At 50.5% G+C, this 107,082-nt stretch overlaps 5 protein-coding genes and 1 long non-coding RNA gene across 11 annotated transcripts; 5 read left to right on the forward strand and 1 right to left on the reverse strand.

The window, feature by feature from the left end:
- Positions 1–8,960: 8,960 nt before the first annotated feature.
- ZNF541 (zinc finger protein 541) lies at positions 8,961–38,119 on the forward strand. 4 transcript variants are annotated; one of them, XM_074219169.1, is made up of 17 exons: positions 8,961–9,037; positions 10,892–11,059; positions 24,936–25,352; positions 25,898–26,141; positions 27,346–29,206; positions 30,124–30,182; positions 30,511–30,670; positions 31,054–31,227; positions 31,834–32,167; positions 32,634–32,697; positions 33,925–34,067; positions 34,403–34,506; positions 35,152–35,227; positions 35,476–35,564; positions 36,682–36,822; positions 37,066–37,247; positions 37,344–38,119. In XM_074219169.1, exons 3-17 carry the CDS (start codon positions 25,046–25,048, stop codon positions 37,513–37,515), a joined length of 4,110 nt encoding a protein of 1,369 aa, XP_074075270.1. In that variant the 5' UTR covers positions 8,961–9,037; positions 10,892–11,059; positions 24,936–25,045; the 3' UTR covers positions 37,516–38,119. The 4 variants fall into 4 exon arrangements, with proteins under 4 accessions (XP_074075270.1, XP_074075269.1, XP_074075268.1 ...); XM_074219168.1 differs by lacking the exon at positions 8,961–9,037 and adding an exon at positions 9,814–9,897; XM_074219167.1 differs by lacking the exon at positions 8,961–9,037 and having other exon boundaries at positions 10,004–11,059.
- A 2,311-nt stretch (positions 38,120–40,430) lies between these two features.
- Positions 40,431–61,487, forward strand: NAPA (NSF attachment protein alpha). 2 transcript variants are annotated; one of them, XM_074219171.1, is made up of 11 exons: positions 40,432–40,648; positions 48,266–48,345; positions 49,486–49,602; positions 57,377–57,423; positions 58,544–58,621; positions 58,703–58,758; positions 58,870–58,954; positions 60,056–60,160; positions 60,597–60,665; positions 60,933–60,983; positions 61,059–61,486. In XM_074219171.1, the coding sequence occupies exons 1-11, from the start codon at positions 40,551–40,553 to the stop codon at positions 61,158–61,160; spliced, it is 888 nt and encodes a 295-aa protein (XP_074075272.1). In that variant the 5' UTR covers positions 40,432–40,550; the 3' UTR covers positions 61,161–61,486. The 2 variants fall into 2 exon arrangements, with proteins under 2 accessions (XP_074075273.1, XP_074075272.1); XM_074219172.1 differs by lacking the exon at positions 60,933–60,983 and having other exon boundaries at positions 40,431–40,648; positions 61,059–61,487.
- On the reverse strand, positions 45,618–61,320 carry LOC141509550 (uncharacterized). Of its 2 annotated transcripts, none has more exons than XR_012474662.1 (3): positions 58,352–61,320; positions 56,162–56,353; positions 45,618–50,300 (listed from the first exon to the last, which is right to left on the reverse strand). It is a non-coding gene; the product is annotated as an uncharacterized LOC141509550 (long non-coding RNA). The 2 variants fall into 2 exon arrangements; XR_012474661.1 differs by having other exon boundaries at positions 56,454–61,320.
- A 126-nt stretch (positions 61,488–61,613) lies between the features above and the next one.
- Positions 61,614–67,154, forward strand: KPTN (kaptin, actin binding protein). Its single transcript, XM_074219173.1, has 12 exons — positions 61,614–61,874; positions 62,120–62,202; positions 62,281–62,365; positions 62,453–62,507; positions 63,321–63,396; positions 63,522–63,595; positions 63,722–63,831; positions 63,929–64,057; positions 64,298–64,376; positions 64,739–64,874; positions 66,169–66,330; positions 66,470–67,154. The coding sequence occupies exons 1-12, from the start codon at positions 61,649–61,651 to the stop codon at positions 66,584–66,586; spliced, it is 1,332 nt and encodes a 443-aa protein (XP_074075274.1). The 5' UTR covers positions 61,614–61,648; the 3' UTR covers positions 66,587–67,154.
- An 18,434-nt stretch (positions 67,155–85,588) lies between these two features.
- Positions 85,589–94,851, forward strand: MEIS3 (Meis homeobox 3). Its single transcript, XM_074192634.1, has 13 exons — positions 85,589–86,273; positions 90,164–90,357; positions 90,475–90,646; positions 90,742–90,792; positions 91,072–91,122; positions 91,201–91,371; positions 91,849–91,960; positions 92,102–92,250; positions 92,484–92,560; positions 92,779–92,837; positions 93,237–93,332; positions 93,560–93,636; positions 94,370–94,851. The coding sequence occupies exons 1-12, from the start codon at positions 86,262–86,264 to the stop codon at positions 93,607–93,609; spliced, it is 1,194 nt and encodes a 397-aa protein (XP_074048735.1). The 5' UTR covers positions 85,589–86,261; the 3' UTR covers positions 93,610–93,636; positions 94,370–94,851.
- Positions 94,852–103,133: 8,282 nt separating this feature from the next.
- On the forward strand, positions 103,134–104,509 carry SELENOW (selenoprotein W). The gene is made up of 6 exons (XM_074192638.1): positions 103,134–103,363; positions 103,459–103,483; positions 103,660–103,713; positions 103,807–103,881; positions 103,960–104,052; positions 104,132–104,509. The coding sequence occupies exons 1-5, from the start codon at positions 103,335–103,337 to the stop codon at positions 104,032–104,034; spliced, it is 258 nt and encodes an 85-aa protein (XP_074048739.1). The 5' UTR covers positions 103,134–103,334; the 3' UTR covers positions 104,035–104,052; positions 104,132–104,509.
- Positions 104,510–107,082: the final 2,573 nt, after the last annotated feature.

The following is a 107,082-nucleotide window of genomic DNA, read 5'->3' on the forward strand; positions in this document are numbered from 1 at the left end:
CTTTCCTTCCAAAGAGGGTTTGAGAGCACAGCCAGGAGGAAAGGGATCCCCTTTCCCTCAGAAATCCTCATTGGCTCTCCTGTGGCTGAAACAGACCAGTGTCCATGCCCAGGGCCTGGAAGTAAATCTTCCTGAACCCCAACCTAGTTGATGAAAAATAGTGGGACTCCTGGGCAATGCAAGTTTAGGCATAGCCTAATCCCAAACCTAGGCTTTGGGATGAAGTGGAGTCTGGGTTCAAATCCTACATCAGATATTTCCTGACTGGGGGGTACCTGGGTGAACCTCTCTGAGTCTCTTTTTCCCAATTAAAGAATGAGCCTCCCTCAGTCACTTCCAGAGCTCTGTCTCTGCATCCAGAGATCCATCTTTCTGCCTAAATGCAATGTGTAGGTTTAGCCAGTGGGACCCAGGCCTTGAGGATTATTTTCAGCCTGCTTCCAATAGAATCGCATGGAAACTTCCTGGAGCCCACTCTGGCCCCCAAGTGACTGGTCCTGTGAGATGGTGAAGTCTTAGACAGACTTGACTGTAGAGCCGCAAGCCCTGATGACGAGGGAGGCTGTTGCTGACCAGACCTGGTCTGTATATGGAAGGTGGAACGCTCCACCCATCTTTCAGCCTCTGGCTTCTCCTGGGGTGTGGGAGGCTGGCAGACTCTCAGCTGGTCACATTCCCCCACTGGTCACAAGGTGACCATAAGCACATATAACCTCTTTTAATTTGATGTCTATTCTTTTGTACTTAGGTATTCTACAATGGGAGAACCTCAGTAACCTGGTCACTTCAGGAGTGGGCAAGTGATGAAGCCAAGGAACTGGTGCAGGAGCCAGGGAACAGTTGGCATATTTCTTGTCCCCAGCACATGAGTAAAAATGGGGAAGAGTCCCCCCTACAGCAGAGGAGCCTGACAGGCATAGGCCTGAGGAAGGGCCTTGAATGCTAAAGTTGGAAGCATGAGTCTAGAGGGTTGGCCACACCACTTTTCCCCTCAAAGGTGCAGGTGTAACAATGAGAGATTACTGACTTCTAGGAAGATGTTCCTGAGCCCCAATTTGTGTGCTCTCCATTATCAATAAACCCATTGAAAGTCATTGGTGTTTGTAGAATATGTGTGGCTCCCAAAGTCCTTTCCACCCTTAATAGAGCCCTCTAACAAGGGCTAACCCTTTGTTACTGGGTCAAACAAGAGTTCTTCTCATGCCCCTGGACTTGAAGGACACAAGATCTCCAGAGGAGGGGTGGCTGCCACCCTGAAATCTCTTCTGACCTGGCTTTTCCTACCAGATCACTACCTGGACACCTCTCTACTTTCCAGGTCCTTGTGACCTCTGCTACTGCCACTGGTCCCCAGTGGGAAGTCACTTCCCAGGGAGTCTGGGTACATTGCCCTTGGAATACTCATTCACCTCAAACCAGGAAAGAGGAAATACAAAAGAAATAGTAGCTTCCACATCAGACAGCCAAAAACAGCCCTTTTATGTACTTGGGAAAGCTGGGCTGCTTCCCATTCAATCCTGCTGTCCCCTCCCCAGTCCTTCATGTTGACAGATTCTTTGTCACTGCTTTCAATCTGCCCCTTCCTGCCCATGCCCTCAATCTCTAAGGGAATTTCACCTGTTCAACTTCCATCGGGGATCAAGTCTTGTTGAGTGAATACAGAGTACTTGGACATCTGACGACTTCTTCCTCCCTTCCCACACTCCACTCTCCACATCTTACTTTGGGCAGCTCACTGACCACTTCAACAATCCCACTGCTTTTGGAAGAGGGAGTATCAATTGACTCATCTATCACCTTCTCATACCTGTGATTCCCCAGGCCAATCTCTGATGTGTTTCCCCATTGGATTGAGGGCAGTCTTACTTTTTGTATTTGTATCCTAAGCACTCATCAGAGTATCTTTCATATAATAAATGTTCATTCATTCATTCATTCATTCATAGTCTTACCTGTTCTGAGTTTATAGTATTTGAGACTTTTCTGAAGCACTGAGACTTTTCTAGGGTTCCACAGCCAGAGGGTGTTAGAAGCAGAATCTGAACCCACATTCCTTGACTCTGAAGCAGGCTCTGTGTTCACTGTCAGGCTGACTGTTATTGCTGTTAATTTTTAGATTAATTTTACAAGCATTTATCTCTCTCTCTCTCTCTCTCTCTCTCTCTCTCTCTCTCTCTCTCTCTCTCTCTCTTTGCCCCACTCCAAATAAATGATTAAAAAAATGAAAATTGGATCCTTGTATCAAATATGCCACATCCAGTAAAACCAATACCCACACTGGCCACATCCAAGAGCTTGGGTCTCATCCTACATTCTAGGCTTATCACCTAACTGGAGAGAGTGAGTGTTGTGTTTCCTCTTCAGTTCTCTGGCCTCAGGGTTTGTCTTCATTGATCAGAGTTCTCAAGACATTCCAAATTGTTTTTCCTTTATAACATTGTGGCTGTACAAATTGTTTTCCTAATTCCCTATGCTTCACTCTGCATTATTTCACAGAGATTCTACTGTTTCCCTCTTAAATGGTCCATTTCATTTTTTCTTATGGCACAATGATAGTCTAGCATTTATTAAACTCCTATCCTATGCATCTTACATTCATATATGTAACTTATTCGGCCATTCCCCAACTTAGTTTTGAGTTAGGGGCTACTATGAAAAAAGATGCTATAATGATTTTGCACATAGGGTCCTTTTCTATATCTTTTATCTCTCTTTTTTATTTTCTCTTTTTTATCTCTCTTTTTTTTTTAATCTCTCTATTCTTGGGTCACAACTTAATGACTTTTGGGGATAGTTTCATATTACCATCTAGAATGGCCAGACCATTTCACAACTTTGTCAGAAGATTCTAGGGTGCCTCCAACCCTTATTATGTAAGTTATTTGAATTGAAAGGGTCCAGTGGAAAGGGTTGCTATCTGTCGGACAGTCCCAAGTTTATTTTTCTTCCAAGAGGTTTTAAATCAAAGGTGGTAGTGAGTTGGGGAGGACTTTAGAACCTCATAGAGGGGGCAGCTAGGTGGCATAGTGGATAGAGCACTGGCCCTGGAGTCAGGAGGACCTGAGTTCAAATCCAGCCTCAGACACTTAATAATTGCCTAGCTGTGTGACCTTAGGCAAGTCACTTAACCCCTTTGCCTTAAATAATAATAATAATAATAATAATAATAATAATAATAATAAAAGAACCTCATAGAAAATGTCTGCTGAGATTTGTAGAGAACCTAGATATGAATTATACTATTTTGGGTAATCTTTGAGAGGGGGCAATACAAGTTAAAGAGATTGAGACCTTTTTGGTGTAGTTCCCAAGACTGAACCCAGTTCATGTGTATCCAGGGCATGAATTCACAGGCTACAAACAAAAACCATTTGATTATATAAATATATGTAAACAAAAATATTTGATAAAATAAAATACCCATTTATACTAAGCATAGGAAGGAAAGTCTTTTTCCTTACTCTAAAATGCTCAAAGGGGTCTATGATCTTACCTATTTAAATGAGAAATTCAGTGATACAGATTGCAACCCCTCCATGCTTGTCCATCCTGTACCACTTCTGTCTGGAAAATATGAGATGATGAGATAGTCCCCTTATTGGCTGTCAAGTGGAAAGTGCCAGTGATTTTTAAGAAAAAGAATGATTCTACTCCAGAGCTCCTCCTTCAATCTTTCAAAGGAGTATCATATAATGTGTTGACTTCCTGAGAAGGTTGGAAGGGGTGGTAGCCAGAATCAGAGAAAAGGAAGGTGCTCAGCTGGATTAGTGGGTGCCCTGGGCCTCTGACTACCTCCTCTCCTTTGTATATCTTTGTCTGATCCTGGGTGACTAACTACTAATCTTCACACAGACGAGCCCTGGCTTGTAGGCAACCTTGTGAAATGGTGCTGGCTGCATTTTGGAAGGCATCCCTAAAAACCACTGCCTGTTCTTGGAGAAGTCCAGTTTTTGGCCTGGTCTATTAGAAGACATTTACTGTGAGGGAGAGCATGTAACACCAAGGTGAAATGTGGAATGAAGTCAATTATTTAGGAGTCTCATAAACTATTTTATGTTGAAGGAGTTTAAGTTGAAGAATCAACTTCTTGAGACCATATTAAGAATGATTATAAATTAAGCTGCTGAATCCTATTTCTTATCAATGCACATTTCTGGGAGTATTTAACATTTCATTTGTATACAGAAAATACCTGTCCCATAACCTGATTCATATTGTATAGTAAGTACCTTTCTACTTCTCTTTAGAGGGGTGCTAGTCATGGGCTTCAACCCAAGTTAATTTTCCCAGCTTGACAAAATGAGATAAATGCTGAACCAAATAGTCCAAGGGAAAAAAATAATCTGATCCTCCTTCTCAAGAGTCAGACTTCCCTAGGGGAAGGTTTGCAAGTATGTGGGTCCAACAAGAAGGTCACTTGCTGGAGCACCTTGGGCAGAACTGCAGGCTTCATTATGGGGCTTGAAAAAAAACAACCCTACAACCTCTTATCTCCCACCACTCCTGCTAGCTATCATCCTATATGCTCTTTCCCACTTCTACTCTCCTCTTTATCCTCATCACTGTAGATTCCAATCTCACTGCTCACCTAGAATTTTTCTCTCCAGAGTTACCAGGACTCTCCTAATTCCCAAGTCTAGTCTTCTTCTCTGCAGCCTTTGACTCTATCTTAGCCCATCTTCCTGGGTTCTGTTGACATCGCTCTTTCCATTCCTTCTCGGGCTCCTTCACACACTCATTATTCACATTGCAGCCACTGAATTCAAGAGCATACCAAAGACTCTGCCTTGGAACCCTCTCCTATCTCTCTGTACTCTGAGTGGGGGATTTCCTGGATCTCTTCATATCCATCTCATTCATTTTTTTTTAGGTTTTTGCAAGGCAAATGGGGTTAAATGGCTTGCCCAAGGCCACACAGCTAGGCAATTATTAAATGTCTGAGACCGGATTTGAACCCAGGTACTCCTGACTCCAGAGCCAGTGCTTTATCCACTGCACCACCTAGCCGCCCCCATCTCATTCTTTCTATCTGATTTCTTTGTGTACTTGTCATTCCTATGAGATGCTAAGGTCCTTGGGAGGAGGGCATGAGATCCCTGTATTTTGGAATCTCCAGGACTGAGCACTTAGTTGGTTTGTCCTTTGCTCTCAAAGAAGACCATGACATTGGGGAGGTGATGCACATTTGAATTGGATTTGAGTGAGGGGTGGCTATGCTAAGTCACCGGCCTCATTTCCTCCCCCAGAGTCATCAGGGTCCAGTGGCTAGATATGGTCAGGATGACTGGAGATGATGTGATTTGTCCAAGGTTACATAGCTGGATTTGGACCCAGGTCCTCCTGACTTCAGGGCCTGGGCTTTATCCACTGTACCACTGTTTCTTAAAGAGGACTGAATTTTCTGTTAGGAGATGGGAAAACTTCTCAGAGGAAATAGACTTTGAGTTTGTCCTTGCAAGAAAATATGGCAGACTCAAAACAAATACATCTTGGAGTTCAAGGCCAGGGTGGGAGCACCTGGTGGATCTAATGGAAGGAGTATATTTTGGTGAATTTGAAGTCACTGGAGTAGTTTCATGATGGTCTTATGTCTTGATTAATGTACCATTTTTCTAAATGCATCAACTTTCGGAGGACTCTGTGAGGGTTTGGTCTTATACTTTATGGTAATTCTGATGGAATATGCCATAATATTTGGGGCCAGAGATGGCTCCTCAACTCACACTGATTTAGGTAGCATCTTGTCTGAAAAATTGTGGGGGGGGGCGGATGATTAGAGTTCGATGGATTGCAGATTCAATCTAAGTCAACAGTGTGATATGGCAGGAAAAACAAAATAAACAAAACATATAATCTTAGGCTGCATACACTGTTACTGTCCCAAACTAGAGAGATGTACTCTGCCTCTGGTACCACTGAAAAACTGGGGGATGTTGGGAGGAGGGGAACTGGGATGGGCCTTGGGATTGAAGGAACAGAATATTTGATCTAGAGAATATTCAAAAGGAATATTATATAGTATTTGAACAGCTGTTTTATTGACAAGATTACTCTTATTCTTTTTGATCCCATAGGGTAGATATAAATGGTACAAAAGGGTGAATTTAAATTTGATGTTAGGAAAAACCTGCTAATAATTAAAGCTTTTCCAGGTTGCTCTGGTAAGTAGTGAGATGCTCTTCTTTGGAGCCCTCCTAGCAAAGGCTGTATCATCAACTTTGGGGTGTGGCATGTATGGGTCTGGTAGAGATCTGAGTCAATGGCAGTAGAGAAGAGACACCTTTAAACCCCTCAGGGAATCCCTAGACCTCTAAAGGAGGCGGTGTAACTGACCTGGTTCTAGAAATGAATCAGCGTATAACACACATACATACACACATACATGCACCCTATACATATCATACATGCAATGATGGCCAGCCAATAGAGACTTCGTCCTTTTAGCATACTCAATCTGCTCTCTTTGGGGTCAACTTGCAAGGAGGCTTGAGGAGACTATTTCTAGAAATACTCCATGATGTCCATCTAATCAGCTCTAGTCTACAAGTCCAACTCATGTAGCCTTTCTTCATGAAACCAAGACTTTCTTCATGAAACCTTCTTGGATTACTATAGCTCACAATGATTGATCCTTCCTTGCCCCAAATTCTTACAGCATCTAAGAGTTTATCCTACTGCTTTGGCATTTAATCACATTATTATTAAAAAATAAATCTTTATTTCTATTGTTTCTTTTTCCAACACTTCCTTTTCTCCACTGGATCTTCTCTCCCTCTTTCCCAGAGAGCTATGCTACCATGGAGCTATCTTTTTCAGTGTATATACCTTTCTCCCCTTTCTTTCCCCCCTATTCAAAGGCTACCCATCCTTCAAGTCCCAGCTCAAATGCTCCCTCCTCCATAATACTAAGCAGCAAATTCTTTCTCCCCCAAATTCCTCCAGAAAATGGTCTTTACCTTTCTCATGGCATTCGACATTGCATTATGGTTCTTTGTAGATTTGTTTTATGGCCCCTCCCAGACTTGGAGTCCAAAGAATCATTTCTTACTTCTCTTGGTAACTTTCAGATTGACTAGCACAAGGTCTGATGTAAAAGGTGCACCACAAATATTTGTCAAGTGTTTAAAGTATGTATTGTCTTGTCTCTCTAATTGGGTAGAGGGTGAAGGTCTTGGTCTTCTTTCATCTTTATATTTCCAACCTAGCCCAGCCCTCTTGCACACACTGAAGACATTCTGTGAATATCTGATGAATGTTAAATGAATGGATGTCTATCTCCCAAGCCAGGGAGATTGTAAACCTTATGAAGGCAGAATCTGAATTCATTTTTTATATCCTTCATTTAATAATAGAAGACCTTGCTAGGAGGAGGTGATCAATTAATGCTGGTTGTTGGGGGTTAAGGGCAGAGACCTGTCTTTTATTGTGAGCATTAGATTTGCTAATTCCAAAGCCTTAGCACACAGAAGGTGGTGTGGTCCACATTGATCTTCCATATGTAGTCCTGGGGGGACACTGAAGTTAGCTCAAAAGGTGGGTTTCCATTTTTTTCATCATCACCTGAAATGTGTTCAGAGCCTGGGAAATCAGGTTCTCTTTCTGTGGCTTGGCTACATGTAGGCAAGAAAGACCCTCTTCTTTGGACACCAGGCTTATCAAGTCATGATTTCCACAAAGAAGAACTTGCCAGCTCTTCAGAAAATTCTATCTAGGGGTGGTGTAGCCAAGTGTTCCTGGGTTAATAAGGAGGCCTGTAGTTATTTCTGTCGCCCACCCCACTGCTTCATTCATTCACTCATTCATTCAAGAAACATTCTGAGTGGGGGGTGGCTAGGTGGCAGAGTGGATAGAGCAGGGGCCCTGGAGTCAGGAGGACCTAAGTTTAAATCTGGCCTCAGACACTTAATAATGACCTAGCTGTGTGGCCTTGGGCAAAGCCATTTAACCCCATTTGCCTTGCAAAAAGCCTAAAAAATAAAAAATAAAGAAACATTCTGAGAGCCTGCTGTACAAGACTCTCCAGTAGGGGAGATAAAGATGTATAAGAGAATTCCTAGCCTACTCCTCCAGCTCACAATTTAGTGCAGGAGATAAAACACAGACACAAATGAAAAATAAAACAGAATAAAATTAAGTGCTCTCTGAGGGGTAGGAAGATATTACTTGGAAGTTTCAAAGTTGGGAAAAAAATCATCCTCTCAGTTCTCCTTACAATGTGACTATTTTTGATTGAAACTCACATCATTTTCATTTAAGGGGCCCCCACCCTTAAAAATGCTTGACATCTTCCTCTCTTGTTTGCAGAAGCTGGGGGATACTCTGTGATGGGGTTGGATAATATTTTGGTTTGTTTTGCTGACCTTTTGTGGCTTTTTAGAGTTGTTACTTGGGCAGGAGACGCCTGAGAGAACTTCACTAGGAATATTAACCCTGAAATGGTTTTATTGTTTGGGAATGAAGGTGATGCAATAAGATCTCAAGAAATATCGGATGAATTGCTGCATGGATGCTTTGGCACCTTTCCTTTCCAATGACTTTTCCTGGCACACCCCTCCTGTCCTGCCCTCCATGGAGACCACCCAGGCCTCTGCCAGGCGCATCCTTCACTAGGCCTCGCAGGTGGCTCTATCCCGGAGGGGGCCACCCTGCGCTTGCACAGGCATCTGAGGCTGTCCTTGGTTGGCCGCCTCTTCGGGCCTGTGGCCATGCCAAGTGCCCAGCCCCCACTAGGCGCCTCCAGACTCCTCTTGCCCTGGCACACCCATGACTGGGCATTAGCGGGGACTCCATCTTTGGGGGAGTTTTTGGTTATTCATTTTTTGGCAAGGCAGTGGGGTTAAGTGACTTGCCCAAGGTCACGCAGCTAGGTGTCGGAGGGCAGAGCTGAACTCGGGTCCTGCGGACACCAGGGCCGGTGCTCTACCCGCCGCCCATGTTCGCTAGGAGCATCACTGAGCCGGGGCCATGAGGGGCCTCAGGGCCCTTCTCATTCGACACAAGGAGCAAGCGAAGGCCGTGAGCACGGAGCTGAGGAGAGGTCCGGAGGCCGGGGGGTCGTTTTACACAGTGGGGACACTGAGGCGGGCATCGGCTAAGGTCACGGTGGTGGGCAGATGCCACGCTTCCCAAGGAGAGATTTCCAAGTCTTCCCGCCCCCCAACCCGCCGCAGCCCACGCCCCTCGCCCCGGGAGGCCGCACAAAATGGCGCCCAACGGTTTCCCCGCCCGCCGTTGCCCCGCCCCCACTCTCCAAGGTGGGCGGCACGGGCCCGTCACGTGCCCAGCGAGCCTGCCCTTTCCCCGCCTTGGCAGGGAGCCTGTCGGGTCACGTGGTCTCCTATCTTTTCTATTCCCCCCCCCCGCCTTACCGGGAGAAAAGTAGGAGGGAGCCGTCACGTGACCAAACACATCGCTCTGCCCTCCCCCCGCCGGGGGGGGGCCCCACAGAGCGTCACGTGACGGCCATTCCTCTCCGCGTCGCCCCTCCGGCGCGCGAGAGGGCGGCGGCGGGCGGCTGTCACGTGATCAGCCCGCCCCTGGCGAAGTTCAAACCCCTCCTTTCCCCGGCCCCGCCCCCTCCCCCTCCCCCCGGCTTCGCGCGGGAATCCGGGTAGGAACCGAAGGCCGAGAGAGAGCGAGGCGTGGGCGCGCGCGCGCGCGGGCTTGGGGGCCGAGGCCGGCGCCCGGAGGCGACGGCGCACGCAGGCGCGCGCCGCGCGGCACGCACGCACGCACACGCGCAGCGCGCGCCGGGCCCGGGCGGGGCGGGCCGGGCCGGGGAGGGCGGGAGCGACGGGGCGGTGTGCGCGCGCAGCCTGGAGGGAGAGAGAGGCTGGCAGGCGGCGGGCGAGCGCCAGGCACGAAGCACGAGGCGGGCGCGCGAGCCCCCGGGGGCGGGTAAAACCCGGTTGCTGCTGCTGCTCCTGCCCCCGCCCCCGCCCCCTCCCCCCTTCCCTCTCCCCCGACTTCTCCCCCCCCAGACCTCCTCAGACCCGCCCCCTCCCCCCAACCTCCTCAGGCCGGCCCCCCTTCCTCAGGCGGCCCTGCCCCCGCCCCTGCACCCCCAGGCCTTGCAATCGGCCTCCGCCCCGCCCCGCCCCCTCGGAGCACCCCCGACCAGCAAACAAGCCCCCCCTTCCCCCCGGCCCCCCGCTGGGCATCCCCTCCCCCACCAGCCCCCCCAAACGAGCATCCCCTCCCCCACCCCCGAGCACCCTTCCGGGCCCCGCCTAGCATCCCCTCCCCCCGCGGAGCACCCCGCCCCCCCCAATGCCCCCTTCCTCGCCCCCGGCCCGTGCCCACCATTTAGCATGGTCTTCCCGCGTTAAATGCGCCTTCCCTCACCCCGGGCCCAGCATCCTGCCTAGCACCCGCCCCCCAGCAGATGCCTCCTCAGCAGCCCCACCCAGCCAGCGCCCCCCCACCCTGACCTCCCCTCCTCCCCAGCAGCACCCAGCCCCCCCAGTCCTCTCCCGCCCAGCATCCTCTCCCAGGCAAAGGACTTTACGGGACACCGGCCCTCTCCCCGTCACCCCCCTCTCGCCCCCTTGCAATAAGCCATTTTCCCCCAGCCCCCCCTTTTCTCCCCGCTCAGCTCCTTCATTTTCAGCAAAACTTTTCTCTCAGAACTTCCCTTCCAGGACATCTCTCTTTCCACCCACACCACTCCCATTCCACCTCTTCTAGCAAATATCCCTCCCTCCAAAAATTCCATTTCCAGCTCCAATTAAAAAGGCCTCCTCCATTAAGCCTCCCCTTGAGCAAAACTCTCTCCTGCCTCTATCTCCCTTTCCATTGAAAAAGCCCCCAACCCCCCTGTTGACTGTCCCACCAGCGGCCCCTTTCCCTCTAATCTTGACCACCCCTTCCCCTCCCCCCCACTCACTTTCAGGACCAGAGGGAAAAGCTATTGAGCAGGCAAAAAGAAATTGGATTTGTGTCTGAAATTGGCACCCAGCACACTGGAGGAAAGCCCCTGATGGTCGGCCCATCTGTCTTCTGAGCCCCCCTCAAGGGCGCCTAAAACTCAGCCCCCAAGAGCCTTGGCTTGGCTCTCCTGGTGAGTGTCCCTCCTCATAGGATCATAGACTTGGGGGTCATTTTTTCTAACCCCCTCATTTTAAGGAGGCAGAAACCAAGGCCCAGAGAGGTTTTTGTGATTTTTCTGAAGGTCACACCGGGAGTGAGTAGGTGGCAGAGCCTGGGTTCCCAGACTCTAGTTCACATACTTTTTCCTCATTTCCACTTAAAATTCTTTGAGAAGATGCATCTAAGTGGCACAATGATGACAGCACTGGTCTTGGAGTCAGGAGCACCTGAGTTCAAATCTGGCCTCAAGACAGAGGCTAGCTGTGACCCTGGGCAAGTCACTTAACCCTAAAAAAAAAAGCAAAGATGATGCCTCAGGTGCCATCTCCCTTTGGGAGCCGCCTCATCAATCCAACCTGCATTTACAGGTTGGACCCACCTCTCCTCCCTAATAGATTTGACCTCCTGGAGAGTGAGGATCATTGTTCTTCCCCCCCCCCCCCCCCCATCTTCTGTGCTAGCTGGAGGTTTTGCACATCCAGATCCAAAATAGATGCTCCCTTTAATTGAATTTCACAGTCCTTCAGTCATAGCACACCCCCCCACCCCTCACTCCCTTATCCCCACACTTCAGATTTTCCTTTTAGTAAATCTGGATGGGACATCCTCCTTGCACTCTGACCACACAGACTGGAGGTTCACATAACCCCTGGCTAGTTGGGTGTTAAAAAAATAAAAACCAAACACCCAGGAAAGAATAATAATAGGTGACAGGGTGAGGGTCCCACCAAATGTAGGTTGTGATACCATGAGGAAGGAAGGGGAAAAAAAATGTTTCTGAGGCTGGAAAATCAGGGAGAAGCAGCCACACATTTGCACCTTGATAAGAGTTGTGTATACAAGCTTGCTCAAGTTTGCAAAGCACTTTACATAATGTTCTCCATCAGTCCTCACCACCCCCAGAAGGTAGGTGCTTTTATTTCTATTTTACAAGAGGAAACTGAGGTTAGATGAAGTGCCTAAGCTAGAAAGAATGAAGCAGACTTGGAACCCCAGTCTTCTTGACTCCCAGGTTCAGGGTGCTATCACTTCATCTCTCCGATTTAGTTTTGGGGCCTATTAAGACCCCAAAGGGCTGGTCCAACTTTGGGATGGATCTTAAAACTGAAGAAACTGTCTGAAAAAGACAGCTAGTAAGTAAGAGACAAGAGCAGAGTTCATATCCAGATACAGACTCTCTAGACTAAAGTTTCTCTTGGACAGATAAGTTAGTGTTGAGTTTCTGAGGAGACTGAGAAGCTTATACCATTCCCTCCCATATCTTGGCTATGATATGGACTATTATGGCTATTCCTTTTCCTATCAAACCCATTTATTTTTCCATAGTAACTCCAGCCTTATGTCTTGTTCCTTTTAAAAAGGAAAAAAATAAAAAAATAATAATAAAAAGGAAAAAGAAAAAATCAGTCACTGAAATAAAAAACAAATTATGATCAGTGAAAAAAAATCATCTAAGTGGAAGTTGTCCTCTAGAATTTTCCCATTTCTTAGCCTTATATTTGAAATTCTTCTATTGTCATCACTGCATTTTCTGGTTAATTTGTTAGAACCCAGATCCTATCCCTGACATACATCACTCTCAGTCATTCTTGTCCACATTTTCCTAAACACCCGCCCCCCCAAAGATATAATGTAATTGTCATAATAGTGATTTCTTAGCAAGTTCACCTGTTGATTTTCATCCTGCTCTTCCAGTCACATATGTCCCTTTTGGCCCATATAAGCCACTTCTTTTCTGAGGTGCGTAGCTTAAAATACAGGTAGAAAGTATAGATTTGTAAATGTTTATATAAAGATAAAATACATATAATGCATACATATATGTCTACATATATACATGTTTATGTACACACAAATATATTTACCTATATGTTTGCATTTTTTAGGTGTGAGTAGAGAATGGGGAGAGGGAACTAGGAGGATTTGGCAGGGAGTCCAGAGGACTCAGACATGTGAGGCTGCCAGCCCCCTCATTTTAAAGGTGACTACCACCCAAGGGGGCATGTGAGTCTTGCCCAAGGACTTAGAGAAGACACAGAATTTGAATCAGGACCTTCACTCCAAATCCATTGTCCCTTTCACTATACATGCCCTGTCTGACTTTTCCCACCTATCTAGTCACACCCCCCCCCCCCCCCACTGGGACCTGGCCCTCTCCCTCCCTTTATGATCATGGCACTGTTACTGCTCCAAGTAGTCAGTCCATAGAGGGGGAGGGAAGGGGACTTGAACAAGTTCCACTTAGAAAAACTTCAAGAACGATTTAAAAATAAGGCAAGATGTTTGGGGCCTTAATTAAACTTAACTTTTAACAAATCCCTTCAATTCAGATCTGTGAGTGCCCTCTCCAGGCAAGACAGTGTTGAACCTACAAAGGAAGACTTCTGAGACAGGGGCAGCTTTTGGGTCCCCTTCCAGGATCCTTGTGAGGAAAATGCTTTGTGTGACAGTGATTGTTAATGGTCATTCCACAATGTTTTATTAAAATGCCTCCTGAGTGTAGAGCTCAGGAAGATGGGACATAGAGCAAAGATGTGGACTTTTGCCTTCAGGGAGCATATATCAGGAAGGGGGAGCAAGAGAGTCCCAGGAAAACCAACTTTCATGGTCATTCCTGCCAAGTACACCAGACGTCAAGAGCAAAGGACTCTGCTAGTGCAGAGGGGAAGGTCTCTGGGGAGGCTTCAGGGAGGAAGGGCCATTTTTATTTAGATGGGTAGGACTTGGTCAGACTGGGGGGCAGGAGAGAAGGTGGCACCTTGGGGCTCCAGAGTCTGGGATGAAAGGGAGAGAGGACATACAGGGACAGGTGCCACATGGTAGTATGGCACGAGTGCCACAGGGTGGTGCTAGAGGAGGCAACATGAGGTGCTTCCAGAATCCTCAGTGAATGGTGAAGGCTGGGGCCGCCTGCAGGAAGGGTCCATTGCTGTTGACAGCCAAGGTCTCTGGAGCCCAATCTGTGCAAGACCCCCAGGGCTAGGCCAAGTGTGGACTTGATCGCCATGACAGACCTGTCCCATGCTTTCTAGTGGGAAAAGTTTGGACATGGCTCCAGAGAAAGTCTGGATATAAATCCTACTCTTGATACTTTGAGGAGTTGTGGGCTCTTCATCTGTAAAACAGGGCTGGCAATAAGCAGGGTATCATGGGGATCAAATGATAATGGGTGTAAAGTACATTGTGAAACAAATATTATAAAAATCTATCTCCTGGAATGGCCTTGGGGTTGGTCATTTAGTCCAATCCCCTCATTTTCCCTAGGGGTTTTTGTGTCAAGTCACCCAGGTGATTGCTGGGTACTGAAGTGAGAGAGCTGGGAGCTTGGAGTCAGAAACACTTGAGTTCAAATCCAGCCTCAGACCTGAACAAGGGTCTTTGAATCTCAGCCTCAGTTTCCTCACCTATAAAATAGGGCTTCTTTAAGCTTTGTTGTGAGAATCAGATAGCATAATATTTGTAACATACTTTGCAAACATTAAAACCCCAAATAAATGTTAGTGATAATGATGGGTGATTTTTCTCCCTTCAGCTTTTTCTTTTTTTCCTTCAGAATAGCAACTTTATTAAGTGAATGACTGTAGGCTCTTTAGGTGATCTAAAAACAAAGGCCATCAATAAAAAGAATTCTTTTTTAAAAAGAGGAATTCAGGCACAGGGCAGAGGGGTCAGTTTGTGAAATAAGTTTGGAAAGACAGACTGGAGTCAGTTTGCATTGTGTGATACAATGATACAAATGATAGATACAGAAAATGCTTAAGCAAGGGAGTGATACAGTCAGACCTGGGCTTCAGATGCCATTGTTTTGGCATCTTTTTGGAAGGTAGATTAGAAATGGGGGCAGGGGACCAGTGAGAAGACTATAGCTGTGGTGTAGGCTAGAGTTGGTCTTGAGTCTGGAAAGGAGGGTGAATACAAGAGATGATGGGATGAGAAAGAGGACAATGTTGGAGCCATGAGATGGAGGGTGATCTCCACCAAAAGAGTGGTAGGGTGCAGGGAGGTTATCTCAAGATCTGTTCTACCTGTTGCACAGACATCCAGAGGAAGGAAGGCACTGTAGGACTTGGGTGTGCTTCCAAGTGAAAGAGGTACAGAGGCATGGAGTGGCCATGGAATAATGGCCATTCTGGTTTTGCTCAGTTCATTCAGCACTCCTGTGCTGACGAGGTTGCTGGCCATTCTGCCAAGACCAATGCTTTTGTTGTTGTTCAGTCATGTCCATTCTTCATGACCCCATTTGGGGTTTTCTGGGCAGAGACACTAGAGTGGTTCAGTAATTTACTTCTCTAGCTCATTTTACAGAGGAGGCAAACAGTGAACTTTCTAACCCAGCAGGATAAGTCTTCCTAATTCCAAACCTGGGGTTCTGAGCACAGGGCACCCCCAGCTGCTGACTCTAATGGTAGGGCATCTTTACTTGAGCTCCTATTTAATCCTACAGTTATTCTTCCAGACTGTAAATTTCCCATCCTGGTTTTGACATATAGTAGGTCAGCATAAGAAATTAAATGGGAATTTTGGGGGGGGGTTTCTGTGGAAGCCACAGATGACACACGAAGGCTAGCAGATGCAGAGCCTATAACAAATACTTAAACCCGTAAATACCCCATAAAATTCAGACTTCTTTTCTGGTACAAAGGGACAGCCAAAAAATTCTACACTGATCTTGGGGCACCATATCTCTAACCCCCACAATGGGAAAGGGATAACTTTTTTTAAATGCATTTTATTGTTATATTTTGCTTTTTATCTCATTATAGTTTTCCCCAGTATCCTTCTTCTCCCTCTCCCAGACTTCTAACCCATATATCACACTTTTTTTAAGACAAAAAAGACAAACTCAGCACAACAGATGAATACATTGAAAAAGTGTCCCAACTTGTGTGACGTGTAATTTCCATTCTTCCCACCTTATTGAAAGGGTAGAGTGGGAGCATCCCCTGATATTTCCTCCTTCAAGCTCTATTTGAGCTTTATAATTCTGTAACATGCACTTATGAGTTTTGGGGTGGCCATGGGGATCTTTCTCTTGTCATCATTGTAGGCACGATATCCGTTGTTTGACTTTGTGTGCTTCTAGTCCCCTCTTTGTTCATGTTTCTTACAGCACACTCATGTTTCACTGCATCCTACATCATAGTTTGTTAGACATCCCTCAGCCAATGGGCACAACTCATTTATTTATTTATTTATCTATCTATCTATTTATTTATTTATTTAAATTTCCAGTTACATTTCAACAATCTTTTTTTTTAAAGGTTTCGAGTTTCACATTTTTCTAACACTTTCCCTTCCTTCCCCACTCCCCCGACCGAAAGCAATATAATATAGGTTATACATGTTTATGTATGGTTAAATTATAGTTATAATATGATTATATTATAACAGGTTATACATGTATGTTAAACTTATATCCATAGTAATTATGTTGTAAAAGAAGAATCAAATCTAAAGGGTGGGGGGGGAATCATGAGAAAGAGAAAAATACCATAATACATAAAACAAATTTCAAAAATTGAAAATAGTAAGGTTTGGTCTGCAGTCGGACTCCTTCTCTGGATATGGATAGTATTTTCCATTACAAGTTGGGTTTTTTTTTTTAGGTTTTTGCAAGGCGAATGGGGTTAAGTGGCTTGCCCAAGGCCACACAGCTAGGTAATTATTAAGTGTCTGAGACCGGATTTGAACCCAGGTACTCCTGACTCCAGGGCCGGTGCTTTATGCACTGCACCACCTAGCCACCCCTACAAGTTTTTTTAGAATTGTCTTTGATTATAGTCCATCATAGTTGACCATCACCCCATGTTATTGTGTACAATGTTCTTCTGGTTTTGCTCCATTCACTCAGCATCAGTTCATTCAAGTCCTTCCTCAGCCTGTTTCATTTAACCATGCAGGAATAAGTTCAATTTGGGGTTAACTTTGTGTCCCAGCCATGACCTGGTCTCCAGAAGTGTTGTCAGACTGTGGAGCTGTCAGGAGGTACGGGAAGGGGTGTCACCATTTCCTTTACTTTCCCACTATTTAAGTAGAGAAGGTAAAAGGAACTAGGATGTCTTCTTTGTACATCTGAAAAAAAAAATCAAAGACAGTACAGTGTGATTACAAAGAACTTGAAAATTGGCAGCGAACAATTGGGAATCTCATGAAACCAATTCAGGGAATCTTCGAAAGCTCTGTATCCTGTGGTAATGATTCAGATGTATTGAGATTATATTTAGGACTATAGAGTTAGGCATACTTAGATACTTGTCCATTCGGAGCTGAATATTCCCTCATGAGAGAAACAAAGGAGAAGAATTGTAGATGAAGTTTTACCGATACCCTTCAATTTATACTATTATCTTCTGAATAGATCCTTCCCTGCTCCATGCCCCAAGAACTTTTCCTTGTAACAAAGTTGAAAACTCCCAGACAAAGCAGGATCATAACAGTGCACTAAAAATCACAGCATCCTGGCCCTGAGAGTTGGAATGGAAGCTGGCAGCCAGCCCACTGTGAAAGGAATCCCTACCATAACAACCCTGACCCTGACAGAGGGCTTGCAGGCTTTGACAGAGGGGCACCTGCTGCCTGTCGTCGAGGCAGTCAATCATTCTACTTCAGGAAAGGGCCTTTTGTTGGGAAGTTTATCCCCGGAAAGTCTAATCCCTTCCCTAAGCAACTTGACTACAGCTATTCTATTCTACCTGAGTCTCCTCTAGGTGAGATATGTCCAGTTCTTTTTAATCAATCCTCATATGATAGGCACAGGAACCTGGGAGCTGCAGTACTTCCCAGACCACTGGTCCTGCTTTCATGAGCCTTGGAGTCCTCATCTGGGGAGACAGCCATCCCCACCAGTTGCCACTATCACTGAAAGATGAGGTGCCCTAAGAAGAGATGGGAGACAGTATGTGCTGGGCGAATCTGACTGCCATCCACACCTTGACCACCATCTCCCTGAGACCCTGATGGAGATGGCCCAGAACCCCAAGCCCAAGAACCTTTGGGATATCTGGGCCTCACCTCAGGAAGCAGCCCTATGGAGATGCAGCCTGGCCACTGTCCGGAAGACCCAGAGGGGAAAAAGGCCTTGTCATCAGAGTTCTTGGTCCTGCCAAATGGATCAGCTTCAAAAACAGATACAATTTTCTTGGTGGGGATGACATTCAAGAACAGGCAGGACCATCTGCTTTGTCACCACACCCTAAGGGACCTTTCCATCTGACTCACCCCTGAAACCTTCTGTGTGTGTGTTGTCTCCACATGAGAATGTGAGCTCCTTGAGGGCAGTGGCTGATTCCTTTTCTATTTGTATTCGCCACACTTAGCACTGTGAGCCTTGAATAAACACTTCATTCATTCAGGACATGGACTCTCTTGTCCTGGTTTGCCTTTCTCTGGACTCTCTCCAGCCCTTTTTGAATTATGTGTCCAGAACTGAAAACGGTGCCCCATTGAGGTCTGGTGAGGGCAGAGGAGAGGGAGATGATTCATTCCCTCTTCCTGGAAGCTGCACCAACTAACCCACCAGCAGCATCTGACAGCATGTGCCCTCCCCAGTCCAGCCCAGGAGAAAGGAGGAGCCATCCCTTAATGCTCCTCTGGGCCAAGCTGGGACCTTCCAGTTATATCCTATTCAGTTCAGGCTTACTATTCCTTCTGTTTTTGTTGTTCTCTGCATGTGTGTGTGGTTTTCTTGGTTCTGTTTATATCGGTTGGCACAGTGGGAGAGAGCCTGGGCTCATGAAGACCCAAGTTCAAATCCAGCCTTAAACACTCCTTTGTGTGACCCTGGGTAAGCCACTGCACTTCCTGACACAGTTTGGCTTAGTTTCTTCAGCTGTAAAATAAGGAGAATCATAGTGCTTATCTCCCAGGGTTGTAGTGAGGATCAAAGGAGATAATTTGTAAAATGCATAATAGATACCATGTGAATGCTTATCTCCTTCCCCTTACCTTTCCTGGATGAGAGCCGTCAGAATTGAGTTTATTTCATTTAGCATATTTAACAAACATTTATTAAACAACTGTCATATGTAAGACCCTGCACTAGTGATACAAAGAAGAAACAAAGCAGGATTTTAGCCTTGAAGCTTACAGGCTAGGAGAAGGGATGGATGAGTGCATCAGCAAGTTCTAAGCATATCAGAGAGATTTGAGAAATCTGGGCCATGTCTAGATGTGGAATGTTGGATGGAGAGATCAGAAAAGCCTTCATGAAGACAGGTGGCATCTGAGAATTTTGAAGGAAGGGAAGGATTCCAAAAGGGAAATCACTTCATGGAGCCAAGATAGATCTGCAGATGGAAGCACGGGTAGGGAAGGGGATGAACAGAAATCTGCATGGTCCTGCAAGAAAGGCATCCAGCTGAGCATAAAGCAGAGAATGAGCTCAGGTTGACAATGGATGTGAAGGAAAAAGCAGGTTTTGAAAACTCCACTGGGACAGGGGAAGATCAAAAAGGATATAGGACTGAGGCTCTGGGGTGGATGGGAGAGTGGCCAGGAGTCAGAGCTAGTTATCTTTTGGTTCTGTATTCTCTGACAAAGAAGGATTGAGGGAAGGACACAGCTTGGTCACTATGGGGAAAACACTTGGCAATCCTTCATGTCCTGAGCCTTGCCTTCTGCAACTAAAGTCTTCCAGGGCATGATAGGATCTTTCTTGAGGCATGGTTCACTATCTTAGTCACCCTATTGTGGATATTTCCTAACGTATCAGTGTCTTTCATAAAATGAGGTGCCTTAGCCCGAATACAATGCTGTGGTATTGTAGTTGGTCAGAGCAGAGTATAGTGGGACTGGTAACATCCTAGTTTTAGATGTCGTTCTTCTATTTATATAGCAGAAAGCAACCTTGTGTCCTGCTCATCACGCTCCTGATGTAGAATAAGGCTTCCCATCCATGTGGGCCATGATTGCTTTATCTAGTTATGGCAAACATGATCATGAAGTTGTTTTTGTAAAACCCAAGTATAAAACTTTCTATTTATCCCTATTAATTTCATCTTACACTACTCATCCCAAAATTTTGAGCTTTTCAACATCATTTTGGATTCTGCCAACTGACAAGTGTTACCTGGAGATTTAATGTATGCCAGCTAAGCCTTTATCTAAGGCACTGATTTCAAAATGATAAACAGCAAGAGACAAAACACTGACCCCTGGAATACTCCTCTCCTCAAACCCTCCTTTCAGGTTCACATCACCCCATTATGATCATTCAGACATTGGGTTTCCCTTCCCTGTTCTATCATCCAGTCATCTTGTCCATTTGCTCCACAAGGATGGCCTTAGTGATTTTGTGAAATGCTTTGCTAATGTCTGGTTAAACAATACCTACAACATTCCCTTAATTTTCTAGTCTTGTGACATTATCAAGAAGGAAAGCAAGGTTACTCTGACAGGAGCCAGTCTTCTTTATCTTGATGCCTGTTGTGGAGGCAGTCAATCATTCTACTTCAGGAAAGGGCCTTTTGTTGGGAAGTTTATCCCTAAGAGTTTAATCCCTCCGTCAAAGCCTGCAAGCACTTTGTCAGGGTCAGGGTTGTTATCATAGGGATTCCTTTCACAGTGGACTGGCTGCCAGCTTCCCTTCCAACTTTCAGGGCCAGGATGCTGTGATTTTAGTGCACTGTTATGATCCTGCTTTGTCTGGGAGTTTTCAACTTTGTTACAAGGAAAAGTTCTTGGGGCATGGAGCCGGGAAGGATCTATTCAGAAGATAATAGTATAAACTGAAGGGTATCAGTAAAACTTTATCTACAGTTCTTCTTTGTGTTTCTCTCATGAGGGAATATTCAGCTCTGAATGGACAAGTATCTAAGTATGCCTACCTCTATAGCCCTAAGATGTTCACTGACCATCCCTTTGATGAGAGGTCCTAGAATTCTATGAGGAATTCAAAGTCAAGCTCCTTGGTCTGGTTTGCGAACTCTTCTACTTAATCCTTTCTTCTCCTAATCTCTTCTTCCTACTTTTCCAAGGAGCCACTGAAGGTGGCAATTGTGTCATCCAGGACTTTGAGTATCCCAGGCTGCAGAATTCATCAGAGCCTGGTAACTCAAACTAATCAAGGACACTGAGGTGTTTTGGGCTCCAATTATTAGCCATTTTTGGTTCTATCCTTTAGTAACTCATATCTGACTAGGACATGAAGGATTACCAAGTGTTTTCCTTATAGTGACCAAGCTGGATGGTTCCTCCCCTTGATCCTTCTCTTTGTCAGAGAAGGCAGAACCAAAAGGTGACTTACTCTGATTTCTGGCTGTCCTCCCATACACCCCAGATCCTCAGTCCTATATCCTTTTTTGATCCTCCCTTGTCCTAGTGGAGTTTTCAAAACCTGTTTTATCCTTCACATCCATTGCCAACCTGAGCTCATTTTCTGCTTGATGCTCAGCTGGATTCCATTCTTGCTGGACCATGCAGATTTCTATTCATCTTCCCTATCCTTGCTTCCATCTGAAGACCTATATTGACTCCGTGAAATGATGTCCCCTTTTGGAATCTTTCCCTTCCTTCAAAATTCTCAGATGCCACCTGTCTTCATGGAGTTTTTTCCTTCTTTTTTTTCCTTTTGTTTTTGCAAGGCAATGAAGTTAAGTGACTTGCCCAAGGTCACACAGATAGTAAATCTCAAGTGTCTGAGGCCAGATCTGAGGACTCAGGTCCTTCTGACTCCAGGGCTGGTGCTCTATCCACTGCACCACTTAGCTGCCCCTGTGAAGTTGTTTTTCTGATCTCTCTAATCAGCATTTCACATCTAGACATGGTCCCACATTTCTCAAATCTCTCTAATATGCTTATAATTTGTTTTACAATTTTGTTTGTACACTCATCCATCCCCCTTTCTAACCTGTAAGCACTTTGAAGGCAAGAATCCTACTTTGTTTCCTTTTTGTATTGCTATTGCAGAATCTTAACATATGACAGGGGTTTAATATAATTTTTTAATAAACTCAATTCTGAAATTAACTCAATTCTGGTGGTTCTCATCCAGGAATGGTTAGGAGAAGAAAATATCAGGTGGAAGGTTTAGATTTGTTTTGCTTGGCCCCAGTAGGGCAGGATGAGGAGTGAGTGAAAGTGAAGCAGATTTACAATTAGATACAAAGATTAATTTCATATTGAGTCCAAAGATCTGAGAATTTCTAAAGTCAGTCATTCCCTACCCCCATCCCTCCAGGCTCCATAGGAAATTAAACCTTCATTTTTAAAAATCTACTTTGAAAGAATAAGTAGACCAACCAACAAGAGGACTCTTCTAAACTACAAGATGGTCAATTAGCCTTCTTCTTCAAGGGAGAGCATCTTTGTATTTGATAAGAACAACACAGATCTCAATCCTCTGAGTCTTACTCTTTCTCTCTCCTTTAAGGTCCTTCATTTGTCAGTCAATTGGTTTCCATTTTGGGGGGACATTTTCACTCTGTTTACTCTCTTCTCCCCTCCATTCCTCCCCATCAATATTTTATCCCTAGTTGATCACATGCTCTCTCCACTGGAATAAATAGTAGACTTCTCTTCTAATTCTATGAAGTTTTCAGCCCACTTAATACTGAATCCTCTGTACAGGGTCCAACCAATATGCTAGAAACCTTGTTCTGATTATTATTTCAGGGGTGCCAAGGTAGGATTTAAAACACTGCTTTCTAGTCATACATGGTCAACTTTCAAATCCTCATTGGTAGTATGATAGTGCCTGGTCATCTGTGCTAGATATCTTTTCCTTTGCCATAGTGGGAGTCAATTTTGCAATTTTGATCAGTGAGATCAAAGAGCTCCCAGTGCATCAGTGTTCCATGACTTGGCAATATAATATCAGAAGGATATTGATGATTAAGAGAGGTTTGGGGTATTACTGAAGAGTTGCTACCCCAAATTTAACAGAGCCATATATATATATATATTGTTGTTGTATTTATATATATATATATATATATATATATTGTATTTTATATATATATATATATATATTGTTGTATTTTTTAATACTTTATATTTCCTGTTCTTACTTTAAAAGTCTTTAAGTGGGACACTTTTCTTTCTTGCTGATGAATCTGAAAACACCAACTTCCCTCTCCCTGCCCTTAAAATCCTTCCATTTCTCATCTCCATATCTCAGAGGACAACTCCTCTGTGAAGCAAATTGTCAAATTATCTTGTATTTGCTTATCTGTTTCCTGGTCATCTCCTCTAGGCGAATGGGCAGTTTCTGAAGGCAGGGACTGTCTGCCATTTTTGTTTTCGTCTTCCTAGTGCCTAGGGGGTGCATCATAGATGCTTGCTAAGTGAAAGGCAACTGCTTATTTTATGCCTGTAACTCTCTATTGAGTTTTTTCCTCTCGTCCATCATTAACCCTTGACTTGGCCCATCAAGTGGTTTTAGAAAGCTAAGAAAGCTCAAATATGATAGGAATGTGATTTAATGTGTGAACTTATATAAAGTGCTTTGCAAGTGTAGCTATATATAAAGTGTTTTGCAAGCATAGCTATTATAGCATCTCTCTTAAATGGAAGAATATAGGTCTTTGTGCCCTGAAGATAGAGAGATGGTCTTATTTTTCCTTATTTTGGGGAAGCAAGAATGCTGATTTGACTGATGTCTATCTGTATGACCTTAAGCAAGAAACCGGATTTAATGGAAAGGCTGCTAGCCTATGGTCAGGAGGCCTGGCCCTGTCATTAACCCCCTCTGGAACTTGGGGTAGACAGAATCCCTTTGCTATAGAGCCAGTTGATCTCTTCTCTACTGTTTTGTGAGACTCAATTGCCTTTACTTTGATAGACCTGTCTTTACAGACCTGTCTGTAGGCCGTGGGCTGGACCTCATCCTCATTCACCAAAGCGGTTCTACAGGGCCATAAAGATAAGAGGGACTTGGCCCCTCTCTTTCCCACCATGAGAGAAGTGTGCAAGTTTTGTCAGGATATCTTAATTAAAAAAAAAAAGATAAATGGGACTCAGACCCTGTTTTCCAGGGTCTTCTAATGTAATCTAGTGGAAGAAAAAATGTGTTTGAATAGAAGGAATGCCAAGGAGATCAGTGATGATGAGGATGCTTATCCTTTGTACTCAAAGGAGATCAGGACATCAGGTCTTCTCTGTCTCTCTCCTTTAAGGTCATGATGTTGCCATGATATGCACATGGATTGGATTTGGGAGGGGGAGCTGTGCTAAGTCAGCAGCCTCACTTTCTCCTCTGAGCCATCTGGGTCCAGTTATGTCAGGATGACTAGAAATGGCCCTGAATGGGAAGCAGTGAGGGCAGAGTGACTTGCCCAGGATCACACAGCTAGTACCTTAGGTTGGATTCGAACTCAGGTCCTGACTTCAGGGTCAGTGCGCTACCCACTGCATCACTCACATGCCCAAGAAGACCTGAATTCAGTTAAGAGAGGAAATAAGTATTTATTCAGTACCTATTATGTGCCAGACACTGTGCTAACAGCTTCACAAATAAGAGAGGTGCAGGCAAAACTCTTGGAGACTTTGGGGAGAGGAAGAGCACTTACATTTCCGTTTCTTTGGGGGAGAGATTGAAATGAAGGAAAGAAGAGATTAGAGCAACTGGAGATGCTGGGCATGAGCCACCGGCTGGGAGGAGGCAAGAACGGGTCAGGGGGGGGTTTGGAGTAATTTAATTTAGCTACAATGTAAAGTACATTCGTGGGGCTGCTGAAAAGTAACTTGAGATTCAAAAGAGCTCAACAAGGAAGCAGTGACAGAACTCCCAAATAATAGGATTTGTGGGATGAGGGGGAGATAACTCTCAGAGGGATGATGATGCTAGCAGCAGAAGCGATTGATGCTTTGTGGGGTTTCTTATAGTTTGTCTGCCCCTTGTTTATCCTTAGAGTTTAGCGTGGGCCTCAAGGCGATTTTCTGCTCACCTTCACATCTTGTCTTGGCCCGTTTGTTGGAAATCAGAGAGCAGCTTTTGGTTAAATCGTGGCAGTGGAGTGCCATGGACCAGTACAGCCTTGGGGACGATGGTGCCCTTCAGTCAGAGATGCATCTTCCTGGATTTTCAGAGAGCCAGGGACTGAACTGCAGTGACACCCTCAATCGGGATCTTTGCCCCAACACAAGAGACTTGCTCTATGCTGGCCTGAGCAGCTTAGACCTGGACCCTGGCCTCCCCACACCAGATATGGCCAGCGAGGCTCTGGAGGACAATCTCGATGCCCTCTCCTTGTATTCAGGGAAGGAGGGAGACTCAGCAAAACTATTGGAGGAGTATGCTGACTCGGACTCACAGCCTTCCTTGCAGGGTGAGAGCCCAAGGGAAATCAAAGGGGAGGGGGGTCCTATGGAAGAGCCTTAGCTAGGGAAGGGGCAGGGGTTATCTAGTCACCTCCAGTGTCTGTGTGATTCTGTGTATCTGTGTGACTCTGTGTGTGATTCTGTGTCTGTGTATATGTGCCTGAGGGTGGTGCTGGTGAGTACATCTTTGGGAAGGGGCTGTCATAAGACTTCTTGGACTGATGTGTCCCCAGACAGTCACTGGCGGAGTGGATGTCCACAAGAGGTAGTACCACGTCCTCGTACAAGTCTGGCCAGGCCACCCCAGGCCCTCTGTTGGCCTTCCCTCACATTGGTTTGAGGTCACCTCCTTGCAAGAGCACCTGACAATCCAGAGCATTTCAGTCCTTTGTTTTGCAGATGGGGAGACTGAGGCTCCTTGTGGAGGATCTGCTCTGGCAGAACCCACAGGGACTCCATCCCTTCAGAAGGCTCCCCAGCAGTCGAGCCTGGACCCAGCTCTGGCCACTTCCCTCCCCCATATCTGTAACTCGCTCTCTCCCTCTCTGTTTAGACCTGGGGCTGGGTGTTCTTAAGGCATCTAAAGAGGCGGACGAAGGAGGCAGGGCCAGCTCGGGCAGTGCCAGGAAAGGCAAGCGGCAGCACAGCTCCCCTCAGAACCCGTTCCTGGATTGCAGCCTCTGTGGAAAGGTGTTCAGCAGCGCCAGCTCCCTTAGCAAACACTACCTGACGCACAGCCAGGAGAGGAAACACGTCTGCAAAATCTGCAGCAAGGCATTTAAGCGCCAGGACCACCTGTATGTGGGAGTCTGGCAAGGCCCAGCACCTTTGAAGGGATGGTGGGTGGTCGCGGGGGGGGGGGCGCATCTTCTTTCAGGGTCTGCCCCTTCTTTCCTCCTCCTCCTCTTCAGGAGCCAGTTCAATGTTGCCCAAGGCAATGCTTCTTTGGGGCCTCTTGCTGAGGATCGCCACCAGGGCCTGTGGGGTCTAAGAGCAGAATGGGTATTGCCTTTGAACAGACCCTTTTGCACATCATCTGACTCCTGAGGTCTAGAAATTCAGTTCAACAAACTTATAGGGAATGTCCCCTGGGCTCATGCCCAGGGGATACCAAGTCAGTCAGTCGGTCAGTCGATGTTGATGCAGCATTTGCTTTATTCCATAGTCCAGAGCCCCCTGAGGGCAGGACAGATATACTCATAATCAAAGTTAAAAGAGGCCTAGAAAAAATGCCACCAGATATTTGAGGAGGGGAGGGAAATGCCCAGGGTACCAGAAATACCAGGTGTGTGGGCCTTAAGGAAGAGACGGGGCCTGCTTACCAGCACCAAGGAAGACCTGAGGCTCCCAAGTTGGACCTCAGAAAGGCTGACCCTGACCAGTGAGCCAGAAGAAGGGACTCTTCCCATTGACATGATTAATGAGCTTTCCATGGGTCTCAAACCTTTTGTTATTGGTGGGCATAGTGCTCCATGGCTTCCCAGCCGAGTGAAGAGAAAGGGCAGTCAGAGGAAGGGCCAGGGACCGATGATGTCTTCATCCCCGTGCTCAGCCTCATGTTTCCAGAGAACTGCAGCCTTTCCCCAGGGCTCCAATAGCCAGGAATTCATTATACTCCTCAGTGGTTTCGATGCCCAGGGCCCAGTTCTGACACATCTTCATCAGGAGTACAGCGAGCACCTATGAACACACCCGATGTGATGTGTGGCTGTTCTGTGTCCTCCTGATGGAACTGTTTGGGCACATCCTTAGTGAAGTGGAGCCCACAGTCTGCTGGGTAACCTGGGGTTGGGCCCAGGGTCAGCCACCCAGCTAGTCCACCTAGAGTAGGCCTCAGAGGTGGCTGGCTCTGGGTTGCTTTGGTGGGGATGGTCACTGACTAATTGGTAGGGCAGACATTTAAGATATGAGATCTAGCCCTTTCTCTGGGAAGGGGGAGGAGAACAAAATTAGTTCTGTCCCAGCAGCCTCACTGATTGTCCTTTTTGTGTTCTGACCCAGGACTGGACACATGCTGACCCACCAGAAAACCAAGCCATTTGTATGCATTGAGCAGGGCTGCAGCAAGAGCTACTGTGATTACCGCTCCCTGCGCCGACATTATGAGGTGCAGCATGGCCTCTGTATCCTGAAGGAGGCCCCCCCAGAAGAGGAAGCCTGTGGGGACTCCCCCCATGCCCACGAGGCAGCCGGCCAGGCCGGTCCCAGCAACCTCCGAACCCTGGGGCCTTCTGAGGCCCGCTCCCCTGGCTCCCTCCTGCCCAACCGAGACCTCCTACGGTGCATTGTGAGCAGCATTGTCCATCAGAAGCTCCCCTCCCCCGGCCCAGCCACCACAGGGGCCCCAGATGTGGATGGGAGGGGCTCACTGTGCCCCTGCCCACCCAGTGCAGGCTCTGTCTCCTGTACTGCCAATGCCCTAGCACCCACCGGGGCCCTTGGTGTTGAGCCCTCTGAGGAACCTCGGCCCCCAAGAAAAGATCCAGCCCCCTCTGACATGTTCACAGTTATCCATTCAGGGAATCTGACAACCATGCCCCCTGGGGGAGAGAATGGAGCCTCTGATCCAGCTGATTCAGAACCGCCCTTTCTCCCACTCCCATCTGCTGGGCTGGAAAGTTGGTCCGAAGGGGGGTCCTTGCCTTGCTTGCCTCTCTTCCGAGGCCAGGCCGTCTCTACAAGCTCCCAGCCATCTAGCCACAACTTCCAGTGGGTCAGGAACCTGCCCGGCTGCCCCAAGAGCAAAGGAAACAGTGTCTATGTGGTCCACAAGTCAGCTTCGGGCCCTGCCCGGGATGGCTCTGAGCCAGGGCCAGGGCCTGTGTCTCCCCTGCTGGACCCTTTGGCCGCTCCAGCGGGCAGTGGTCCAGAGGACGTCCTTCCTTTCCCTCCCACACTTCTAAAGGCACCGGGGGACACCCTGAGCGATGCCAGGTTTGCTGGTGGGGAGGACAGCTCCTGGCCTGCCCAGCGGAACAAGTATGACTGCGAGCCCTTCCCTTGGCAGACCCCTGGGGAGCTGGGCCTCCAGGATGTACAGAAGCCAAGCGGGCTCCCTCCAGAGAGCACCCCGCTCTTCAGGCAGCTCTTTCTCAAGTCCCAGGAGTCCCTGGTGAGCCATGAGCAGATGCAGGTGTTTCAAATGATCACCAAATCCCAGCGGATCTTCTCCCACACCCAGGTAGCGGCAGCTCCCTCTCAGCTCCCACTCCCAGAGACCAAGCAGGCTTTGCTGAAGCCACTGCAGGGCGTGTGGCAGCAGCCTCTGGCCCCGGGGGCTGACTCCTTCCATGCTCTCCCGGGAAATCCAGAGCAGGAGGGTTCTCCCGCCCGCAGGAGAAAGACCCAGGCCCTGTTTCCAAGAGAATCTTCACCTGGAAGCACAAGGCGGGACCCCAAGGGAGGGCCAAAAGTGGCCGCTGCTTTGCCTTCCCTTGGATCATCCCTGGACCCTTGTGGGAATCCAGATACTTCTATGGCCAAGCAGTTGCGGTCTGCAAAAGGGAGCGTAGGTCTGGGGGATGTTTTTTCCCCAGCACATCCTCGACCATCACCATCTGGGGTGGAAGAGTCAGCTGGAGGCCAGTTCCATTCAAAGCTGTCTCAGACAGAGAACGGAACCCCCTCAACCACCAAAGGTGACAAGAGTCAGGCCTGTGCCCGAGAAATGGGCTATCGACTCTTCTCTGGCAGCACCAGAGCCCAGCGATTCTCCGGTTTCCGCAAGGATAAGGTGAAGATGGACATGTGCTGTGCGGCATCTCCAAGCCAGGTGGCCATGGCTTCCTTCTCCTCAGCTGGACCCTCAGCAGAGCCCACGCGGGACATGAAGTCCAAGCTGACCATCTTCAACAGGATTCAAGTACCTGCTATGTGCTTGGGGGTTGGGGGTGGCGCCACAAGGGAGAATTCCCCAGGATTTCCCTGCCTTCTCTTCTACCCTCCTTTTTCTTTTTGGGCTCTTCCTGCATTAGACTTGAGTAACCATATCATCGGAATCCCCATTTCTCTATAGAGTTTTTCCGCTCATAACATGCTGGGGAGCCTTAGAGTTCTTGTGTTATCAGAGAAGGAAACAGGCACAGAGAAGGGAAACATTTATATTTACATTCAGCAAACCTCGGTGAAGGGCCTCCTCTGGCCAGACACTGTGCTGAGTGGCAGGTTACAGAGAGAGGCAGAAGACAGCCTTTGTCCGCCAGGAGCTCCCTCTCCAGTGGGGTGTGAACAAATGTGGTCAAAGCCAACTCTCCACAACATCAGTAGGAAATAATGACCAGGGAAGACCCTGGAATTACAAGTTGGGGAAGACTTCCTAGAGAAGGTGGGATTTAAAGGAAGTCAGCCCAGGCTTGTGAATCTAGTCAGTGTCAGAACCAGGATTAGAGCCACAGGCTCCCCTTATCATGCCTTTAAAAACACAAAGGTAGAAAAAGGAGGCACTTTTTGTTCTTAGTCCAAACCCAGTGCTGAGATGGAAAGAGAAAAGTGCATCTCTGGATGCAGTTCAACCCCTTGGGTCATTCCGTTTCTGAGCCTCAGTTTCTTAATCCGGCAAATGGAGAAGATATTGTCTGCTTCCCCCTACCTCACAGGATTGTTGAGTAAAGTGCTTTAGGACAAACTTTAAGCCACTCTTGAAATGGATTGTATTACCAATAATTAATTTTCCTACTCATTATTCTTGTCTCCTCTTGAAATGATCATAAGCTTTTGGACTTGTGATTCTTTCCTCTCTGTTTCTGACATATTCATTGAGATATGTTTTTTATTCTGCAGGGCGGGAATATCTACAGGTTGCCCAACCCGGTGAGGGAAGAGAGCCTGGTGACTGGATGGTAAGCCAAAGCCCAGTCTCCTAGCAGGTCCTTATGTGCTTTGAGTGTTTTACCTTGGGTTGGGGGGGGGGGTGAAGGGTCTGGGAAGCCAAGAACTGGACCTGCAAGGTGGTCTAATTCAGCTTACATTTGTGAAGCTTGTCCTAAGCTGAAACCATCCCTGCCCTCAGGGAGCTCCTATCCTACTGGAGGGACACAACAGTTTAAGCAAATTCACAGTCTTCAAAACTGTTACAAAGAGAGACAGAGAGAATTAATGAAGTGAGGGATGAGCAGGGCATCCCCCCAAGTTTGTTGTCTGACCACACTTGGTGATCTTTGCTCTTAGTAACCAGCTCAATGGTGTCTCTCCGGACTGGACTGAGCCCAGAAGCACTTATGTCTGCAAGAACTGCAGCCAGATGTTCTATACTGAGAAGGGGTTGAGCAGCCACATGTGTTTTCACAGTGACCAGTGGCCATCACCGAGAGGGAGACAGGAGCCTCAGGTGAAGGGGCAGCAGGACCTTGGTTGTTTCCATACCCAGAGGGGTGTGGGATTGACCTCAGAGGGGTTGAACTTTTGGTAGATAATGCAGTTTTGAGTGTTGTGGAGGAGGGGAGGAAGAAGGGACCAATGGTGGTGATGGGGCTCCTAGGACTAGGGCTTAAGGGCTTTGGGCCCCAACTTTATAGCACAATCTCTGTGCCTGGGCTGGACCTAAGTCTTGGGCCTATGTGTACTCCCTTAGAAAACAGGAATCATCCTTTGGTAGCTTGTGAAGCATTGAATGGAAGAAAAAGAGCTTTTGACTTTTCCCTGAATCTGCACATTCCTTCTTTTCTTGTCCTGCCTACTGTATAAAGAGTCCTCTCGTTTCTTGGGTTCAAGGTATATAGCACAGAATATTGCAAACCCCAGAGATTGGTTCTAAGGCCAGAGGGGGATGGACAGAGCCCCCCAGGAGCCAAGAGGCCTTTGGAAGACCTCACTGCAGCACCCTTGGTGACCCCTGTATCTGTCCCTGTGCCAGCTGGGAACCGACCTCCAGGGAGCCTGACGAAGGTGGGTGCTGGTGGGGTTCCTCTAGATCTGCCTCCTTCAGACATTTCTGATTAACTGCCACAGCACTCTCTGGAGAGGGGCTGGCAGTGTCTTCCCCACTTAGTACAGGATTTGTCATTCATTTGCCTTTAATCAGAGGGAAAAGAAAAAAATCATAAAATTGTCAAACTCACTTGCCGTTAAGTGACACTTGAAAGTGGGTGCAGCAGGAGGCCTGGGAGGGAGGAGACAGGTCTGGAAATGGCCAGTGATTTCTCCAGATAGTAATTGCCATCACCAGGAGTCATGTTCCTCTTCCCTGCCCCTTCCTCCCTGGGTCTATCCCTCCACCAAGGTCTGATCACTGAGCGGGATAATCTGGTGCACCTGCCTCTCAGCAGTCACAGCAGTTGATGGATCCTTCTGAGACTTCCACCTTGCCTTGAGCGGCACAGTCATCCAGGGACAGGGTAGAGCATTGGAAAGACCCTGACTGGCTCTGGGGCTCACCTCTCTTTAAGTTTCCTCAACTGCAGAAGGGATATTTAAATCTCAAATACTATGGAAATGTGAGTTGCTGTTTAGTGCAGGTGATCATTTGAGGCTCTCAATGTTTTCATTCCCTAGGGACATGAGAGGGCTGGCAGAGAAGAGAGAGACACTAAGGAAACCAGCCAACATAGAAAAAGAAAAAAACGCCCCCAGCCCAAAGCATTATTTATCCCTCCTCCACCTTCTGTCTTTGGCGAGATCCAGCCGGGCCCTGGAGGTTGCTATCAGAGCTGCCTTCGATCCCCTGTGTTCCTGGTTGACCATCTTCTGAAGGGTTTATTCCAGTGTTCTCCATATACACCGCCTCCCATGCTTAGCCCAATCCGGGAAGGGTCAGGATTATATTTCAACACCCTCTTCTCCACCTCTACTCATTCTGGTTCCGATAGGCTCTACGGGACTGCATTGGGTGAGTGAGGAGGATCTCCAGGGCACATGGTTGATGAGCAGAGGGGGCCAGAGCCACTCTTATGGGCTTGTTGTGTGTGGCCCCTACCTAGTCTGCCATCAGTCGAGGCTGTCTCAGCAAGGGGGGGTCAGTGAGGTTAACAAGATCCCAACCCTCATGGTCCATGTGCTTCAGATCACCTGAAGAACTGGAGTCTAATAAAGCTGCAGGTGGCCTTAGAACACAGAATGTTTGTGTCAGAAGGGACCCGAGGGCCTAGAACGTCAGCGCTGTAGAACACATAGTGTTAAGAGCTGGGAAAGAGGCCTTTGAGGTGATGCTGGCCAACCCCTCTTTGACAAAAGAGAAAATGAAGTTTGGCCTCTGAGTTTAGAAAAGGTCAGATATGTTACCTGAGGACAGGGAAGGAGGACCACTGGGATCGTTGGTTCCCCCCGCATGACGATTTTGGTCCTGTGTTTTCTAGATCATGTGGATGGCTCTTTTGGAATTGCTGTGGTCAAAGACGACACCAAGATCAGCATTGAGCCGTGAGTGAGAATGATCCACGAGCTGAGAAGGGAATGGAGAGCCTTCTCCCCATCCCAAGCTGTGCATCCAAGAGGGATTCTGGGAGAAGGCCTGAGCCCCGGGGGGTGGGGGAGGGGGAGGCGCTCAGTAATACCAGGCCACCTTTAGTCAGCTGGGGCCTAGGTGAAGTGGGGGCACTGTCTGGTGGCCAGTCAGCTGGTCACAAGCACTTGGGGAACTCTGTCTCAGACCTGTGGTCCTGTGCTGAGGGCTGCTGGGGCTGCAGATCTTGAGGATGTACAGAATAAGTAAATGGGGACTAGTGGGGAAAGAAGGAAGGTTGCTTGAGAGAGATAGACTTAGAGTTGGGAGTCTTTATGTAGAAGGTGGGACCTTGAGCTGCTGCTCAGAGAAAATGGGGGATTCCACGAAGCAAAGGTGATAAAGGAAGGGCTACACTGTAGGCCTTATTGACAGGCAAGACAGAGACCTGGACACAGCCCATCAGGTCTGAGGAACCGGGGCAAGCAAGGTCAGCTGGTGGCATTGTTGAGGGAGGTGAGGGGGCAGGTGATAGCGTCAGGAACCCCTGAGATGAACAGGAGGGAAGAGCACAGTCAGATCTTGGGGGAGATGGCAGCCCCCTCGCCTCCTTGCCAATGCTTAGGAGCCAGATAGATTGGAGGGTCAGGTCTGCCACTGTGGCATGTACCAGGATGAGTTAAGAGCCGGTTCTTGCTGAGCTTAGGGTTGCAGGGAGAGACTGGGATCAGGATCTAAACAGCCCAAGATAGGATGTGACCAGTGCACAGACGATGGCCATGCAGAGCAAGGTAGCTTCAGGGAAGACAGAGCAGTCTCCAAGACAGGAGAGTGGGGCACGTTTAGGAACTTGGAAGACGTTCCATTTGGCTTGTATATAGGGGAACATAGAGGGAAGTGGGGAGGTGAGGGCAGCAAGGTAAATTGTGGGCTGGGGAGTATGTGGGGTGAAAGTGGAGTTATTCAGTAAGGGGTATAGAGGCAGACACGCCAACACAGGAAGTCCACATGTGGGTACATCACTTGCCTTCAGCATCCAGAGGGCCTGTGAGTCGACAGTGGGGGAGACAGTCACTGCCTGCAGTGATGGAGCACCCAGCCATCTCATAAACAGTGGTCAGTGTGGGGACATTGTAGCCCAAGAACCACACACTGTTTATCTTTCAGTTAAATCCTGGGTACTGTGTGCATTGTTCCCATTTCAGACACATCAATATAGGGAGCCGGTTTCAGGCAGAGATCCCAAAGCCCAGAGAGAGTTCTCTGGCAGAAGGTGACCAGCATGGTGCTTCACTGGTGTGGAAGCCATGGGGAGATGTGATGACCAACCCAGATACTCAAGACAGAGGTGACTGAGACTTCGGGGTCTCCCCATTACCCCACCTTTCTCCCCTTGGCCCAGTAGCCATTTAAATGTTGAGCTAACTGGGAGCCTGCTCTGGAATTAGTATGGCCACTTTGCCCACCCTTGCCTGGGCACATACCCAGAGGAAGCTTTGGCCAGAGTCCAGGGAGTAGTGATTCTCTGTTCTCTTTCTTGGCTTCCTCCCATTCCTTATTCTGGGTTCCCCAGAGTTGTGCTAAGGGAGGTGGCCAGGGCCCAGTTTTCTTTGGTTCTGATAGAGTGATATTTGGTTTTCTTGAATCCTCCCCTCCCCCTCCCCCTCCGCCTTGTGACCCTAGTGACTGAACTATGTAACGTGGCCTGCTCCAGTGTGATGCCAGGAGGGGGGACCAATCTGGAACTCGCTCTACACTGCCTGCATGAAGCCCAGGGTGATATCCGGGTAAGGGGCTATCCAGTGTGGGAGTAAGAGGAGAAAAGCCCTGGCAAAGGCAGGGAGCGGTCCCATCCTACCTTCTCTTCCCATGACACCTCCATCCCCCAGCTTTGAGAAATTCATTTGATCCATCCTTAGCTTCTCCCTTTTATCCCTGATTTCAGGGATAAGCCCCCAAACATAGGCTCATCTGGGCTTGGATTTGGTCTGATATTGTCACTTGACAATGATAAAAAATAAACCATGCTATTCCAGCTAAATTGGCCCACTCTGTCCCCTGGACAGTGGGCCTCCTGCCTCTACTCACACTGGGCCCCTCCCTCATTTCTGCTCTTCAGGCTTCCTCCCAAAACTCACTGGTGATTCCCCTCCCAGGAGAGGGAATCCCAGAGCCTGTTCTCTTCCTTGACACTCCTCAAAGCAGAGAGGAGGTGCTTAAGAGATGCTTGTTGAATTGAATGAAAGAAATGTGCCCTCCTAGAATAACAGGAATCACCTGCTGAGGGCCAGAGCTTGGGGAGATGGGGTGACAGCTGAACTGGAGGTCTGGTTTCCAGGGGGTGATAAGTGTGGGGTTCAGGCATGGGACGGGTAAGTAAAATACCTGCTATTATGGGATTAGAGGCTCATGGGGTGCTTCCTTGGTTTTAGGATGCTCTGGAGACCCTGCTACTCAGAGGACCCCAGAAGGCTCCTTCTCATCCTCTTGCTGACTATCGTTACACAGGCAGGTGGAGCTGCCTTCGTGAGCCTGGGGGAGAAGCAGGCAGCTCTGCCAAAGCTCTTGTGTTTGGCCGTCTCCCCTACATTCATTCTGCAACTCTGTGGCTTCTGGGACCCCAGCACCCTTGGGGGGCAGGGGACAGAGATGCACCAGGGAGATGTCCTCCTCCTGGAGCTCGGTGCAGGGGGCTGGGAGTGGGGAAGAGGAGGGGGAGAACTGCGTTCTCTTAGGGGTTTCCCTGGGTTTGGCAGGTTCAGACATCTGGACTCCTGTGGAGAAGAGGCTGTTTAAGAAGGCTTTCTGTGCCCATAAGAAGGATTTTTATCTGATACACAAGACGGTAAGCGTTCCTTCTCACCTGGACCTTGGCTTATGCCTCTTGGGAATCAGTTCTTCCTGCTCCGGGGGATCCATTAGCCAGTGATATTGGCAGCTTGGCAGAAAGGGCATAGTGGGAAGGTCAGCCAGTGAAAGGAGGACCTTTGGACAGTGGACAAGGCAGCAGGGAAGGGCCCTTCGGTGGCTGCCCACCAGTAATGACAGCTGTTTAGATAGAACCTGCAGATCTCTCCTTTCATCCTCTTAAGAGCCCTGCCAGGTAAGTGCTGCTTTATTGACATTTTGCATTTGAGAGAAACTGAGGCAAGTGAGGTGACTTGCCCAGGACAATGTAGCTGGTGAGTGCCTGAGGCCAAATTTGACCTCCAAGCCCAGCAGCAGCCAGTCTTTCCCATTCTCCTCCAGAATGAAATGATACAAAGAGTCTCTTAAAATCAGTATTTGATGAGAGCCCACTGTGTCCCTGCCAGGCCCTGTGCCAAGCACAAGAATGAGAAATGGGGCAAAAGACAGTCCCTGCCTCAAGAGGCTCGTAGGCTAACAGTGGAGACAAGATGCGATCTATGGACGGGATAAATCAGAAATAATTAACAGGGGAAGCCCTGGGATTAAGAGGGGCCCAGAAATGTCCCTGGGGGGGGGTGTCTCAGGAATTCTCAGAAGTCATGTGACTCACCCAAATTGTCCTGGGAGGAAGGAGCACTGGGCCTGGAGTTAGGCCTTGTCTCTCTGAGTTCACATCTGGCCACTTCCAAGCCCTATAAATGACCCTGGACAGGTCACCTCACTTTTTGCCTCAGGTTTCCCCATCTGTAAAATGAACTGGAGAAGGAAATGACAAGCCACTCTAGCCTTTCTGCCAGGAAAGCCCCACATGGGACCCTGGAGAGTCGGACATGACCTGACAATAAAACTTCTGGCTATGAATCCCAGTCTTGTTTCTCTCACGCCATTCTGGAAAATTGGTGGACTTGGGGCTTTTAAGGAACTGAAAAGTCGGCCAGGCTTGAAAAGTCCTAGTGGGAACGGGTCTAGAGTTGTGTTGGCAAAGTCGTGGCTGTTGTGAGGGCACTTGTGCATATTCTGTGACCTGCTTTGTTGTTTTGTTTCTTTAATAGATTCAGACAAAGAATGTGGCCCAATGTGTTGAGTATTATTATATCTGGAAAAAAATGATCAAGTTTGACTGCGGCCGAGCCCCAGGGCTAGAAAAGAGGGTCAAGAGAGAGCAGGATGAGGTAGAAAGGACAGAAGAAAAGGTAGAAGGATGCTCTGGGAAACCTGCCCCGAGTTCAGCCCTGAGGTGTGGGGGCTCTGAGGCTCCCCACTGCCCCTGGGGGTGGTGAAGGGGGGGAACTGCTACCTTGACTTTTAAACCCCTTCCCTTTCCTCCCTCCTTGCCACCACTGGAGCATCATTAGGGCTTCCTCTGGTAGGGTTCTGGTATCTCTGGAGCCTGAGCTCCCTGCAGTGGTGGGGTCCTAAGCATTTCCTTTCTTCAGGTGACCTGCAGCCCTCGAGACCGACTCAGTCACCGGCCAACCCCAGAACTGAAGATCAAAACTAAGAGTTATAAGAGAGAGGCCACTGTCACCTCCAGCCCAACCATTGGCCCCAAGAGGACACCTGAGCCTCCGGGGAGTGCCGAAAGCCAGGGCGTGTTTCCGTGCCGAGAATGCGAGAGGTATTTATCCCCTTTGCCCCGTGGAGGCCTGCTTGCCCTCTGTGGCTTTGTCCTCTGAGGTTCTTGAACATGCCATTCTCTCCACTCTCTCTTCAGGGTGTTTGATAAGATTAAGAGTCGAAATGCACACATGAAGCGCCATCGCCTGCAGGAACACGTGGAGCCTCTGGTCAGGATGAAGTGGCCTGTGAAGCCCTTTAGGAATGAGCCACGAGATGAGGAGGATGAGGAGGAAGCCGGGGCGGAGGGGGGTCCCCTCCGGTGGTGATGGGAAGAAGGCCAGGATCCTGGGGGGGCCTGCCCGGCCAGGACCTCAGACCTGGGGAGAGCTGGTGACCAGGTCTGGAGGGGATGCCGGGGCACCAGAGTCTCTCCTAGGCTTGGTCCAGGGGAAGAGTGCCCCTGACGTGGCCGCATCTTCTCTTGGCCATCCCATCGGATAGCCCGGGTATCCAGTGGGGCAGCCATGTCCTATGTTGGGTCGTAATTAGGAACAAGGCAAAGAAAGCAGTCATCACATGATTGTTAAGGTGTGGGCTTCTTCAGAGGCTCTGAACCCTTTATTTGGGGGACTCTCCCTTTATTCCACTTGCATCTTTCTGGGAGGGGGAGAAAAAAAGACAAAAAAGTTGGATCTGAGTAGCTCTTAACTCTTTGCCTAAGTTTTGGGGGTTTGTTATTTTTGTTGGAAAAAGCCAAGATTTCAGAGAATCAGTGGGAAAATACCTTTCTAGCGAAGACATGTCAGGGCCTCCCTCATGCAGGGAGAAGCCCTCAGCATTGAGTCTAAGGTCCTGTGGTGACTTGTACATTGTTTGGTTTTTTTTGTACGTGCCTACTGTATAGCTTATTAAATTGGGTTTTTGAATGGCTCTTGGGGTGCTGCTGGGACTTCTTAAAGCCACAATGGCCTTCTGCCCATCGCGGTCATCCGGCTCAGGTCGGCATCAATCAAGTACCTGCTGGACCTTGAGGTGGATCCCTGCCCCAAAGGGGAGGACCAGGATTAAGACATGGACCCCGTTAAGAAAAAGGGATCCTTCTAGGGAAGGAGGGCATGTCTGCTGGGGAATTGGGGAAAGCTTCAGGCAGCAAGCAGGAGCCTGAGGAAGGACAGTACCAGGTAGAGGTTAGTCGGTTGGTTAACCTTTATTAAGTGCCTGCTGTGAGGGCCCTGTGCCAAGGATGGAGGCAAAAGACAGCTCCTGTCCTTGAGAGCTGTGGACTAATGGGGGAAGACAATGTGCAAATAAACATATACAAAATGAGCTGGAGAAAGGAGTAAACATTTCCCATCAAATAGAAAACAAAGAACAGAAGGCACTAGAACAAAGGGGGTAGGGAAGACTTCCTGTAGAAGACAGGATTGTCATTTAAAGGAAGCCAGGAGGCAATGAGCCAGCAGGGAGATGGATCAGTGTATGTGGTGGGAGAAAAGCGCTAGAAGGTTGGGAGGGGAGGGGGCCCCCAGAACAGATTGGGGGCAAGACAAAGGGGGACAGGATCAGACATTTGGCAGAAGGGAAGATGGATTGGGGTGGGGGAAGATGAGGCAGACAGGTATACCCCAACCCCTGCTATCCCCCCAGTAGCTATTTGAATCCCCCAGGTGTGAAGTAACCAGGGAACAGGCAGGGTCAGCAAAGAGGAGGAGGTCATATTGGAGAGGCTGCAGAGGGGACACTTTATCCAGTCACCATATCATACATGCAGGGTGAGATGGGGCACCACATCACATGTGCAGGGTGAGGTGGGGCACCATGCCATACATGCAGGGTGAGGTCGGGCACCACACCATATGTGCAGGGTGAGGTCGGGCACCACACCATATGTGCAGGGTGAGATGGGGCACCACATCACATGTGCAGGGTGAGGTGGGGCACCATGCCATACGTGCAGGGTGAGATGGGGCACCACGTCATACGTGCAGGCCGAGGTCAGGGCCTGGTGCCCGGGGGGGTATCAGGACCCCCTCTTGACAGGCCCGCCAAGGCTGAAGGAACCTCCCGAAGGGCCAGTTGGAGTGTCAGCAGAGAGGCCGGGCCGGAGGGGGCAGAGTGGGTGCGGAGGAGCAAACAGGCCCACCGGGCGGCACGGCCGCAGGGCGCCAGGCCCAGCCCTCCCCATGGGCCACCCAGATGCCAAGGGACCAGGCGATGAATGAGGCCATGGGGCCCCTGACAGACTGAGGGCGCTTAGAGAACGGGGAGGGCCGAGGGAGGGAGTCCCCACTGAACCGAGGCCAGGTTCCGGGGGGGCGCCTCATTCCACTTCCTTGGCCGTGACTGGGGAGTGGGCCTGGGGGGTGACGGAGGGGGGACCCCTGGGCTCTCCTCGAGGGGCTTCGAGTTTGGAGGGAGCCTTGGGGGGGGGGCCCAGCCAAGTCGGAGCCCCGGTTGAGGGAGCGCACGTGGCCTCGGCGGGGGGAGGGGCGCGCCCCGCTCGGACTCCCCTCCCCTCCCCCTCCCCGCGGGGGCCCTTGTCCGGGACCCAGCAGGAGGGGTCACGTGGGCTAGTCCTCGCGCCGAGCTCCCTTCTGCACGCGCACGCGGCCCGGCTCTCCGCATGCGCCCCGCGGCCCGGCTCTCCGCATGCGCCCCGCGGCCCGGCTCTCCGCATGCGCCCCGCGGCCCGGCTCTCCGCATGCGCCCTGCGGCCCGCCCGGACCTAGTCCTTTCTCCTCTCTACTGCGGTTTGATCTACAGGGGGCGAAGAATTCGAACACACAGGCCGAATGGTCTGAGCATGCGCCGGTCCAGCGGCCGCGCACGCGCGTTCCATCGTTTCCTCGGCCCACCTCCGTTTGCCGCCACAGCGCCAATCAAAGGCACGTCCCTTTCGGCTCACGCTCGCCTTCCCTTTGCGCACGCGCTCTGGGTGGAAAGTTCTTCCCACCCATCTTCTTTTGGTAACCACAACATCCGGGGCAAGGGGGCAGGCGGGAGGCGGGGCATCGAGATGGGCGGGGTAAAAATAAGGAAGCTGTCACCTGAGGCTAGGAGACTGGGTCACGTGCTGCGGGACAGGCAGGAGGCGGGTCTGGAGAGATGACAGCAGACTGCGATTGGTGGAGAGGAGTCACGCGGCGACACGAGGCTGGAGGGGAGGAAGGGGGTGCGCGTTGGGGGCGGGGCACACGGTCTCTAGAGGCCGCTGATTGGTCGGTGCGCGTCCCGTGCCCTCTAGGCCGCCGCCGCCGCCGCCGTCGTCAGTCGTCCTCCCCCTCCGTGGTGGTTTCCCGGCTCTCCCTGGCCCGTCCTGCCGAAGCCGGGCTGCCCCGCGGACTCGAGCCTCCTCCCCGCCATGGACAACTCTGGCAAAGAGGCGGAGGCGCTGGCCCTGCTGGCCGAGGCCGAGCGCAAGGTCAGGAACTCGCAGTCCTTCTTCTCCGGCCTCTTCGGGTAAGAGCGGCCGCCCCGGCGGGCCTCAGGTTCCTCTCCCGTAAAGTTGTGGGCATAACGGGTGAAGCTGCCCGCGGCAGCGGCTACGGGACACTCGGGGAATGTGGGGAGGGGTCGGGGCGGCCCCCTCCCCGCCCCTCCCGCCCCCATCGCGGGGCCACTTCTGATCTTGGCCCCGATCCTTGTGGCCGGGATGGAAGGGGAGGGAAGGCGGGGTCCGGAAGAGAGAGAGAAGGGGAGAAGCCGGGGGGCGGGGGCTGGCCCTGCCTCTTCCTGCGTGTGGGCAGGGATTTGTTGTCCCGCCAATGCCCAAGAGAAAGTTAACTTTGGGGGGGCCCTGGGACGCGACGGTTGGGCTCCCCCAGCCTGAGATCTCAGTTCAGAGACTGAATGCCCGCCCTGTGCTCAGCCCCGCTTGTGCCAGGCTGTACCAGGGTGAGGGAGACACCTGTCGGTCACGAGGACCCCAGATCGAAGATGGGACCACCCACACAAGGGGCAGCCTGGCATTAAATCCGACAAACGGCCCGGATTCGCCCAGACGCCTGGGCCTCACTCGGCCGGAGGTGACCCAGAGCTGCAGTTTGTGATTTTGTGACTCGGACTGGAGGATTATGAGAGAAGGATGATGAATGTCAGTTTACAAGGCATCCCGCTCCATTTGGGTGGTTGTGTGATGGCCAGAAGGAGCACCCCCAGCCTGGAGAAGCTGAGGCTTGGCTGGCGCCTCACAAGTTTATAACTCTGGGGTGAGACTAGGTTTGTGGGGACCTTGGATGTTAGGCTATGAAGTTTTGTCTTTATCCCCCAAAGGTCCTTCTAATCCATGTGGCTCTTAGGTTCTTCACAGTCTGCCTTGCAAGGGGCCACCAGATCTGACCTGTACTTGAAAAGGAATCTACCCTCCACAGCATCACCCGTGTGTGGTCAGCCAGTGATGGAAAGGCCTGACTTTTTTGAGGCAGCCTTTTCTATTTTGGAGCAGTTGTAGTTATGGGTGTGGTTTTCTCTATTTTGAGCCTCTCTTTGATTCCTGCTTCTTGCTCCTAGCTCTGCCTCCTAGGGTCAACCTAAACAAATCAAAGACTTCCTGATTTATTTTAGAGATCTTGTGTACATCTGGCCTTGGCCTTCTTTCTAGAAGACCTTTTAATAGCACCTGTCCCTCTCAAGGTATTAGGGATTTTGGCCAGGGTTGGAAGGCAGACACTCCCTGACTCTCTTGAGCTCCTTGGGACAGAGAGGACGGGGGCATGGCTGGAGGGAACTTGGAGACTCTCCCTGGGATGGTTCTCTCAACTGCCCTTCATCAGCTGACTCTGGGCCCACTGATGTGTTGTTTGTGCAAATCCAGAGGCTCTTTTTCCTTCCTTTTCCTGTTCAAATGTATGTAATGAATGGGAAAATGACATAAAGCAATCTTCAAGAGCTATTTCTTTGTCCCCTTTTGTGTTGCTGAATTACGAATCAAACTGAAGTTGTTTGGTGGGGAGGGGCCTCTTACTAGAGGGCCTGACTGAGTCCCTATGGATACCCACAGATAGCACTTTGTGTCTGCCACCACATAACGCCTTTATTCTCGAGGACTCTTCTCCAGCCTCTCCTCACTGACCTTGATTTCTGGTGGGCCACAGAAAATTGAAGATGAAGATGAAGACAGGAAAACCATGAGCTTCAATTGGACCCTATTTGACAAACTTTGGGGAAGCCAGCTAGTGAAAGGAGCCCCTGTTTTGGTTGTGTTGGATTTTCTTTAAACAAATTCAGCACTTCCCCCTTCCTAGCGGAGCAGTGGGAAAAGATGGACCCCTCATTTAGCTTCCAAATTTCTTTTGGGATCAAAACTGGAGGACTTAGCATTCAAAGGATCTTTCTTGTACCCAGAATTTATTCTGCCATATTTTTCCAGAAGAGGACTTGCGTCTTTGGTGATTCATTTTGTTGTTTTTTTTAGAGACCTCAGCTCATCAACTAGAAAATGGCCTTTCTCGCCTGGCTCAGGGCCAGCAGCTTCCATTGATAAGAGGGCAGGTTTCTGAGGTGATGCAGGATTTCTGGTTATTCCAGTGGTCAAACTGATCGCCAGGTTGTAGGCAGCAAGTGTTGCTCCATATCCCAGGCCTTCCTCTTCTTGTCTGAGAAGAGGAAGTCAGATCAATGGCCTATAGTCTGGGCCCTTCCAGCCCCACAGGACCCTGGGATTGACCAATGAGAGGAGATTTGCCATCAAGTGTTATTTGTGAGCTTCCTTCCAGTTCAGGAACAGGCATCAGAGATATTCTAGTCCTTTCTAGGAAGGCTAGGCTTTCCAGTAGCACAAAAGCAAGGCTAGAGGTGTGTGTTGGAGGCCTCTTGTGCTGGGGTTCAGTGGTTCAGTTGTTGGGTGCTTTAGTTCTCAAAATAACACAATGGAACCATGCCACCCCTTAGGAGATGGTCGTGAAGGAAGGGTCATCATGTGGCGACCAACTTTCCAGTGGTGGCTGCTGCACCAGACCCACTCCATTAATGTCATTAGGTCCATCTGTAAAGCCTTTCCACCTGCCTGGAGTGGGCCCAGCTGGACCTTCCTGGAACCTTCCTCCCCTGAACAGGCCCAGCTGTGGTTCCTGGACAGCCAGGCTGCTCCCTCCAGCATGTGATGACGCTAGGGGTTGGCTGTGGATGACCTGTCTCAGGGACCCTGCAACTCTTGTCTGTGTCTGACCAAGTCCTCTATAAAATGGGTGGTTGGGCTGTTGATGTTGCTGTTGGGCCCCCAGGCTTAATTCTCTCAGACCCTTGAACAGCCCTTGGTCCTTGTCTCCCCCATGCCTTGCAGATAAGAAGGGTTTGAATCTTTGTCACTGTGTCCTGGATTGTTACAGCTTGGCAATGTCCTTTTCTCAAATTAGACTTGATATTCTAGCTGTGGTCTGATCAGAGAGTGGGGAGGGGGCAGGGGAGGTCTTTTCATTTATTTATCACCCACTCTGTGCTGGCAGTGTGCAGAGTTAGTGCCTTACACATGAGACCTCATTGGCTTCTCACACCTGGACTGGAGGTGGGTGTCATCATGATGCTCATTTTATAGTCATTAGAAAAAGAGGCAAGGGGCAGCTAGGTGGTGCAGTGGATAGAGCACCGGCCCTGGAGTCAGGAGTATCTGAGTTCAAATCCGGCCTCAGACACTTAATAATTAGCTAACTGTATGGCCTTGGACAAGCCACTTAACCCTATTTACCTTGCAAAAAAAAAAGTAAAAAAAAAGTAAAAGAGGCAAAAGACTGTCCTTGCCCTCAGGGAGCTCCCCATCTGATGGGAGCAAGGCAGGAGCCCAGACTAGAACACAGTGGAGATCACAGCCTCCCCTATTTTGGACAGTGATTCTTTCTGGTGGGACCACGGCTGGCTCTCATCCCTTCAAAGCGTCTGTTCCTTCCCTGGCAGGCTTTTTCCTGGCAGAACTTAGTTCTTCCATCTGGCAGTCACTAACAGCTGCTGCCTGTGCCAGGGAGACCTGAGAAGACTCCCTTCCTGTTTGCCATAGAGATGCAAAGCATGTAATTATAGACACCCCAACACCAGGCGGCCCAAACCAGTTTGCTCTATTCTGGTCTGTGAGCAGAGGGTCCAGAACCAGCCCTGGAAGCTGAGGCATGCGTGAGCATGAGACGAGACGAGAGGATGGGGGGCCAGCCAGCTGGCCATCACGGCTCTTCCAGGAGGGCCCCGGCCGTAGGGGACATAGCCGTTAGTCCAGCCTGGGGCCTCTCATCATGGCGATTTGAGCTTCAACTGCCTTCTATGGAAGAGGATACTCATTCTTACCTTTCCTCCCTCAGTTCAGTTAGACAAATCACCTCCTTCACAGGCTCAAGTATTTTATGGAGAGACAAGTGCGTCAAGCTATTATTAGAATGGGCTTCACTTTGTGCGGGTGCTGTGAGGGAGACAGTTCTCACCGAGTCCCTATTGCCAAGCACTTCCTGCAGGGCCCAGGCACCCCCATGAACCAGACCCGGGAGGTGTCAAGTCAAAGACCCCAGGTGGCTCCCAGGCCTGGCATGCCTATGGGCCCTGGAGGGTAACTTCATCCCTCTGGCCTCTGGCTTTGGAAGGCTTGGAGAAATGGCCCCAAGGGTCCAGATCCCTGGAGATCTGAGAACAGGAAAGAGGAGAGGCCAGAGCCCAGGAGAGACACAGGCTCTGGGTGAGGCCCTTGTTTTCCTGTGTCTCTGTGATTGCCCGCAGACAGTGGCCCAACCAGCCTCCTCAGAATTAGAGGAGAGGGCCAAGGGAGGGGAGAAGTACAGGCCCAGGAGGCCTCTGGGCTGATAGCCTGGAAGCTGGGGTTGGCAGGTAGTGCCTCAGCCCCAAGCAGATCTGCGAGAGGGTGGCCAGGCCAGAGGCACCCCCAGGCCTTGCTTGTTTCCAGTCTCCAAGCCCCAGAAGTGAAGGCCTCCAGTGTGATCCCACTAGGAGCCTTGACCTTTGATCGCTGCTGGAAGAGCTACAGCTGTCTGCCTTGATCCCCTCGAATCTGAGCAGGCTCACAGCCTTTTGGGACCCACAGAGTTTACAGCTCATGGACTTAGAAGCAGGGACAGAGGGGCGGGGTCAGGGTGCACCAAGCCAACAGCGGTGGAGTGGGCAGAAACAGTGGAGTTGCTGGGTCCCTGAGGAACCCAAGGCCATTTAGTTTATCTCCCTCATTGGGCAAGGGAGGCCCAGGTCCTTTCTGCACCATTGGGCTGTCCTTGCATTGTTCTCCGAGGTGAATTCAGGGTGTGTTCTGAGGACACCCCTCCCCCCCCAAGGTGAAAATAGGCTTGAGTTTTGGAAGAAAACTCCCCCAATTGTCTATGTTATAATATGAGCTGGAGTGGAGGCTCTTGAAATGTAATGGAAGCCTGTGGGAGTTGATTTTGAATGCAGATGTGCGTTGTTTAGCCATGAAAGAAAGATTGTATGAAAATCTGATAGCAGGTTCTTTTATTGAAAAAGCCAAAATGGATGGGGAGGGGAGCCTGGAGAAGGGCTGGGCTGGCCCAGGGAATGAGGGAGTAGTGAATCATAACATCCTTATAGGGTCTGGGGTAGAGGCACAGGATTTGTTTTACAAATGAGGGAACAGATGCCAGTCAGTACCTGGGCAAAGGTGTAAGCCACTGCCACAGATTCATCTAGGGTTCTTTACACTTTGCCACACTTCTTTGGAGAAGACCCTCACAGGAAGGAAGTAGAATCCACATGAAAGAGGGAGCCGGCCTGGCCAGAGCAGGGGCCAGAGTCTGCTGGTGGCTTCATCGGCTGAGGCTTTTCTGGGCATTGGGTATTTTTTTTAAAGATTTTATTGATTTTGAGTTTTACAATTTTTCCCCTAATCTTACTTCCCCCACACACACACAGAAGGCAATTTGCCAGTCTTTACATTGCTTCCATGGTATACATTGATCCAAATTGAATGTGATGAGAGAGAAATCATATCCTTAAGAAAGAAACATAAAGTACAAGAGATAGCAAGATCAGACAATAAGATATCAGGTTTTCCCCCTAAATTTAAGGTAATAGTCCTTGGTCTTTGTTCAAAATCCACAGTTGTTTCTCTGGATACAGATGGCATTCTCCATCGCAGACAGCCCCAAACTGTCCCTGATTGTTGCACTGATGGAATGAGCGAGTCCATCAAGGTTGATCATCACCCCCATGTTGCTGTTAGGGTGTACAGTGTTTTTCTGGCTCTGCTCCTCTCACTCGGCATCAGTTCGTGCCAGTCCCTCCAGGCTTCCCTGAATTCCATCCCTCCTGGTTTCTAATAGAACAATAGTGTTCCATGACATACACACACCACAGTTTATTAAGCCATTCCTCAAATGAAGGACATTTACTTAATTTCCAATTCTTTGCCACCACAAACAGGGCTTCTATGAATATTTTTGTACTAGTGATGTTTTTACCCTTTTTCATCATCTCTTCAGGGTATAGACCCAGTAGTGGTATTGCTGGGTCAAAGGGTATGCACATTTTTGTTGCCCTTTGGGTGTAGTTCCAAATTACTCTCCAGAAAGGTTGGATGAGTTCACAGCTTCACCAACAATGCATTAGTGTCCCAGATTTCCCACAACCCTTCCAGCAATGATCATTGTCCTTTCTGGTCATATTGGGCAGTCTGAGAGGTGTGAGGTGGTACCTCAGAGATGCTTTAATTTGCATTTCTCTAATAATTATTTAGAGAGCAATTTTTCATATGACTATGGATTGCTTTGGTCTCCTCATCTGTAAATTGCCTTTGCATATCCTCTGACCATCTGTCAATTGGTGAATGGCTTTTCTTTTTTAAAAATTTGACTCAATTCTCTGTATATTTTAGAAATAGGGGGTAGCTAGGTGGCACAGTGGATAGAGTACCCGCCCTGGAGTCAGGAGTACCTCAGTTCAAATCTGGCCTCAGACACTTAATAATTACCTAGCTGTGTGGCCTTGGGCAAGCCACTTACCCCATTCATTGCCTTGCAAAAACATAAAAAAAAAAATTTTTTTTTAAAAAGAAATGAGTCCTTTGTCAGAAACATTAAAGATTGCTTCCCAGTTTACTACATTTCTTTTGATCTCGGTTACAGTGGTTTTGTCTGTGCAAAAGCTTTTTAATTTAATGAAATCAAAATCATCTAGTTGGTTTTTAATGATGTTCTTCATCTCTTCCTTAGTCATAAACTGCTTCCCTTTCCATAGCTCTGACAGGTAAACTAGTCCTTGATCTTCTAATTTGCTTATAGTACTGTTTTTTATGTCTAAATCCTGTAACCATTTGGATCTTATCTTGGTAAAGGGTGTCAGGTGTTGGTCTAATCTAAGTTTCTTCCATACTAACTTCCAATTTTCCCAGCAGTTTTCATCAAAGAGAGTTTTTGTCCCAATAGCTGGATTGGCATTAGGCATTTTTGTTTTTACCATTCACTCTGAGGTGAATGAAGGATTTCCTCAGCTCTGCTCTCTGGTTCCTTTTTCACAGAAGGGCAGCTGTCACCAAGAGGGGAAGGGATTCCCAATCTTCATCCCCTCGTGGCCCAATTGTGCCAGGAAAGAACTTGATCCCACGGCCAGGCCCCAAAGCTGTGGAGGCTGGCATCCTTTCAGGACCCAGCAGGAGCCATGTTCTGGGGGGAGAAAGCAGGTGCTGCCCCAGCAGCACCGGCTGGAGAACACATTTTAGTAGTCATTCAGCACATATTTACCGAGCACTCACTGTGTCTTGGGCCATGTCGAGCTCTCCAGACAGGATTTCTGCCCCAGGGAGCTGGCTCCTCAGCTAATCGGAGAAAGGAGACCTGGTTTATTGTGCAAGGCCTTGTGATGGTTGCTTGGGCTCTAGTTCAGACTCTGCTGCTCACCTGAGCCAGGTGACCTTGGGCATGAGCTCACCCATGACAGTAGATAATGCCCCGTGACAGGGTTATGGCTGAGAAGAAGCCGAGGAAGAGCTCAGAGAGCTCTTAGGGCAGTGTCCCCAGCATTTGGGATCAGGGTAGTGGTGTGACTCTTGTGTGTCAGTACAGGGGAGGAGCCCTCCTCCCTCTTTATTTCCTCCACCAGTTTGACTCTGACTCCTTCAACACTGATTTTCTCTTTCTTCAGGGGCTCATCCAAAATCGAGGAGGCATGTGAAATCTATGCAAGAGCCGCAAATATGTTCAAGATGGCCAAGAGCTGGAGCGGTTCGTATTGTCCCATCTCTTTTAGTGTTGGGGCTTATTGCGGTTCCCTCCCATAGTCTTCCACCATCCTCAGGGTTCTTCAGACACCCCCAGCCTGTGTCAGGATAGTAGAGGGAGAGAGAAGAGGGGTCAGCTTTACCCCACATCTCTTTCTGGCTGACATCAGAGCTGGGAGGAGAAGCCCAGAATCCTCTCTCTCCTCTCTGTCCCTAGGCTTTAGCTATTATCCTTCAGAGAGGCCCTTAAACCTTCAGGCTGCCATGAGGGGCAGGGACCCAAGAACTGCCTTTCAGAGGTTAGGGTCTAAGAGAAGAACTTGACTCTTCATTGTCCCTTGACATTTTCCCATCAGAGGTTGATCTTGCCAGCTACATTGGTACATTCCTGGTGTTGGAGAGGCCTAAACAAGGGATGGTCTGGTTGTGTGATCCCCTGTCCTGGGCGGGCGCTGTCTGGTACATCATGTGCCACCTGAGTGCCCCAGTTGAGGAAGACCATTGGGGTTTGTTCAGAGAGGAGGGTGACTGGGGTGGCCTGGCCTTGGGCATGAATATGACCTGGGGATACTCAGGATGCTTGGCCTGGCCACCGTCAGACCCCGGCCTTTTTTCTACCCCCCCCCCCCCAGCCCCCAGCGGTGAGAAGGAAGTGGTTCGACTGCCAGGCTGCAGCCACTGCTTGGGGTTTAGAAGGAGGACTTTTAGTGGAGGAGGGAGAAGGGGCTTCTGGGTGACTATCCAAGATAACACCTCAAGAATCCTTCGAGAGGTGGGGGGCCCTCGGTTCTAGAAAGTCGTGGATGGAACTAAATTGGTGTCGAGCAGCTTTGTTCTGGGAACAGGGTGGGCAGCTTGTGGGAGGTGGGCCTCCCTCCCCCCTCACTGTGCCTAGCCGGAGAGGGGAGATATTCTGAAGTGACTCACGGGCATCCTGGAGCCCTGGGCCCTACTCAGATGGTGGGGTGACTGGGCTTGCATTGGAGCTGGTGTGATTTTTGTGGCAGAGGCCTGCCTTCCAACCCTATTCCTGCCATGACCCCTCCGGGAATCATGAGGCAGCAGGAGCGGCCCTCAGGAGGGAGGGAGGCTCCAGTGCCAGGGACCCCCTGGTATGACGTCAGTGTCTTATGCTTTGTTTCAGCTGCTGGGAATGCGTTCTGCCAGGCGGCCCAACTGCACCTCCAGCTACAGAGCAAGCACGACGCGGCCACCAGTTTTGTGGATGCAGGGAATGCCTTCAAGAAAGCAGACCCCCAAGGTGAGGGGGCTCACCGGATGTGGGGCAGGGCTGGTTTTTGATGCCTTGTCAGCACTGGTGCTCTGAGCAGGGGGTCTGCTTGCTGGGCCAACTCAGGCCTGTTTCCAGGTCACCCAAGTTTTCTTTGGGTATCAGACCCTGCCCCAAATCCTTCTGTCTCCACTCTCCTACTGCCCTCCATGCAGTCGGTCACTCCCTTCCCTGAGTCTGTGGCATCTGTGAGTGGGTGTGGGCACTGGAGCTTGGCTCTGAACACACAGAGGATCTGGGCTGTTTCAGACCAGAAGGAGCTGAGCCCCAGACCCTCTGCCCAGAGAAGGGAACTTGCAGTGGAGGAGTTGGGGTGGAGCCAAGGGCAGTGAGGGGAGGGCCTGCTCCAGCCACTGTCCTGGGGGTCAGAGGTCACACCTGTCATCTTCCACTGGTCCCAGAAAAGCACAGATTTCAGGGTTTACAAGTCACTGAGTCTTGTCCAGAGCTCTCTTTTTATAGATCAGGAAACTGAGGTCCACAGGAGCTAAGGGATTTCTCCAAGGTCCTAGAGTAGTGAATAGCATCTGGGCGTTGTGCTTCAGAGTCTTGAACTTGAGGCGCGCTGTCTGTTCTTCTGCCCCGGTTCCCAGCGGCGCCTGGGCATCCATCCGGCGGCTGGCAGGGTCCATGTTTACAGAGGACGGCCCCCTCCTGGGCTGACAGTGCTAGTTAAAATGGAGAAGGGAGTTAATTATCCAGATAATTAGAACAACACAGGCAATTCTGAGCTTCTTGTGGGGATGGTGGTGTGGTAATTTGTTTTTTGTTTTGTTATAATCTGACTCATCTGGGTAAACAGCGCCATTCATGCTTGTCTTCATCAGAGAAACAGGTCCTTCAGGTTGCTGCAGAGCATCCCCTGACCCTGGGGCCCCTGAGGGCCGGTGGAGCCCTTTTCCCAGAAGAGCCAGCTGGCCCTGTCTGGGCGGGGTCATTGGTGCAGCAGCTGGACTTGAGTCTGTGCTGGGGAGGAGAGGCTGGGTCAGCTTGACCAGGCCAGAGCCAAGCACTTCCTGAAACAACAGGAGCAGGCGTGCTGACCAGGAGGAGAACTTTGTTACTTCTGCCCTCCAGGCCAACCTGAAGGACCATAAGATAATAGAAAGACCCCTGTTACAGCTACAGAGTGCTCAGAGAAGGTTGGGAAGGGTGGAGGGGTCTGGAAAGACTTTTGGGGAAAGGGGAGAGGCAAGAGTGTGGGAATCAAGGCATTTTTCAATGAGAGAGAGGCAAGAGAAAGCCCTGACCAAAGAGGGGGGCTAGGCTCAGACCCACTTTCTTCTGTGGCCTTTCTAGAGCCATGGACTCAGCCTGGCAAAGTCAGGATGCCTGAAAGAGTGGATGCGTTTGCTTAGGAATGTCTGGTAGCCTTTGGCCCTGGTGGATGTACTTTGACCCCGAGTTCCCTGCCCCTGGCCTCAGGGACAGCTGCACTGCCCACCTGACAGGCAGGGATCAGCAGTGGTAAAACACGTGAGTCACAGCCTTGGCCTTGGGCGTTGCTCCCTCCATCTCTGGAGGTTGGGTGTGTTGGTTAGTCTGCAATGAGCCCCCATTGGGGGGCCAGGCCCTGGAGGCATGTCCCGGATCTCTCCCAACTTGGATTTCTGCCAGGCTTGGAAGAGCTTCTCCAGAGGTTCCACAGGCACTTCTGTAGGCACAGGGCAGGAGCGAACCAAGGGATCCTCGACACACCTGGGCTCCGAGATGCAGTCCCAGCTTCCGGCTGGCACTCCCCAGAGGCCCTGGGAGCCCCTTGGAGGCTGTTGTTGCCGACAAGTTGCTTCTCTGGAGGGGGTGGCAGCGGGAGCCAACTCTCTTATTCTTTCATTGCCATCCTCTGAGACCTCCTGCCCCCTTCTGTTCCCAGCGGGGTGGAGGCCTTTGGTAGGGGAGAGAAACAGGAGCCTCTCTGCAGTCTTCTGATCATTGACACTACCTTTCTTGCTGTCACACTAGAGTCCTTGGCATGACAGCCCAGAGCCCGGGACCACTTCTCCTCTTTCCAGAGTGGAGAGAAGCTCCTCAGTCTTGCTGGCCTGGCCCCTGATAGAGGCAGCTGGCATGTAGTGGCGCCTGCGTTTGTGAGTGGTGCCCAGCCTTGGCCACTAACCTGCCTGGTTGGGCCACAGCCCCTCCTCCCTTCTTCCTGTTTCTCCCAGCTCCATTTCCCTCTCTTCCTAAACCCAGGCCTTCCCATCTTCCCACCTTGACTATTCAAAGAGCCCCAGAGGCTGGCACAGGTGACTCTCTGTTTCGCTGGCATTCTTTTGGGGTTTTTTTTTTTAACATTATTTAAAAGCTCCCTCCAGTTCCTCCCCAACCTATCACAAATGCAAGCAACATGATACCAGTGATATTTGGGAAGTCATACAAAACAAAGCCATGTTATTGTCCAGCTGTGTCTGACTCTCCATGACCCCGTTGGGGGTTTTCTTCACAAAGATATTGGAGTGGTTGTTCCTTCCCTTATCCAGCTCATTTTAGATTAAGGAAACTAAGGCAACAGGGTAAAGTGACTTGTCCAGGGTCACACAGCTAGTCAGTGTCTGGGGCTGGATTTGAATTCCAGAACATGAGTCTTTCTGACTCTAGGCCCAGCCCTCTATGTACTATGGCACTACCTAGCTACTCCTAATTCCCTGTTAGCCAGGGATTTTTTTTTAAAGTAAGCAATACAAAGAAAGTGAAGTCTTAAATAGTTACAAATTGCCCTCCTTGTCCCAGATACTCAACATAAGGTGGGGAAGAGAAATCATCTCTACTCTTAAGGAACTATGGACAGCACAGTGGTGTGGTGGATGGAGCCCCTGGACCTAGAGTAGGAAAGACCTGAGGCCAAATCTAGCCTCACACACTTCCTCCTTGGGCTGGTCAGCCACAGCCAGACAATTTACCTCAAACATAGTGGTGTCATTTTTGGTTTTCTTTGATAATGAAGGACAAGAGCCAACCGACCAACTGGGTGACCCTGAGCAAGTTCCTTCCCCCTGCTGGTCTCAGTTTTTTCATCTATAAAATGAGCTGAAGAAGGAAATGACCAACCCCTCATGGATCTCAGCCAGTCATGAAGAGTCAAGTCGCAATGGAAATGACTAAACTAAGAAAATTCTGCTTTGAGGTGCATTCAATCTGGAGGTGGAGGGCATTTTTCATCTTGGGTCCTTTAGAATTGTCAGTCATTGTAGCTAAGCCATTCCCAGTTAATCGTTAACGGTGTTGTTCTTACCCGGTAACTGTTCCAGTTCTGCTCACTTCACTTTGCATCAGTTTGTTTAGGTCTTCCCAGGTTTTTCTGAACCTTCCTACCTTTGTCATTTCTTATGTATCTAGCACAGCAGTATTTCATTATGATCATATGTCTACTTGTTCAGCCATTCCCCCACTGATTGGCGTTTCCTCAATTTCCAATTCTTTGCCACCACAAAGAGCTGCTAGAAATATTTTTTGTACATTTGGGCCTTTTTTCTTTGACCTCTTTGGGATGTAGACCCAGTAGTATTGATGGGTCAAAGGGAATGCAGTTTGATAGCCCCTTGGGCCCAGTTGCAAATTGTTCTCCAGAATTAGACCTGTTCACACTCCCTCAGAAGGATAGTGTCCCCATATCCCCTCTACCATTTGTCATTGTCCTTTCCTGTTAAATTAATCTGATGGGTATGAGGAGATCCCTCAGAGGTATTTTCAGTTGCATTTCTCTGATCAGTAGTGATTTAAAGCATTTTTTCAAGTGTCTGTTGATAGCTTGTCTGTGCTTTTTTCAGAGATCTGTAGTGATTTGTAACAAACCTTGCCACTTCTAGGGGGACTTTCACCCCTCTCTTCTATCTTGGCTCTGCTGCTCCTTCACCTGCCTCTGCCCAGGTCAGATTCATTCCAGATTCTCTCCTTCCCTTTCCTCCCTCCCTCCCAATCTTCTCTGCCCATCAGGACCCACATCAGTGCCCTTTTTCCATCTATCTTCACTAGGACCTCCAACCTATTACCACTGGATAGCCAACTCTCCAGAAGTCCAGTTGGTTCCACTCCACTTCAGAACCTCTGGGATATGGCTCTCTCTCCCCTCTTTGGAGCTTGGGCAGGGAGCTTTGCCTTTCCACTGTTTGAGTCTTGTGGGCTGCCTGCTGAAACCTAAAGGCCCTTCTTGGAATCATGGTTTTTGGCTTTTGTTTTTGAAATCCAGAACTGAAGGACATAACTACTGTTGCATTAGATTAGTGACCATCCAGCCACCTTAGCCCTTGAGGTGTGTGGCTTCCAGGGCTTCCGGCCCTCGTTCTTGGGCTTCTTGAATGCACCTTCACTGTGTGTTGGCTTCAGACCTCCTCTGTGCCCATCACCCTCCTGTTGTTCCAGGACTCCTGTCAGCCTCCAAGTCCTCCCTTCTGCATCTCTTCAAGCTGTTGCCCTTGCTCTAACCTTCCCTTCCCAATTTCTACCCTATAGTTGACTGGTTGGGCTCTGCATGGTTTCTCTACAGCTTCTGAATCCGTGAACCCCTTGTCCTGGCACCTGCTACCAGGCCTGGTTGTCTGCATGTAATCCAGTAGTGTCACTTGGGCCCATTCTGAAACCTTGCTTCTTTCCCCAAGCCCCAACTGAGGGCCTTGCCTCTTCCCTTGCTGAGAAAACAGAAACCCTCCCCCCCTTCTCTATCTCTCAGGAACATTTGGCATCATCTACTGACTCCCTCTTCTCCTGACCTCTGATAAATGGGGCTCTTCCCTTTGCCAAGGAGAACACACTATCTCCTCTTCCTCTACAGATGCCCCATCCTCAGGCCTGGCCATCTTCTAAGCTACCATTCTGTGGCTCATGCCTCTTCTTGCCTCTTAACCAAACAAGGCTCTCTCTTGGTTGCCTCATCAGATGCTCCTGACCACCCCTCTGCAGCCTTCGGCATTGTTTTTCCTCTGTTCAGATCCTTACACTCCCCTGTCTGCTCCCTCCTGGTTGGCCAATGGCTTCTTTTCCCAGATCTTTGGTTGACCTATGGTGGCTTTGAATCTTGCCTACAGTGCCTCTGCACAAGGACCACTCTGTTCTTGGTGACCTCCCAGTGGCCCTTCCCAAGGCAGGCAAGCCAGCCCAGTGAAGGAGCTGAGGGGAAGAGAGGAAGCTGGGTGTACCAGGCCAGGCCAGTCAGACCTTGAGGATTGATTGTGCTTCCTCAGCCCCCTTTATCTGTGAAAAAGGAAGGGGCGGCTAGGTGGCGCAGTGGATGGAGCCCTGACACTGGATTCAGGAGGCCCCTAGTTCACATCCAGCCTCAGACACTTAATAATGACCTAGCTGTGTGACCTTGGGCAAGTCACTTAACTCCATTGACTAGCAAAACAAAAAAACAAAAAAAATTGTTCAAAAAGGAAGGGGCAGCAGCCTCTGTTTGCTGCTGCCCTCAAGGACCCTGGGACCTTTCCGGAAAGCCAGCATGTCACTGACCCTTCTGGGAGTAGGGTGGGAACTCCTTGAGCTCCTGTCTCTCCCCTGAGACTTAGTTCTGGGTCAGTGGTTGCTCATTGGACATTTCATACTGATGTCTTGGAGCTGTCTCAGACTCAGGATAGCCAGAATAGAACTCATCTTTTATCCTAAAGCTACCCCTCTTCCAGATGTCCAAGGCAGTGCCATCCTTTTGGGCTCCCCAGCTCGTGACTTTTGCGTCATCTCGGGCTTTGGTCAGGGCCTGCCAACCCAACCCACCTTTGCTCCCACCATAGTGTCTGCTCTGAGATGGATACCTCCCAAAGCCATCCAGCTCTTGGCTGCCCTCCAGAGCTGCCAAGGGTTTTCCTTGAGTGGTTCCTTTCTGGGCTGTCAACTTCCCCCTTTGGCTAGTGATCTGCACTGCACCCCTCAAATGCTCTCCCTCCTCTACCAGAGTCTCCAGCCTCTCTTGATCCCTCCACAGCCCCCATTCTGTATCCACTCAGAGATGGCCTAGTGTCATGGCTGGAGGGATTTCTTCCCGGGGTATTCTTTTGGCCAGTCAGAGAATGAGCACACCCTCCCTGCAGCCCATGGGCCGTGAGAGCCAGGAGCACGTCAAAAAATGTGGGGGCAAACCCTGGCTCATGCGGTTTGGGTGGAACCCAGGGCTTCCTGATTTGTAGGCCCACTGAGGTAGGCTTGTTCATGGATATTTGGAGAACACTTCAAACAGCTTCTGATGGACCGCTGTGTATGGAAGTCAGAAGACCCCAGCCCCCTCCCCACTTCAGGCCTAGCCCTGTGTGGGGCTAGTTGGGAGGAGCCCAGCGACAAGAAGATATATCCCCTTCACCCTGGAGGGTGATGACAGAGCTGGCTGCTCTAGCCCGTCCAGGAGCCCAGCCTGTGGGCCCACTTGTCTTGTTCCTGGTGCTGGCCACTCAGCAGTCACTGAGGATCTCCACTTATTCCCTTGGATAAAGTGTTCTTTAAGAGACATTGATTTCTGCTGCCCTGTTGAGCCTCCTGACCCAGAGGGGAGAAACGAGGTGGGAAGTCCAGAGAAGTGGGACCCCTGGACCCCAGCAAGGCTTACCCAAGAGAGCCCAGGAGAGACCTGTCATGTTGCAATGTTGTCCTCCAGACCTTGGGAAAGCCTATGCTTGGCACAGCCTGAGAGCAACCTCAGTGATGGGAAGACTGGACAAGGAGGAGCCCCCAACCTCCTCCGTCGGGCACCGCCTGCCAGAGGGCGCCAGGTGGCCCTGCTGCCTTCATTGTCACAGATCTGGAAGGAACCATACAGGGTAGAGAGAAAAAAACTGAGGGGTAAAGGGGAGAAGGGCCTGTGCCAAGATCCCAGCAAGCCCTGGGCTCCCCTTCCTCACCTGGGTCTTGGGTGCCTCTGCTCTTTCCTATTCCCCTCCTTCCTGAGCCTCACTGCACATACTCCTGCCTTCCTCTGCCTCCATCTCTCCTGAGTTCCCATACCTGGATCTTATCACTTGTGCAGTCTTTGGCATCAGAGAGGCATTGGCATCAGAGAGGTGTCTTCCAGAGGGCAGGCATTCAGTTTTTGTTCACATTTGTCTCCTTCCCTGCACCCTGATTAAAGGCTTTGGCTGAGGAGTTGGCCCAGCTCCATGGCGGCCCCTCCCTCAGAATGTGAGGGTGCCACATCTGCCTCAGGGAGGGGGCTCTGGGGGAGGAGTGGAGGCAGAGCTCTGGCCCTGGGTTCATCTCCCACAGCAGTGGCAAATGATTGTATCCTCCTTGGGCCACTTTGTCTCATCTGTAAAATGGGAATAGTCTGATCTCTGCTTTCCCAAGGAACTGCAAGAAAAGTGCCATGTAAATGAGCTGTTGTTGTGGTCATGAATCCTTCAGGTGTCCTCCTCCAGGCCCGTCTCCTTCCCGGGAGTAGGGGAGACATAGCCACGTTAACAGTAAAATAAAAATATCTGCCTCAAGAACTCAAGTCTTTCTGTGCTAGAAAATGAGAAACTACTGCCCACTCACTTGCCTTTTTCTCTCCTCCAGAGAACTTGTCAAAAATAAATTAAAAAGGGCCAACAAAAAAATCTAAGTCCTGTGAGGTAGTAAAATGAGGGGAATTCACTCCCTGTCCCCAGATGCCAGCCCAGGGATGGCGAGCTCAGGGTGGACGCGAGGCGGGAACAGGGCCCAGAGCTCAGCCATCTGGGGGGGATGCTGGGGACATCTCGGCAGGCACTGGGGGGCAAAGGGATGGGAGAGGCAGCTCACAAAATGCCTTCCATTCTCATGTCTCCCCGTACTTTTTCCTCCCCAGAGGCTATTAACTGTTTGATGAGAGCAATAGAGATCTACACAGACATGGTAAGCTTTGAGGACTTCCTGCTGTCCTGTCCCATCCTGCCCTTCCCCACCCCAGTACCTCACACTATCTGACAGGGCTGTGAGGAGGGGGGCTCTTCTGCCTCCTGAAAGGAGGTCGGTCGCCAAGGGTAAACAGTCACAGAAGCAGCTGGGTTTGGGATCAGCCAACGCTGTGCCTGGGCCAGGCCAGGGGGATCCTGCTGGTAGACTTGGGGCTCTCCCGCCCCAGAGTGAGGCCTTCCCAGTCTCCTGTGCAGGATAGTTGTCTTCCCTTGGAACAGACCTAGCTCAATCCTCCTCTTCCCCCATTTCCCCCTCGACTGTCTCTTCTGATCTCGACCCTGTTTCTGGGGCCCTTTGAAGATGAGCCATGTTGAGGGGCACCAGAGATGGAGCCTGGAGGGAGAAGAGTGACCGCCAGGGGAGGGGGTGTTCCACAGAACCAGGGGCCAGCCATCCCAGCCTTTGCCTTTTTTTTAAGTTTTTGCAAGGCAGTGGGGTTGAGTGGCTGGCCCAAGACCACACAGCTAGGTCATTATTAAGTGTCTGAGGCTGGACCTGAACTCAGGTCCTCTTGACTCCAGGGCCAGTGCTCTATTCACTGCGCCACCTAGCCGCCCCTTTGCCTCTGGTTTTAACCCCCTTTTTAAAGAGTTAGGAGCCAAGACCCAGAGACAAGTTGCCTGGCCCCTGGGTGCCCACAGGAGGCCTGACTCCAGGGCAGCTTAGAGGAGGGGCACTAAGGGGTCATCTCTGGACACTGAGCCCTCGCTCCCTGTGCCCAGGCTCTGTCATTGTCAGGGGCAGCAGAATGAGGGTGGGGAAAAGAGCCCTGGCCCAGAGTTGGATGTGAGAAAGACCGGCCTGGCAAGCAGTCATCTTGCCTCAGTATTCTTAGCTGTAAAATGGGTTTCAAAACAACACCAACCTTCCAGGCTTGTCCAGAGCCCTCCAGGGGCTCCTTAGCCCAGGGAAGGGTGGAGGCTTTGGTCTGGCCCCTGTGTATCTCCCACTTCGGGCTTCTGAACAGTGGGAAGGTGGATGAGAACCCCGGGCTTGGAGGGGTCAATGAAGGGTCCTTGCTGACCTCTGTCTACCCCTTACTCCTGGTCTTCTGCAGGGCCGCTTCACCATTGCAGCCAAACACCACATCTCCATTGCCGAGATCTATGAGACCGAGCTGGTGGACATTGACAAGGTCAGGGGACGGGGCTGCCTCTGGGGGTGGGGTGGAACCTCTCTCCCCCCCAACCCCTCCAGCTGATGTGTCTCTCCACAGGCAATAGCTCATTATGAGCAATCTGCAGACTATTACAAGGGGGAAGAATCTAACAGGTAAGGCCTTCCCCAAGCCTTAGTCTACACCCTGGCGGTCCACACCCTGGTGGCCTGTATCCAGACCCATGGGGGTCACTCCCCAGCCCTCACTGTGCTTCGCTTCCACAGCTCTGCCAACAAGTGCCTACTGAAAGTGGCTGGCTATGCCGCTCAGCTGGAGCAGTACCAGAAGGCCATCGAGATCTATGAGCAGGTGAGTGGCTCCTGTTGGCTTCCATCCTCATGGGACTTCCAGGGATGCCCCCAGTCTGAGGCCCAGGCTGGAAGGTTGAGTGGAGATGGGGATGACTTGGGAGAAGGGTGTCTCTGACATTGATGCTACAGCTGCGCCCCAGAGGGGGCACCCCAGGGTTTGCAGAGGACTTGGGTCAAGTCCTAGAGAGTGGGCAGGTTGGAGAGTAAGGTCATCTGGCCCTCTGGCCCTCCTGTCAGAGGCACTGTCACTTCATGGTCAGCCAGTCTCCTCCTACCTGAGCTCTTGGTCCATGGTGGTCCTAGCTAGGACACGGCTTGTTTGTAGTCTTCCTTGGGTCCATCTCATGGAACCAGGATTGGGGCAAGGAGGGCTCCCAGGTCCAAGAGCAGGAGGTACTGACGGCAGAGAAGGAGAAGCCTGCTTTGGGACTTCATGAAAGGAAACAAGGGGTCTTGGGAGGTCCCCTTCCTCCTGAACCTCTTAGTTCAGTTAGGTTCTCTGGGGTCCCGTGTCATAAGCCCCTGAGTTTAAGATGGAAACCTTGGACTGGGACCAGATGAAGCCACCCAAGGCTCTTGTAGCAGATGAATGGATGCTGTAGTTTGCTCAAATGTGATTAGCAGGGGGTTGTGGGGACCCCTCACCCCCAGGTTAACATTGCCCAGCACAAAGTGGAAGGAGAATGTCAAGTGAGAGGCTTCTTGGGGCTGAGGTTGGATGGGCTACACATCAAGACCATCCAGGGGGATGAGGAGGACCTCCACTAGCCCCCAGCCCCATATTCAACCATATTCAGCCAGCTCATCTTGGTGCAAGAGTGGCATCTGGGAATGGGGGAGAGATGGGCAAGTGTCACTGCTTGGTGCCCCTTCCCTTTCCCTTGTTGCCTCTGCCAGCACCTGGTGCTCCCCATCATGGAGCAGGTACCATGTGAGGGTTCCCATAGCAATCTGAGGCACAGGTTGCCCAGTATGGCCTCTCCTTCCATGCCTGTACCACATGGAGGCCTTTGCTCAGGAGTCTATGGGGACCAGGGACCTTTAGGGGCTTCCTTTGTGCCCAGGCCCCCGGACAAGCCCTCCCTCCTGTCGCCTGCAGGTGGGAACGAATGCCATGGACAGTCCCCTGCTGAAGTACGGTGCAAAGGACTACTTCTTCAAGGCCGCTCTGTGTCACTTCTGCATCGACATGTTGAATGCCAAGGTGAGTGGGCCCGAGCCCCCGGCCCAAGGAGGTTCAGTGGGGCCCTCACTGGCTCTGCCCTGGTCTTGAGCCCACCTCCACGTGACGCTCCATGCCTGCTCTTGTGGTGCCATTTCACAACCTTAAACCGTCCAGGCTTCTGTACATTTCTGAGCCCTTGGGGAGGCGGTGCCTTATTCTCCAGGAGAGATTCTAGAGTGTGCTGGGGGAGAGCGGGGGGCCAGGGTGGAGGGGTCACCCCCTTCCTCCTCCGTTCTGAATCCCCACTTGACACGGGAAAATAGTCTGTGAAGGCAGAGCCTGGCTGAGGGCCAGCGAACACAGCCTGGGTTGCTGTGGCAACGAGGTGGGTGCCCGGCGGCGCCCGGCGACATCTCCCATTGATTTCTCTCTCCTCTCCTTTACGGCCCACCACACCGCCGCCTTGTACGCTCAGCTGGCCGTGCAGAAATACGAGGCCATGTTCCCAGCCTTTTCTGATTCCCGAGAGTGCAAGCTCATCAAGGTGAGTGGCCCAGGTGGGAGTGGGGCCGCGGGCCAGGAGCCCGGCTGGCATCTGGGGCCGGCCTGGGGGCAGGCTGGAACCCAGGCCGCTTTGCTGTCCCCTCCTGTTGGAGGCACGGGAGCTCACGGCAGCGCCCGCCGTGGGAGCCAGCGCTAGCGGGCCCTACCAGACCCTGGGGCGGCTGCCTTACAGACGGGGAAACTGAGGCGGCGGGTGCAGGCCCAGGCCGCCCCCGTGCCCCATGCCCCTCGTCTCCTCGCCCAACAGAAGCTGCTGGATGCCCACGAAGAGCAGAACGTGGACAGCTACACCGAGTCGGTGAGCAGGCCTCCGGGGTCGGGGCCGCCCCCCGGGCCCGGCCCGCCGCTCACGGCCCCCTCTCCTGTGCCCCAGGTGCAGGAGTACGATTCCATCTCCAGGCTGGACCAGTGGCTGACCACCATGCTGCTGCGCATCAAGAAGACCATCCAGGGGGACGAGGAGGACCTCCGCTAGCCCCCGGCCCGAGGGCTCCCCGGCCTCCCGCGTCAGGATGGACGGGGGGTCGCGGGAGGGCTCGGCCCCGCCGCCGGGGGTCGGGAGGGGGCAACGGCCCCCTGAGCGCGCCCTGGGGGCGGGGCCCGGCCCGGCCCCGCCCCCCTAGGCCCCGCCCCGCCCCCGCCTCTCAGGTTTGGCCCTTTGGCCCCGATGCCTCTCCCCTCCCCCTCCCGGGCCCCGCCGGCCGCGGGGGGTCAGGGGGCCCCTGCGTGTTTGCGGAGCGGCGCCCACGGGGGCGAGACTGGAGAGCAGAAATAAAAGACTTTTGCATGAGCCCGGCCTGGCCCGTGGGGGCGCGACGTGGGGCGCGACGTGGGGGCGGGAGGAGCGGCGCCATCCGCGCGCGCCGCCCGCTGGGGGCGGGGCGGCCTGACGTCATGCGCGCGCCGCCTGCTGGGGCGGGGCGGCCCGACGTCATCACGCCGCGCCGGCGGGGCGCCGGGGAGATGCTGGCGGGCGCGGCGGGCGGCGCGGGGCCCTGCCCCCTGGGCGAGGACAGCTTCACGCGCTTCTCCTCGCAGAGCAACGTGTACGGGCTGGCGCGCGGCGCGCGGGGCCGCGGGGAGCTGCTGGCCGCCACCCTTAAAGGGAAGGTGCTGGGCTTCCGCTACCAGGACCTCCGACAGAAAATCCGCCCGGTGGCCAAGGAGCTGCAGTTCAACTACATCCCGGGTCCGCCCCCGCCGCGCATGCGCACGAGCGGCCGCGCTACGGGGGGGGGCAGGGGGAGGGGCGGGGGGGCCGCGGGCCGGGGGCGGGCGGGGGGCGGGAGACGCGAGTTCAGGTCCTGCCCGTGGAGCCTCCTCGCCGCCGAGCCCCTCCCCCTCCTGTCCCCGGGGGTCTCGGAGCCCGCCCCCCCCCACGGGGCCGGGGCCGGGGCAGTGACCGGGGCAGTGACCGGCCCCTCCGCCCCGCAGTGGACGCCGAGATCGTGTCCATCGACACCTTCAACAAGTCGCCCCCCAAGCGCGGCCTGGTGGTGGGCATCACCTTCATCAAGGTGCGCATGCGCGTCCCGCCCCCCCCCCCCGCCCCAGGGCACCCCTAGGGCCCCGCCTAACAGCCGCCCCCTCCCCAGGACTCCGGGGACAAGGCCAGCCCCTTCCTCAACATCTACTGCGACTACGAGCCGGGCTCCGAGTACAACCTGGACTCCATCGCGCGTGAGCGGGGCCCCGGGCCGGGGGGGGGGGGGGCGGGGGGACCCCCGTGGGGACCCCGCCCCCCTCACCCGCCCCCTCCCCTTGCAGAGAGCTGCCTGAACCTGGAGCTGCAGTTCACCCCCTTCCAGCTGGGACACGCAGAGTGAGCCCCCCATGAGCCTCGGACCGCAGCCCCCCTCCCAAGCCCCCCAAGCCCCTGTCCCAGGGCCCCCCAGCCCCCCATGAGCCTCGGACCGCGGCCCCCCTCCCAAGCCCCCCAGCCCCTGCCCCAGGGCCCCCCAGCCCCCCATGAGCCTCGGACCGCGGCCCCCCCTCCCAAGCCCCCCAAGCCCCTGTCCCAGGGCCCCCAGCCCCCCTGCCCTAAGGCCCCCCAGCCCCTGCCCCAGGGCCCCCCAGCCCCCCATGAGCCTCGGACCGCGGCCCCCCTCCCAAGCCCCCCAGCCCCTGTCCCAGGGCCCCCAGCCCGCCATGAACCTCGGACCGCGGCCCCCCTCCCAAGCCCCCCAAGCCCCTGTCCCAGGGCCCCCAGCCCCCCTGCCCTAAGGGTCCCCAGCCCCTGCCCCAGGGCCCCCCAGCCCCCCATGAGCCTCGGACCGCGGCCCCCCTCCCAAGCCCCCCAGCCCCTGTCCCAGGGCCCCCAGCCCGCCATGAACCTCGGACCGCGGACCCCCTCCCAAGCCCCCCAGCCCCTGTCTCAGACCCCCCCAGCCCCCCTGCCCTAAGGCCCCCCAGCCCCTGCCCCAGGGCCCCCAGCCCTCCTGTCCCAGGGCTCCCCGGCCCCTGCCCCAGGGCCCCCAGCCCCCCATGAGCCTCGGACCATGGCCCCCCTCCCAAGCCCCCCTGCCCTAAGGCCCCCCCAGCCCCTGTCCCAGGCCCCCCCCAGCCCCCCTGTCCTAAGGCCCCCCCCCCCCAGCCCTTGTCCTGAGGCCTTTGCCTTGAGACTTTGCCTTTCCAGGGTCCAGGTTGGGGATCAGCTGGAGACGGTGTTTCTGCTCAGTGGGAACAACCCTGCCATTCACCTCTACAAGGAGGTGAGGCCCAGGGCTGGGGCAGATGGGGAAGGGTGGGTGAGGGCGCGGCCAGTCCGCTTGGGGGGTGGACACGTGGGGTCCACCTCAGCTCCTGCCGCCCCTGCACACTGCCATTCCATCCCCAGAACGAGGGTCTGCATCAGTTTGAGGAGCAGCCCGTGGAGAACCTCTTTCCCGAGCTCACAGACCTGAGCAGCAGGTAGGGGGGACCCCCAGACCTCAGAAGAGGGAGGCACTCAGGGGAGCCCGGCGGTGGGGTTTTAGAGCACCTGGGGGCCGGGCAGCCCGGGCCGGGGCTTCTAGGGCTTCTGGGGTCTCTCGGCAGCGTCCTGTGGCTCCACGTGTTCAACATTCCAGACTCCGGCCGCCGGCTCACAGCCTTCGGCTGCCAGAGCGGCTACGTCCGGGTTGCCCACGTTGACCAGAGCAGCCGAAGTAAGGTTCCAGGGATGGGGAGAGGCCGGGAGCAGGGACTAGAAGGAGGGGACCGAGGCACCTCGAGACCCTCCTCCCTCTTCCCGCCCCTTCCTAGCCGTGCTGCAGACTTGGACCGTCCAACAGGATGGACCCATCTCCCGAGTTGTTGTCTTCAGCCTCTCACCCCCTGCAAGAGACCCCCAACCCGTGGGTGAAGATCCAGCCCCCAGGGAGGGGGAGAAAGGTGAGGGCTCTTGGCTCCAGAGCCTTCTGTATTTGGCTTCTTTGATTTTCCCAGCACACCATGGGCTGGGTCACTAGTTGTCGGCATTTCTCTTATCTCCTGGTCTCTGGCTTTCCCACATCCTGTGATTCCCAACCCCTGCCATCACCTCTGTCACCCTCACATTCCCATGTGTAGAAGACTAAAGAGATGTGGGTACAGATCCCAGGATGAAAATGCCCTCTCCTCTTCCTTCCCCAGAGTGCAAGGGGACGCCCCCGCCCCCAGAGGAGTACAGTGTCCTGGTGGCCAGCATGATGGAGCCAGCTGTGGTGTATCGGTGAGAGGACCAGGGCCAGAGGAGGCTCACCCGCAGCAACCCCTCCCTCCCTGGACTTTGGGGGGCTGAGACCCAGACTGGTGGAGAAGAGATACCCTAATTCTTCTGAGAGGTGGTGGAGTACTTTAAGTCTGGAGACAAGGGCCTCCAGGGAGCACTTAGGGACAAGTGACCCAAAGTCCTAGCAAAGGGAAGAGGGGGTCTCGGCCTCAAAAGCTGGGAGTGGGAGGACTCTAGTTTCTGGTTTGGATGCCCGTGTCTGGGGATGGAAACCCGAGATCTGTCCAGGTTTTGGCTTAGGTGAAAGGTGACCTACCTGACCTGAAGCCGAGCCCCTCCCCTCATGTCCTTGGGGTCCCTAGGAACGTCCTGTCCCGTGGGCTTCAGGACCAAGTACTGCTGCCGGGGAGTGACCAGTTTGACAGCGTCCTGTGTGGGCTCGTCACCGACGTGGACCTGGATGGGAAGCCCGAGATTCTGCTGGGGACCTATGGCCAGGTGTGTCGACAAGCACTGTTGTTGCTCCTCCCCTTCCATCTCAGTGGTTCTGCCCTCTGGGGCTCCCCCAGCTTCATTTCCTGGGCCCTGATCTGACCTTTCATGGACAAACCTCCATCTTCTCCAAGAAATCCAACCCTTATCTCTCCACTCTGGTCCAACCTCTGACTCTCCACTTCGGTCTAACCTCTTCACTTCTGCATTTGCATCCCTTGCATCATGCTTTGATCCACACTAAAGATTAAGCACCTACTAAGCACGGTGCCAGACACTGTAAATGCTGAAATACAAAGAAACAACCCCAAACCAATCTGCTCTTGAGCTCACAGCAGAACGGAACCAGGGAGCGAAAGGCTCGTGGGGGAATGCACAGCGTCAGAACACGAGCTAAGTGCCAGGAGACCGACGATGCTAGATTGAGAAGATGCGTCGGGAAGTACGGCGGGTGGGGGCAGGTTATGAAGGAGCAACCAGAGCGCCTCGTGTTTGCTCCTGGAGGCAGTAAGGAGCCCCTGGAGTTTACTGCAGAGGGGAGGACAGATCACACAGATGTGCGCTTTAGGAAAATCCCTCTGGTGACTGAATGGAGGCTAGATTGGAATGGGGAGAGACCTGAGGCAGGCAGACGCTCCTCCCCCCAACTGTTGCTTTATCCGGGAGGGGGTGATGAGGACCTGGACTGGGGGGGTGGGTTCTGTCAGCAGGGAGCAGGTGACAATTCAAGACATGCAGCAGAGGTGACCTCCCCGGGCCTTGGCCCCAGCTTAGATGTGTCTGGGGGTGAGAGAGAATGAGGAGTTTGGGATGACTTCACGGGTGTGAGCTTGAGGAATGTGGGAGGGAGGAGGGCTAAAGGGATAGATCATGACATCAGTTTGGGCCATGTTGGGTTGGAGATGTAAGATTGGAGGTCAGCAGTGAGTTTGGGGCATGGAAGGCAAATTTCAGAATCCTGGGATGTCACCTAGAGTCAGGGTGGGATCAGCAAAGGAGACCGAGGAGGAGTGGTCAGAGAGGGAGGAGGAAGATGGGGGGAGGAGGGGGGGAGACAGAGATCCTTGAAAACCTAAAGAGATTATTGAGGAGAGCACGAGCCGTGCTGTCCAAAGCTACAGAGGTCACTATCATCTCAGCCCGTTCCCCCAGACCAGTTTCTGTCCTTATTTCTGTCTCTGTTTCCCTGTCTCTCTGTCTCTGTCTCTTTCTGTGTCTGTCTCTCCCTCTTTCTCTCTTGTCTCTGCCCAACCACCACCACCTGGTCAGGCTCACTGACCTCTGTCTCACTGACCTATAGGAGCTGCTGTGTTACAAGTCCTGCGAGGTCGATGCCAGCTTCCGCCTGCTGTGGCACCGCAGCTTTGCCAGTCCCCTCCTGGCCATGGAACATGTGGATCTGACTGAGGACGGTCTGTGGGAGCTCGCCGTGGTCTCCCTGAAGGGTCTGCACATCCTCCAGGTAATCTGACTGCTAGCTCCCTCCCATTCCTCCATAGTCCATCCCCCATGTTCTGCTCTCACCCCACTCTGGGGCCCCACTCTGGGCACCAGAGTCCAACACCTCAGCCTAGCTCTCCGGGTCTCACTCTGGCCCACAGCACAGCCTTACCCTGGCCTCCCGACTGGTCCTGAGCCGGCTCCGACAGAAGGCGCAGCAGCAGAGGCGGCTGCCACAGGGGGGGCGAGATGGGACGGCCTCTTCGATTCCCCTTTGACCTGACCCTTTCACTTGGGGAGTCAGGACAGGCTGGGGTTTGGTTCTTTCTGACTCGGATGTGGGGGTCACACCCAGGGCCCTGCATTAGTGGGGGGGGGGATGTTGGGGCTTCCTCCCATCCCCACCTGGTCATTCCTGTTCAGATAACCTGGATATGGAGTTCCAGGGGCCTGGTCTGACCTGGGACAGTCTGTGAAGTGGGGATGGCTCCCCCACACACGTACACCCACCTGGAGGGCCAAATGACCCCTCCCACCTGGTCACTCTTGACCTCTGGGGGGGGACGGGGGGGTTAGGGGGCAGGGAGCTGAGGGAATGGATCCAGCCTCTTCAGCTTGGGGGTGAGGGGACCAGCTCAGAGAAGAGCTGTTGGGAACAGGAGACCCCCCCAATCCTGGCTGGGGGCTCACTCCCCTCTCTGACTCCTTCTCCTCTCCTGGACCTGGACCCCATCCTTGAGGCCCTGCACACCCTAGGATGCTGGTTTCAGGGTCCAAGAACCAAGACTTGAGACCCCTGGGTCTCAGTTTCCCTGCTTTGCACAATAAAGGGATTAGTTTGGATGATCTCAAGACCTCTCCTCAATCCTGCTGCACAGTCCATGGGTTGGGGAAACACAAGAGGGCCGTCATTTCAGGGGACAGATAAGGGTTTAACGTGGTGGCTAGAAATGGGGGTGAGGCAGGACAAGCCTCTGAAGGGAGCCAGGGATTGCGAGGCGGAGGCGAGGGCCCAGGCCCTTCTCTGCGAGTGGCCCCTACCTGAAGGGAGCAGAGGGATGAGAGCCGGCACCAACGATGCAGTAAGAGAGATGAAGTTCAAGGGAGATTGAAGGCTGGGGACCCTCCTCACCTGGGAGGGGCATGATTCCCTGTGTGGCTCCACAGTTCTTCCCTCCACTTCTTTGGCATAAGGCACAGAGAAGCACCTATTATAAGAAGAAAAGCGATCTGTTAAATGGCTTCCCTAACTTGGGACATCCCTTGGGCCTGGTCGGCGCCCAGCACCGTCTCAGCCAGGCTGGTACAGAAAGGGAAGCCCCATGGGCTGAACCCCGTCTCTCCTGGGCTTTTTATGGGTGGCAGGGCTACAATCAGCGTCAGGGAAAATAGCCTTCCAATCAATGATTCCCTTGGACAATGGCAAAAGGAAAAAAAGTTATTAGGGAGGCAGCAGAGAGCCCCCGGATACTCCAGGAGGGGGGCCTGCTTCCAGCCCTGGGTCTCAGCGGTTCTGCCCCTCTAGAATTTTGTTAGAGTCATAATTTTATGACATAGGGTTTTTGGGGGAAGAGCTGAGAATTCCTACTCCTCCCCTCCCTCCCCCAGTGAATTTTTGCATCTTTTTTTTTTCCATTTAACCAAGTCTGTTTTTTAAAGTTCATTAGTGGATTTTTATACCTCTTTTACCATTTGGCCAATTCTGGTTTTTAAAGGGTTATGTTTCAATGGTATTTTTTTGTGTTCCTCTTTTACCAAACAGTTGACTCTTTTTTTTTTATATTTTTTTGTTTCACTCTCATTTTTTTCCCAATTTTTCTTCTGCTTGTCTTATTTCATTTTTTAAATAATCATTTTTTGTGTTCTTCTAGGAATTCTTGTTGGACTTTTATCCTATTCATATTTTAATTTGAAGCTTTGCTTGTAACTGTTTTGATATCATTTCCTTCTTAATTTGAGTTTTGATCTTTCCTGTTACCATAGTAACTTTATGGACAGGTGTTTTTTGTTGTTGTTGCTTTCTTGTTCATTTTCAAACCTATTTCTTGACTTTTACCTTTATGTTAAAGTTGGATTTTCCTCACCTGGGAATGAGGAGGTATTATCCCAAGCCTTCAGGCTTTTTGTGCAATTGTTTTCAGAGCTAGTTGGGGGGTGGGGGGGAGTGTGTGTGGTTTTTTTTTTTTTTTTTTTTTTTTTGGTGTTTCCAATCTGGTATAATCTAAGGAGAGGTATACTCACTGCTCTCCTAGTCTGTCCTCTTGTCTTTACCTGAAAAGGGACCTTATTCCCCTGTAGCTATAAGTGCTGACATTAAGGTATGTTGGAACTCTGACTTGTGCCTCAGCACCCCCAGGGCTGCTCTTCTTCACTGTTGAAGTAAAACCCAGAATTGCATTTGGGCAATGCAAGAGGTTCTTAAACCTGGTGCCTTCAAAGGATTCCCTGTAATTTCTTTTTGATCACTTGCTTTCCTCCTTTACTATCTATGGGCTAATAGTTCTTGAAATTACAGCTCCCTCCAAGGCCTGCTGCTAGCATTGCCATGGTAGATGCCCTAACCACTACCCCAGGCCTGATTACCCCCCTGCCTCCCACTGGCACAGACCTTTCCTACCAATTTCCTAAATTGTCCTAGGCTGGGAAATTATTCCACCCTGATCTCTTGTTATCTCCACCATTCCAGAATTTGATTTAAGGGGTTATTTTGAAGTTTAGTAAAGAGGAATTTTTCCCTCTACTCTACCATCTTAAACAAAGTAATTATGGCAAGGAAGATGATGAAAACTAGCTTCTTTGCAAAATGATATGGTTGGGGGTATCTAGGTGGCACAATGGATAGAGCACTAATCCTGGAGTCAGGAGGACCTGAGTTCAAATCTGGATTTACACACTTAATAATTTCCTAGCTGCATGACCTTGGGTAAATCACTTAATCCCATTGCCTTAAATAAAGAAAATTTTTTAAAAAACCAAAATGGTGGTGGCTAAGATCTCTAATTATTGACTCATACTTCACAGTGGCATATAAGCTCTAAGCAGTTTGCTAATTTTTTTATAAGGTGTAAGCCTGAGCTCACGTATATTTCTTTTAATTTCTGATCTTTTTAAATCTAATTTTTTAAAGATTTTTTTCCCCAAGGCAATGGGGTTGAGTGGCTTGCCCAAGGCCACATGGCTAGGTAATTATTAAGTGTCTGAGGCCAGATTTGAACTCAAGTACTCCTGACTCCAAGGCCAGTGCTCTATCCACTGTGCCACCTAGCCACCCCAAAATCTAATTATTTTAATTTAAATCTTTAATCATCTCTTTTCAAAAATCTTTTCCCCTTTCCCCTTCCCCCAGCTGAACAGCAACAACCACAAAAGGAACCCCTCATAACAAATATAGAGTCCAGCAAAGCTAGTGACCACAATGACTAGATCCAAAAATGTAGTTCTGATTTTTTATTTTATCTTATTTTTTCAATTATATGCAAAGATACCTTTCAACATCCATTCTTCTACAAGAATTTGAGTTCCACATTTTTCTACTATCCTCCCTCCCTATGGCAGCAAATGATTTGATGTAAAGTTGCATTTAATTTTAATATAATGCTATATTAGTCAGGCTGTGAAAGAAGAAGAAAAACTAAAGGGTAAAAATATGAGAAAGAAAGAAAAAACATAAAAGAAGTTTTTAAAAAGTGAACATAGTATGCTTTGCTCTGTATTCAGAATGTATGGCTTTTCTCTGGATATAGATGGTATTTTATATAAAAAGTCTCTCAAGATTATCCTTGATCACCAAACTGCTGAGAGGAGATGTATCCATCATGGTTGATCATTACAATGTTGCTGTTAATGTGTACAATGTTCTCTTCAGTTCTGCTCACTTCCCTCAATATCAGTTCATGCGAGTCTTTCCAGGTTTTTCTGAAGTCTGCCCACTCATGATTTTTGGGGGGGTTTTTTGCAAGGCAAATGGGGTTAAGTGGCTTGCCCAAGGCCACACAGCTAGGTCATTATTAAGTGTCTGAGACCGGATTTGAACTCAGGTACTCCTGACTTCAGGGCTGGTGCTTTATCCACTGTGCCACCTAGCCGCCCCCTCACTCATGATTTCTTATAGAACAATTGTACTCCAAACATTCATATATCAATAACTTGTTCAGTCATTCCTGAATTGATGGGCATCCCTTCAATTTCTAATTCTGTGCCACTGCAAAAAAAGACAGCTATAAATATAACATTTGCATTTTTAATGGATATAATAAAAATTAATTGCGGAAAAAAATGTTATTTACAACATAGCCATGAGTCAAAATGGCAGAGGAAGCAGTAAATTGCTGTAATTCTCCATATTCATCTCCAAACAACCCTAAAATAGCACCTCAAAATAAATCTTGGAACAATAGAACCAGCACAAATACGAGGTAAAAGAAAATCTTCCAAAAAACTTGGAAGATAACAGGAAAGGTCTGTCTCACCTGGGTAAAATAAGAGTACAAGGCAATTCAGCAGCAAGCCCCACCTCAGCAAACTAGTGGGAGATCCTGAGCCCCACTTCAGTGAAGCAGGCAAATGCCAACACCAGAACCCCCTAGTGCCTCAGCATAGTCAGAGAAAAGGGTACACTATAGCTTTGAGAAATGCTACTTCAACATAGCCTTGGACAAACAGGCAACTTTATGCTTTAATAGCCCTGTATAAACACAGAAATACCCCTCCCCATCTCAATACATACCAGATACCAGTACTAGGACCCCAGTTCAGCACCAATTTCCAAATCCCTATGGCCTGCAGCAGTTCTGGTTACCACACCCCCCACCCCAGCCCACTCCCTCAGTACAGCACCAGACATGAGTGACCTCAATATCAGTGCTACAGAAGGTGAACAGACAGGTCTGCAGCCCCTGGCACAAGAAATCTGAGACAAGTGCCCCTTTATACCAGAGCAGAGCTCAAATTTAAAATAAAGGGAAAAGACCAGAAAAGATGAACAAAAAACAAACAAAAAAGAATCTTACCATAGAAATGATGACAGGGAAGATCAAGACACAAACTTTAACAATAATGTCAAAAACCTATGGACAAAGTCCTAAACAAAAATAGAAAGTGGCCTCAAGCCCAGAAAGAACTCTTGGAAGAACTGAAAAAGGAATTTAAAAAATCAATAAGAAAGATAGAAGAAAAAGTGGGAAAAGAAATGAATGATACAAAAGAATTATGAAAGAAAGATTCAACAATTTAGGAAAAGAAAAAACTGCTTAAAAGTAGAAATGACCAAATGGAAAAGGAAGGAAAACAACCTAAAAGTTATAATTGGGCAATGAAAACTAATGACTCTATGAGACATCAAGAATCAATCAAAAAAATTCAAAAGAAACAAAATATGAGAAAATATAAAATTTCTCATTGGAAAAATAACTGACCTGGAAAATAGATCAAGGAGAGACAAAATCAGAATGAATCATTGAACTACCTGAAATCAAAAGGATGACCTGAACAGCATCTTTCAAGAAATTATCAAGGAAAAGTGCACCAATATCCTGGAACCAGAGGGGAAAATAGACATTGAAAGAATCTACTGGTCACCTAGGAAAGAGATCCCAAAATAAAAATTTCAAGAAGCATTAATAGTCAAATTTCAGAACTATCTGCAAGTGACCAGAAAGAAATAATTCAAATATCAGGGAACTACAATCAAGCTTACACAGGACTTAGTGACTGCAACATTGAAGGGCTGGAAATCATGGGATATGATATTCTGGAAGGCAAAGGAGCTAGGACTATAACCATGATAATTACCTACCAAGCAAAATTAAGCATACTACTTCAAGGAGAAAAAATGATCATTCAGTGAAACAGAAGGTTTTTCAAACTTCATAAGGAAAAGACCAGAAATGAACAAAAATATAATCCCTAATACCAATTTTAAGAGAAGTCTATAAAGGGAAAAGGAAGAAAAGGGTAAAAGAAAGCATAACAGCTTCCATGGAACTTAGCTGTTTATATCTCTACATGTGAAAGTGATACTTGTAACTCTTAAAAACTGTATCATTAATAGTACAGTTAGAAGAAATATACATAGACAAAAGGTTCACGTATAAGGTGAATTTGAGGGAATGTCATAAAAATAATTGAGAGTTGAGGAAGAAACATGCACTGGGTGCAGAGGAAAGGGAGAGACAGAACAGGATAAATTACTACCCATAAAGAGATGCAAAAACCTATGACAGCAGAGGGAAAGGTGGAAGAGTGCTTGATGGGTATGGCTTGAACCTTACACTCGTTAGTATTGGTTCAAAGAGAGAATAATATACACAAGTTGAATATAGAAATATATCTAAGGGAAATAGGAGAGGAGGAAATTAAGTAAATAAGAGAGAGCAGACTGAGAAAAAGATAGAATCAAAACGCTATTGAGGAAGAAAAGTCTAAAAGTAGAGAGAAAATAAATAGGAGGAAAAATAAGATGGAGGGAAATATACAATTAGTAACATAACAGTGAATGTGAATGAGATGAGTTCTCCCATAAAATGAAGTATATGGTAAAGTAGATTAAAAACCAGAATCCTACAATATATTTACAAGAAACACACACAGGGGCAGCTAGGTGGTGTAGTGGATAAAGCACCGGCCTTGGAGTCAGGAGTACCTGGGTTCAAATCCGGTCTCAGACACTTAATAATTACTTAGCTGTGTGGCCTTGGGCAAGCCACTTAACCCCATTTGCCTTGCAAAAACTAACAAAAAAAAAAAAACACAGACTAAAGGTTAGGGACTATAGCAGAATTTATTATACTTTCGCTGAAATAAAAAAGGGTGGGCAGTCCTGTTCTCAGACAAAACAAAAGCAAACATTAGAACTAATTAAAAGAGGTAAGAAAGGAAAGTCCATTTGCCAAAAGATACTATAGATTATGAAATAATATCAATACTAAAGTAGTCTACCTATGGAGAATTCATGACCAGAGACAGAGAGATTGAGATAGCATTAAGAAGTGTAAAATAGATGATTTTGATTATATTAAATTAAAAGACTTTTGTACAAACAAAACCAATGCTACAAAGGAAAGCAGAAAATTGGAAAACAATCTTTACATCAAGAGTCTCTAGGGGCAGCTAGGTGGCGCAGTGGATAAAGCACCGGCCTTGGAGTCAGGAGTACCCGGGTTCAAATCCGGTCTCAGACACTTAATAATGACCTAGCTGTGTGGCCTTGGGCAAGCCACTTAACCCCATTTGCCTTGCAAAAACATAAAAAAAAAAATCTCTATAAGGCCCCATTTCTCTTTGAATTTTTTTTGTAATTTTTTCCTATTAATTCCCTTGCTATTCTTGACCTTTTGTTTCTCCAGGTGAATTTTGTTACTACTTCTTTATAACTCTATAAAATAATTTTAGATAGTTTGATTGCTTTAGCACTGAATAATTTAATTTGGGCAGAAATGTCATTTTTATTATATTATCTTGGCCTAACCATGAGCAATTGACATTTTTCCAATTATTTATATCTGACTTTATTTGTATGAAAAGTATTTTGCATTTGTGTTCATATAATTTCTGGGTTTGACTTGAGAGATACAGTTACTTTAAATGAAATTTCTCTCCATTTCCTGCTCTTGGACTTTATTAGTCACACACACACACACACACACACACACACACACATATAAATGTTGATGATTTATGGGGGTTTATTTTATAATCCTGCTGCTTGGCTGAAATTATTATTTCAAGGAACTGATTTTTAGGATTTTTAGCTGATTTTCTAGGATTCTTTAAGTATATAATCATATGGTTTGCAAAGAATGAGAGGTTTCTTTCCTCATTACCTGTTCTAATTTCTTCAATTTCTTTTTCTTCTCTTACTGCTAAAACTAATATTTTTTTTTACAATACTGAATAACAGTGGTGATAATGGACATCCTTATTTCAACCCAATCTTGGAAATGCTGCTAGTTTATTCCCATTACATATAATACTTGCTAATGCTTTTAGATAGATAATGCTTATCATTTTAAGGAAAACTCTATTCCTATGCTGTCTAGTGTTTTTAATAGGAATGGGTGTTGTATTTTGTCAAGGGCTTTTTCAGCACTTATTGACATAATCACGATTTCTCTTAATTTTGTTATTGATATGGTCAGTTATGTTGATTGTTTTCCTAATATTGAACCATTTCTGCCTACCTGGTATTCAGCCTACTTGTTCATATCCTACCCCGTAATAACCTGTTATATTCTCTTTTTTTATTGAAATTCTATGGAAAATTTTTGCAGCAATATTCATTATGGTCTCATTTCTCCAATATATAGAAAACTGAGTCAAATTTATAAGGATACAAGCCATTCCCCTCTTGAAAAATGGTCAAAGGATATGAACAGGCAGTTTTCAGATGAAAAAATTAAAGCTTTCTATAGGCATATGGAGAGATTCTAAATCATTTTTGATTAGAGAAATTTAAATTAAAACAACTCTGAGGTACAACCTCATACCTATAGATTTTTCTAATATGACAAAAAGTATAATGATAAATGTTGGAGGGGGTGTGGGAAAATTGGAACATGGATGTTCTGTTGGTGGAGCTGTGAACTGATCCAAGCATTCTGTTTTTGGGGGTTTTTTTTTCAGGTTTTTGCAAGGCAAACGGGGTTAAGTGGCTTGCCCAAGGCCACACAGCTAGGTAATTATTAAGTGTCTGAGACCGGATTTGAACCCGGGTACTCCTGACTCCAAGGCCGGTGCTTTATCCGCTGCGCCACCTAGCTACCCTGATCCAAGCATTCTGGAAAGCAATTTGGAACTATCCCCAAAGATCTATAAAACTGCATACTCTTTGATCCAACAATACCAAAGTAGATCTGTATCCCAAAGAGAACATTAAAAAGGGAAAAGGACTCCCATGAGCAAAAATATTTATAGCAGCTCTTTTTGTGGTGGCGAAGAATTGAAAGCTGAGGGGATGCCTGTCAATTGGGGAATGATTGAACAAGATGTGGTATATGAAAGTAATGGTATACTATTGTATAATAAGAAATGATGAACAGGCAGATTTCAGAAAAACCTGGAAAGACTTACATGAACTGATGCTGAATGAAATGAGCAGAATCAGGAAAACACTGTGCACAGTATCAGCAACATTGTGTGATGATCAACTAGGAATGATTCAGCTCTTCTCAGCAACACTATTGATTAGAGAAAAGCAAATAAGCACAAAAGACTCACCAAAAAAATGTTATCCACATCTAGATAAAGAGCTGATGGATTCTGAATGTAGAGTGAAACATACTTTTTCTCTTTATTATTTTTTTCTTTTGATCCTGTTTCTTCTTTCACAACTATGACTAATATGGAAATATGTTTTTCATGATAGTACATATTAATCTATATTAAATTGTCTATCCCTTTTGGAAAAGGTGAGGAGAGGAAAGAGAGAAAAATTTGGAATTAATAACTTTGTAAAAATGAATGCTTAAAATTGTATTGACATGTAATTGGGAAAAATATCATTTAAAAAATAACTTCCAATTATAGCATTTATTTGCTATATACGTATTTATGCTAGTGGAATTTATAACTATTCAATACTGGTTTCTAGGTGGACCTAAAGTGGATTGCCCAAACTGGTAGATGAATGGAATGATCTTTCCATGTAAGATGATTTGGAGATGAACTCAATTGGATTAATGTTATCTTATGGTAATAGTTTTATATTTCTTGCTCTGAGTTCATAAAAATTGTTTTATTTCAATGCAGTGCTTATAGATTTTTTGATTTGTGAATTTGAAAAGTGCTGTACAGGATTACTAGGGATTTTTGGCAAGATTTTTAAAAAATAACTCTTTCCCTTGACAGAAATCCAAAAGGTAATTTCTTCCTTTTTCCTTTAGTTTATTTATGATATTATTTTTTATGCCTAAATTATGTATCCTTTTGGAGTTTGTCTTGGTATTTGGTATGAGACATTGGGTCTCTATATATAACTATATAGTTAGATATAAATATATCATATACTTCTTCCAGATGGTTTTTCAGTTTTTCCTATAGCTTTTGTTAAATAGTGAGTTCTTGTCCCAGAAACTGGGGTCCTAGAGTTTACTAAACACTACTGTTGGCTTCTGCTCTTGGGTCAAGTCCAGCTATCCTGCTGATCAACCTCTTCCTCTTTTAACCAATACCAAATTGCTTTGATTATTTTGGCATTGCAGTATAGTTTGAGATCTCATACTGCTAAACCTCCTTCCTTTCTACTTTTTCCTTACTCCCCCTCGGGATTCTTTTATTTTCCAGATAAAATTTGTTATTTATTTTTCCATTTCTGCAAAGTGGTCTTCTGGTCCTTTAATTGGTTATAGCACTAAACAGGTAAGTTAATTTAAAAACTATTATTTTAATTATATTGGTGTAACCTATCCATGAACAATACATATTTATCCAAACATTTGTTTGTCTCTATTTTTGTAAAGGGCAGTTAGGGTCACAGTGTATAGAGAGCTAGGTCTAGAGAAGGGAAAACTTGAGTTCAAATCTGATCTCAGGCTCTGTGAGACCCTAGGCAAGCCACTTAACCCCATTCACCTCAATTCCTCATCTGTCAAATGAACTGGAGAAGAAAATAGCAAACCACCCCAGTATCTTTGTCAAGAAAACCCCAAATGACCATGAAAAATTGGACAAGACTGAAACAACTGGAGAACAACAAATTTTTGTAGAGTGTTCTGTAATCGGATTCACATGTTTCTTGGGGCCAAACTTGTTTAACAAGAGGGATGGTATACCTATTACTGAAAGATGAGACCACAAGTATAATAAAGTAAAGGGGGGCTCAGGATATGGGATCAGAGGACCTGGATTCAAATCCTTCTCTACTAAGGAGTACCTGTGTGTCTTTGATCAAGTTACTTTATCTCCCTGGGTCTCTGATTCCTTATCTCTAAAACAAATAAAAAGTAAAGTTTAGAGTCAGGAAAACATGAGTTCAAAAGCAACTTCAGATATTTAATAATTATGTGGCCTTGGGAAAGTCACCTTAACCTCTTTTGCCTCAGTTTCCTCTTCTGTAAAATGGAAATAATAACAGCATCCACTTGTCAGTGTGGTTGTGAGAATCGAATGAGATAATCAAATTTGTGAACTGTTTAGCACAGTACTTAACATGGTGGCACTTAATAAATACTCGTTTTCTTATTTCCTTGTTCCCTCATCCCCCGCCCTTTCGTTACTTCCCTTCTTTCCTCTATTTCTTCCCCTCTCTAAGTCCTTCATTCCTTCTCTTCTTCCTTTCTTCCTTCCCTTTCTTTTTCCCTTTCTTCCTTCCTTTGTCCTTTCTCCTTTCCTCCCTCTCTCCCTTTCTTTCCTCTTCATATATGACTAAAATACAAAACAGGCCCTCAGTACATGAGAATTCAAGAATATTTTGTCTACATGGAAACCCATTCTTTATTTAAAACACAGCATCAACATAATAATGGCAAGTATAATTAATATAAAATGTGGCACTTTGAAGAGAGACAGTTTAAGCCCATTATGGTTCTTCCTAGTCTTACATCCATTATTCTCTCTCCTAAATAGAACTAAGAATGGCTTCAAAATTAAAGGGGGAGTCAAACCAAATCACCTCCTGATTAGGGTTGTGTCTTTAGCAAAAAACATCTCATGAGAGCTTTCTCTAAGGAGACAAAAATGGCATCTGGACTTGACAGGTATAAAATTTTTTTTAATTCTATAAAATTTATTTCCACATTAGTCAAGTTTTGAAAGAAGAATCAGAAAGAATAAAAAGGAAAAAATCATGAGAAAGAACAAACAAAAAAACAAATTTTTAAAAAGTGAAAATAATATGCCTTCGTAGTCCTTTCTCTGAATGTGAATGGCATTTCTCATCACGAATCTTTTGGAATTGTCTTTGGTCCCTATAATGGCGAGAAGAGCTAAATATATCAGAATGGATCATCACACAATGTTCTCCTGGTTCTGCTCATTTCATTCAGCATCACTTCACCTAAGTCTCTCCAGGTTTTTCTGAAATTTGTCTGCTCATGATGTCTTACAGAACAACAATATTCCATTACTATAATGAATTATATTATTATATACTATTACTCTTACATTCATATACCTACCACAACTTGTTTGGCCAGTCCTCAATGGATGGACATCCCCTTGGTTTCCATTTCTTTTCCGCCACAAAAAGAGCTGCCATAAATATTTTTGTAGATGTGGGTCTTTTTCTTTTTTTTATAATCTCTTTGGAATATAGACTTCATAGTGGTAGTACTGGATCAAAAGCTGGTACAATTCTATTTGAGCATATTTCAAAATTGCTCTCCAGAAAGGTTGGATCAGTTTACAACTTCACCAACAGGGTCATGGTTTTCCCACATTCCCTCCAACACTTATTATTTTCTGTCATATTAACCAACCTGATGGGTGTGAGGGGGTACCTGAGAGCTGTTTTAATTTGCATTTCTCTGATCAATCCTGATTTAGCACGTATAAAATTCTTTTTTTTTTTTGAGTTCTGAAACTAGTTTATTGTGTGGATCCTAGATGCCTTTGACAGTCTGCTGAAAATCCAATCTCTAAATACTTCAGGTATCAAATTCTTAACAAATACCAAAGAACACTAGGGACTGGAGGATTTGAATTTAGAATCCAGAAATCATATCAATCTAATGAATGAAAGCCACACCTACTGATATCTTGCTCTTCTCCAAAGCAAGACACATTGAATATAAAGGGATGGAGGAGAAAGCTAAAGTGTATGTGTTTGTGAAATCTAGGCCCAAAGGGGCGGCTAGGTGGCACAGTGGATAGAGCACCAGCCCTGGAGTCAGGAGGAGCTGAGTTCAAATCCAACCTCAGACACTTAATAATGACCTAGCTGTGTGACCTTGGGTAAGTCACTTAACCCCATTGCCTTGCAAAAACCTAAAAAAAAAAAATCTAGGACCAAAGGGAATGAGAAGAATATATTTAAAGCAATTCACATCTACATAATACATGTCTTAAAATGTGTTTTCAGATCTGCAAACAGGTTTGGGAAATATCCTACTAAAGATGATGCAGTATTAATGAAAGGCAGGGCTAATCACCTTAAAGTAGCTATAAAACAATGAATATTTCCCTACCAAAACATAGAGAAAAGACTGATATTCTCAGAGCAAGTAATAAATCAAAAATCTAGAGAAGTTCATTTGAACAAACAGATTATTACTTCATTAAAGTGGGGCATTGGATTGTCCGATGTAGGCAAAATGGTTTATTTCTGAATGGAGCCTGTGAAATGACTACAATCCAAGAATAGAAGCAAAAGGCCCATCATGGGAGACAAGCCATGAACCCAGCCAACATTCTGTAGACAAAAAAGGATCCGACAAATGACCCAGTCAAGGATTTATTTTTGGAAACAAAGAAGTTGATGATAGCAATTCCTGACTGAGTCGTTGCCATAAGAAGGGCCAGGGTTAAGGACTCTCTAGAGTTATTGATCAGTGTAGGTTGTGAAAAGAAACAGTAAAAAAGGTGACATGAAGGCTGCAAAAATTTAGTGCCTATCAAATCCCTAGCAAGACATGAGCTGAGAGTCAAGATTATGCAACAGAAATACGCTATAATTCATGCACTGTCAAGTAACAAATCTTCATACTGCAAATACAAACCTCAAAATATCATTCACCCAATTAACTCTACAGAAACTGGACAAAACATTGACACACACACACACACACACACACACACACACACAATTTAAGAACAATGTTTACAAACATTACTATTATGCAAATGTTTTACAATACTACACATTTATAATCTCTCTCAAATTGTTTGCCTATGTAGAAAGCAGGCAGGAGGAAGGGAGAGAATTGGGAATTCAAAGTTTTAGGGGTTTTTTTTAGGTTTTTGCAAGGTAATAGGGTTAAGTGGCTTGCCCAAGGCCACACAGCTAGGTAATTATTAGGTGTCCGAGGTCGGATTTGAACTCAGCTCCTCCTGATTCCAGGGCCGGTGCTCTATCCACTGTGCCACCTAGCCACCCCTGGGATTCAAAGTTTTGAAAGCAAATGTTAAAAAAAATTGTTTTTTATGTAACTGGAAGGAAATAAAATACCAAATTAAAAAGATCAATGTTTTAAGTAAATGTTACCATACTGAATACTCATATTCTTGGAGCTGCGTGGCAAAATACAGAGGCGATAAAAGTTTTGTAGAAACAGGATGAGATACATATTATCTGTGTTGTCCGGCCTGCTAGAGAAATTGTGCTAAGGATACCTTCAATTAGCCTTCAGAAAATGAGTTTATAGTGTAATTCTTTGGTGGGGGGGGAAGGGATCAAGATATCCCTGATCAACTGACTTCCCACCCCCATATCAGCCCAGTTGATGAAATTGTAGAAAGGAAGATCATAGAGAAGAGATTTCATTTTGATACCCCCTTATGAAGTGTGAAAGAGTTCTTGATGGAATTAGAAGAAAGTTTGGGTTCAGGTTGGTCAAGGATAGGCTACACCACAGTAGTCTTTTAAAAAAAAAACCAAACAATACTTCTCTTGAGGGGAAGTCAACTCTGAGAAATAATAACCCCTGGCAAGAGAGAAAAGAGGCAGAGAAAAATAGAGTTGAAGGGATGAGTGGACCCACAAAGCCCAGATGAATGACTTGTCCAGTAGAGACGAGGACACCATGAGCAGAGGAAGAACATCAATGTCCTGGCACTGCCAGAGAGATATGAGTTTCCTTGGTCATCTGTATTTCGTCCATATCTGTCTCACTACTATTATGCTTTATGTTCGCGCCTAATTTATGTCATCTAAACTGATGCTTTGTGTATTTGGTGAGTGAGCCTTAGGATTATGGGAGAATGAAAGTTTTGCTATTGTTTTTCTAATGCCTCCTTTGCAAATGATTTTGCTTTGAGCTAACTATGCCAACCGGATCACCTTTCAAGGTAAGCACATCTGTAGGGCCTTATGGGCCACAGTTTTAGGAATGCACTACAAAGTACTGGCTCCAACCTGCAGCTTATAAAACACCAAGGTAGTCCAGAAGCCACACTCCCATTAAAAAAAACAACTATTTTATCCATCCAACAGTTATTTTATCCATCAGTGCAATAGACCATAGAACATTAAATATAAAAATGATACTTTCAGGATAGTAACTAGTCCCAGGACCTTTTCCATCCAAAACCTATAGAAAAAGATGAGAAGACTAATATTCCCCATTTCCCTGGTTTAAAGTTTGCTCACAATATCACCCCAAGGGAGGTCATGTGAGCATTATTGGCCCTACTTTACAGATATATAAACTGAGGTTCAGGGAAGGGGCTGACCCTGGCTCTGAGTCTGAGGGCTTTTACATAGAGAGAGGAGGGGAAAGCATTTGCTACCCCACCTCCAGTCTCTGTTATGGGGATGAACAAGATCTTTCTAGACAATCAACGTTTATTGAATGTAGGATCCCATCCCTGTTTTTTCTTAGGCTCTGTCTATTTTTCTATCTTTCTGTGTGTTTCTTATATATTTCCCTCTGTCTTCCCATTTTCTTCCTCCATTTCACTTTTTCTGTCCCCCCATCTCTCTAGATAGGAGATACTTCCCCCCACCTGCTCTTGGGAGCCTCTGACAGGTGATGGATGGATCCTGTGTACACACACACACACACACACACACACACACACACCCTGGAAGGAGCTACAGCTGCCAGATTAAGTCCCATCCATCTTCCCTGCCCCCAGCCCCATCCCAGGTCAGCAGGCAGAGCAGCCTAGGAGCCTGGCCTTCTGGTTCCCTTGACCCCAGGTCTTGAGCTAGAGGATGGCAGGGCAGTGGTGGGGGTTGTTTTATGTTTTCATTGAAAGTTGATTGAAATGAATTTCCTGCTTTCAAGTCCTTGGACTGGGAAGGAGAGAGAGAGAGAGAGAGAGAGAGAGAGAGAGAGAGAGAGAGAGAGAGAGAGAGAGAGAGAGAGAGAGAGGAGGGGAGATCATGGCAGCCCTTCACAGAGTCAGAGGGAGGGAGAGAAAGAAGGGGAAAGAGATGTGGGATGGGATAGAGAGGCAAAGAAAGCTAAAGGCAGAGATAGGAAAGGGAGGTAGAGAAATAGGAAAGGGGTAGAGAAGCAAAGAAAGAGAGAGAGGGAAAAGATGGAGAGATAAAAAGCAGAGATAGGGCTGAGGCAGGCAGAAAGGAGTCTCTGTCTCTCTCTCTGTCTCTCTGTCTCTCTCTCTCTCTCTCTCTCTCTCTCTCTCTCTCTCTCTCTCCCCGCCCCCCCCTCTGTATTTCTTCCCTTTATAGTTAAGCTGTGGGAGGGACAGGTGAGAAAAGAGGTCATTTCCTCCATGCCCCTGCTTCCCTGCACCAGCCCCCTCTCTCTCCCTCTGAGTCCTCACTCGGTAACTCCTCACATTTCTTCAGGAAACTCCTCCTTCCCTTCAATGACTTTTGCAGAGGGCCCTCTAGGAATTCCTGGCTGGTGGAAGAAGAGGCACCGGGGACAACAGGGGGGGAGTCAGATCTCAGCAGGGACCCTGATTAGGGACCTTGGGAAATTATCAAGTTAGCACTCACAGTGGGGATCTGTGCTCAGGCCAGAGAAGGACAGAGGCCAACAGCTGTGCGCGGTGGGGGACTTGGGCAGGGGGGAAGGGGGGGGGTTCTCTCTATCTATCTATCTTAGTGTGTCTCTTGTTTCTGCTTCTGTCTCTCTTTCTCTGCTTGTTTCCCTCCGAGGATCTCTTTTCTGTTTCTCTCTGCTCCCCTCCCCATCCTCCCAAATCTCTGTCTCTTGGGAGAAGCTGTAGAAGCAAACCAACAGAGATGCACATCATAGGGTCCTTTGAGGCCATCTGGACCAATCTTCTTCTATGAATAGAAACTGAGGCCCAAAGAGATGACATTCTCAAGGTCACATAACTAGGAAGTGACAAGATTCTAACCCAAGTCTGGTGATGCTGCCCATGTTCATTGATTTTTCCAAAGAAGGCAAACTGGCAAATAGACAGCTAGGCTGGCAGACAGAGAAGCCAACAGAAAGGAAAAGAAGGCAGACAGATCAGACAAAGAGATGAAGAGACAGACAGATAGATAGTTAAATAGAGAAATAAAGAGACGGGGAGATAGAGAGAAACAGACAAAAAAGAGTAAGGGGGCAGACAGGTAGATGATAGATAAAAAAGAGAGACAGGACAGACAGATGGATAGAAAGACAGAGACTGAGAGAGACAGAGATAAATAAGAGAGAGAGACATTAGAGAGATAAGCAGACAGATGGACAAATTAACAGACTGACTAGCAAGAAGGCATAGGAGACAAATAAGCAAACAGACAGTCAGACAGTCATGAGGGAAGGAAGGAATAAAGATAGCTAAGCAGAGAGAGGGCCTGGCAGTTAGATAAATAGGCAGGCAGGCAGGCAGTCTACATTTCTGCTCAAGTGGGCAAAGCTTTCCCACTCTTAAGGGGATGTCTAGGTTTTCCCTCTGGGAGGCAGCAGTTAGGGCCAAGGTGATTGCCCCCACTTCCTCTCCCTGTCTCAGTTCCCAACAGAGTCCTCAGAGACCCCAAAGGCAGAACTCTGAAATCTTCGAGCTAGAAGGGACAAGGGACGAGTCCATACAAAGAGCTCCCTCTACAAAAGTTTGGATAAACAGACTCCACTTGAAGCATTCTGATGAGGAGTTGCTCAGCACTGCCCATTCAACTTTGTGGATTTTTTTCTTTCAGGTTTTTTTGCAAGGCAGTGGGGTTAAGTGGCTTACCCAAGGCCACACAGCTAGGTCATTATTAAGTATCTGAGGTCGGATTTGAACTCAAGCCCTCCTGACTCCAGGACCAGTGCTCTATCCACTGTACCACCTAGCCATCCCTGCCCATTCAACTTTGAAAAAGCCAGTAGTTCAAAATTCTTACTTGTGTAGAGTCAAAGTCGGCCTCTCTGCAGCTGTTACTCACTGTGGCTGGCTCTGCCCTCTGGGCCCAAGTGGACCAGAAGTTGAGGGGGATGTCCCTTAGAAGTCTTCATATTTCTGACTCCCCACTTCCAAGAAATCTGAGCACTGTCCTTCCACCTGCAAACACATTCTCGACCCATCTGGAAGCACACACACACACACACACACACACACACACACACTCATTCTCTGTCTCTCTCTCCCTGTCTCTCTCATTCCTCTCCTCCTGTCTCTCTGTCACTGTCTCTGTCTCTCTCCTCTTTCCTTTCTTCCTCTCTTCTTCTCTCCCCCCCTTTCCCTTTTCTCTCCTCTCCTCTACCTCTGACTCCTCTCCTCTTCTCTGCATCTCTACACCTACACCCTAAATCACATATTCAGAGACACAGACATACACAATCAAGTCCAGATGCCCAAATTCACACTGTAGCCATTGCTGAATATCAGGGCAATGGAGGAATCTAATTTCATCCAAAAGTAAAAAAGGGCTCAGAGCAGTGAGAAAATGACTCCCTATCTATGTCTCACAGGTAAAGAAATAGATACAGAAAATGTATATATCCTGAAAGAGAGAAAGATGAGAAAAAAAGCAGTTTGAAAGACAGATGATACAAAGAGAAATAGATGGATGGAGGGAGAAAGAGAAAGACAGGAGGACTGGGAAAATAGGCCCAGCAAGATAGAAAATTAAAGGGGCAAAAGATGGTAAAGCACAGAGGCTAGGGAGGGAGGGAGACAGAGACAGACAGATAGAGACACAGAGACTGAGGCTGAGACCGAGACGAAGAGAAGAGAAGAGAGGAGAGGAGAGGAGAGGAGAGGAGAGGAGAGGAGAGGAGAGGAGAGGAGAGGAGAGGAGAGGAGAGGAGAGGAGAGGAGAGGAGAGGAGAGAGGAGAGGAGAGGAGAGGAGAGGAGAGGAGAGGAGAGGAGAGGAGAGAGAGAGGAGAGGAGAGGAGGAGAGGAGAGGAGAGGAGAGAGAGAGGAGAGGAGAGGAGAAGAAGAGGGAAAGAAGAGGAGGGGAGAGGAAAGGAGGAGAGGAGAGGAGAGGAGTGGAGTGGAGGGGAGAGGAAAGAAACAGCTAAGGGAGAGAGTGAGATTCACAGAAGACACAGAAAGACAAGGGCTGGGGGGGGGGGGGTGAGGGGGCGGAGGAGCAGCGAGGACCAAGAGGCCTCTTTTCCCTCTCAGCAGCCCCAGCCCCAGGCCCGCCCTGGCCCCTCTGGCTTCAGCTCTGGCCCCTCCAGCAGCCGGCGGACAGTGGGTTAAGGATTGGGTGATGTGGGAACTTCCGGATATGATCACAGAGAGAGAGAGAGAGAGAGAGAGAGAGAGAGAGAGAGAGAGAGAGAGAGAGAGAGAGAGAGACATACACAGACACACACATACACACACACACACTCACACACACATACACTAACACACACGCACTAACACACACAGAGGCAGACAGCTGAGCATCCACTCAACTGCTTACCAGCCCCCACAGCAGGGACCCAGGGGCCCAGCCCAGCCCCTTGCCAGTGGGGCCAGGTCTCCCCACACCAGTCTCTTCCTCTCAGCTTCCCTCCCTCTCCCCCTCCCTCCCTCTCTGATCTCTGTCTTTCTTTCTTTCATTCTTTCTGTCTCTCCCTGACTCTCTCTCTTTTTCACTGTCTCTTAGGGGACTCCCTGAGACTCCAGTTCTGGGGTGCCGAAGGGTGGCTTGGGGTCAGGGAAGCCTTTCCTCTCCCATCCTGGGGTCCAGATCCACCCCCCCAACTCTCTCGACCAGACTGGGATGCCTCTGGGACCAGGACACTGACCCCTGGGGGCTGGGCAGGAGGCTGTGCTCTGGGGTCCTCATGACAGAACACTACGCCCACCACTGAGCAGAAGGAGGGGGCCCTGGGCTGTGGGGGGAAACTGGGGGGCCACCCGTGCTCCCACTCACCCTCCACAGCCCAGCCCCCAGGTCCGGATCTGGCGAGGGACAGCCACTGGAGCTGCTTGAGGTGGGCCCCGATCCTGGGGGGTCCATGGCCCAGAGAGTAAGTATGGCTGCATGCCCCCATCAGTCAGCATCACTGAGATCTTACCCTTCGTCTCTCTCCAGCCAGGCTCCATTTCCCCAGCTCCCCAGCTCTCCGATCCCACATCCTCCCATCTCCATCCCTCATTCTCTCTCTCTCCCTCTTTTTTCCCCCCATAATTTCTGCCTCTCCAGCTCTTGCCTATCTCTATTCCCAGCATTCTCCCCTCCATCTCTGATCCCTCTCCCTCTGCTCCCCCAACCTCCTATTCTAATGTTCCCCCATCTCTACCTTTACATTCATCCACCCCCTCCTCCCTATCCCTCTGCCTCCCAGCTCTGTCTCTTGCTCAGACTCACATCTGCCTTCACCTTCCTGTCCCCTATCCCTCTGTCCCCACCTCCTGTCACCCACCGAAATGTAACCCCTTTCCACTCTTCTCCCATTTTTCTATCCTCCATCCCCTCTGACTCTCACTCACTCTATCCTCCCACCCCCAATTCTGGCTAACCTTTCATCTTCACACTTTCCCCCCATATCTCTTTTTTTCAATCCCAGTATCTCCCAGATGTGTCTCACATTTCTCTGCCCCATCCTTCTTCAGCTTCTCTCCTCAGCCCTCTCTCTCTGTTCCCATCCTTAGGTCCTGATCCCTTCTGCCCAATCCCTCGGGTCTTGCTCATATTATCAATTCCATTCCTGTTTCTCTATCTCTGTCTCAAATCTCTGTGTTCATTATTTCCCCCCCTTTCTATTCCCCTGTCTCTCCATCTTGGTGACATGACTCTGTCCTCATCATTCTCCTCTCAATATCTCTGTCCTCACTTGACTGTGTTCTACCCCTTCTCTCTATCTCCCAACTCTTTATCTTCACTCTCCTTTTTCAGACTCTATTCTCCAGTCATCCAGTCTCTTCAGCTCTCACATCTTTCTATCCTCTCCCCTTCTTTCCATACTTCTGTCTTCTATCTCTCCATCTTGTTCTCCTATCTCTGTTCCATGTTGCTCTATTTTCCATCTCTGTCTTCCATCTCTCTTTTTCTGTCTCTCTGTCTCACATCTATCTTCATCCAATCCCTCTCCCCTTCCATCTCCCTTCCTTTTCAAAGTTTACTCATCCCTATTGCCTTCCCTCTGTCCTCTCATCCATGCCCCATCCTTCCCCTTCAAATTCCTGTCTCGTCTCTCCCAATCAGTTCCTTTCTCTCCATATTTATGTCATGCCTGTCTCTCCATCTCTCTCATGTCTCTCTATCTCTTGTTCTTCCATCTCTCCATTTTTCTGTTTCTATTCCCTCTGTACTCCATCTCTGCACTTTATCCCCTGTCTCCCACCATCTGCCCCATTCCTGTGAGTTTCAATCCTCTGTCCAAATCTCTCCCTCAACCTTGTGTTGACTTGTCACTCCTGCTTGTCTGCATCCCTCATTCCTATTTCTCCACTTCTGTCACCATTCATCTAGCCATCCCATTTCTTGTCACCTTTCTCTTACTTCAGTCCTTATCCCTTCATTCCTATCCTTCCTCTCTCTCTCTCTCTCTCTCTCTCTCTCTCTCTCTCTCTCTCTCTCTCTCTCTCTCTCTCGTTTGTTCCCATCCTTCAGGCCTAAGTCCTGCTCCCCATGGCTCCTTTGCTTGTCTATCTTTCCTTGTATCCGGCCCCTTCTCCCCTGTATCCTGAATCTCTCTCTCCCATCCTTGAGCCCTCTTCCCCCTGTTGCTCGGAGCTCTTTCTCTCCGTGCCTCTATATACCTCCACTCCTCCTCCCTCCATCTCTGCCCTTCATCTATCCATGCACCATTCCTCTGTCTATTATCCCTGTGCCCCCATTCTCTCGGCCTAATCCCTTTATCGCAGTCCCTCTATTTCAATTCCCTATTTCACTTTTCCCTCCATCCCTCTTGCCTTCAAAATCTCTTTTCCTCCATCAGTGTATGATTTCGCCTCTTTCCTCACTGGCCTCCATCTCTGTGACCCAGTCGCTCTGCCCCCCCCAACCCTTCTGCTTTCCCATTCTTCTTTGCCTCCGACCTTTCCTTTCGCCTCTTGGGTCTCCAGCGCTTCTTTTGATAGCCTTCTCCCCCTGTCCACCTGCCCATTGACCATCCCACACCCCATAGAACTCCATCGTTCTGCACTGACTGCTGCCTCCATCCATCGGAACTCCGTCTCTGCCCTCAGCCTTGTGATTGCCATCTCTCTGCCCTACTTCCCCCCAGTCCCCAGTCCCTTTCCCCATCTCTCTTTTGCTCTTCTCATTTCCTTTTACCTTCTGCATTGTTCCTGTCTCCCCATCTGCTGTCCCTCCAGCTTTCTGGTTCTGTGCCCTTCCCTCTCTACCCCTATATGTTTCTGCCTCTCTAGTCCTCATTCTCTGACTCGGTTCCTTGAACTTGACTTCCTTCTCACTGTAGCTTCCCTCCTTCTATCTCCAGTCCTCTGTTGGCCCCCCCTCTAAACCCCATCTCCCTGAGGCAGCCCTCTTCTATTCCCTTCCTCACTGTCTTCATTCTCCCTCTCCTTCCTCTGCTCCGAGTGGTGGGTGCCCAGTTCTGCCCCCTTCCTTCTGTATTCTGTATCATCTCCCTTTCCCAGAGCTCTTCCCCATCCCTTTGTCTCCCATGTCTCTGTCCCTAACTCCACTGTCCTCCACATCTCTGCCCCAGTTCCCTTGAGTTCTGCAATCCCTCTGCCCCCCTGCCCCCCCTCTGCCCCCATCCTCCTGCCCCTCTGTCCTCAGTCCATCCTCCCCTGCCCCATTCCTTTGTTCCATTTTTGTCCCTGATGGGGGGGGGGGCAGGAAAGAGGAGTTCAGACTGAACTCTGGGATGTCTGGGGGAGGGAGAGGAAAGAGGAGAGCAAAAAAAGGGTTGGCTCCCGGGAGGAGACAGATGTCAGTCACTGTCCTTTCCGAAGTCCCTAGGCTCTGCCCCTCTCATCCTGTGGGGCGGGAGGGGACAGACCGAGCTTCCAGACTGTCCCCCAGCTGAATAGTTAGGGTGTGAGTTCTGGATGCGAGACTCCTTGTCAGAGAAAAGTTTGGAGCAGAACTCTGTGTCTGTGTGTCTGTGTGTGTCTGTGTGTCTGTGTGTCTGTGTGTGAGTGTGTCCCCCAGGCTGTGGACCAGAACGTGGGGTGGGTGGAGGGTGCTGTACAAATCAATTTGACTGTATTGGATTGGTGTTCTGTAAATGGAGAGTGAGCTGAAGTTGTTTGGGACACACACACACACACACACACACACACACACACACACACACACACACACAGGCTGCTACAGAAATCTGAAATAAAGGAGGCTGGAGGGACCGTCTCCCGCTTCCCCCTTCCCCCTTCCCCACACCCGCTGAAAGAGTATGGAATAAGGCAAATGCACCCCAGGAAAGCCATCCGCACCCGGGTGCTTCTGCCATGCACCTGTCTCTGGAGGCTTGTGGGGCTTGTGCTTCCTGAATGGGAGAGTGCTGGGGGGCACCCGGGTGAGTGTCTGGGTGCTGGGCTCGGGGATCCCCACCTCAGACTCACTGGCCGCTCCCGGGCCGTCCCCAAGGCATGATGAACCAGTCTCTGGTTTGGAAGCAAGGGAGGGCCGGAGGGGGCTGGGCTGCCAGGAGAGACAGGGCGGGTTAGCCCCGCGGAGGAGGAGATGCGGGGACCAGAGGCAGAGGCAGCCGGGCAGGGGGCGAGCCGGGAGCCCCAGGAGCAGGCGCAGCAGCCGGGAGCTCAGAGACAGAGCAGGTCGAGGCAGCGGTGGGGCAGGGCGCCCGAGGCAGAGGTGGAGCCGGCGGAGACCCGGCCTGGGACCGGGCCCAAGGGGCCCAAGAGGAGGCCCTCTGCTTGGGAGACGCCCGGGGCGGGGGGCGGCCGGGTGGGCCCCTGACGCTCTCCTTCGCCCTCCGCCCCGCAGTACGATGAGCTGCCTCCGTTTCCCGGCGTGGACAGCGCAGGCCTGGCCGGCTTCTCGGAAGCGGCGCCCCGGGGGAGCGGCCGGCCGGCCGGGCCGGCCCAGGCCCCCTACGGCCCCGGCCCGGCCCCGGGCCCCGTCCGGAGCCGAGCCCGAGGAGGAGACGGCCTGAAGAGCGAGAAAGACGAGATCTACGGGTGAGGGGGGGGCTGCCCCGGGGGCCCCCGCGTCCGCCTGCCCGCGCCCCCTCCTCTGCGCCCCGGCCGGGGGCCCCAGGTGGGTGCTGAGCCCCCTCCTCTCCCGGCGCCCCGCAGGCACCCGCTGTTCCCGCTTCTGGCTCTGGTGTTCGAGAAGTGTGAGCTGGCCACCTGCTCGCCCAGGGACGGGGCCGGCCCGGGGCCCGGGGGCAGCCCGGCCTTGGCCCCCGGGGCCGACGTCTGCTCCTCCGACTCCTTCAACGAGGACATCGCCGCCTTCGCCAAGCAGGTGGGGGCCCGCGGGGGGCCCGGGGGGCTGGGGGGCCGGGGGGCCGGGGGGCCACCCTCCTCTCTCCCGCTCTCTCTCTCTCCCTTCCGTCTCAGGTCCGCATGGAGAGGCCTCTGTTCTCCTCGAACCCAGAGCTGGACAACCTGGTGAGCACTTAGCGCAGCCTCTCACCCCCCCAAAGCTGTGCTTTCCCCCCCCAAACACCAAGGCCCTGCACCCCTTAATAACCCTGGAGGGGAGGGCCAGGAAGACACTGCCCTTGCCTTCTCGCCCTTTGGACTCCGCATCTCCCAGCTCGTACCCAGACTCCCAGGGCTCCCCACACCTCCCCATCTCTGTCTCTCTGCCTCGGCCTCCCCGCCCTGCCTCTGCCCGGCTGGCTCTCACTGCTCCTGTCTCTGCCCCGTCTCTGTCTCTCTCCTCAGATGATCCAGGCCATCCAGGTCCTCCGATTTCATCTGCTGGAGCTAGAGAAGGTGAGTGCCGGTTTCTTCCCCTGCCCCTCACGGCCGCTCACCCCCACCTCACCTCTCTTCCTGCCCCCCCACCCCCAGGTACATGACCTGTGCGACAACTTCTGCCACCGGTACATCACCTGCCTCAAGGGCAAGATGCCCATCGACCTGGTCATCGAGGATCGAGACCGAGACGGCGAGGAGTCCATGGTCTCCTGCAAAGCTGACTTGGATGATTTCCCCACCCCCGGCCCTGGCCTCCCCCATCAGGTGCTGCCTCCTGCCTGTCCACACACACACACACACACACACAACACCCTCACACAAACACACATACCCCACACACACAGATACATACAACACTCTCACACACATACCCTCACAGACATTCTCTCTCTCTCTCTCTCTCTCTCTCTCTCTCTCTCTCTCTCTCTCTCTCTCTCTCTCTCCTGGTCCCATCAAACCACAGATAAATGAATACCCTCAGACATTCTCACTCATAGACAAAGCACCACCCCGGACAGTAAGATACAGTCACGCTCACAGACACACTCATCCGAGTGTGCTCATTCCTCACACGGTCACATCCAGACATAAGCCTGGTTGAGGAGAGACACGGATGGCAGACAGCCAGGATCCCAGTCGAGGGCTCTGGGGAGGTCTAAACCCACCCTGTGTCTTCCTAGACCTCGGTGGGGCATCCTTAGACCCCCAAATCCCAAGACTAACTATTTTCTTTTCCCCCAGAACAACTCCTGGGTTCGGGACCACAGTGACAGTGGATCTGTTCACTTGGGGACACCAGGTCCATCCAGTGGAGGCCTGGCCTCCCACAGTGGGGACAACTCCAGTGAGCAGGGTAAGGGCGGAAGTAGGAAGGACTAGGCATAGGCATTGACGGAGGAAGATCCTGGGGTCCTTGTGGACCGGACAGGGCCGAGCTTCCCAAGGCTCCGGCGCAATGGGAAGCCCCTGAGTCTAGCAGCCCTTTCCCCCTCAGGAGATGGGCTGGAGACGAGAGCAGCCTCCCCCAGCTCTGGGCCCGAAGATGAGGAGCCGGATCATGACCAGAGGCAGAGCAAGAAGCGGGGTATCTTCCCCAAGGTGGCCACCAACATCATGAGAGCCTGGCTTTTCCAGCACCTGGCGGTGAGCCCCCACTCTTCACACCCGCTCCCAGGGAAGGCACTGGACACATTTAGCAGACCCACAATGCATCTGGCAAGTGGGTCCCCCAGAGGCTCTCCTCCCAGAGGTACTCAGCTACCCCAGGCCTCGCTTTCTCCCCAGCACCATCTGGGAGGCCTTGAACAACTGCCTTCACTTTGTGTCTCTTTATGGAGATGCCTTTGGCCCATCTCCACTCTCTGTGTCGCCCCCAGCACCCCTACCCTTCTGAGGAGCAAAAGAAGCAGCTGGCCCAGGACACGGGCCTCACCATCCTACAGGTCAACAACTGGTGAGGAACTCCTGAGGGGCTGCCTAGGGGTGCCCATGGATTTCCCCTCCCCTGGCCCCGGCTCCCTGTCTGTCCCTGCCCCTCCTCCCCACCTGCCTGGTCTGACCTCCTCACCGAGCCTCCCTGAATCTGGGTGACTACGTCTCTCCATGACCCATCTGTGTCTCCCTCTCTCTCTATCTCCCCGTCTGTTGGTGTCTCTGTATCTTTCCCTACAGGTTCATTAATGCCAGAAGGAGGATTGTGCAGCCTATGATTGACCAGTCCAACAGGGCAGGTGTGTATGTGGGATGGGGGGGTATGAGTGTGTGCGTGTGCATATGTGTGTGTGCATGTGTATGTGCATGTGTGCGTGTGTGTGTGTGTGTGTGTGTGTGTGTGTGTAAAAATAGGTCTCAGAACAGGAAAGGGATCCTAGAGACCGTCTAGTCCAGCCTCCTTATTTGACAGGGAAGGAGACTGAGTCCTAGAAAGGTGAAGTGGCTGACTCTATAACACCTGAGCTGCAGAGCTGGGACCCCAGTTTTGCCTCCTCCCCCTTCCTCCTCCCTGCTCCCCCAATCTTGTAATGGACCATAAAGTCTGTCTAGTCACTGTTGGGAAGGTGAGCATGTACTTAGGGGCTGGAAAGAAGTGGTTGACCCCTCCCATGGAGAGTGTCCTGTCCCCCTCACAGGCCCTGGCACAGCCTACAGCCCTGAGCATGGCCCAGCCTTGGGAGCCTTTGGCCCAGATCAGAGCCCAGGCCCTGGGCCCCCCATGAGGACCACTGGTAAGCCCTGCCCCCAGCCCAGGCCCCTCCTGTTCCCAGACTCCAGAGATCTCCCCATTCACTCTGAGCTTCCCTGGGAGCCCATGAATAATGCATAAGCTTCCTTTGCATGCAGGAGACTACCCTATCTTGGGCCCACCCACTGTCCCTTCTTAAAGGGTCCCCTGAAGCTCCTAAAAGGGGTGGTTTTGGGGGAGGGCCTCCTTCCCCCCATCTGTCATCCCCAGGGTCCATGGGCATGAACGTGAGCCTGGATAGGCAGTGGCACTACATGTAGGGGCATCTGCAGCCTCACCCACTGACGGTGAGTGTCTCCCATCCTTCACAAGAACCCACTGGGTCCCCTGGTCCTGAGAGCAGCAAAGGAGGAGGAGGAGGAGGAGGAGGGGCAGTCCCCAGGAGAGAGCTCTCCTGGACATTGTCTGAGCCTAGGCTAGGGGGTGGGAGTCAGGGATGGGAATCTGCAGGGGGTGAGACTGGCCTTCTGCTCCCAGGGCCCTTGGGGGCTGCCCCGGCAGAATCCCCCCAGACTGCTTGGCTCCTTCCCTTGCCCTCTCTGGCTTGTTCTCCCAGTGTCTCAGCTTCTCATTTGCCCTCTCTCGATCTCTCTTTCAGTCCTGTTTTTTCCCTCCCTCTCTTCCATCTGCCTCTCCTCCCTCTTTCTTTCTCCCCTTCCCTCTGTCTCTTAATTTTTCTTCTTCCTGTCCCTTTTCATTATCTTCTTGCCTCTCCCTTTCTTTCTCTGCACCTATTCTCTCTGTCTCCCAATACTTCTTTTTGTTTTGTTTTGCAAGGCATTAAAGTTAAATGACTTGCCCAAGGCCACACAGCTAGGCAATTATTAAGTGTCTGAGACTGGATTTGACTGAGATCCTCCTGACTCCAGGGCCGTGCTCTATCCACTGTGCCACCTAGCCACCCCCCCTTCCAATACTTCAATTCCCTAGTAGTGGGGATGTGAAGGGGAAGGAGATCTGGGGGTCCCCAAAGCTCCTCTCCATCTCCTGACCCTCTGCCCACCCCTTCTTTCTCCAAAGCCAGGACTCCTTCTCCATGGATATGGAGGGTCCTGGGAACCGAGCCCCCCCACCCACCTGGGGCTCCCAGCCAGGGCCCTGCCTGCTGCAGGCCGGGCCTGATGCCCTCCCACCTCAACGCCTACCTCCCCGGGCTCCCCGGGCTCCTGGGCTGGGACTCGCTGCACACTGAGCTATCCATCCCTCAATGATGATGATGAGAAGACACCCACTCCATCCTACAGGCTTCTTAAAGACTCTGGGCCCCTTCTCCCCGCTTCTGCCTGAGCCCCAGGCCCCCTCGTGCCCCACCCTGGGGAGCAGGAGCTATGCCTAGCACCAAGGTTAAAGGGGGGGGGGAACGTAAGAGGAGCTGGGGAAAATTGGTCCAGGCCCCTTCCTCCAAGCCTGGGCAGGAGAGGTCTTGGGACACAGACAGGGCAGGCCCCCCCCAGGTTTTTCCCTGTCTTCCCCGCTTTACCGCTACTCTCTTAGTGTCTGTTTCTTTCGCAGTCTTTTTTTTAAAAATGATAAAATCTTTAAAAAACATCTTCTGCTGCAGTCTCTTTCCCTCCTTTGGCCTTTCCTGTGTTTGTTTCTCTGATTAACAAAGACCAGCCTAGAGGAGGAAGGGGGCAGGTGGCCCCTGAGGAGGGGGCTGAGGGAGGAGGGCCAGACGGGGCGGAATGCCTCTGGCCTGGCAGCTGTCTCTGCCTCCTTCTGCCCTCCGAGGTACCTGGAGCTTTCTCCAGCTCCCCCCCCCCCCCGACTCTGTCTCTCCTTTGTCTTGCTACCCAAGGAGTATTCAGCCAGGGCGGGGGCTGGCAGCCCTCCCAAGCCCTCTGCACAAAGGATGCCAGGGTCTGGGGAGGGGCCTGGGAAGTGGGAAGGAGAGCTGAGATGATCCCCTGGATCCAGAGGCCCCAGGGGGGAGCAGGATAAAGGAGGTCAGCCCCCCTTCCTTCTCTCCTACCTCGTACTTCTTAGCAGCCAGAGCTTGGGGGGGGGGCAAGGTGGGGGCAGAATGTCAAGCAGCAGGTACTCTTGAAGACCGTTTAATAATGGACAGATAAGGAAACTGAGACTGGGGGAGGTGATGTTTACTGGAGGACAAACAGCTAATCAAGGGCCAATTCCCAGGCCAGGGCTCTTTGTACCATTGTCCTATGTGTCCCCCCCCCCCCCAGGATACTAAGGGCCCTGGGATAAGTTTCTCAGGGGCTAGTTGGACTTTTTTCTAGGGAGAGAAACTGAGGCAGATACAAAAATTGGGTGGAGTTCTAGCTCTTCACCCCTAATTCATAGAGAAATGAATGAAGAGATGAATAAAAAATATTTATTAAGTATCTACTATATGTGCTAGGAAATGGGGAGCGGGGTTTAGTCACCTGTACCCAAGCCCCATCTCTCAAGGACCTGAAGATGCAAAGGGAGAGTGGTGCTCAGTCTGAGCAGCCACAAGAAGCAGGGGAGGGCAGGGCAGAGGAGCAAGACTGGGGTGGGGGGAGGGCCTAGCTTCTTCAGGAGGAAATATGAGCTGGGGTCAGCTAAATAGAGTGAGATGGGAGAGTTGGCACACCAGTCTGTGTGTGTGTGTGTGTGTGTGTGAGAGAGAGAGAGAGAGAGAGAGAGAGAGAGAGAGAGAGAGAGAGAAGAGTAGAGGCAGAATTGTTAGGTTGGATGTTGGCAAACTTGCCACCATGAGAGCTATCCTACAGTGGAATGGGTTCCCTTGGAAGAGACTGAGTTCTTGATGTCAGAGTCCAAGCCAACGTTCTGTGATTACTTGGCTTCTAACATCTCCTCTGGTTCGGACAAGCTCTGATTCCGATTGTGCAGGTCTGTCTACAAGAGATGTCTGTAATATGGAAAGGAAAGAAGCCTGAACCTAGAACCGAAGTCACCTAAGTTCTAGACTAGACCATGGTGGTGAAGATCTAATGAGAACCTGTGTTTGTGTGTGTGTGTTAGCCACATAGTCCAGCAGATGGTCTCAGGGCACACACACACACACACACACACACACACACACACACACACAACAACCCCAATCCTTGACTCCTATTGAAGATTTCCCTCTGATGTGGAACCTCCCGACCACTGCTTCATGACCCCCAGAAAGGACAAATCTATTGCCTGCCCTGCCCCCAGCAGCCCATTCTGCTTTTGATTTACTCTATCAGGAAAATATTTATGTCCACCCTTAATCACCCTCCTCAGAACATCCACCCATCATTCTGGGTTCTGCCATCTAGAACGTGGCTCGTCCCTCTTCCGTGGGATAACCTTGAACTATGCCTTCTCCAGACCAAGAACCCTCAGTTCCTTTAATTAACTACAGAGCACAGACCTGGAATACTCTCTGGATCATTGATGCTCTTCCTAAACTGGAGTCCTTGGAACCGAGCACCATCCTCCAGGTCAGGTTGGACCAGAGGGGTGGACCATTCTCATGCAAAAAATAATGCTCATTATGCAAAAATATTATCATGCAGCTTAGGACACTGGCTTTTTTGGCTAATACATTATACCACTGACTCTCCATGAGCTGGTAATCCCTCCACCCCATTCTCTAGCCTCAGTTTCTCCCTTTGCAAAATAAGAGGGTTGGATTCAAGGGTCTTCAAGGACTCTTCCAACTTTGATAAACTGGCTTCACATCACGGCTGACATTTTCTACTTGTTCGTCACTGAAAAAGACTTGACAGATCCCTTGGGACCTTGGGGTGCTTCTCTGTAAGCATAAGGGTGTGGTCTAGGTGGGACCTCTGAAGTTCTGACCCCAGGAAGTTATCTCCCCTTCCATATCGGGCTGCCTCTGCGGTGGAGATGGCAGCCCTCCACACCTCGATCTGTCCAGAGCCCAGTCGGGCCTTCCTGTCCAGCTGTCTTCCATACAGGGTTCACTCAACACACCAGGAAGTCTTCCTCTAGGTCTGAGAATATTCTGGAAATGTCACTGAAATTCTCTCTCTCCTCCACTTCCAATACATGACCAACCAGCTTTGCCACTCATACACTTCTCTATGAATATCCTTAATGCTTCTTCTCTTAAGTGGGTCTTCGTTACTCATGGGACGCAGCCTGATCACGCCCAACAGGCACCTCTTTGATGCTCTTTGATGGATCTATCACTTTAATTCAGTGAACTCTGTGGAAGTCATGTCATCCCTGGAATCTTCCATTGCTTTTGGTGGTATCTGACTCTCTGTGACCTCATTGGGGGTTTTCTTGGCCAAGATACTGGAGAGGTTTGCCATTTCCATCTCCAGCTCATTTTAGAAACGAGGAAACTGAGGCAAGCAAGGTGAAGTGACTTGTCCAGGATCACCTAGCTAGGAAGTGTCTGAAGCTAGATTTGAACTTGGGAAGATGAGTCTTCTTGACTCTATCTACTTCACCATTTAGCTGCATTATTCCCTGGAATTATTATTATTATTATTATTTAGTTTTTTCAAGGCAATGAGGTTAAGTGGTTTGCCCAAGGCCACACAGCTAGGTAATTATTAAGTGTCTGAGGCCAGATTTGAACTCAGGTCCTCCTGACTCCAGGGCCAGTGCTCTATCTACTGAGCCACCTAGCCGCCCCAGGAATAATTTTTTAAATGATCCTTTATTTTAGGGAGAAACTTGGATCACTAAAAACCTTAGACATATTCTAAAAGGCATTTCAATCTTCTCTCTTCCTCTGGAGTTCAATTCTGGATTTGATCACTAACCATGACCAACATTCATCTAAGAGATAAGATTAGAAAATTGAGTTCTATGTAGGCTGTCTTTCCATCTGCCTATGGATTACATGATTACAAAATTCTATGAAGTCTGATTCTATTATTCCAAAATTTTAAAATAGCTTTGAAGCATTTCCATGATTCTATTACTTCTGCAATCCTATGACTCTACCACAATCCTATGCCTCTGAGATTTTTATGATTCTATGAATTCTGGAATTGTATAAAATCAGAGTAATTTTCTGATTGGATAAGTCTATGATTTTATGAAGTATGGAGTATGAAATTAAAATGAAGTACTTTCATTCTATGACATCACCATTTTAAAATTCTAGGCTTTTGAGATGCTAGCATTCAGGTCTCTGACTCTGAAATTCTAGGAGCCCAAGATTCTCTGGTCTGAAATTCCATAATTCTTTCCCCTTCTTTTATTCTTTGTTTATTTCTTCCTTTCTTTTCCTTCCTTCCTTCTTTTCTTTTTCCCCTTCCTTCCTTCCTTTTCTTTTTTTCTCTTTCTTTCTCCCTTCCTTCCCTTTCTTTTCAATCTCTCTCTCTCTTTCTCCTCTTTCCTTTTCCTTTCTTTCTCTTTTTCTCTTTTCTTCTTTCCTTCTTTGTCCAGCTCTATGATTTTATTGGTCGAATCATTTCCCTGCCAAGGAGACTTCCTCTACCAATACCAGTAGTACCAGTAGGCAACATCTCTAAAGTCTAATCTGGACATGTCTAAATTGAAGAAGAGAAGACTCCAGAAGAAATGCATGCTGACTTCAAGTATCTGAATTTGGAGGTGGGGGGTGGGGAGGGGAGGGCGGAAAAGGGGTGAGGCTAGTTTAGTTTGGCTGCAGAGAGCAGAACCAATAGCAATGAATAGGAGTTCTGTAGAGCGAAATGTGGGTTTGATGTTAGGAAAAGCTTCCTATCCCTTAGAGATGTCCACAAGTCGAATGGATTGCCTCCAGAAGGCATAAGTTTAACTAGAGGGAACCTTCAAAACCATGGAGTCCAAATAAGGAAACTAAGGCTCAGAGAAGCTACAGGGTCATACAGCTAACTGTGGCCAGAGGTGAGCTCTGATCCCAAATTTTCCTGATTCCAAGGTCAAAGCCCTCTATGGGGAGAAGTTCCCCCATTCATCTGGATGACCCTTTTTGCTGGATGTGTTAGAGTGGGAAATTTCTTTCATGTATATTTTGGACTAAATGGCTGCTAAGAACATTTCCTGCTTCTAATTCTATGGATTTTGAGAGGTGATGATTTACTGGGGGTCACACAGTTAGTAAAGGTGAGATCTTGCTGACTCCAGAGCCCACTCTGCAGCAACACCCCAATGAAATGCTGATTCAAAGATTCTAATAATCTGCAAATTTTGAGATTCTACAATTCTTCAATTCCATGAATCTGAGACTTTAATTTTTGGAATTTTCTGTTTTTGAGTATGATTTTATAATTCTATAGATTCTATGATTCTGAGATGTAGTTGTTATGCATCCTTATCAGAAATGAAGGGGCAGCTAAGTAGACAGAGCACTGGCCCTGGAGTCAGAAGGACCTGAGCTCAAATCTGGCCTCAGATGTTTAATAATTACCTAGCTGTGTGACCTTGAGCAAGTCCCTTAACCCCATTGCCTGGGGGTGGGAGTGGAAAAGAACTAGAAAGGAGGCATACAGGTAGTGGAATAGGTACCTGGCCAACAGCAGCAAGGTCCCCCCAATTCAGCCTATGCCTCCCTGAGATATAAGGCTACTCAGCCCCCATTGCTGTCCAGTGTCCAGGCTCTGAGGATTGGGTGCTTTGGAGTCTGCCTAGTATGGGTGAGGTGGAAGAAAGAGTGTACCTACAGGATGGGGAAGGAAAGGGGGGATGATACGGAAAGGAGAATAGGGCATGGTGGGAAGAGGACAGGAAAGATAATTTGAGACCTGTGAGACTGGGAGGGGGATTCCCAGAGACTTGCTCCACTCTATTCCTTGAATGTACACATGAGGAAACTGAGGCTGAGAGTTCTTAGAGGGATGAGCTGTTCTTGTAATGGAAGTCGTTTGGGGTGAAGACACAGCTACTCTGCTGCCCTTCCCCATTCTCCTCTAGGAGGCTCTAAACTCCCACCCTACCTTTCTGGTGACTTGGGGTCTTGTTTACTTTATTCACTGTAATTAAACCAATTGGCTCCAGTAGACGTTTCAAAGAGCCTAAGGAAGGAAGTGGGACGAAAGGTTAATAGTAACTAAAAATATCTGACCCCCTCCCACCCCCAGGACCCCCGTCAGACCCAAGTTCCAGCCTTCAGTAGGCCCAATTAGAGCAGAGAGTCAACAGTGTCTTATTAAGACAGTCAGGTGGCTCACTGAATAGACCACTGGGCCTGGAAGCAGGAAGACCCGAGTTTAAATCTATCCTACCACCTATGTGACCCTGAGCAAGTACTTCACCTCTCTCTGCCTCAGTGTCCTCATCTGTAAAATGGGGATAACTTGTACCTACCTCCCAGGACTGTTGTAGCAAATGAGTTGATGTTTTAAAGCATTTTTCAAACCTTACTGAAGGAATGCTAGCTATTATTTCTGTCCTGAGAATGGTATTTCGGTGCCATAGAGCAAGGCAAGAGTACGCGGAGCCTGATGCTTGGCAGTGCCATGGTGAGGGAGCCGACCACAGGCCCAACGAGACAGCTGAGTGGTTCACTGGGGGTCAGGATGGGGAAGGGAAGAAAGTGGAGCCGGTTCAGGAGGGATGGCCTGGAGAGCAGGGTGAGGGGGCTGGGGTGAGGGGTGCAAGTGGACCTACTGCAGATTATGAGGGGAACGAGGAATTTCACGAGTACAGAAGCTGGAGGCTTGTGGCTTGTGACCAGATCAGGATATGACTCTGCGGCTGACCCAGGGATGTTCGAGCCCTTTCCCAGGAGACGAGGAGTTAGGGAAGAGAGAAAGCATGGGGGCCATGGCCTGAGGAGGGGAGGGGATGGGGGAGAAGAATGGAGTGAGGGACGCTCAAAGGACTGAGGGCCCCGAGTGACCCAAGAGGAGGGAGAGTCGAGAAGGGGCCGAGGACTCTGGTCTGGTTTCAGTGAAGACAAGGCCATGGAAAGAGTGGGCAGAGAAGGGCAGAAGAGGCAATCAGCTCTGCTCACTCTGGAGCGGGCATTGCGGCCAGCCCAGGGGTGGGGGGCGTGGGGAGAGGGGCGCGGGTCATGGAGGCTGGACCGTTGGCAGCGGGCGGGCAGAATCACTAGGAGGGAAGGGGCGTGGGGTGGGAGGATGGTCACCGTGGAGGAACGAGTTCAGAGCCTGGGAAGGGGTCCGGTGAGGGAGGCTGAGGGTCAGGGCGCGCTGGCGGGGGGCAGTAATCCTCCCTGTCCAGCCGGCGGGCAGGCCAGGGCAGAGCCAGGGGCGGTGCCCGCAGGAGGCGGAGCCGGCGCTTCAGGTGCGTCTAACCCGGGCGTGCCCTGAGACAAGGGCAAAGGCGCGGGTGCGCATCTGTGCCAGGCCCCGGTGCTCCCCGGCCTGGGGCACTAAGGCCTGGCCCCCGGGGGCCTGCCCGTGCTTGGCAGGGCCCGATGCCCGGAATAGCCCCCTCTGGGGGGTGGCAGTCGGGGCGAGTGGCGGGCCGGGGTCACACGCGAGACCTGGGGCTCCCCCTGCAGGGGGGCGCCGAGGGGCTGGGCCGCGCCCTCCCTCCGGGACCCCCATCTGCCCGGCCGAGGGGTCTCGTCCCGCCATCCGCAGCCCCCGGGGGCAGGGCCGGGCCGGCCTGGCCTTCCTAACCGGGTCATTCTGCGCCCTGTGGGATTGCCCGGGAACCGTCCGAACCGCCCGTGCCAAGCGGGGGGGGGGGGGGGGGCATGTGGAATTCGAAATGTTGAACGTAATGGTTCTCCTTCATTTTGTTTAAGTTCTCGCAAGCCATGGGGCTCGGGGGCTCGGGGCTGGGGGCTCGGGGGCTCGGGGGCTCGGGGCTCGGGGCTCGGGGGCTGGGGGCTCGGGGGCTCGGGGGCTCGGGGCTGGGGGGCTCGGGGCTCGGGGGCTCGGGGCTCGGGGGCTCGGGGGCTCGGGGGCTCGGGGCTGGGGGGCTCGGGGCTCGGGGCTGGGGGCTCGGGGGCTCGGGGCTGGGGGGCTCGGGGCTCGGGGGCTGGGGGCTGGGGGCTCGGGGGCTCGGGGCTCGGGGGCTCGGGGGCTCGGGGGCTCGGGGGCTCGGGGGCTCGGGGGCTCGGGGGCTCGGGGCTGGGGGGCTCGGGGCTCCGGGGCTCGGGGCTCGGGGGCTCGGGGGCTCGGGGCTGGGGGGGGGGCTCGGGGGCTCGGGGGCTCGGGGCTGGGGGGCTCGGGGGCTCGGGGGCTCGGGGGCTCGGGGCTGGGGGCTCGGGGGCTCGGGGGCTCGGGGCTGGGGGGCTCGGGGCTGGGGGCTCGGGGGCTCGGGGCTCGGGGCTCGGGGCTCGGGGGCTCGGGGCTCGGGGCTGGGGGCTCGGGGGCTCGGGGCTGGGGGGCTCGGGGCTGGGGGGCTCGGGGGCTCGGGGCTCGGGGGCTCGGGGGCTCGGGGGCTCGGGGCTGGGGGCTCGGGGGCTCGGGGGCTCGGGGCTGGGGGGCTCGGGGGCTCGCCCGAGGCAGTGTCCGAGGCCCGCTTTGAACCCCGGCCCCGCCCTAAGCGTCTCGGGGCCCGGGACGGCAGAGGCGGCGCCGCGAGGAGCACGAGGTCGGGGGCTACTTTGGGGGGGGCTGCGCTGAACCCCGCCCCGCCTCCTCCCCGGGGGCATCCGGGGCCCGTGCCGCCGCGGGGGCGGGGCGGCCTCTGCCCGGGCGGGGCCCAGGGGAGGCGGGGGCGGCGGGACGGAGCGAGTCGGCGCAGAGCCGCCGGGGGAGGAGCCGGGGCGGGGCCGGGCGGTACCATCGCTGCCGCGGGGGGGGGGGCCCGGGGGAGGGGGCCCGGGCTGCCGCGGGGGGGGGCGCCCTGCCCCACCCCCCCCTTCGGCGGGGCCGAGGCCCGCGTCCCGCCGCGCTCTGGCCGGAGGAGGGGGGCCCGGGCCGGCCGAGGGGAGGCCGTGCCCCCCGCCCTTCTCCCGGGCCCCCCCTCCGGCCGCGGTGGGAGCGTCCCCGGGCGGCCCGGGCCGCGAGCGCAGCCTCCTCGGGACACGGCGCCCCCGCGCCCCGCCGCTGCACAGCCGAGCCGGGCCGAGCCGGACCGAACCGGAGTGAACCGGGCAGAGCCGACCGGGCACAGCCGGACAGAGCCGGGCAGAGCCGGGCAGAGCCGAGCCGCCGCCATGGCCGTGCACGTCCGCGTGGTTTACTGGTGAGGCACGGGGGGGGGCAGCACGGGGGGGGGGGCAGCAGGGGGGCGGGGGTCCCTGCTCGCCGCTCCTCTAACCCCGCCCCCTCCCTCCCCAGTGGCGCCTGAGGCTACAAGCCCAAGGTAAGCGGGGCGGGGGGAGGCGGGGGGAGGGGCGGCTGGGGAGGGGAGGCTGGGGCGGGGGGAGGGGAGGGAGGGGGGGGGGAGGTCCGGGGGGGGCGGGGAGGGGCGGCTGGGGGAGGGGGAGGGGGGGCCGGGGGGCGGGGGGCGGCTGCCCCAGCCCCCCTCTCCCGCCTCAGTACCTGCAGCTGAAGAAGCAGCTGGAGGAGGACTTCCCGGGGCTCCTGACCCTGGTGAGTGGGGCGCGGGGCGGGGGGCGCGGGGCGCGGGGGGCGGGGGGCGCGGGGGGCGGGGGGGCCGGAGCCTCAGCCCCTCCCCTCCCCCAGGCCGGCGAGGGCACCCGGGAGGTCACCGGCTTCTTCGAAGTGATGGTCGCGGGCAAGCTGGTGCACTCCAAGAAGGTGAGTGCGGGGCCGGGGGGCACCCGGGGGTCGGGGGGCCCGGGGGGCCCGGCCCGGCCTCACCCCCTCTGCCCCCAGGCCGGAGATGGCTTCGTGGACACTGCGGACAAGTACCGGCGCCTCGTGGCGGAGATCCAGGCCGCCCTGGCCTAGCGGGGCCTGAAGGCGGAGGTGAGGCCCGGGGGGCAGCGGGGGGCTCCGGGGGGCCCCGGGGGGCCCCGCCTGCCCTGAGCCCCTCCTGCCTCTGCAGCCCCCGCCCCGGTGCTCCATGACGGGAAGGACTGAAACGTCCCTGGATGCCGGTTCTTCCCTGACATCCGCACCTGCGGCCGGGGGACCATGGACCTGCCCCCGTCGGGGTCTCGCCCGCCCCGGGGGTCCCCCGCTTCACGACTCCACCAAGCACAGGGCCCCCCGAGACCGGCCTCCACCCTCCCTCCGCCCTGGCCCCCCGCCCCCGGGGCCTCAGCTGGCCTCTCTGTAAAATGAGAAGGTCAAAGTTGCCCGGTGCCCTGGACAGGCCTTTGCCACCTGTCCCGAGGTGGCCGGGCCAGAAGGCCCACGGAAAGCCAGGAAACAGTATTTAGTATCACAAGGGCTAACTAATAAAGAAAAAAATTAAATCTCAGTGGTGTCTGATTCTGGTCTCCTACTCGGAGAGGGGAGGAGGCTCCGGCCGACCCTGCCACCTCAGCTTTCTGCGGGGCCCCAAGCTCTGCCCGTGCCAAAGCCAATTCAGCAAGCACTTACCGTAGTCCAAACTCTAGGCTAGGCCCTAGAGATGTTAAAAAAAAGGTTTGGAGGCGGCCAGGTAAGTGGCACAGTGGATGGAGCCCTAAAGTCAGGAGCGCCCAAGTTCAAAGCCGACCTCAGACCATTTAACGGTGACCTAGCTCTGTGACCTTGGCCAAGTCACTTAACCCCATTGCCTTGCCAAAAAAAGGCCCTCCAGGGAGGATAGATCACAGGTGCAAGTGACTATGGACCATCCGATTATTTGAGGGCCCCCAACTGCTGAGAGGTTTGGGAACTGGTCCCCATAGGAGTCTCAGATGAGCTGAGGCTAGAAGGGAGTGACTTCAGTGAGTGTGGATGCACCTCGGCACCCAGCACCACCTGAGCAAAGGAGTGCAGGTGGGAGGCAAAGAGTTCATCAAAGACCTGGGATGGGGTGGGTACGCTGCCAGAGAGGAGGCAGGCTCCAGGACTTGATCCTAGAGCAGCACCCCTTGAGGCGGGTGGGGGACCCTGTCAAACTTGTCCTGGCCAAGGGTTATTCTGGCAGCTTTGTGGAGCAGAGTTTGGAGAGGGGGCGACTCGGGAATTGGGAGTCCAACTCGGGGGGGAGGAGGGTTGAACCAGATCTCCAAGTTCTTTGCCTAAATATTAAGACTGGTACTTCAACACAAACAAATGCTTAGATGTGGGGGTGGGCAGGGTCTGAAAGATGCAAGTTCAAATATCTACCAAATATTGGGGAAAACACTACTTGCCTCAGTTTCCTCACCTGTAACATGACTGGAGAAGGAAATGGCCAACCACTCCAGTATCGTCGCCAAGAAAACCCAACTGTGATGAGTCAACGATGGGGAAAGGATTGAACAACACCTGGTGGAGAAGGGAGTTTCCACACCAAGCCTCTCAACGTCTCTCCCCTCCCCCAGCGCATGCTGCAGCCGTTGGTTCTTCACCCTCTTTGTGTTGTCAAGGAAAGACTTTTATTTTTTTAGGTTTTTGCAGGGCAAACGGGGTGAAGTGGCTCACCCGAGGCCACACAGCTAGGGAATTATTAAGTGTCTGAGACCGGATTTGAACTCAGGTACTCCTGACTCCAGGGCCGGTGCTCTATCCACTGCACCACCTAGCCACCCCAAGGAAAGACTCCTAACCCTACAGACCCCATCTCAGACTCATGTTGGGTTTGATTTTTTTAAATCATAACTGAAGAAAAGGCTTCCAATGAGAGGTTAAATGCAATTTTTTCTCATTCCAAGCCATAGACCCTTTGAAATCTCTCCACAAACCCCGAGTTAAAAAATCCCTACTCTAGGGCTTTGCCAGAAATTAAAATACTCACTGGCCTCGTGTTCAATAACATTTTCTGATAATCAGAATGACCTTTGCCCTTGTCTGGCCTTCTCCCACTCTTCCCTCCAGGATTTTCTGGAAGTCATTAAACAGTGGCTTGGGTTTCCCATCTGCCCCATTCATTCAGTGCCCAAGGTTATGGTTCACCTGGCCAAATGACACAATTATTGAGGGAAACTAAGGGCTCTCTTAGTAAATCCCTATTTATTGGGCCCGTCTACTCCTTGTCTGCCATTTTTGTGCTACCCCTTCCAGTTCCGAGATCCTCCTCCACAGCAGAGAAAATGGAGGTAAATTAAAAACCGAGCAGCTCTGGTTTCTCTGTTATCAGTCATCACTATCCCATTCACTCAGGGGACATTTGATTCTCTCCCTCCTTTCGTGCTTTTTTCACTTTTAAAATAATTTATTTTCCAATGAAAAAGCATTTATCCTCTCTGCCACCCTTCTAATTAGAAGAGGAAAACGAAATCCTTAATGACAAATAGGCATTGTCAAGCAAAACAAATTCCCACATTGTGCATGTCCAGAAATGCTTCCTTTGGCCGTGCCCCAGCTGATAAGTGTTCAAAGCAAGAAGGCACTGTGCTCAAGGGAAGCCATCTATTACTACATGAAAAAAATGCTCGGCCATTAAAAAACGATGCAAATGAAAGCAACTCCACACCAAAAGTTGACTCTGGGAAAACAAACACAATGCGGCGCCACTGGTAAGATAGAGCTGTTCATTGGTCCAGCCATTCTGGAACTCTGCTCCCCAAATTAATAATTGTGTGTATCTGCTAGGCCCCCGAGATATCAAAGAATTTCAATTATGATTTTTATATTAATGATATGTGTAATAAATTTACTAATAATTTAGTTTCTAGGGGTCCTTTTCACAGGCAGCCATCAGCAATCACGACAGGGCCTGTATTTTTTCTGATCTGTGCTTTCCTGTGACACGTGAAGTGAGTCAGTGTAACCTGTTCTGTACCCAAGCAAAATAATGGAGGGCCCCCCCCCAGATCATACAGTCAACTTAGCCATTCCCACAGGACTCAAGGACCCCTGCATTGGCCTACTTGTGCTCACAAGGGATGTGATGGTTGTATTGTCTGATTGTGCAGTGGG

Source organism: Macrotis lagotis, chromosome 1 (assembly GCF_037893015.1).
Source record: "Macrotis lagotis isolate mMagLag1 chromosome 1, bilby.v1.9.chrom.fasta, whole genome shotgun sequence".
NCBI lineage: Eukaryota > Metazoa > Chordata > Mammalia > Peramelemorphia > Peramelidae > Macrotis > Macrotis lagotis.

Coding starts and splice junctions, on each gene's coding strand:
- ZNF541 (XM_074219169.1), top strand. CDS start 25,046: ATGGACCAGTACAGCCTTGGGGACGATGGTGCCCTTCAGTCAGAGATG. Junction 31,228..31,833: donor CTCCAGGGAGCCTGACGAAG/GTGGGTGCTGGT, acceptor TTCATTCCCTAG/GGACATGAGAGGGCTGGCAG. Junction 32,168..32,633: donor GCTCTACGGGACTGCATTGG/GTGAGTGAGGAG, acceptor TGTGTTTTCTAG/ATCATGTGGATGGCTCTTTT.
- NAPA (XM_074219171.1), top strand. CDS start 40,551: ATGGACAACTCTGGCAAAGAGGCGGAGGCGCTGGCCCTGCTGGCCGAG. Junction 49,603..57,376: donor CAAGAAAGCAGACCCCCAAG/GTGAGGGGGCTC, acceptor TTTCCTCCCCAG/AGGCTATTAACTGTTTGATG. Junction 60,666..60,932: donor GAGAGTGCAAGCTCATCAAG/GTGAGTGGCCCA, acceptor CTCGCCCAACAG/AAGCTGCTGGATGCCCACGA.
- KPTN (XM_074219173.1), top strand. CDS start 61,649: ATGCTGGCGGGCGCGGCGGGCGGCGCGGGGCCCTGCCCCCTGGGCGAG. Junction 64,058..64,297: donor CCCCAGGGAGGGGGAGAAAG/GTGAGGGCTCTT, acceptor TTCCTTCCCCAG/AGTGCAAGGGGACGCCCCCG. Junction 64,377..64,738: donor GAGCCAGCTGTGGTGTATCG/GTGAGAGGACCA, acceptor TGGGGTCCCTAG/GAACGTCCTGTCCCGTGGGC.
- MEIS3 (XM_074192634.1), top strand. Junction 90,358..90,474: donor GAGAAAGACGAGATCTACGG/GTGAGGGGGGGG, acceptor GGCGCCCCGCAG/GCACCCGCTGTTCCCGCTTC. Junction 93,333..93,559: donor GCCCCCCATGAGGACCACTG/GTAAGCCCTGCC, acceptor TGTCATCCCCAG/GGTCCATGGGCATGAACGTG.